Raw genomic sequence first — 115,000 nt, 5'->3', positions numbered from 1 at the left:
GGAGAGAGAGGGGGGGAGTGAACAGAGAGAGAGAGAGAGAGAGAGAGAGAGAGAGAGAGAGGGGGAGTGAACAGAGAGAGAGAGAGAGAGAGAGAGAGAGAGAGAGAGGGGGGGAGTGAACAGAGAGAGGGAGAGAGAGAGGGGGAGTGAACAGAGAGAGAGAGAGAGAGAGGGAGAGAGAGAGAGAGGGGGAGTGAACAGAGAGAGAGAGAGAGAGAGAGAGAGAGAGAGAGAGAGGGGGGGAGTGAACAGAGAGAGAGAGGGAGAGAGGGGGAGTGAACAGAGAGAGAGGGAGAGAGGGGGAGTGAACAGAGAGAGAGAGGGGGAGTGAACAGAGAGAGAGGGAGAGAGGGGGAGTGAACAGAGAGGGTTATTCATGTGAAGGCTGGTGCATTCCTCTCTAACCAGCATACAGATGTCATGTGTAGCCTGGCCGCTGGTCTTCTGAGGGCCTCTCACACACACTCCCACACACACAGACTCAAACACACACACACTCCCACACACACACAGACTCACTCTCTCACACACACACACTTTCTATATGCAGCCGCTGTGACGTCATCCCATCAACATGCTTTATCCGCCTGTCGGCCTCTGGTGCTGTGTCTGTGTGTATGTGTGTGTGTGTGTGTGTGTGTGTGTGTGTGTGTGCGTCAGTGTTGCTAATTCAAAAACGTAACGTAGCTAATGTGAGCAGTACTGATAACGTAGCCATCCTGTAACACGAGAGGTTGTGTATATTTAGAATATGTCCCTAAATTAACTGAACAGCCACCTCTCATTCAGGAGCCACTCACACAGAGGGGGTCACTTTCTAAACATACCCCAGCCACCTCTCATTCAGGAGCCACTCACACAGGGGGGGTCACTTTCTAAACATACCCCAGCGTGCCTCCCAGTGAGGCAGCCTCAGAGCACTCAGAGACAGCAACAACAGAAGACACACTGGGTCTCCAACATCAGGAGCATCCGTACAGTCAAGTGGAGCATCCTCGTGGCCTGGGGTGGTCCAGTGGTCTAGTACCATGGCCTGGGGTGGTCCAGTGGTCTAGTACCATGGCCTGGGGTGGTCTAGTGGTCTAGTACCATGGCCTGGGGTGGTCCAGTGGTCTAGTACCATGGCCTGGGGTGGTCTAGTGATCTAGTACCATGGCCTGGGGTGGTCCAGTGGTCTAGTACCATGGCCTGGGGTGGTCCAGTGGTCTAGCACCATGGCCTACAGTGCACACATATGCCCATGTCGGCATGGGTTCAATTCCAGCCCTTGCCCTGCTGACATACCCTCTCCTCCGTACTTTCCTGTCTTTCTTCACTGTCTCTATCCAATGAAAAATGTGAGAGTGGGACTGTGAGTGGGACTGTGAGTGGGACTGTCCCACAAAAATAAAATAAAAAAAGTGTAGCATTCTCACCAGCAGGGCTGCGACACTGAGTCTGCCTCCCGAAGATCAACTATCTACTTAATTAAGAGGCGGGTAGAGAGGCTTGACATTTCAAAACGGATCGCCAGCCAAACATACATAACAGAGCTCCACAAGTGATATACAGTACAACCGACCCCGGAACGCTCTGGGTTCAAAACCCCGTCAGACAAAGACTCTTTCATTGAGATCCCCTCAGACCAGCGTTCATAAAGCCGACTCAGCAGAGCGGAGGGCGCCGAGCCGTGCTTTGAGGGACAACTCGCATTCCATTAATTCAACAACATCTGCTCAATGCCAAAAGCAACTGCCCCAAAAACACAATGGTGGAATTCATGTGTCGCCGCGGCGCCGTCTGCTGCATACCTTGGAGTCCAGTTTCTGCTTCACGTACGCGCCGTTGGCGGCCGTCAGCACGTCGTTCATGAGGATGAAGGCGTAGCCTTGCAGGTCAAAGGACAGGTCAGCGCTGTGGAGGGGACAGGCGGCGGGGTTTCAGCCAGGAAAGGGTTAACCACGTTAAACACGCATTTAGCCAGAATGGCCATAGGGCCACAGTTCCAGAAGGTTCTTTGTTTGACAGTTGATGATGATGTCTGGTGGAGATTGTTATCATTTCAAAGAGGGCATCGCTCTCGAAACACAAAGGCGTAAAACGAAACAATTGGGAACATCTGGCGTAATAAAGCTTTACCTTGCAGCTACGAACGCCCCGAGGATCATAGTAAACACTGTCAGCTGGACCGGCCGGGAGAACTTCTTCCTGAAACGTTTAAGAGGGCAGAAGAGGGAAGCTAGACTCAGTATTGAGTCCTGAAGCAGTGTTGAGCTGTAGAGCAGCATACTCTAATAATGATGTACGGAAGACAGTATGCAAGAAGCAGTTACATGTCACTGTTGCCCTTAAGTCAACTTGGATGAAACAAGTGACTGTGAAATCAAATGACGAGGCTCAACTGTGACAAGACAGCTTACTTGAGCAGCAGGACCTCAGCCAGCATGGTGAACAAGATGGAGAACCTCCGGAGGACGGTGAACATGGGCAGACTGGGGGAGGAGGTCGACACGTGGATCAGGAACGGTGACACAACAACCAGAGGGATATTGGACTCCTTCTACACAGTAATAACTATGTATCAGCCTCTACTTTTACTGCATTCTGCTTGATTTTACTCGACATTTACAGCTAAGAGTCTAAGAGCAGCACATTCAACACACTTCCTTATGCCCGTAGATAAAGCTATTCACTCAAAAATAAAACAAAATGTATAAACTACATTTATAAAGCACCTTTCTATACAGGGGGGAACTCACTTCATGACTACCAGTGTGTGGCAGCCATAATTATAGGTCTACTGTTTAGACCACAACACTCCACCTATGTGCTTGCCAGTGCTGTTTGAATGTAGGTGACCTTTACAAACAAATATAAAGAAGTCTTACTTCAGCCTTTTGGTTCCAAACAGCCCAGTTATTTGATTTCCTACATAGAGGAGAGGTAGAGGAAATGTCTGCAAAAGAAGAAAAACAAACATTAGCCAGAAATCCTGTTTCCTGTGGAAAAATCTATTCAGTTCAGTGAAGTGGGGGATTAGTTCAATGTTTGACAAGTAATGCAAATCAATTTTCAAAGGATTGGATATGTGGATTCTGGGGAGGCACAGTCTGATTCAACTGCTTACAGAGAAACGTTGAAGTCAGTCTTTGGTTGAAGTGTAAGCAAACCCAATTATGTACAGTAGGTCCAATAGTGGAGCTGAGAAACATGAACATGGCTCAGCTCAGGACTTCTTACAAGGCAGCCACAGAGACTTTAGACCCGGATCAATATAATAAACGGGGGAGGCTCACCTTGCGAGGTATGCTCTCATCAAAGTCTGGGAAGCTGATCACCCTCAGAGCCTTGCCCACCCACAGCACGACCACTGTGGCCAACATCTGCACACAAACACACGTCTCTCAGTCTGCTGCACAAACACACCTCTCTCAGACTATGCATTGGACAACGAAGATTGCATGAAACTGAAAAGAGAATCGCTTACCTGACCAATGCCGACACATATTGACGAGGGGAATCTGGAAGTAAAAAAACATTTATCATAAAGCAACTTAAAACAGTCCATTGTTCCCAAAAACGGTTTGCGTTAGTTGTTATTTCTTATCAGATACATTAGCTACACCAATGATGGTGCCGTTTAAACCTAAAAAACATGGCATATAAGTAACAAGTGTCCCCAGAAGTAACCCAACGAGCTAGATCGTCATAAAACGTTATTGAAATCCAGTGGAAAAACCCTGCGCAGAAATAGCGGAACTGTGCGACGCGACATGTTGTTGTTGTTGTTGTTGTTCTGATTTGCTAACAACCGTTATTCAACCATCACTGTCGACATGGAGCATCGCCGCAAGCAGCCAAGTTATTTCATACAGCACAAAGTTAGTGGTTCTTGTACCGATGAGCTAACTAACGTTAGCTAGCTAACGGATCAGAAAAATGTTCCGGACACGGCCGGGTGTCCAACCCGTATCCAACCGTACCTGTAGCTCGTCAGGACGCTCTTGTTCACCACGACAATGAAAAATGAACTGAAACCATAGAATCCAGCGGCGAACAGCTTCAGGAACAGTTTGTCCGCCATCCCCAAGCGATCATCCCTCTCTCTGGTCTGTCCCAGCCATCGCCTGCGTGTTGCTCCGACGTCCCCACTTCCGCCGGCTGCTGGGTGTGAAGCGGACAGCCAATGCGCGCCGCGCCGCGCTTCTCCTCCATTCTCTGGGTGTTTGTCTCCATCTAGCGTCAAATCACATTTTCCAGTAGTTTGGATAGCAAGAAACCATCCAAAAAATAAATGCATGACATCAATACAACTTGCTGCTCAAATTTATTTGAAAAGAAATCACAAGGTAATTGATATATAATAGAATATATAACACTTGTTTTTAATAAAACCACATTCATTTTTGGTGTGCATTTTCCTCTATATTCAGTGTAAGGCTATGTTTTCAGCTGTGGGGATGCTTATAGCTTGCTGTGGGTCAAATGGGGAGTTTGTTTTGCGTGTGAGGTTTGTACCAGCATCTGATCCCACAGAGTCTGATTGGGACTCCTGGTCTGAGAGGTAGAGGGAGGGGGGGGGTTGCTCTGAGAGGTAGGGGGAGGGGGGGGGTTGCTCTGAGAGGTAGGGGGAGGGGGGGGGTTGCTCTGAGAGGTAGAGGGAGGGGGGCAGAGAGGGCAGTCCAGTGGCAGCTGAAGACGGGTATTTGTAAGCCACCCCGCTGCTGGGCCTGGACAGGAAGAAGCTAACTCCGTACACGCCGATTCCCTTTATGTCTGCAGCCGCTAACATCACATAGTTATTATACCCCCGCTGCTGTCGCTGCTTGTGAGGCCGTTGCTTGGCAACAAACTGACTCATGTTGTTTTGACTGTGCTTCAGGGGCTTGGAGATGTACAGGAAGTCCCTCTTACTGCCTCGGCCGGTGATTGGTTCTCTGTAGGAGCTGGGCGGGGTTGGCTGGGCTGTGAGCCTCTTCCTGGTTCCGTTAGGTCGAGGCTTGGAGCGTTCAGGAGGACCGGCGAGAGCATCTACCCGATTCGGGTTCACCCCGTTCAGCACCGGCCCCACTGCACCAGGGGAGCCACGCTTCTGCCTGGGCGGGGTGGCCAGGGGCAGAGCGGGGACCACCAGGGGGTCCAGGGTGGCCCTGGCGGTGGGGGGGGGGGTTGTCGGGCAAGGCGGCAGCTGGTGGCCATGCAGGGGGAGGCGTCCCAGCTCTGTGTCCTTCGCGACTCTTCCGTCAGCGGACAGAACTCTGAGACTCACACAGTGGGCCCCCGAGACCCCCTTCTTCTGAATCCCAGCGCCCTGCCTCTCCTCTCCCTCCCTCCTCTCTCTCACCATGGTCTCTGCCTGCAGGGAGTCAGTGATGCGGACGATGGCGGAGTGGACCGTGTCCCTGCGTAGGGAGCTGTCCCCAGGCAGGTCCAGGGAGTGGAGGCCCGGGTAGCTGAAGGGTTTGTGCTGGTAGGGATCACTGTGGTACACCACCGGATACGTCTCACTGACGATCTGTGGAAACACAACCACCTGAAGTACACAGAAACAAACATGTATAACAACATACAACAATAACATTGCACAATTGCGCACTCTCTCTCACACACGCACACATGCACACACACACACACATGCACACACACACACACACATACAAGCATACTATGTCATATGATTATTGCTGCTACTATATTTATCTTCCCACTCCACTGTTGTTGTGTTTCTGCTGGTCTACCTTATGTTATTGTTTGATTATGACTTCATTGTTGAACTGTTGAGGAGCTAGTTTGACCAGAGCATTTAATGACACCATCTACGGCCGTATTCTGTGTATATGACAAATAAACTTTGATACGAATCATACGATCATTGCTATCTCAATAATATTGTTTAAATCAGTACACTTTAACAAAATAGAGACAGACAAGAACCAAATAAATAGAAAGAGCCCTCCATTACTGGAATGTTTGGTGACCAAATCTAAGTTACCGGAAGGGGGCCGTAAACGGAAGGGGGCCGAGGGGTGAGTACTTTCACCGTCTTCCTCTCCAGCTCATCAGAGAGGCTGAGGGGAACGGATCTGGCGGTGGCCTCCTCTCCAACAACAGATGACCCTTCACCCTGTGTGTCGCCCACGGGAGACTCATCACTCCTGGAAAAACAACAACACAGACAGAAAACAGTTACAACAGAAAACCTGCTAGTGTGTGTGTGTGTGTGTGTGTGTGTGTGTGTGTGTGTGTGTGTGAGTTCTGACTTGCCTCCTGTGAGCTCCGCTGGTGCAGACTCGAACTATATTCCCCTGCTTCATCTGCTGGCAAACCACTTTCCCCACAGTCTCCGACAGAGTGAACTGGCCTTCCTCCTCCTCCTCCTCTAGAGAAACACACCGAGAGAGACAGCTTCTTCTCACAACAAACAAACAATGTTTTATCAGCCATGCAATCGAATCGTATCAATTGTTGAAACGTGGTCTTTTTTGCACCCCCCTAAAGACCTTCTCATATCACTCAGCATGGGTCAGAGGGCAAGAGAGAGGTAGAGGGACCTTGGTTCATCTGTGAATGCTGGGAGGCGTCTAACAGCCTGTTATGGTAGGTGTTACCTGTGAATGCTGGGAGGCGTCTAACAGCCTGTTATGGTAGGTGTTACCTGTGAATGCTGGGAGACGTCTAACAGCCTGTTATGGTAGGTGTTACCTGTGAATGCTGGGAGACGTCTAACAGCCTGTTATGGTAGGTGTTACCTGTGAATGCTGTGAGAGGCGTCTCTCGGGGGGAGGGGGAGGAGCACCAGTGAGAAGTGTCTGTGTAGCCAAGAGCTCCGCCCACCAGCGCCTTGCTGCAGTCAGGGTCTAATTCCAGCGGGGGAACCCTCTCCACCTGAAAAACACAACAAATCGGAATCAACAAATAAACTCTCCATCCCTCTCTTTCTCACATGACAGAGGTCCCACCCAGCTGCACCCCCATACCCTGGCACAGGAAGGGGCTTGGCTGCAGCAGGATGTGCTGGATAAGTGCTGCTCTTTGCACATCTGTCAATTAATGCTGCTACATACACGTGACATTGTATTACTATTGTTATTACTACAGTCATTACTGCTGCTACTGACACTGTATTACTATTGTTATTACTACAGTCATTACTGCTGCTACTTAACTACACCCTTATGCACTACTACTGTCATTGTTTTATTAGATCATATTATATTGTATTGTTCATTTGTTGATTATTGTTGACTGTTGTTGATGGAGGAGCGAGATCCCAAAGCATTTCACTATATCAATTACGGCTGTATGCGATGTACAAGACAAATAAAATGTGATTTGATTTGATTTGATAAGTGTAACACAGGTCACTGTACTATACTATAGTAAATGATCTGTATTGTTGAGTGTACTTTACGGCAAGAGAGAGTAAGATAAGAGACAAGATATATTAGATGCATTATTGAAATGTACCTCTGAGAACACATTATTGAACTGTAGCTCTGAGAACACATTATTGAACTGTAGCTCTGAGAACACATTATTGAACTGTAGCTCTGAGAACACATTATTGAACTGTACCTCTCTGGACCACTTTGGCTTCTGGTGTGGAAATCTGGCAGACCTGAGAGTTGGTGTTCTTTTCAGTGTTATGACCATAAAGCCCTCATCTTTGACTGCAAAAACAAACAAAGCAGGGGAATGTGTAACAAATGGGCTTATGTATTCAAATGACAGTGTGCTATATGTTGATGTGGATTATTGTGGTATTGTGGATTGTGGGATGTAATATTGTTGCCTGCACTGATTTGCACTTCTAATTGCCCCCTGGAAATTAATTAAGTCACATTGAATTGAACTGAAAGGAAAGTAGCATACAACAGCAAAATACAGTAACTATAAAGATGTTTTTCCCAAATGAAAAAGGACACAAAGCTGTAGTGAATAATGTATGACAGGAATAAGAGGAGAGGAACAGTATCACAGATTCATTTACAAATGGTGGCAAAAGGAAATCGAAGCCGAGTTACTATAACCCTCTTTTGTTACCAACATGGCAGCACTACTGAGAGGGAAACAAGACAGACGCGTCCTCTGAGAACACAGACTTCAAGTCATTCCATTACTTCAGAATATAAATATTTTATGTTGATAGTTTCGGGAGGCAGGGGACTGGCCCCCTCCGCCTGGACTGCTCACCTGTTATCTTAACCCTGACCCCCACCCTTATCCCTCACCCACCTTTCGTCTGGTCTGCACCCCAGGCCAGGTCCTCAGGGCTGGTGAAGGGACGAACACTCACTCTGCTGCTGACTCGCTCCTCTGGTCTGAGCATGGAGGCTTCTCTGACACTGGGCGGTGGTGCTGCAGACTTTGTTGTTGGTCGTAACGTGAAACACCTATTGGAAGAAACATTCAGTCACAGAGATACACAGAAAATATGCCTTAAATCTAGAATAATACAAGAATAATATGGACTTGTACTGTACCATTACTGTTTTCCCCATCCTTTTACTTAGACCTAGTTCTTCTGAACTGTTCCCCACAGTAGTAATAGCAAAGGAAACTCAAACCTAAACCAGAGTACTGGAACCTTAATTTGTTAAGCAGAAGCTGTTGCTCCTCGCTGATGATCTCAGGATTGGTTTTGGGTTTTGAGATAGGGGTTCTTCTGGCACTGGGGAAGTCAAAGTCCCAGTCACAGTCCAAGGAAAGAGGCAGGTCTGGCTCCGTGCAGGAGGCACAGCATGGCCCGGACATGTGACTGAGCTGGTGGTTCTTCTAAGATGATAAATAAGTAGAAATAATTTACTGAAAATTGTGAATGTGGAGGAGAGGAACCCACAATTTAGATCATTTTGCAAAATTAGACTATTGCCTGTCAAGGACAAATCAACAAATTTATTTCAAGCAGTAAATGAAATTGAAGCATTGAAGACAGCATGTTAATACAATTGGAAATGTAATGTAATTCACAGATGTTACTATCTCGAACTAGAATTAGTAGCTACTAGAATCATAATTTTCAATACTTGCCCTTGCATGCCTATCCAATACTTTCTTGGAATGTTTGTCCAAGACATTGAATGACTCAAGCAGTCTAGTTGTCATCTTTCAACACATGCTGCAATGATAAAACCATACACACTCACACACACTAGCCAACATAAAGAACAACATGTTGTGAATGTTGTTGTTAGTCTTATCTTGCTACTGAAGGCCAACCAGAGAGGCTTGCAAGTTAGCAGCTAGCGAGCTTACTTTAACAACTAACGTTTGGTACTTTTTAAGTAACAGACAGGTTGTGTTAGAGGAGATGAGGCATGGATGGGTGCTGAAAGGTGTCTTACCTGGATCCTCGATCCACCGCAGCTGCGTCTCAACGCCTGGGTCCGACACCAGTAACCATAGCAACGAGCCCGACCAAGACAGGGGCGAAGGCGGACCCGCACCAATATGTACATTTTAAAGCTCAAGGTTATATATACTTTCTGTTGGGTAATTTGTGGTTATTTCAGCATAAACAAGAGGAAAATATTGTGATGCCGTCACTTTTCATTCACGTTTTAACTCGGGCTTTTATTTTGAAGCCGCGAAAGACGAAAGCGGAAGTGTGAATGTTGCTGGATGGTTTCTGGGGCCCAGAGGACCCGGATGAAGCGCTGCTCTGGAGCTGGGATTCACTTTAATGTTCATTTTAAAGACTAACAACACTGACCATGGAAGTGTAGCTGAGGTTTACTTCAAATGTGTTTTGCTTTAGTCTTGAGTGGTTGTACTTATGAAATATCATCAATCAATGTTTTGCCTCATTTAAACCACACAATTTGCAACAATTGGCAAAGTAATTAAGCCTATGCTATGAACATGGGGATGTGTTCCCCGTTTGGACCAAGGAGATCATTTCTAGGCATTATATATATATGTATATATGTTTATTTTTTACATTGTCCTTTCCAGCACTGTTTCAGCAACTATGGTGGCAGTTGAGTTTGGCTCTGTAGTGTGAATTAGGCCTTGGTTAGCTACTCTGGTCTACCTATGACTCTGGGTGTCGTACTTTGCCCAAATCGGTGTAGTAAGGTGCTCCGACCTGACCTTGAAAAGGCAGTGTGTGTTTTGGCAGGGGGTGTGGGACGAAAAGCTGGTGTTTCTGTGATAAGACATATGTGTCTCCATGTGCCACGTTGTCACTCACAACAACCAGACTCTGATAGCCAGTGACTCATTCATTTCCCTGTAAGCAGCACCAGAGAGGTGTCGTACCTGTGACCATGTCTGGACTCAATGTCTCCCTTGGTTACTTTCTGGCTGTTGTGGCGTTTGGCGCCGCCATCGTAGGCCTGTTCAGAAAGTGGCCACGCCTGAGCTTGGCGGTTGAGTTCGGCGCCTCCTTTATGCTGGTGGCGTGCTGGCTGGAGGTGCAGACCATCATAGAGGTGGGCGAATGGGCTGGGGGGCTGGGTCCGGACGTGACCCTAACCGTACTGTTTGTGGTGCTGCTGACCCAAGGCCTGATCTGTGCCGGTTCCCTTGGGAATCCCTCCCTGGCGCTGATGAAGTTCCTGACGTTGGAGGCTGCTACCCTGCCCACCCTGCTGGCTGTGGGTGCCCAGTTCCTGGGTGCACACCTGGCCCTGCTTGTTGCCGGCTACTACTGGGCCTTGGAGCTCACGGACATGCACATGATTAAGAACCTGATGTGGAGGGAGTGCAGTACTGCCCTGCGGGTCCCCCTGCTGCAGGGGGTCTTTACAGAGTGTGTGTGCGCACTGGTCTTTCATTTACTCTACCTCGGTCTGCGACGGAGGTCTGCCCTGCTCAGAGTGCCCCTCATTGCCCTCACGCTGACGTTCCTGACCCACGCAGGTAAGCAGTCGCTTACCTCATGGCTGTTTCCTTTTGTGTTACATGTCAGAGGAAAATGTGTTGTGTCCGCTTTCTCTGGACCTGAAAGTATAATGTTTAAATGCAGTGGGAGGCTCTTCTTAAAATATCATCGATAAAAATGACCCTGATACATGGTCCTCCTGCATATATCTTGTCTTTGCTCTCCCAGCCAGCGGTTATACCTCAGCATACCTGAACCCTTCCCTTGCCTATGGCCTTACCTTCTACTGTCCTGGATTCACCTTGATGGAGTACATAATGGTCTACTGGCTTGGGCCTGTGACTGGTAAGTCCATTCAAAAATATAAACAGTAGTAAACTCAATTCAAGTCTACACAGTGCACATCATAACAATACACCATTGCCAAAATATCTTATCTTTTGATTGGTCTGATATTGTGATGATGTGTTAAGAAGCTGGATAACACACAGATCCTCTTTTCAGGAATGACCCTGGCTCTTCTCTTGTATATGGGCCACATCCCACGGATCTTCGCCAGGAATCTGCTATATTCCCAGAAGACACGCTTCCGAGTGCCGAAGGGGACCTCTGGGGACCCAGGGGAGAAAAAGAAAAAGTGATGGAGCATAGACAGAACCTCCACCACAGTTGACACAATGTGTAAGACCATTGTACTATAGTTCTGAATTAATCATTACAGAGACATGCAGAGAATTGTATTTGAAATACATGTTTATTAAAAAACAACAAAATAATTGGTTGTCAATCCTGTTAATTTGTCAACTAAATTCAATCCAACAGTTTGACCTTCATGAAAAAAGGAAATCTATTATTGTATAGCAATTTAGTTCAATCTAATCCCATTGAAGGTGAGATGTCGATTGAAGAAACAACATCACACGGACGGTAAGAGCCAGGGATAAAATAAATAAAAATGTCTCTTGCGTCGTACAAACATTCCTTACTTTACTGGACTGTGTAGGCTTGAGACATTTGACCCCCCCCCCCATGAACAATTTGACAAAATATTTGTTTTAATCATATAATATATAACAAATAAACCTTGGTCCTATGTCATTGAACAAAAACAAAAGTTGCTGAAGTACTGAAAGCCACAAAACCAAAACCCTACAGAGTACGACCCTACCGCTGGCCGTACCCTTGACCCTACCGCATTTTTTTAAATAGAAAAGAACATGTAAAACATGTAATGTGATGCCTAATGCATTGATGATTTCACGTGATTTTTTACTTTACTTGTCCCTTTTCAGCTTGTTAGTGTCCTCCTATGAATTTTGATACTTGAATTTCATATTTGTGAGTGTCCTCGAGGTTTCCTAACAGACCAAAAGCACTGTACATTGTTGAATGAAGCGTTCCAAGTAAATCTCAGATGACAGTTATTATGGAAGAGGCAAATATTTTGCTTGTGAAGTTATTGGGAAGTACTAGAGCGCCACCCGGTGGTGTTGTCACGTAACAAGTACACCACTTGAAAAGACATCAAAAGAACCTCTATGAACATTTGCCATCATACCCGGAAGTATTGCGTGCTATTATGACCATTTCAGAAACGGTATGCGATTGCGATATCGTACGGTACGCTGTACTGTTGATTTGTGTATTTATAGTACCATATACAGTACGGAATATAGTATTTAAAGTAATAGGTTCAGATGTACTGATATGTAAGCATTGGTGGTTCAGTGGTAGAATTCTCGCCTGCCACGCGGGAGGCCCGGGTTCGATTCCCGGCCAATGCATCAACACTTTTTGCTCTGGTTACTGCTTACCTCTTTGTGCTACATATTTATTTGCTATATTCTGTTGACTAAGAGGGTTCCATTTCCTCTGGTAGTGAATGAATGTCGGAATAGTGCCACTGAAGCAGCGTGTGGCGGAAACAGATATTATGGCCAGTAAGTTTAGTTTAGCACTACCATAGCAAATAAATGGAAAAGGGTATTTTAAAAAGGTTATAGGGCACTTGAGGTAAACAATGCAGTGTATTTGATATATTGTTCCGTTGAGTAACAACAGTTCCTACTCCTGGGAAGGAAAAAAAAGTTGCTCTCCCCGTCGGGGAATTGAACCCCGGTCTCCCGCGTGACAGGCGGGGATACTGACCACTATACTAACGAGGAGCTCCGTGTGTACCGCGTACAATGTATGCAGTTAAAGTTATACCTGTTGGTTTTGTAGTAAGTAAGTAAGCGGCGAGATAGCGGCGAACCCAGTCTGAAAGCACTGCAAGAAAATGTCAATAAAAGGTAAATCATCTCTGTTACGAGAACCCGCGACCGGCCACGCCACTGAGGCAGCGTGTGCATTTGAGGGTAAATCTAGTTCTCTTTAATGACTGTTAGAGAGCTAGCCGTCAAGCAAGCTTCAATTACCACTGAAGCAGCGTGTGGCAGAAACAGCTATTAGCCATAGCGGTTGAGTTTAGTAGTGTAATACATTGTAGGCCACTGGTTGGTTTTGTGGCGCTGTTCCGACATTCAGTACTTCAGCAAGCGGAGAACAACAGTCATCTCCAAGCAACCGAGACATTTTTTTCTTCAAACCGGCAGTGTATAATAGAATTTATATAACTTTAATTGTATAATTCTTTACAGTACAATGTTTTTCTCAATGATACCGTTTCCGTAGTGTAGTGGTTATCACGTTCGCCTCACACGCGAAAGGTCCCCGGTTCGAAACCGGGCGGAAACACTTATTTTTACCACTCAAGAACCGCGGTGGTTTCTCTCCCGACTGTAACAATGTTGTCCTGAGATGATGGTGTATCAATGAAAACTGAATAAAAAGTTCAACACCAGACAACACCAAACATAGTTAGCTAGCGTTGCAAACACTTCTCAGGGTTTCCGTAGTGTAGTGGTTATCACGTTCGCCTAACACGCGAAAGGTCCCCGGTTCGAGACCGGGCGGAAACAAATCTTTTCCTTTTCATTAATGGGGTAGAACGCTTTTACTCGGACACATCTCAAAAACACATCTCCTAACCCTAACCAATATCCTTGATTTCTCGCGTCCTCTATCCTCGCCTCCTTCGCAAAACTCATTGGAGCAGAATCTGAAGTTACTCCAAGTGCCTTCTCCTCCAATGGGAGCCGAGTCTGATGTTCCTCCTAGTGCCTTCTCCTCCAATGGGAGCCGAGTCTGATGTTCCTCCTAGTGCCTTCTCCTCAAATGCATTATGAGAAAGGGACGAGGAGAGAGGATGCAAGGAATCAATGAAAGACGCACAGATATTGACCTGGATATTTAGTCTCCCACTCAGGCGGCAGTGTTTGTGAACACCCGAAGGATCTATGGCCGCTGGATCAATGACGTCACCACACATAGACGTCGCTCACATGGTTTCCGTAGTGTAGTGGTTATCACGTTCGCGGTGGTTTCTCTCCGTAGTCGTCACATTATCGTACTGAGATTGTACAGACATTACACTTTTTGGGGGTTTATTGGTGACAACATTGGAGGCACTGCTAGGCAGCAATCATTGGAAATATATTGTAAAGAATTCTCCAACAGTGCCCACTGGAATGTAATTTGTAGCTGTCACATACGATGATGTACAGTACAACCACAGTGTGAGTTGTACAAATTATTGTCTACTCAACCAATCCTGAAGACAGAAGATTCTACATCGATAGTCCCAGCTAGTGTTACTAGTGTGTTGATATGAGATATTACTACAGTAGGTGTTGTTACACACAGAGTACTGCACATGCACAGCAACTCATTTTAAGAAATGAGTGACAGAATAAACTACTGAATCCACATTATATTGTTCTTATTGTAATAAAAAAACAAATGTGAATGGTCATGGTGAATAAACATGTTTGCTTATTGACAGTTTACTACAAAAATCATTTGTGAACTATTGAGTTAAAACCACAGGTTTGCTACATGAAAGGATGAACTGGACACAGAGCTGTGGCCTGTGGTGAACCGCATGGATTAGGTTGTTAGTTATTGTTTTCTCTACCTGACCTGTCAGGTCGCTGTGACAGACACGTAACAGGTGGATTCACCTGTCCTTTAACAGGGCTCGGCCTATCGCTCTGGGCTGGTCGACCACAAGGCCCGCCCCCAGTTTTCACCGGCAGAATGCGAAGCGCTCGACTTTTGATGGCATGAACTACGTTTGCAACCCATAATAAACTTGCCGAAATATAATCCTAGGTATTGTAAATTGATATTTAATCTGTTTAATCGTTGACTCACACAGAATCAGAGTGGCTCGAGTGAACAGTGGAGTTGTTGGGAGAGGTTGATGGTATAAGGACCTCAGCCTCTCCCTGCTCTTCGTGACCAGCTGGCTGGCGTGGAGCTGAACTGACGTTAGCGTCGTTACTCATGTGAGCCGATATGTAGCAGCTAATTTCATGTGTTTCGGGCAGGAATGCACGTCAAACATGTAAAGAGGAGGCCCTCCAAAGACTTGAGACTTGAAAAGGTTAGTCAGACCACAGTTATTGTAATTTTATAGTTTAGATTGTGATGTTTCAATTCGAAATTAACATTGTAGTTTGTTTTAGTGATGATACATTATTTCATAGGCAGTCAGATAAGAGTATCTGAAGCGTCAGCAAAGAACCATATGGAAGCAAAGACAGAGCAAGTATGTTGTAACTCAAACATGCTCCAGATACATTCAGCGGTATCCCCCGTGTCAACATTGCAAGAAAGTCATTCAGGCAAAGGGTTAAAAAAGGCGCCTATTCGTCCAACGGTCCAGAGTACTGAGCCGTTTGCGCGGTGAACTTGTTCTCTGTTTTTCACCCAACAACAGCTTGTTAAACAGTAGAATATTTCTAAATGTGTACAAATGCATATATAGTTATAGATATAATAGACACGAAGCAACTTTCTGCTGATATGTCAAGTATATCACAATATATCCCCATTCTTTTTTTCCCAAGAACAGTGAGCTCAGAGAACAGCTCCTCGTTAGTATAGTGGTCAGTATCCCCGCCTGTCACGCGGGAGACCGGGGTTCAATTCCCCGACGGGGAGAGCTACAATTTTCTTGTCTAGGAGTGGCAACTCTCTTACTTACTTACTTACTTACTTACTTACGTACTCAACAATATCGAAAATATGTTCGACATTATTTAGATCAAGTGCCCTAAGCCGTTTTCCATGTATTTTCCATATAATATTTGTTTCTGCCACACGCTGCTCCACTGTTCTGACTTTCATTCACTACCACAGGAAATTGAAGTCTCTTAGTCAACAGAACAATATAGCAAATACGTTCGACATTATTTAGCTACACTTTAGTTAGACTTTCATTCACTACCATAGGAAATGTTCAATTCCCCGACGGGGAGAGCTACATTTTGTGTGTCTGTATCTAAAGAAGACTCTTGACATGCATTCACCTTTTTCCCAATCATTGGGACATTCATGTCATTTGAACGAACTTGACCTACTGGCATACTGGAAATTGTGTTTTTCATTTTTAATTTGTGTTGGGATGCCAGGGTTTGCTTTGATGCCTTTAATATTTACATTACCCAAACTTACCCCTTCAGCTGCTGGACAGACCCTTCCTCAGAATTAATTTATTGCGTGAGAACCTAATTCAAGCAAAGCAATACACAAGTAGCGAAATATAGTTGTTAGCTAAATATGTAGCACAAAGAGGTAAGCAGTAACCAGAGCAAAAAGTGTTGATGCATTGGCCGGGAATCGAACCCGGGCCTCCCGCGTGGCAGGCGAGAATTCTACCACTGAACCACCAATGCTTACATATCAGTAAAAAATAGAGATTGAATGGGAAAAGTTAAGGGAGTTTAAGACTAACTTTTGCGTAAGGGTTCAATTCCCTGACAGGGAGAGCTACCTTTTTTATTGTCTAGGAGTGGGAACTTTGTTCCTAGCAAACCAGCAGTGATAAAATATATAGTTAGCAAAATATATAGCATCATGGAAGCACCACGTGAGCAAAGGGCGGAAACAATTTTGTTCTTTTTTTTCGAATATTGAGTTCAGTACACATAGCTAGCTATTGTTGAAAACATGAAACCTGAAATCTAATTCATGACGAATAATCAGGTCACCTCAAACGCAAATGGTCTCTGGTTCAAAACCGGGCGGAAACACTTCTTACAATTATAATTAAGTACTGGGATGGTTTCTCTCCAAGGCTGTAACATTTTTGTACTGAGATGATTGTCTATTATGCTAGGACCAGGGGCCATTGGCAGTCACAATACTAGAAGAAGGAAGAATTACTTTTTTTTTTTTTTAATTTGTACAGGGGGATAGTGGGGAGTACACATAGCTAGCTATTGTTGGAAACATGGGGAGGAAGAGGGGCTGAGTCATCTTTTTCCCTGAGTCAGTTTCAACCCTCAATCATTGGAACATTCATGTCATTTGAACTAAGATGACCTACTGGCTTACTGGTAATTGTATTTTTTTTTTTTAATTGTTGTTGCGCTGGCAGGGCTTGCTTTGATGCCCTTTAATATTTACATTACCCAAACTTACCCCTTCAGCTGCTGGACAGACTCTTCTTCAGAATAAATTTATTGAGTCAGAACCCAATTCAAGCAAAGCAATACACAAGTAGCAAAAGTACCACAAAGAGGTAAGCAGTGACCAGAGCAAAAAGTGTTCATGCATTGGCCGGGAATTGAACCTCGTGGCAGGCGAGAATTCTACCACTGAACCACCAATGCTTACATAGCCTTAAAAAATAGAGAATGAACGGGAAAAGTTAAGGGAGTTTAAGCCAAAGTTTTGGAGCAGAGTCTGAAGTTCCTCTTAGTGCCTTCTCCAATGCATGAGAAAGGGCCGAGGAGAGAGGAAGCAAGGAAACAATGAAAGACGCACAGATATTGGGCTGTCGTCTCCGACTCTGGCGGCAGTGTTTGAAAGCTTGGTTTCTGTAGTGTAGTGGTAATCACGTTCGCCTCACACGCGAAAGGTCCCCGGGTGGAAACATCAACGTTTTCCTCTCACTGTTCAAGTACCGCGGTGGTTTCTTGGAGTCTCTCGGTTTCAGTCTGAACGAGCTTGTGTTTGGACGTCATGTTCGGGGTCCTTTGACGCTGAGGGAGAAATCGTTGCAGGGTAACGCCGCAAAGATGAAAGGGCCCGTACTGCTGGTCACATGCGAAAGGTCTGCGGTTTGAAACCGGCGGAAACAATTTCGTTCTTTTTTAATCAACATTCGAGTTCCGCGGTGGTTTCTCTCCATAGCCGTAACATGAGTGGACTGAGTCAGAACCTAATGCAAGTAAACCAGTAGTAGAAAAATATATATAATATATACACTCACCTTGCTAGTACGGGGTTGGACCCCCTTTTGCCTTCATAACTGCCTTAATTCTTAGATTCAACACATCGCTAAATATGTAGCGTCATGGAAGCAACAGGTGAGCAAAGGACTGGGGCAAAAAGTGTTTGTGCATTGGCCGGGACTCGAACCCAGTCCCTTGGCATATACCACCTCCTCGTTAGTATAGTGGTAAGTATCCCCGCCTGTCACGCGGGAGACCGGGGTTCAATTCCCCGACGGGGAGAGGAAACTTTTGTGTGTCTGTATCTAAAGAATACTCTGACATGCATTCACCTTTTTCCCAATCATTGGGACATTCATGTCATTTGAACGAACTTGACCTACTGGCATACTGGAAATTGTATTTTTCGTTTTTTAATTTGTGTTGGGATGCCAGGGTTTGCTTTGATGCCCTTAATATTTACATTACCCAAACTTACCCCTTCAGCTGCTGGACAGACCCTTCCTCAGAATTAATTTATTGAGTCAGAACCCAATTAAAGCAAAGCAATACACAAGTAGCGAAATATAGTTGTTAGCTAAATATGTAGCACAAAGAGGTAAGCAGTAACCAGAGCAAAAAGTGTTGATGCATTGGCCGGGAATCGAACCCGGGCCTCCCGCGTGGCAGGCGAGAATTCTACCACTGAACCACCAATGCTTACATATCAGTAAAAAATAGAGATTGAATGGGAAAAGTTAAGGGAGTTTAAGACAAACTTTTGTGTAAGGGTTCAATTCCCTGACAGGGAGAGCTACCTTTTCTTGTCTAGGAGTGGGAATTCTCTTTCTCAACAGAACAAATTTCAAGTTTCAGGTTCATTGTTACGTCTCATACACGAGTGCAGGGAGTCAAATTCTTTACGCTCAGCTTTCCGGCACTCTTTTTTGGGGATTTTTACAGATGCATGTTTCTCCATGTTGCTTTTTGCTTACCAGAAGTTGATTTCACACTAACAGGTGCAATGACATCAATAACATTCATCATTTTAGAATTGAAATGATCTAAGAGATCACGAACAGAGGCTGAGGCAAAAGGCGGTCTGGATATCATCAGGAGGAAATAACGAGGAGAGTATTTCAGTAAGGAGCAGTAAGGGTTTCCGTAGTGTAGTGGTTATCACGTTCGCCTAACACGCGAAAGGTCCCCGGTTCGAGACCGGGCGGAAACAATTGTTTTCGGACACGTCTCAGAAGTATTTCCTTCAATGTCCTTGATTCTTCACATCCTCTATCCTCGCCTCCTTCTCAAAACTCGTTGGAGCAGAGTCTGACGTTCCTACTAGTGCCTTCTCCTCCAATGCGTTTCGATAAAGGAGAGAGGAATCAAGGAGTCATTGAAGCCGCTGGCTCAGTGACATCAATGCACATGCTCATATGGTTTCCGTAGCGTAGTGGTTATCACGTTCGCCTCACACGCGAAAGGTCCCCGGTTCGAAACCGGGCGGAAACACTAAGCTTTTCCTCTTACTATTCAAGTACCGTGGTGTTTTCTCTCCGAAGCCCCAACATCGTTGTCCTGACATGAGTAACATGAGTGTACTGAGAGGATTTATTAAAATGAAAACTGAATATTGAGTTCAGTACACATAGCTAGCTATTGTTGGAAACATGGGGAGGAAGAGGGGCTGAGTCATCTTTTTCCCTGAGTCAGTTTCAACCCTCAATCATTGGGACATTCATGTCATTTGAACGAACTTGACCTACTGGCTTACTGGAAATTGTATTTTTCATTTTTAATGTGTGTTGGGCTGGCAGGGCTTGCTTTGATGCCCTTTAATATTTACATTACCCAAACTTACCCCTTCAGCTGCTGGACAGACTCTTCTTCAGAATAAATTTATTGAGTCAGAACCCAATTCAAGCAAAGCAATACACAAGTAGCAAAAGTACCACAAAGAGGTAAGCAGTGACCAGAGCAAAAAGTGTTCATGCATTGGCCGGGAATTGAACCGCGTGGCAGGCGAGAATTCTACCACTGAACCACCAATGCTTACATAGCCTTAAAAAATAGAGAATGAACGGGAAAAGTTAAGGGAGTTTAAGCCAAAGTTTTGGAGCAGAGTCTGAAGTTCCTCTTAGTGCCTTCTCCAATGCATGAGAAAGGGCCGAGGAGAGAGGAAGCAAGGAAACAATGAAAGACGCACAGATATTGGGCTGTCGTCTCCGACTCTGGCGGCAGTGTTTGAAAGCTTGGTTTCTGTAGTGTAGTGGTAATCACGTTCGCCTCACACGCGAAAGGTCCCCGGGTGGAAACATCAACGTTTTCCTCTCACTGTTCAAGTACCGCGGTGGTTTCTTGGAGTCTCTCGGTTTCAGTTTGAACGAGCTTGTGTTTGGACGTCATGTTCGGGGTCCTTTGACGCTGAGGGAGAAATCGTTGCAGGGTAACGCCGCAAAGATGAAAGGGCCCGTACTGCTGGTCACATGCGAAAGGTCTGCGGTTTGAAACCGGCGGAAACAATTTCGTTCTTTTTTAATCAACATTCGAGTTCCGCGGTGGTTTCTCTCCATAGCCGTAACATGAGTGGACTGAGTCAGAACCTAATGCAAGCCAACCAGTAGTAGAAAAATATATATAATATATACACTCACCTTGCTAGTACGGGGTTGGACCCCCTTTTGCCTTCATAACTGCCTTAATTCTTAGATTCAACACATCGCTAAATATGTAGCGTCATGGAAGCAACAGGTGAGCAAAGGACTGGGGCAAAAAGTGTTTGTGCATTGGCCGGGACTCGAACCCAGTCCCTTGGCATATACCACCTCCTCGTTAGTATAGTGGTAAGTATCCCCGCCTGTCACGCGGGAGACCGGGGTTCAATTCCCCGACGGGGAGAGGAAACTTTTGTGTGTCTGTATCTAAAGAATACTCTGACATGCATTCACCTTTTTCCCAATCATTGGGACATTCATGTCATTTGAACGAACTTGACCTACTGGCATACTGGAAATTGTATTTTTCGTTTTTTAATTTGTGTTGGGATGCCAGGGTTTGCTTTGATGCCCTTAATATTTACATTACCCAAACTTACCCCTTCAGCTGCTGGACAGACCCTCCCTCAGAATTAATTTATTGAGTCAGAACCCAATTAAAGCAAAGCAATACACAAGTAGCGAAATATAGTTGTTAGCTAAATATGTAGCACAAAGAGGTAAGCAGTAACCAGAGCAAAAAGTGTTGATGCATTGGCCGGGAATCGAACCCGGGCCTCCCGCGTGGCAGGCGAGAATTCTACCACTGAACCACCAATGCTTACATATCAGTAAAAAATAGAGATTGAATGGGAAAAGTTAAGGGAGTTTAAGACAAACTTTTGTGTAAGGGTTCAATTCCCTGACAGGGAGAGCTACCTTTTTTATTGTCTAGGAGTGGGAACTTTGTTCCCACAGCAGTGATAAAAAAATAGTTAGCTAAATATATAGCATCATGGAAGCACCACGTGAGCAAAGGACTGAGGCAAAAAGTGTTCATACATTGACTTGGAATCGAACCCAGGCCTCCCGGCTACACCACCTCCTCACCGTTGGGCATGTGGTTTCCGTAGTGTAGTGGTTATCACGTTCGCCTCACACGCGAAAGGTCCCCGGTTCGAAACCGGGCGGAAACAATTATTTTATTTTTTTCTCACCGTTCGAGTTCCGCAGTGGTTTCTCTCCATAGCCGTAACATGTCTACAGTAGTAGAAATATATATATAATATATACACTCACCTTGCTTGTACCGGGTTGGACCCCCTTTTGCCTTCAGAACTGCCTTAATTCTTTGTGGCATAGATTCAATAAGGTGCTGGAAACATTCCTCAGAGATTTTGGTCCATATTGACATGATAGCATCACGCAGTTGCTGCAGATTTGTTGGCTGACAGGAGTGGCACCCGGTGTGGTCTTCTGCTGCTGTAGCCCATCTGTTTCAAGGTTCGATGTGTTGTGCCTTCAGAGATGGTCTTCTGCATACCTTGGTTGTCACGAGTGGTCATTTGAGTTTCTGTTGCCTTTCTATCATCGAGAACCAGTCTGGCCATTCTCCTCTGACCTCAGGCATCAACAAGGCATTTTTGCCCAGAGAACTGCCGCTCACTGGATATTTTCTCTTTTTCTGGCCATTCTCTGTAAACCCTAGAGATGGGTATGCGTGAAAATCCCAGTAGATCAGCAGTTTCTGAAATATTCAGACCAGCCCGTCTGGCACCAACAACCATGCCACGTTCAAAGTCACTTAAATCACCTTTCTTCCCCATTCTGAGGCTCCGTTTGAACTTCAGCAGGTCGTCTTGACCATGTCTACATGCCTAAATGCATTGAGTTGCTGCCATGTGATTGGCTGATTAGATATTTGCGTTAACAAGCAGTTGAACAGGTGTACCTAATAAAGTGGCCGGTGAGTGTATATAGTTAGCTAAATATGCAGCGTCATGGAAGCACGTGCATTGGCCGGGACTCGAACCCAGTCCCCTCACACATACCACCTCCTCGTTAGTATAGTGGTCAGTATCCCCGCCTGTCACGCGGGAGACCGGGGTTCAATTCCCCGACGGGGAGAGCGAACCTTTTCTTGTCTAGGAGTGGGAATTCTCTTTCTCAACAGAACAAATTTCAAGTTTCAGGTTCATTGTTACGTCTCATACACGAGTGCAGGGAGTCAAATTCTTTACGCTCAGCTTTCCGGCACTCTTTTTTGGGGATTTTTACAGATGCATGTTTCTCCATGTTGCTTTTTGCTTACCAGAAGTTGATTTCACACTAACAGGTGCAATGACATCAATAACATTCATCATTTTAGAATTGAAATGATCTAAGAGATCACGAACAGAGGCTGAGGCAAAAGGCGGTCTGGATATCATCAGGAGGAAATAACGAGGAGAGTATTTCAGTAAGGAGCAGTAAGGGTTTCCGTAGTGTAGTGGTTATCACGTTCGCCTAACACGCGAAAGGTCCCCGGTTCGAGACCGGGCGGAAACAATTGTTTTCGGACACGTCTCAGAAGTATTTCCTTCAATGTCCTTGATTCTTCACATCCTCTATCCTCGCCTCCTCCTCAAAACTCGTTGGAGCAGAGTCTGACGTTCCTACTAGTGCCTTCTCCTCCAATGCGTTTCAATAAAGGAGAGAGGAATCAAGGAGTCATTGAAGCCGCTGGCTCAGTGACATCAATGCACATGCTCATATGGTTTCCGTAGTGTAGTGGTTATCACGTTCGCCTCACACGCGAAAGGTCCCCGGTTCGAAACCGGGCGGAAACACTAAGCTTTTCCTCTTACTATTCAAGTACCGTGGTGTTTTCTCTCCGAAGCCCCAACATCGTTGTCCTGACATGAGTAACATGAGTGTACTGAGAGGATTTATTAAAATGAAAACTGAATATTGAGTTCAGTACACATAGCTAGCTATTGTTGGAAACATGGGGAGGAAGAGGGGCTGAGTCATCTTTTTCCCTGAGTCAGTTTCAACCCTCAATCATTGGGACATTCATGTCATTTGAACGAACTTGACCTACTGGCTTACTGGAAATTGTATTTTTCATTTTTAATGTGTGTTGGGCTGGCAGGGCTTGCTTGATGCCTTTTAATATTTAGATTAACCAAACTTACCCTCTCAGCTGCTGGACAGACTCTTCTTCAGAATGAATTTATTGAGTCAGAACCCAATTCAAGCAAAAGTTTTGGAGCAGAGTCTGAAGTTCCTCTTAGTGCCTTCTCCAATGCATGAGAAAGGGCCGAGGAGAGAGGAAGCAAGGAAACAATGAAAGACGCACAGATATTGGGCTGTCGTCTCCGACTCTGGCGGCAGTGTTTGAAAGCTTGGTTTCTGTAGTGTAGTGGTAATCACGTTCGCCTCACACGCGAAAGGTCCCCGGGTGGAAACATCAACGTTTTCCTCTCACTGTTCAAGTACCGCGGTGGTTTCTTGGAGTCTCTCGGTTTCAGTCTGAACGAGCTTGTGTTTGGACGTCATGTTCGGGGTCCTTTGACGCTGAGGGAGAAATCGTTGCAGGGTAACGCCGCAAAGATGAAAGGGCCCGTACTGCTGGTCACATGCGAAAGGTCTGCGGTTTGAAACCGGCGGAAACAATTTCGTTCTTTTTTAATCAACATTCGAGTTCCGCGGTGGTTTCTCTCCATAGCCGTAACATGAGTGGACTGAGTCAGAACCTAATGCAAGTAAACCAGTAGTAGAAAAATATATATAATATATATACACTCACCTTGCTAGTACGGGGTTGGACCCCCTTTTGCCTTCATAACTGCTTAATTCTTTGTGGCATAGATTAAACACATCGCTAAATATGTAGCGTCATGGAAGCAACAGGTGAGCAACGGACTGGGGCGAAAAGTGTTCGTGCATTGGCCGGGAATCGAACCCAGTCCCCTCACACATACCACCTCCTCGTTAGTATAGTGGTAAGTATCCCCGCCTGTCACGCGGGAGACCGGGGTTCAATTCCCCGACGGGGAGAGGAAACTTTTGTGTGTCTGTATCTAAAGAATACTCTGACATGCATTCACCTTTTTCCCAATCATTGGGACATTCATGTCATTTGAACGAACTTGACCTACTGGCATACTGGAAATTGTATTTTTCGTTTTTTAATTTGTGTTGGGATGCCAGGGTTTGCTTTGATGCCCTTAATATTTACATTACCCAAACTTACCCCTTCAGCTGCTGGACAGACCCTCCCTCAGAATTAATTTATTGAGTCAGAACCCAATTAAAGCAAAGCAATACACAAGTAGCGAAATATAGTTGTTAGCTAAATATGTAGCACAAAGAGGTAAGCAGTAACCAGAGCAAAAAGTGTTGATGCATTGGCCGGGAATCGAACCCGGGCCTCCCGCGTGGCAGGCGAGAATTCTACCACTGAACCACCAATGCTTACATATCAGTAAAAAATAGAGATTGAATGGGAAAAGTTAAGGGAGTTTAAGACAAACTTTTGTGTAAGGGTTCAATTCCCTGACAGGGAGAGCTACCTTTTTTATTGTCTAGGAGTGGGAACTTTGTTCCCACAGCAGTGATAAAAAAATAGTTAGCTAAATATATAGCATCATGGAAGCACCACGTGAGCAAAGGACTGAGGCAAAAAGTGTTCATACATTGACTTGGAATCTAACCCAGGCCTCCCGGCTACACCACCTCCTCACCGTTGGGCATGTGGTTTCCGTAGTGTAGTGGTTATCACGTTCGCCTCACACGCGAAAGGTCCCCGGTTCGAAACCGGGCGGAAACAATTATTTTATTTTTTTCTCACCGTTCGAGTTCCGCAGTGGTTTCTCTCCATAGCCGTAACATGTCTACAGTAGTAGAAATATATATATAATATATACACTCACCTTGCTTGTACCGGGTTGGACCCCCTTTTGCCTTCAGAACTGCCTTAATTCTTTGTGGCATAGATTCAATAAGGTGCTGGAAACATTCCTCAGAGATTTTGGTCCATATTGACATGATAGCATCACGCAGTTGCTGCAGATTTGTTGGCTGACAGGAGTGGCACCCGGTGTGGTCTTCTGCTGCTGTAGCCCATCTGTTTCAAGGTTCGATGTGTTGTGCCTTCAGAGATGGTCTTCTGCATACCTTGGTTGTCACGAGTGGTCATTTGAGTTTCTGTTGCCTTTCTATCATCGAGAACCAGTCTGGCCATTCTCCTCTGACCTCAGGCATCAACAAGGCATTTTTGCCCAGAGAACTGCCGCTCACTGGATATTTTCTCTTTTTCTGGCCATTCTCTGTAAACCCTAGAGATGGGTATGCGTGAAAATCCCAGTAGATCAGCAGTTTCTGAAATATTCAGACCAGCCCGTCTGGCACCAACAACCATGCCACGTTCAAAGTCACTTAAATCACCTTTCTTCCCCATTCTGAGGCTCCGTTTGAACTTCAGCAGGTCGTCTTGACCATGTCTACATGCCTAAATGCATTGAGTTGCTGCCATGTGATTGGCTGATTAGATATTTGCGTTAACAAGCAGTTGAACAGGTGTACCTAATAAAGTGGCCGGTGAGTGTATATAGTTAGCTAAATATGCAGCGTCATGGAAGCACGTGCATTGGCCGGGACTCGAACCCAGTCCCCTCACACATACCACCTCCTCGTTAGTATAGTGGTCAGTATCCCCGCCTGTCACGCGGGAGACCGGGGTTCAATTCCCCGACGGGGAGAGCGAACCTTTTCTTGTCTAGGAGTGGGAATTCTCTTTCTCAACAGAACAAATTTCAAGTTTCAGGTTCATTGTTACGTCTCATACACGAGTGCAGGGAGTCAAATTCTTTACGCTCAGCTTTCCGGCACTCTTTTTTGGGGATTTTTACAGATGCATGTTTCTCCATGTTGCTTTTTGCTTACCAGAAGTTGATTTCACACTAACAGGTGCAATGACATCAATAACATTCATCATTTTAGAATTGAAATGATCTAAGAGATCACGAACAGAGGCTGAGGCAAAAGGCGGTCTGGATATCATCAGGAGGAAATAACGAGGAGAGTATTTCAGTAAGGAGCAGTAAGGGTTTCCGTAGTGTAGTGGTTATCACGTTCGCCTAACACGCGAAAGGTCCCCGGTTCGAGACCGGGCGGAAACAATTGTTTTCGGACACGTCTCAGAAGTATTTCCTTCAATGTCCTTGATTCTTCACATCCTCTATCCTCGCCTCCTCCTCAAAACTCGTTGGAGCAGAGTCTGACGTTCCTACTAGTGCCTTCTCCTCCAATGCGTTTCAATAAAGGAGAGAGGAATCAAGGAGTCATTGAAGCCGCTGGCTCAGTGACATCAATGCACATGCTCATATGGTTTCCGTAGTGTAGTGGTTATCACGTTCGCCTCACACGCGAAAGGTCCCCGGTTCGAAACCGGGCGGAAACACTAAGCTTTTCCTCTTACTATTCAAGTACCGTGGTGTTTTCTCTCCGAAGCCCCAACATCGTTGTCCTGACATGAGTAACATGAGTGTACTGAGAGGATTTATTAAAATGAAAACTGAATATTGAGTTCAGTACACATAGCTAGCTATTGTTGGAAACATGGGGAGGAAGAGGGGCTGAGTCATCTTTTTCCCTGAGTCAGTTTCAACCCTCAATCATTGGGACATTCATGTCATTTGAACGAACTTGACCTACTGGCTTACTGGAAATTGTATTTTTCATTTTTAATGTGTGTTGGGCTGGCAGGGCTTGCTTGATGCCTTTTAATATTTAGATTAACCAAACTTACCCTCTCAGCTGCTGGACAGACTCTTCTTCAGAATGAATTTATTGAGTCAGAACCCAATTCAAGCAAAAGTTTTGGAGCAGAGTCTGAAGTTCCTCTTAGTGCCTTCTCCAATGCATGAGAAAGGGCCGAGGAGAGAGGAAGCAAGGAAACAATGAAAGACGCACAGATATTGGGCTGTCGTCTCCGACTCTGGCGGCAGTGTTTGAAAGCTTGGTTTCTGTAGTGTAGTGGTAATCACGTTCGCCTCACACGCGAAAGGTCCCCGGGTGGAAACATCAACGTTTTCCTCTCACTATTCAAGTACCGCTGTGGTTTCTTGGAGTCTCTCGGTTTCAGTTTGAACGAGCTTGTGTTTGGACGTCATGTTCGGGGTCCTTTGACGCTGAGGGAGAAATCGTTGCAGGGTAACGCCGCAAAGATGATCACATGCGAAAGGTCTGCGGTTTGAAACCGGCGGAAACAATTTCGTTCTTTTTTAATCAACATTCGAGTTCCGCGGTGGTTTCTCTCCATAGCCGTAACATGAGTGGACTGAGTCAGAACCTAATGCAAGTAAACCAGTAGTAGAAAAAAAAAAAATATATATATATATATATACACTCACCTTGCTAGTACGGGGTTGGACCCCCTTTTGCCTTCATAACTGCCTTAATTCTTTGTGGCATAGATTAAACACATCGCTAAATATGTAGCGTCATGGAAGCAACAGGTGAGCAAAGGACTGGGGCGAAAAGTGTTCGTGCATTGGCCGGGAATCGAACCCAGTCCCCTCACACATACCACCTCCTCGTTAGTATAGTGGTAAGTATCCCCGCCTGTCACGCGGGAGACCGGGGTTCAATTCCCCGACGGGGAGAGGAAAATTTTGTGTGTCTGTATCTAAAGAATACTCTGACATGCATTCACCTTTTTCCCAATCATTGGGACATTCATGTCATTTGAACGAACTTGACCTACTGGCATACTGGAAATTGTATTTTTCGTTTTTTAATTTATGTTGGGATGCCAGGGTTTGCTTTGATGCCCTTTAATATTTACATTACCCAAACTTACCCCTTCAGCTGCTGGACAGACCCTTCCTCAGAATTAATTTATTGAGTCAGAACCCAATTAAAGCAAAGCAATACACAAGTAGCGGAATATAGTTGTTAGCTAAATATGTAGCACAAAGAGGTAAGCAGTAACCAGAGCAAAAAGTGTTGATGCATTGGCCGGGAATCGAACCCGGGCCTCCCGCGTGGCAGGCGAGAATTCTACCACTGAACCACCAATGCTTACATATCAGTAAAAGATAGAGAATGAATGGGAAAAGTTAAGGGAGTTTAAGACTATTCCTTCCTATCCTGGTCACAACCTCTTCCAGAGACTTCCATCTGGCAAAAAGTTCCGGTCAATCAAAACTAAAACTTCGCGCCACCTGAACAGTTTCTTCCCCATGGCAGTAGGGCCCACAAACAAGCTCCCTGCCTCTCACTGACTCCGGGACTCCCCTGTCACACACACAATGCACTGATGGTGTAATTTATAATTATTATTCTAATTTATAGTGTACATGCCCCACAACCATTTCACAGCCTCTAGCCTCATTGCCACTTAGTCTCACACAGCCTACAAGATGTATTGTTCTGCTGCTCTTTTTTGTAAATTTGTTAATATTTTGCTATTTTGTAAATTTCTTGTCAGTATTTGCTATTTGTTTTTTATGTCGATGCACCAACCTCACCAAATCAATTTCCTGTATGTGCAGATAAAAGAATTCAAGGGGTGCAGTATGTCCTCGTTAGTATAGTGGTCAGTATCCCCGCCTGTCACGCGGGAGACCGGGGTTCAATTCCCCGACGGGGAGAGGAACATTTTTCTTGTCAAAGAACAACTCTTACTCATCAGAACAACATCTACATTGTTCCCATCATTCAACTACCGCGGTGGTTTATCTCTGTAACCGTAACATTATTGTACGAAAAATTTAATAATTTAGACTCAAATAGAAAAAAGCAGCTCCTCCCTCACCAGGGATCGATGAACACACTTTTCGGGTCTGGCCACAGTGATGAAAGGGAAAACATTTGTTTCCGCCCGGTCTCGAACCGGGGACCTTTCGCGTGTTAGGCGAACGTGATAACCACTACACTACGGAAACGACATGCCCATATTTGTGTTTACAAATATTGCCGCCAGTGTAGGAGACTATGATCCAACATTTATACATCTTTCATTGATTCCTTGCATCCTCTCTCCTCGTCCCTTTCTCAGAATGCATTGGAGGAGAAGGCAGTTGGACGAACTTTAGATTCTGCTCCAATGAGTTTTGAGAAGGAGGCGAGGATAGAGGGCGCAAGGAATCAAGGATTTTGAAGGAAATTCAATATCCTATAGGAGCGGTGTGAAACGCTAAGGCTGAAAGGGAAAAACATTGTTTCTGCCCGGTCTCGATTCACGAAGCTCCCTTAACTTTTCCCATTCATTATCTATGGTAAACCGTAGCATTATAGTGCAATATATGGCCACTGGTTGTTTTTGTGGCGCTGTTCCGACTTTCAGTACTTCAGCAAGCCGAGAGCGACAGTCATCTGAAGTGTCATCTCCAAGGAAACGTTAAGAGCACGGGAGACTTGTCAATTCCCCGACGGGGAGAGTTCAACATTTTTTGTCTATGATTAGGAACCTTGTTACTCAACGAAACAATATAGCAAATACATTCTACAATATTTAGCTCAAGTGCCCTAAACCGTTGTCCATATATTTGTAGTAGACAAAAATATAGTTTTGCTTTGCCAGGGTTTGCTTTGATGCCCTTAATATTTACATTACCCAAACTTACCCCTTCTGGACAGACCCTTCCTCAGAATTAATTTATTGAGTCAGAACCCAATTCAAGCAAAGCAATACACAAGTAGCGAAATATAGTTGTTAGCTAAATATGTAGCACAAAGAGGTAAGCAGTAACCAGAGCAAAAAGTGTTGATGCATTGGCCGGGAATCGAACCCGGGCCTCCCGCGTGGCAGGCGAGAATTCTACCACTGAACCACCAATGCTTACATATCAGTAAAAAATAGAGATTGAATGGGAAAAGTTAAGGGAGTTTAAGACAAACTTTTGTGTAAGGGTTCAATTCCCTGACAGGGAGAGCTACCTTTTTTATTGTCTAGGAGTGGGAACTTTGTTCCCACAGCAGTGATAAAATATATAGTTAGCTAAATATATAGCATCATGGAAGCACCACGTGAGCAAAGGACTGAGGCAAAAAGTGTTCATACATTGACTTGGAATCGAACCCAGGCCTCCCGGCTACACCACCTCCTCACCGTTGGGCATGTGGTTTCCGTAGTGTAGTGGTTATCACGTTCGCCTCACACGCGAAAGGTCCCCGGTTCGAAACCGGGCGGAAACAATTATTTTATTTTTTTCTCACCGTTCGAGTTCCGCAGTGGTTTCTCTCCATAGCCGTAACATGAGTGGACTGAGTCAGAACCTAATGCAAGCAAACCAGTAGTAGAAATATATATATAATATATACACTCACCTTGCTTGTACCGGGTTGGACCCCCTTTTGCCTTCAGAACTGCCTTAATTCTTTGTGGCATAGATTCAATAAGGTGCTGGAAACATTCCTCAGAGATTTTGGTCCATATTGACATGATAGCATCACGCAGTTGCTGCAGATTTGTTGGCTGACAGGAGTGGCACCCGGTGTGGTCTTCTGCTGCTGTAGCCCATCTGCTTCAAGGTTCGATGTTTTGTGCGTTCAGAGATGGTCTTCTGCATACCTTGGTTGTCACGAGAGGTTATTTGAGTTACTGTTGCCTTTCTATCATCGAGAACCAGTCTGGCCATTCTCCTCTGGCATCAACAAGGCATTTTTGCCCAGAGAACTGCCGATCACTGGATATTTTCTCTTTTTCGGACCATTCTCTGTAAACCCTAGAGATGGGTATGCGTGAAAATCCCAGTAGATCAGCAGTTTCTGAAATATTCAGACCAGCCCGTCTGGCACCAACAACTATGCCACGTTCAAAGTTACTTAAATCACCTTTCTTCCCCATTCTGATGCTCCGTTTGAACTTCAGCAGGTCGTCTTGACCATGTCTACATGCCTAAATGCATTGAGTTGCTGCCATGTGATTGGCTGATTAGATATTTGCGTTAACAAGCAGTTGAACAGGTGTACCTAATGAAGTGGCCGGTGAGTGTATATAGTTAGCTAAATATGCAGCATCATGGAAGCACGTGCATTGGCCGGGACTCGAACCCAGTCCCCTCACACATACCACCTCCTCGTTAGTATAGTGGTCAGTATCCCCGCCTGTCACGCGGGAGACCGGGGTTCAATTCCCCGACGGGGAGAGCGAACCTTTTCTTGTCTAGGAGTGGGAATTCTCTTTCTCAACAGAACAAATTTCAAGTTTCAGGTTCATTGTTACGTCTCATACACGAGTGCAGGGAGTCAAATTCTTTACGCTCAGCTTTCCGGCACTCTTTTTTGGGGATTTTTACAGATGCATGTTTCTCCATGTTGCTTTTTGCTTACCAGAAGTTGATTTCACACTAACAGGTGCAATGACATCAATAACATTCATCATTTTAGAATTGAAATGATCTAAGAGATCACGAACAGAGGCTGAGGCAAAAGGCGGTCTGGATATCATCAGGAGGAAATAACGAGGAGAGTATTTCAGTAAGGAGCAGTAAGGGTTTCCGTAGTGTAGTGGTTATCACGTTCGCCTAACACGCGAAAGGTCCCCGGTTCGAGACCGGGCGGAAACAATTGTTTTCGGACACGTCTCAGAAGTATTTCCTTCAATGTCCTTGATTCTTCACATCTCTATCCTCGCCTCCTTCTCAAAACTCGTTGGAGCAGAGTCTGACGTTCCTACTAGTGCCTTCTCCTCCAATGCGTTTCGATAAAGGAGAGAGGAATCAAGGAGTCATTGAAGCCGCTGGCTCAGTGACATCAATGCACATGCTCATATGGTTTCCGTAGTGTAGTGGTTATCACGTTCGCCTCACACGCGAAAGGTCCCCGGTTCGAAACCGGGCGGAAACACTAAGCTTTTCCTCTTACTATTCAAGTACCGTGGTGTTTTCTCTCCGAAGCCCCAACATCGTTGTCCTGACATGAGTAACATGAGTGTACTGAGAGGATTTATTCAAATGAAAACTGAATATTGAGTTCAGTACACATAGCTAGCTATTGTTGGAAACATGGGGAGGAAGAGGGGCTGAGTCATCTTTTTCCCTGAGTCAGTTTCAACCCTCAATCATTGGGACATTCATGTCATTTGAACGAACTTGACCTACTGGCTTACTGGAAATTGTATTTTTCATTTTTAATGTGTGTTGGGCTGGCAGGGCTTGCTTGATGCCTTTTAATATTTAGATTAACCAAACTTACCCTCTCAGCTGCTGGACAGACTCTTCTTCAGAATGAATTTATTGAGTCAGAACCCAATTCAAGCAAAGCAATACACAAGTAGCAAAAGTACCACAAAGAGGTAAGCAGTGACCAGAGCAAAAAGTGTTCATGCATTGGCCGGGATTTGAACCGCGTGGCAGGCGAGAATTCTACCACTGAACCACCAATGCTTACATAGCCTTAAAAAATAGAGAATGAACGGGAAAAGTTAAGGGAGTTTAAGCCAAAGTTTTGGAGCAGAGTCTGAAGTTCCTCTTAGTGCCTTCTCCAATGCATGAGAAAGGGCCGAGGAGAGAGGAAGCAAGGAAACAATGAAAGACGCACAGATATTGGGCTGTCGTCTCCGACTCTGGCGGCAGTGTTTGAAAGCTTGGTTTCTGTAGTGTAGTGGTAATCACGTTCGCCTCACACGCGAAAGGTCCCCGGGTGGAAACATCAACTTTTTCCTCTCACTGTTCAAGTACCGCGGTGGTTTCTTGGAGTCTCTCGGTTTCAGTTTGAACGAGCTTGTGTTTGGACGTCATGTTCGGGGTCCTTTGACGCTGAGGGAGAAATCGTTGCAGGTTAACGCCGCAAAGATGAAAGGGCCCGTACTGCTGGTCACAGCTCAACCTCAGCAAAACTAAGGAGCTGATTGTGGACTACAGGAAGCGGCAGGGAGCCGGGCACGCCCCTATCACCATCAACGGGACGGCAGTAGAGAGAGTCAGCAGATTCAAGTTCCTCTGGGTCCACATCTGCGAGGACCTGACCTGGACTCACCACACCGACGCCATCACAAAGACGGCAAGACAGCGGCTCTTCTTCCTCCGCAGGCTGCGGAGGTTCAACATGGACTCCAGGATACTCTGCAACTTCTACAGGTGCACCATAGAGAGTATCCTGACTGGCTGCATCACCGCCTGGTACGGCAGTTGCTCCGCCCTCAACCGTAAGACATTACAGAGGGTGGTGAAAGCTGCCCAGCACATTACCAGGACGGAGCTGCCATCCATGGAGGACCTCTACACTCAGCGCTGCAGGAAGAAGACTAACCGGATTATTAAAGACCCTCATCACCCCAGCAACAAACTGTTTCGGCTGCTCCCGTCTGGCAGACGCTACCGCAGCATCCGGTCTCGCACCACCAGACTCAGGGACAGTTTCATCCCACAGGCTATAAGACTGTTGAACTCCTGAGCTACTTAGCTCACCACAATGACACTTTAACTATGCCACTTTATAACATGCCACTATAAAATGCCACTTTAGACCAGTCGACATCTGGATAAAAACGTCTGTTTACATTTCACTTTTTACATTTTACATTTACATTTATTTAGTTTTATATTTAGGTAAATATTGTTATTGTTGTTGTTTCTTATTTTTATTATTTACACTTCTTATTGCACTGTTGGAGGAGCCCAAGACTTAAGAATTTCATTGCCAGCGATTGCTCTGTAACTGTTGTGCATATGACAATAAAACCATCTTGAATCTTGAATCTTGAACATGCGAAAGGTCTGCGGTTTGAAACCGGCGGAAACAATTTCGTTCTTTTTTAATCAACATTCGAGTTCCGCGGTGGTTTCTCTCCATAGCCGTAACATGAGTGGACTGCGTCAGAAGCTAATGCAAGCAAACCAGTAGTAGAAAAATATATATAATATATACACTCACCTTGCTAGTACGGGGTTGGACCCCCTTTTGCCTTCATAACTGCCTTAATTCTTTGTGGCATAGATTCAACACATCGCTAAATATGTAGCGTCATGGAAGCAACAGGTGAGCAAACGACTGGGGCGAAAAGTGTTCGTGCATTGGCCGGGAATCGAACCCAGTCCCCTCACACATACCACCTCCTCGTTAGTATAGTGGTAAGTATCCCCGCCTGTCACGCGGGAGACCGGGGTTCAATTCCCCGACGGGGAGAGGAACGTTTTTCTTGTCAAAGAACAACTCTTACTCATCAGAACAACATCTACATTGTTCCCATCATTCAACTACCTCGGTGGTTTATCTCTGTAACCGTAACATTATTGTACGAAAAAATTAATAATTTAGACTCAAATAGAAAAAAGCAGCTCCTCCCTCACCAGGGATCGATGAACACACTTTTCGGGTCTGGCCACAGTGATGAAAGGGAAAACATTTGTTTCCGCACGGTCTCGAACCGGGGACCTTTCGCGTGTTAGGCGAACGTGATAACCACTACACTACGGAAACGACATGCCCATATTTGTGTTTACAAATATTGCCGCCAGTGTAGGAGACTATGATCCAACATTTATACATCTTTCATTGATTCCTTGCATCCTCTCTCCTCGTCCCTTTCTCAGAATGCATTGGAGGAGAAGGCAGTTGGACGAACTTTAGATTCTGCTCCAATGAGTTTTGAGAAGGAGGCGAGGATAGAGGGCGCAAGGAATCAAGGATTTTGAAGGAAATTCAATATCCTATAGGAGCGGTGTGAAACGCTAAGGCTGAAAGGGAAAAACATTGTTTCTGCCCGGTCTCGATTCACGAAGCTCCCTTAACTTTTCCCATTCATTATCTATGGTAAACCGTAGCATTATAGTGCAATATATGGCCACTGGTTGTTTTTGTGGCGCTGTTCCGACTTTCAGTACTTCAGCAAGCCGAGAGCGACAGTCATCTGAAGTGTCATCTCCAAGGAAACGTTAAGAGCACGGGAGACTTGTCAATTCCCCGACGGGGAGAGTTCAACATTTTTTGTCTATGATTAGGAACCTTGTTACTCAACGAAACAATATAGCAAATACATTCTACAATATTTAGCTCAAGTGCCCTAAACCGTTGTCCATATATTTGTAGTAGACAAAAATATAGTTTTGCTTTGCCAGGGTTTGCTTTGATGCCCTTAATATTTACATTACCCAAACTTACCCCTTCTGGACAGACCCTTCCTCAGAATTAATTTATTGAGTCAGAACCCAATTCAAGCAAAGCAATACACAAGTAGCGAAATATAGTTGTTAGCTAAATATGTAGCACAAAGAGGTAAGCAGTAACCAGAGCAAAAAGTGTTGATGCATTGGCCGGGAATCGAACCCGGGCCTCCCGCGTGGCAGGCGAGAATTCTACCACTGAACCACCAATGCTTACATATCAGTAAAAAATAGAGATTGAATGGGAAAAGTTAAGGGAGTTTAAGACAAACTTTTGTGTAAGGGTTCAATTCCCTGACAGGGAGAGCTACCTTTTTTATTGTCTAGGAGTGGGAACTTTGTTCCCACAGCAGTGATAAAATATATAGTTAGCTAAATATATAGCATCATGGAAGCACCACGTGAGCAAAGGACTGAGGCAAAAAGTGTTCATACATTGACTTGGAATCGAACCCAGGCCTCCCGGCTACACCACCTCCTCACCGTTGGGCATGTGGTTTCCGTAGTGTAGTGGTTATCACGTTCGCCTCACACGCGAAAGGTCCCCGGTTCGAAACCGGGCGGAAACAATTATTTTATTTTTTTCTCACCGTTCGAGTTCCGCAGTGGTTTCTCTCCATAGCCGTAACATGAGTGGACTGAGTCAGAACCTAATGCAAGCAAACCAGTAGTAGAAATATATATATAATATATACACTCACCTTGCTTGTACCGGGTTGGACCCCCTTTTGCCTTCAGAACTGCCTTAATTCTTTGTGGCATAGATTCAATAAGGTGCTGGAAACATTCCTCAGAGATTTTGGTCCATATTGACATGATAGCATCACGCAGTTGCTGCAGATTTGTTGGCTGACAGGAGTGGCACCCGGTGTGGTCTTCTGCTGCTGTAGCCCATCTGCTTCAAGGTTCGATGTTTTGTGCGTTCAGAGATGGTCTTCTGCATACCTTGGTTGTCACGAGAGGTTATTTGAGTTACTGTTGCCTTTCTATCATCGAGAACCAGTCTGGCCATTCTCCTCTGGCATCAACAAGGCATTTTTGCCCAGAGAACTGCCGATCACTGGATATTTTCTCTTTTTCGGACCATTCTCTGTAAACCCTAGAGATGGGTATGCGTGAAAATCCCAGTAGATCAGCAGTTTCTGAAATATTCAGACCAGCCCGTCTGGCACCAACAACTATGCCACGTTCAAAGTTACTTAAATCACCTTTCTTCCCCATTCTGATGCTCCGTTTGAACTTCAGCAGGTCGTCTTGACCATGTCTACATGCCTAAATGCATTGAGTTGCTGCCATGTGATTGGCTGATTAGATATTTGCGTTAACAAGCAGTTGAACAGGTGTACCTAATGAAGTGGCCGGTGAGTGTATATAGTTAGCTAAATATGCAGCATCATGGAAGCACGTGCATTGGCCGGGACTCGAACCCAGTCCCCTCACACATACCACCTCCTCGTTAGTATAGTGGTCAGTATCCCCGCCTGTCACGCGGGAGACCGGGGTTCAATTCCCCGACGGGGAGAGCGAACCTTTTCTTGTCTAGGAGTGGGAATTCTCTTTCTCAACAGAACAAATTTCAAGTTTCAGGTTCATTGTTACGTCTCATACACGAGTGCAGGGAGTCAAATTCTTTACGCTCAGCTTTCCGGCACTCTTTTTTGGGGATTTTTACAGATGCATGTTTCTCCATGTTGCTTTTTGCTTACCAGAAGTTGATTTCACACTAACAGGTGCAATGACATCAATAACATTCATCATTTTAGAATTGAAATGATCTAAGAGATCACGAACAGAGGCTGAGGCAAAAGGCGGTCTGGATATCATCAGGAGGAAATAACGAGGAGAGTATTTCAGTAAGGAGCAGTAAGGGTTTCCGTAGTGTAGTGGTTATCACGTTCGCCTAACACGCGAAAGGTCCCCGGTTCGAGACCGGGCGGAAACAATTGTTTTCGGACACGTCTCAGAAGTATTTCCTTCAATGTCCTTGATTCTTCACATCTCTATCCTCGCCTCCTTCTCAAAACTCGTTGGAGCAGAGTCTGACGTTCCTACTAGTGCCTTCTCCTCCAATGCGTTTCGATAAAGGAGAGAGGAATCAAGGAGTCATTGAAGCCGCTGGCTCAGTGACATCAATGCACATGCTCATATGGTTTCCGTAGTGTAGTGGTTATCACGTTCGCCTCACACGCGAAAGGTCCCCGGTTCGAAACCGGGCGGAAACACTAAGCTTTTCCTCTTACTATTCAAGTACCGTGGTGTTTTCTCTCCGAAGCCCCAACATCGTTGTCCTGACATGAGTAACATGAGTGTACTGAGAGGATTTATTCAAATGAAAACTGAATATTGAGTTCAGTACACATAGCTAGCTATTGTTGGAAACATGGGGAGGAAGAGGGGCTGAGTCATCTTTTTCCCTGAGTCAGTTTCAACCCTCAATCATTGGGACATTCATGTCATTTGAACGAACTTGACCTACTGGCTTACTGGAAATTGTATTTTTCATTTTTAATGTGTGTTGGGCTGGCAGGGCTTGCTTTGATGCCCTTTAATATTTACATTACCCAAACTTACCCCTTCAGCTGCTGGACAGACTCTTCTTCAGAATAAATTTATTGAGTCAGAACCCAATTCAAGCAAAGCAATACACAAGTAGCAAAAGTACCACAAAGAGGTAAGCAGTGACCAGAGCAAAAAGTGTTCATGCATTGGCCAGGAATTGAACCGCGTGGCAGGCGAGAATTCTACCACTGAACCACCAATGCTTACATAGCCTTAAAAAATAGAGAATGAACGGGAAAAGTTAAGGGAGTTTAAGCCAAAGTTTTGGAGCAGAGTCTGAAGTTCCTCTTAGTGCCTTCTCCAATGCATGAGAAAGGGCCGAGGAGAGAGGAAGCAAGGAAACAATGAAAGACGCACAGATATTGGGCTGTCGTCTCCGACTCTGGCGGCAGTGTTTGAAAGCTTGGTTTCTGTAGTGTAGTGGTAATCACGTTCGCCTCACACGCGAAAGGTCCCCGGGTGGAAACATCAACTTTTTCCTCTCACTGTTCAAGTACCGCGGTGGTTTCTTGGAGTCTCTCGGTTTCAGTTTGAACGAGCTTGTGTTTGGACGTCATGTTCGGGGTCCTTTGACGCTGAGGGAGAAATCGTTGCAGGGTAACGCCGCAAAGATGAAAGGGCCCGTACTGCTGGTCACATGCGAAAGGTCTGCGGTTTGAAACCGGCGGAAACAATTTCGTTCTTTTTTAATCAACATTCGAGTTCCGCGGTGGTTTCTCTCCATAGCCGTAACATGAGTGGACTGAGTCAGAACCTAATGCAAGCCAACCAGTAGTAGAAAAATATATATAATATATACACTCACCTTGCTAGTACGGGGTTGGACCCCCTTTTGCCTTCATAACTGCCTTAATTCTTTGTGGCATAGATTAAACACATCGCTAAATATGTAGCGTCATGGAAGCAACAGGTGAGCAACGGACTGGGGCGAAAAGTGTTCGTGCATTGGCCGGGAATCGAACCCAGTCCCCTCACACATACCACCTCCTCGTTAGTATAGTGGTAAGTATCCCCGCCTGTCACGCGGGAGACCGGGGTTCAATTCCCCGACGGGGAGAGGAAACTTTTGTGTGTCTGTATCTAAAGAATACTCTGACATGCATTCACCTTTTTCCCAATCATTGGGACATTCATGTCATTTGAACGAACTTGACCTACTGGCATACTGGAAATTGTATTTTTCGTTTTTTAATTTGTGTTGGGATGCCAGGGTTTGCTTTGATGCCCTTAATATTTACATTACCCAAACTTACCCCTTCAGCTGCTGGACAGACCCTTCTTCAGAATGAATTTATTGAGTCAGAACCCAATTCAAGCAAAGCAATACACAAGTAGCAAAAGTACCACAAAGAGGTAAGCAGTGACCAGAGCAAAAAGTGTTCATGCATTGGCCGGGATTTGAACCGCGTGGCAGGCGAGAATTCTACCACTGAACCACCAATGCTTACATAGCCTTAAAAAATAGAGAATGAACGGGAAAAGTTAAGGGAGTTTAAGCCAAAGTTTTGGAGCAGAGTCTGAAGTTCCTCTTAGTGCCTTCTCCAATGCATGAGAAAGGGCCGAGGAGAGAGGAAGCAAGGAAACAATGAAAGACGCACAGATATTGGGCTGTCGTCTCCGACTCTGGCGGCAGTGTTTGAAAGCTTGGTTTCTGTAGTGTAGTGGTAATCACGTTCGCCTCACACGCGAAAGGTCCCCTGGTGGAAACATCAACTTTTTCCTCTCACTGTTCAAGTACCGCGGTGGTTTCTTGGAGTCTCTCGGTTTCAGTTTGAACGAGCTTGTGTTTGGACGTCATGTTCGGGGTCCTTTGACGCTGAGGGAGAAATCGTTGCAGGTTAACGCCGCAAAGATGAAAGGGCCCGTACTGCTGGTCACAGCTCAACCTCAGCAAAACTAAGGAGCTGATTGTGGACTACAGGAAGCGGCAGGGAGCCGGGCACGCCCCTATCACCATCAACGGGACGGCAGTAGAGAGAGTCAGCAGATTCAAGTTCCTCTGGGTCCACATCTGCGAGGACCTGACCTGGACTCACCACACCGACGCCATCACAAAGACGGCAAGACAGCGGCTCTTCTTCCTCCGCAGGCTGCGGAGGTTCAACATGGACTCCAGGATACTCTGCAACTTCTACAGGTGCACCATAGAGAGTATCCTGACTGGCTGCATCACCGCCTGGTACGGCAGTTGCTCCGCCCTCAACCGTAAGACATTACAGAGGGTGGTGAAAGCTGCCCAGCACATTACCAGGACGGAGCTGCCATCCATGGAGGACCTCTACACTCAGCGCTGCAGGAAGAAGACTAACCGGATTATTAAAGACCCTCATCACCCCAGCAACAAACTGTTTCGGCTGCTCCCGTCTGGCAGACGCTACCGCAGCATCCGGTCTCGCACCACCAGACTCAGGGACAGTTTCATCCCACAGGCTATAAGACTGTTGAACTCCTGAGCTACTTAGCTCACCACAATGACACTTTAACTATGCCACTTTATAACATGCCACTATAAAATGCCACTTTAGACCAGTCGACATCTGGATAAAAACGTCTGTTTACATTTCACTTTTTACATTTTACATTTACATTTATTTAGTTTTATATTTAGGTAAATATTGTTATTGTTGTTGTTTCTTATTTTTATTATTTACACTTCTTATTGCACTGTTGGAGGAGCCCAAGACTTAAGAATTTCATTGCCAGCGATTGCTCTGTAACTGTTGTGCATATGACAATAAAACCATCTTGAATCTTGAATCTTGAATCTTGAACATGCGAAAGGTCTGCGGTTTGAAACCGGCGGAAACAATTTCGTTCTTTTTTAATCAACATTCGAGTTCCGCGGTGGTTTCTCTCCATAGCCGTAACATGAGTGGACTGCGTCAGAAGCTAATGCAAGCAAACCAGTAGTAGAAAAATATATATAATATATACACTCACCTTGCTAGTACGGGGTTGGACCCCCTTTTGCCTTCATAACTGCCTTAATTCTTTGTGGCATAGATTCAACACATCGCTAAATATGTAGCGTCATGGAAGCAACAGGTGAGCAAACGACTGGGGCGAAAAGTGTTCGTGCATTGGCCGGGAATCGAACCCAGTCCCCTCACACATACCACCTCCTCGTTAGTATAGTGGTAAGTATCCCCGCCTGTCACGCGGGAGACCGGGGTTCAATTCCCCGACGGGGAGAGGAACGTTTTTCTTGTCAAAGAACAACTCTTACTCATCAGAACAACATCTACATTGTTCCCATCATTCAACTACCTCGGTGGTTTATCTCTGTAACCGTAACATTATTGTACGAAAAAATTAATAATTTAGACTCAAATAGAAAAAAGCAGCTCCTCCCTCACCAGGGATCGATGAACACACTTTTCGGGTCTGGCCACAGTGATGAAAGGGAAAACATTTGTTTCCGCACGGTCTCGAACCGGGGACCTTTCGCGTGTTAGGCGAACGTGATAACCACTACACTACGGAAACGACATGACCATATTTGTGTTTACAAATATTGCCGCCAGTGTAGGAGACTATGATCCAACATTTATACATCTTTCATTGATTCCTTGCATCCTCTCTCCTCGTCCCTTTCTCAGAATGCATTGGAGGAGAAGGCAGTTGGACGAACTTTAGATTCTGCTCCAATGAGTTTTGAGAAGGAGGCGAGGATAGAGGGCGCAAGGAATCAAGGATTTTGAAGGAAATTCAATATCCTATAGGAGCGGTGTGAAACGCTAAGGCTGAAAGGGAAAAACATTGTTTCTGCCCGGTCTCGATTCACGAAGCTCCCTTAACTTTTCCCATTCATTATCTATGGTAAACCGTAGCATTATAGTGCAATATATGGCCACTGGTTGTTTTTGTGGCGCTGTTCCGACTTTCAGTACTTCAGCAAGCCGAGAGCGACAGTCATCTGAAGTGTCATCTCCAAGGAAACGTTAAGAGCACGGGAGACTTGTCAATTCCCCGACGGGGAGAGTTCAACATTTTTTGTCTATGATTAGGAACCTTGTTACTCAACGAAACAATATAGCAAATACATTCTACAATATTTAGCTCAAGTGCCCTAAACCGTTGTCCATATATTTGTAGTAGACAAAAATATAGTTTTGCTTTGCCAGGGTTTGCTTTGATGCCCTTAATATTTACATTACCCAAACTTACCCCTTCTGGACAGACCCTTCCTCAGAATTAATTTATTGAGTCAGAACCCAATTCAAGCAAAGCAATACACAAGTAGCGAAATATAGTTGTTAGCTAAATATGTAGCACAAAGAGGTAAGCAGTAACCAGAGCAAAAAGTGTTGATGCATTGGCCGGGAATCGAACCCGGGCCTCCCGCGTGGCAGGCGAGAATTCTACCACTGAACCACCAATGCTTACATATCAGTAAAAAATAGAGATTGAATGGGAAAAGTTAAGGGAGTTTAAGACAAACTTTTGTGTAAGGGTTCAATTCCCTGACAGGGAGAGCTACCTTTTTTATTGTCTAGGAGTGGGAACTTTGTTCCCACAGCAGTGATAAAATATATAGTTAGCTAAATATATAGCATCATGGAAGCACCACGTGAGCAAAGGACTGAGGCAAAAAGTGTTCATACATTGACTTGGAATCGAACCCAGGCCTCCCGGCTACACCACCTCCTCACCGTTGGGCATGTGGTTTCCGTAGTGTAGTGGTTATCACGTTCGCCTCACACGCGAAAGGTCCCCGGTTCGAAACCGGGCGGAAACAATTATTTTATTTTTTTCTCACCGTTCGAGTTCCGCAGTGGTTTCTCTCCATAGCCGTAACATGAGTGGACTGAGTCAGAACCTAATGCAAGCAAACCAGTAGTAGAAATATATATATAATATATACACTCACCTTGCTTGTACCGGGTTGGACCCCCTTTTGCCTTCAGAACTGCCTTAATTCTTTGTGGCATAGATTCAATAAGGTGCTGGAAACATTCCTCAGAGATTTTGGTCCATATTGACATGATAGCATCACGCAGTTGCTGCAGATTTGTTGGCTGACAGGAGTGGCACCCGGTGTGGTCTTCTGCTGCTGTAGCCCATCTGCTTCAAGGTTCGATGTTTTGTGCGTTCAGAGATGGTCTTCTGCATACCTTGGTTGTCATGAGAGGTTATTTGAGTTACTGTTGCCTTTCTATCATCGAGAACCAGTCTGGCCATTCTCCTCTGGCATCAACAAGGCATTTTTGCCCAGAGAACTGCCGATCACTGGATATTTTCTCTTTTTCGGACCATTCTCTGTAAACCCTAGAGATGGGTATGCGTGAAAATCCCAGTAGATCAGCAGTTTCAGAAATATTCAGACCAGCCCGTCTGGCACCAACAACTATGCCACGTTCAAAGTTACTTAAATCACCTTTCTTCCCCATTCTGATGCTCCGTTTGAACTTCAGCAGGTCGTCTTGACCATGTCTACATGCCTAAATGCATTGAGTTGCTGCCATGTGATTGGCTGATTAGATATTTGCGTTAACAAGCAGTTGAACAGGTGTACCTAATGAAGTGGCCGGTGAGTGTATATAGTTAGCTAAATATGCAGCATCATGGAAGCACGTGCATTGGCCGGGACTCGAACCCAGTCCCCTCACACATACCACCTCCTCGTTAGTATAGTGGTCAGTATCCCCGCCTGTCACGCGGGAGACCGGGGTTCAATTCCCCGACGGGGAGAGCGAACCTTTTCTTGTCTAGGAGTGGGAATTCTCTTTCTCAACAGAACAAATTTCAAGTTTCAGGTTCATTGTTACGTCTCATACACGAGTGCAGGGAGTCAAATTCTTTACGCTCAGCTTTCCGGCACTCTTTTTTGGGGATTTTTACAGATGCATGTTTCTCCATGTTGCTTTTTGCTTACCAGAAGTTGATTTCACACTAACAGGTGCAATGACATCAATAACATTCATCATTTTAGAATTGAAATGATCTAAGAGATCACGAACAGAGGCTGAGGCAAAAGGCGGTCTGGATATCATCAGGAGGAAATAACGAGGAGAGTATTTCAGTAAGGAGCAGTAAGGGTTTCCGTAGTGTAGTGGTTATCACGTTCGCCTAACACGCGAAAGGTCCCCGGTTCGAGACCGGGCGGAAACAATTGTTTTCGGACACGTCTCAGAAGTATTTCCTTCAATGTCCTTGATTCTTCACATCTCTATCCTCGCCTCCTTCTCAAAACTCGTTGGAGCAGAGTCTGACGTTCCTACTAGTGCCTTCTCCTCCAATGCGTTTCGATAAAGGAGAGAGGAATCAAGGAGTCATTGAAGCCGCTGGCTCAGTGACATCAATGCACATGCTCATATGGTTTCCGTAGTGTAGTGGTTATCACGTTCGCCTCACACGCGAAAGGTCCCCGGTTCGAAACCGGGCGGAAACACTAAGCTTTTCCTCTTACTATTCAAGTACCGTGGTGTTTTCTCTCCGAAGCCCCAACATCGTTGTCCTGACATGAGTAACATGAGTGTACTGAGAGGATTTATTCAAATGAAAACTGAATATTGAGTTCAGTACACATAGCTAGCTATTGTTGGAAACATGGGGAGGAAGAGGGGCTGAGTCATCTTTTTCCCTGAGTCAGTTTCAACCCTCAATCATTGGGACATTCATGTCATTTGAACGAACTTGACCTACTGGCTTACTGGAAATTGTATTTTTCATTTTTAATGTGTGTTGGGCTGGCAGGGCTTGCTTTGATGCCCTTTAATATTTACATTACCCAAACTTACCCCTTCAGCTGCTGGACAGACTCTTCTTCAGAATAAATTTATTGAGTCAGAACCCAATTCAAGCAAAGCAATACACAAGTAGCAAAAGTACCACAAAGAGGTAAGCAGTGACCAGAGCAAAAAGTGTTCATGCATTGGCCGGGAATTGAACCGCGTGGCAGGCGAGAATTCTACCACTGAACCACCAATGCTTACATAGCCTTAAAAAATAGAGAATGAACGGGAAAAGTTAAGGGAGTTTAAGCCAAAGTTTTGGAGCAGAGTCTGAAGTTCCTCTTAGTGCCTTCTCCAATGCATGAGAAAGGGCCGAGGAGAGAGGAAGCAAGGAAACAATGAAAGACGCACAGATATTGGGCTGTCGTCTCCGACTCTGGCGGCAGTGTTTGAAAGCTTGGTTTCTGTAGTGTAGTGGTAATCACGTTCGCCTCACACGCGAAAGGTCCCCGGGTGGAAACATCAACTTTTTCCTCTCACTGTTCAAGTACCGCGGTGGTTTCTTGGAGTCTCTCGGTTTCAGTTTGAACGAGCTTGTGTTTGGACGTCATGTTCGGGGTCCTTTGACGCTGAGGGAGAAATCGTTGCAGGGTAACGCCGCAAAGATGAAAGGGCCCGTACTGCTGGTCACATGCGAAAGGTCTGCGGTTTGAAACCGGCGGAAACAATTTCGTTCTTTTTTAATCAACATTCGAGTTCCGCGGTGGTTTCTCTCCATAGCCGTAACATGAGTGGACTGAGTCAGAACCTAATGCAAGCCAACCAGTAGTAGAAAAATATATATAATATATACACTCACCTTGCTAGTACGGGGTTGGACCCCCTTTTGCCTTCATAACTGCCTTAATTCTTTGTGGCATAGATTAAACACATCGCTAAATATGTTGCGTCATGGAAGCAACAGGTGAGCAACGGACTGGGGCGAAAAGTGTTCGTGCATTGGCCGGGAATCGAACCCAGTCCCCTCACACATACCACCTCCTCGTTAGTATAGTGGTAAGTATCCCCGCCTGTCACGCGGGAGACCGGGGTTCAATTCCCCGACGGGGAGAGGAAACTTTTGTGTGTCTGTATCTAAAGAATACTCTGACATGCATTCACCTTTTTCCCAATCATTGGGACATTCATGTCATTTGAACGAACTTGACCTACTGGCATACTGGAAATTGTATTTTTCGTTTTTTAATTTGTGTTGGGATGCCAGGGTTTGCTTTGATGCCCTTAATATTTACATTACCCAAACTTACCCCTTCAGCTGCTGGACAGACCCTTCCTCAGAATTAATTTATTGAGTCAGAACCCAATTAAAGCAAAGCAATACACAAGTAGCGAAATATAGTTGTTAGCTAAATATGTAGCACAAAGAGGTAAGCAGTAACCAGAGCAAAAAGTGTTGATGCATTGGCCGGGAATCGAACCCGGGCCTCCCGCGTGGCAGGCGAGAATTCTACCACTGAACCACCAATGCTTACATATCAGTAAAAAATAGAGATTGAATGGGAAAAGTTAAGGGAGTTTAAGACAAACTTTTGTGTAAGGGTTCAATTCCCTGACAGGGAGAGCTACCTTTTCTTGTCTAGGAGTGGGAATTCTCTTTCTCAACAGAACAAATTTCAAGTTTCAGGTTCATTGTTACGTCTCATACACGAGTGCAGGGAGTCAAATTCTTTACGCTCAGCTTTCCGGCACTCTTTTTGGGGGATTTTTACAGATGCATGTTTCTCCATGTTGCTTTTTGCTTACCAGAAGTTGATTTCACACTAACAGGTGCAATGACATCAATAACATTCATCATTTTAGAATTGAAATGATCTAAGAGATCACGAACAGAGGCTGAGGCAAAAGGCGGTCTGGATATCATCAGGAGGAAATAACGAGGAGAGTATTTCAGTAAGGAGCAGTAAGGGTTTCCGTAGTGTAGTGGTTATCACGTTCGCCTAACACGCGAAAGGTCCCCGGTTCGAGACCGGGCGGAAACAATTGTTTTCGGACACGTCTCAGAAGTATTTCCTTCAATGTCCTTGATTCTTCACATCCTCTATCCTCGCCTCCTTCTCAAAACTCGTTGGAGCAGAGTCTGACGTTCCTACTAGTGCCTTCTCCTCCAATGCGTTTCGATAAAGGAGAGAGGAATCAAGGAGTCATTGAAGCCGCTGGCTCAGTGACATCAATGCACATGCTCATATGGTTTCCGTAGTGTAGTGGTTATCACGTTCGCCTCACACGCGAAAGGTCCCCGGTTCGAAACCGGGCGGAAACACTAAGCTTTTCCTCTTACTATTCAAGTACCGTGGTGTTTTCTCTCCGAAAAGTGTTCATGCATTGGCCGGGATTTGAACCGCGTGGCAGGCGAGAATTCTACCACTGAACCACCAATGCTTACATAGCCTTAAAAAATAGAGAATGAACGGGAAAAGTTAAGGGAGTTTAAGCCAAAGTTTTGGAGCAGAGTCTGAAGTTCCTCTTAGTGCCTTCTCCAATGCATGAGAAAGGGCCGAGGAGAGAGGAAGCAAGGAAACAATGAAAGACGCACAGATATTGGGCTGTCGTCTCCGACTCTGGCGGCAGTGTTTGAAAGCTTGGTTTCTGTAGTGTAGTGGTAATCACGTTCGCCTCACACGCGAAAGGTCCCCGGGTGGAAACATCAACTTTTTCCTCTCACTGTTCAAGTACCGCGGTGGTTTCTTGGAGTCTCTCGGTTTCAGTTTGAACGAGCTTGTGTTTGGACGTCATGTTCGGGGTCCTTTGACGCTGAGGGAGAAATCGTTGCAGGGTAACGCCGCAAAGATGAAAGGGCCCGTACTGCTGGTCACATGCGAAAGGTCTGCGGTTTGAAACCGGCGGAAACAATTTCGTTCTTTTTTAATCAACATTCGAGTTCCGCGGTGGTTTCTCTCCATAGCCGTAACATGAGTGGACTGAGTCAGAACCTAATGCAAGCCAACCAGTAGTAGAAAAATATATATAATATATACACTCACCTTGCTAGTACGGGGTTGGACCCCCTTTTGCCTTCATAACTGCCTTAATTCTTTGTGGCATAGATTAAACACATCGCTAAATATGTAGCGTCATGGAAGCAACAGGTGAGCAACGGACTGGGGCGAAAAGTGTTCGTGCATTGGCCGGGAATCGAACCCAGTCCCCTCACACATACCACCTCCTCGTTAGTATAGTGGTAAGTATCCCCGCCTGTCACGCGGGAGACCGGGGTTCAATTCCCCGACGGGGAGAGGAAACTTTTGTGTGTCTGTATCTAAAGAATACTCTGACATGCATTCACCTTTTTCCCAATCATTGGGACATTCATGTCATTTGAACGAACTTGACCTACTGGCATACTGGAAATTGTATTTTTCGTTTTTTAATTTGTGTTGGGATGCCAGGGTTTGCTTTGATGCCCTTAATATTTACATTACCCAAACTTACCCCTTCAGCTGCTGGACAGACCCTTCCTCAGAATTAATTTATTGAGTCAGAACCCAATTAAAGCAAAGCAATACACAAGTAGCGAAATATAGTTGTTAGCTAAATATGTAGCACAAAGAGGTAAGCAGTAACCAGAGCAAAAAGTGTTGATGCATTGGCCGGGAATCGAACCCGGGCCTCCCGCGTGGCAGGCGAGAATTCTACCACTGAACCACCAATGCTTACATATCAGTAAAAAATAGAGATTGAATGGGAAAAGTTAAGGGAGTTTAAGACTATTCCTTCCTATCCTGGTCACAACCTCTTCCAGAGACTTCCATCCGGCAAAAGGTTCCGGTCAATCAAAACTAAAACCTCGCGCCACCTGAACAGTTTCTTCCCCATGGCAGTAGGGCCCACAAACAAGCTCCCTGCCTCTCACTGACTCCGGGACTCCCCTGTCACACACACAATGCACTGATGGTGTAATTTATAATTATTATTCTAATTTATAGTGTACATGCCCCACAACCATTTCACAGCCTCTAGCCTCATTGCCACTTAGTCTCACACAGCCTACAAGATGTATTGTTCTGCTGCTCTTTTTTGTAAATTTGTTAATATTTTGCTATTTTGTAAATTTCTTGTCAGTATTTGCTATTTGTTTTTTATGTCGATGCACCAACCTCACCAAATCAATTTCCTGTATGTGCAGATAAAAGAATTCAAGGGGTGCAGTATGTCCTCGTTAGTATAGTGGTCAGTATCCCCGCCTGTCACGCGGGAGACCGGGGTTCAATTCCCCGACGGGGAGAGGAACGTTTTTCTTGTCAAAGAACAACTCTTACTCATCAGAACAACTCCCATCATTCAACTACCGCGGTGGTTTATCTCTGTAACCGTAACATTATTGTACGAAAAAATTAATAATTTAGACTCAAATAGAAAAAAGCAGCTCCTCCCTCACCAGGGATCGATGAACACACTTTTCGGGTCTGGCCACAGTGATGAAAGGGAAAACATTTGTTTCCGCCCGGTCTCGAACCGGGGACCTTTCGCGTGTTAGGCGAACGTGATAACCACTACACTACGGAAACGACATGCCCATATTTGTGTTTACAAACATTGCCGCCAGTGTAGGAGACTATGATCCAACATTTATACATCTTTCATTGATTCCTTGCATCCTCTCTCCTCGTCCCTTTCTCAGAATGCATTGGAGGAGAAGGCAGTTGGACGAACTTCAGATTCTGCTCCAATGAGTTTTGAGAAGGAGGCGAGGATAGAGGGCGCAAGGAATCAAGGATTTTGAAGGAAATTCAATATCCTATAGGAGCGGTGTGAAACGCTAAGGCTGAAAGGGAAAAACATTGTTTCTGCCCGGTCTCGATTCACGAAGCTCCCTTAACTTTTCCCATTCATTATCTATGGTAAACCGTAGCATTATAGTGCAATATATGGCCACTGGTTGTTTTTGTGGCGCTGTTCCGACTTTCAGTACTTCAGCAAGCCGAGAGCGACAGTCATCTGAAGTGTCATCTCCAAGGAAACGTTAAGAGCACGGGAGACTTGTCAATTCCCCGACGGGGAGAGTTCAACATTTTTTGTCTATGATTAGGAACCTTGTTACTCAACGAAACAATATAGCAAATACATTCTACAATATTTAGCTCAAGTGCCCTAAACCGTTGTCCATATAGAGAGCTACGTTTTTCTTGTCCTGGACAAGTTTACATTTACATTTATGGCAACTCCTACAAGTTGTTGTAATAGAGATTTTGACTCTTCTTGCTGTGCTTTCAGACTGGTTTCGCCGCCAGCTCTCCGCTTTGATGTACTGAAAGTCGGAACACCAACCAGTGGCCCAAAATATATTACACGATTCGTTGTACATGACTATAGTGTTAAGGTTTACCGGCAACCGACGTGTACAGCTCCTCGTTAGTATAGTGGTCAGTATCCCCGCCTGTCACGCGGGAGACCGGGGTTCAATTCCCCGACGGGGAGAGCTATATTTTTTTGTAGGAACCCTGTTATTCAACGCAATACTATAAAAATTACACAAATACCTTCTACATTATTTACCTCAAGTGCCGTAAACCGTTTTCCATGTATTTGCTATAGTAGTGCTAAATCACTACGGCGTAATAGTTGTTTCTGACACACGCTGCTTCAGTGGTGCTTCAGTCCGCCGGACAAAGTCACTTTTTTCCCTGACTCAATTTCAATCATCAGCTGCTGGACAGAGCCTTCCTCGGAATTAATTAATTGAGTCAGAACCTAATTCAAGGTAAGAAATACAAAAGTAGCGAAATATAGTTTTGTGTGTCTGTATCTAAAGAATACTCTGACATGCATTCACCTTTTTCCCAATCATTGGGACATTCATGTCATTTGAACGAACTTGACCTACTGGCATACTGGAAATTGTATTTTTCGTTTTTTAATTTGTGTTGGGATGCCAGGGTTTGCTTTGATGCCCTTAATATTTACATTACCCAAACTTACCCCTTCAGCTGCTGGACAGACCCTTCCTCAGAATTAATTTATTGAGTCAGAACCCAATTAAAGCAAAGCAATACACAAGTAGCGAAATATAGTTGTTAGCTAAATATGTAGCACAAAGAGGTAAGCAGTAACCAGAGCAAAAAGTGTTGATGCATTGGCCGGGAATCGAACCCGGGCCTCCCGCGTGGCAGGCGAGAATTCTACCACTGAACCACCAATGCTTACATATCAGTAAATCGAAACCTACGACAATAATACTGTAGTACATACTGTATCCTGTACTATAAATACACAAGTGTAGAGTACGATATCCCAATTAAATACGACGTACAGTTTCTGAGATGGTCGGAATAGCACGCACAGGTTCAGATGCGTTGGGTTCAGCAGGTTTAAGACGGAGCGCGTCAGGGCACCACTACAAACACAAGCTACTTTTGTGTGGGAGCCAATTGCAGGTCAAACGGTTCGTCCTGTGTATGAGACGAGGGTAGCTTCACGCATGGAACTAGGCATGCCTACCTCATTTGTATCGTGTATGTATTGGTCATGGCTGTGTTTAATATTATTGCCAGTGATCTATCGAAGTCCACTTTTCAAGTCAAAGATGGCAGGCCCCCACCAGCGTGTTACAGCCGTGCACCTGAGCGCCGTTCACACACCACGGAAAATAAAGAACATTCAAACGCAATATTTTCAAACTTTGATACAATGACTTTTCGTACTAAGCTAATGGTATTAACTATGAAATCACATGAACCAAGTAACCAGCTGTAACAGCTGACCAGGCCTGTCTCGGGCCTATGAACAGGTGAGCCTCGGCTGTTTTGTTCAAACCTTCAAATTCTACAACTTTGCATGTGGCGGATTAACCGTCTCGTACATAACTATATTTAATGTCGTTTTATTTTTTGTTTTTTTATCCGACCCAAGTAATCAAACTCACTAAGGTCTAAAGATGGAATGTAGCACTGATGCTGCCTCGTCATCGTAATCAAACTATAATACATTAACTCTAAATGGTCTTTGAGAAAAGTTTAGGAGATTGAGAAATAATAGTATAAACCAACTGAAATGACCTGACCTAATTAATGATGGTGAATGATGTCCAACCAGGAAGACCAATGACTGGTCGAGATATACAGAAAATGGCTGCTTCTCACTGGACGTCCACTCCTTTCCACTCCTTTGTTACTGCAAACAAAAGCCCCCCATTCAAATACATGCATAACATGCATACATACAGTACATGCATAAAACCACTAAGCTAATTAACAAATAATGATTACAACATCAGTAAAGATGAAAACAACAGCTGCATTTTATTTGAATTTGCAGACAATTGTCAAGTTGTTAGTTATCCAGGAAAAAAAAGTAAATATAAATTGCCTTTGCCTACAGCATTACAGGCCTGATATATCCACTGTTTTTCTTCTAGTTTAAAATACACAATATACACATGAAAAGCGCATTTGTCTAGCTATAGTCCTGAATTACACAAAAAGTACAGATTTGCACAATCGTCCTTTATAATAAGAATAAAGAACGTCGGCACAAGCAAGTATAAACCCTGTTATTCTACCATTGAATTTGCCCATAAGGTGCAGGTCTGCTATCAAGAGGCTCATGTAATTATACAGGGGGAAACACGGGTCGCTCGCCAAATCAGGCAACCTTCAAATGTCATGATCACCACAATCACTAGAATCATGCAAATGTCAAAATGTCTTTCCTGAAACGAGAAAAGTTAGAAATGTCCATGAACTGAATGTGGAACTGGTTGTAAATGATAGTTTTCATGAAATGAGAAGCCAATGACATAATCACAGTTGGGACAAATATGAAATTCAAGTATCAGAATGCCGATGGACACTAACAAGCTGCAAGAGGAAAAGTAAGGTAAAAATCACGTGAAAAGAAACATCATTTGACACAATCATCAATACATTAGGCATCATTTTACATGTTTAAGGCAGTAGATTTTACTTTTCTATTTTTAAAAAATGGAAATAGATATCTTCATTCCATGTTAAATACAAGTCTAGCCCCAACTTGTCTCTAGAAAGTTTGCGTGTACAAAATAGGTAAGCCTGGCTCTGAATCTAAGCACTTTCATTTGACTTGTCTTCAGACACCTTGAGTGAAAATGGCAGAGTTCATACGGCCAGCGGTGGGGTCAAGGGTACGGCCAGCGGTGGGGTCAAGGGTACGGCCAGCGGTGGCCAGCGGTGGGGTTGTGTTCTGGATGCTTTTTGGTCTTCTTCACAGTGACGTTTGCTGGGGCTTATCAGGCTGGTGCAGTACGAGAGGGAAGGTGTCACCCGTGGCCAATCGCCTGGCACAGATCTGGCACAGCGTGGGAAGGAAGGTGTGTTTTGTTTGTGGTGTTAACGGTTGCCTTTCATTGCCTCCTTGGCAGCCAGGATGAGCGGTGTGAGACTGGAGAGAGGCTTGGCCAGCTTCAGGAAGGGATGCTGCACCACCGACGGAGGAGGAGACACCACGAGAGGAGGGAGAGACAAGGAGACAGAAGTCATGGAATGCAACATGCAACCAATCAAGGTGACACTGACTGACAGGGTGGATTTATTTATTTACAGTAGAGAAACTTGTACAGGGCGGTAGTGGGGATGGATGAAGAGGTCTTTAGGAGGGATACAGGGGGGTAGTGGGGATGAAGAGGTCTTTAGGAGGGATACAGGGGGGTAGTGGGGATGAAGAGGTCTTTAGGAGGGATACAGGGGGGTAGTGGGGATGAAGAGGTCTTTAGGAGGGATACAGGGCGGTAGTGGGGATGAAGAGGTCTTTAGGAGGGATACAGGGGGGTAGTGGGGATGAAGAGGTCTTTAGGAGGGATACAGGGGGGTAGTGGGGATGAAGAGGTCTTTAGGAGGGATACAGGGGGGTAGTGGGGATGAAGAGGTCTTTAGGAGGGATACAGGGCAGTAGTGGGGATGGATGAAGAGGTCTTTAGGAGGGATTACTACTGATGCACTACTACTGTCACTGTTTTATTATACTATATATATATTATTGATTGTTGTTGATCAAGGAGCAAGATTCCAAAGCATTTCAAATACAATTGTATTTGATTTGATTTGACAAAGGAAGCCGTTGATTGGATGGGGTGGGGGGGTTACCTGCAGAAGCTCTTTGGCCCCGCCCCTCTTCTCCACGTCCATCTCCAGGCTGCGGTTGAGGAAGTCTCTGAAGATGGGAGACAGCTTCTCGGGGTTCTGCAGCTCTGGGGTTCCGTTGGTAGCGATCAGGTACAGCGCCTGGAAGAGGGGCGAAGGACGGAGAGAAGAGGGGGAGAAGAAGAGAACAGTGAGAAGAAGCCTCATAAAAGCTGCTGGCAAAGCCAACCTCACACTGCCCTCTGCTGGCTAAGCCAACCTCACACTGCCCTCTGCTGGCTAAGCCAACCTCACACTGCCCTCTGCTGGCCAAGCCAACCTCACACTGCCCTCTGCTGGCCAAGCCAACCTCACACTGCCCTCTGCTGGCCAAGCCAACCTCACACTGCCCTCTGCTGGCTAAGCCAACCTCACACTGCCCTCTGCTGGCTAAGCCAACCTCACACTGCCCTCTGCTGGCCAAGCCAACCTCACACTGCCCTCTGCTGGCTAAACCAACCTCACACTGCCCTCTGCTGGAACAGGCCGTCGGGGGTCAGCTGTGTGTGACAATCATTTACATTGTGTGAACTAAATCAGTACAAACAATTATTTGCATATAGTGTTAATCTACTTGGAGTCAGATTATTAATAATAAGATATGCTTTTCAATTAACAAAATATATAGCCACATTTCCTTAACTGCCATCCTAATAAAGCCTACAGTGTGACAATCATTTTGTTGTATTTATTTAACCAGGATAATCCACTCAGCAACACGATTGTTTTCCAGGGAGTCCAGGGAACACAACTGACACAACTTTCCTTGTTAGTCTTGACTGGCTGTGGGACAGGCTGTATATGGGACAGGCTGTATATGGGACACACTACAACAAAACCAACAAAAAATGGCCTCTTATAGGACTAAGGAGTGTTCACTGTTCACTTACTCTGAGAGGGTTCTCGTTGAGGTACGGAGGCTCCCCCTCCACCATCTCGATCGCCATGATGCCCAGCGACCAGATGTCAACCTTGGGCCCGTACGCCTTCCGGGTCACGACCTCCGGGGCCATCCAGTATGGCGTCCCCACCATGGTGCTGCGTTTGCTCTGCTCCGGGGTAATCTGGGCGCAGAAGCCAAAATCGGCTACAAAGAGGGGAGGGGGAGGGGAGTGAGGGGAGGAGCAGGGTAAGGAGGGGCAGGGATAATCCAGATGTTAGAGTGAGTGACTGAAAGGTAACAGAAAATACAATACAATACTAACCCCTAACCCTAATACAATACTAACCCAATACAATACAATACAATACAATACAATACAATACTAACCCTAACCCCTAACCCCTAACCCTAATACAATACTAACCCTAACCCCTAACCCTAATACAATACTAACCCAATACAATACAATACAATACAATACAATACTAACCCTAACCCTAATACAATACAATACTAACCCTAACCCTAATACAATACAAACATAAGGACCAGGTTGTTGGATATCATTCTATAAAATATCCATATCTAAAAAAGGAACTTGACATTACCAAGATAAGTATGAATCCTAAGAAAGCCCATCATAAACATGAGCAGTAGAATCATAGAACTTTGGGACGGGGGAGGACTCACTGAGCTTGACAGAGCCGTCCATCCCTAGTGACCATCATAGTGACCTTAATAACACATCAGGGCAGATAAGGGAGGGGGGGGACGGGGGACGGGGGGACGGGGAGGGACGGGGGAGGACTCACTGAGCTTGACAGAGCCGTCCATCCCTAGCAACACGTTGTCACTCTTGATGTCTCGATGGATGACCTGGTTGGCATGCAGGAACTCCAGGGCTTGTAAACACTGCAGACCACCCAGAGAAAACACACAGTCAGTTCAATGTTCTATACGCATCTGCTACATACACAGCACCTTGCACTACACTTGACAATGTATTACTACTGTTATTATTACAGTCATTACTGCTGCTACTGACACTACTACTGTCAACGAGTTATTATACTATATTATATTATACTATATTATATTATATTACATTATACTATATTATATTATATTATATTATACTATACTATATTATATTATACTATATTATATTATATTGTTGACGGTTGTCGATCGAGGAGCAACATTCCATTTCACTCCATCATTTAAGGCTGTACACGATGAACGCGACCAATCCAGAGGAGGCGATAAACCACAGACTCATATAGAATAAAGACTCTGTGAGGAATGTGCTTAGTTTGGTGACCACTGCTGAACGACGTATACTGATGAATGTATAAACACTGACTGCAATGTACGTCACTTTGAATAAAAGCATCAACTGACTGGCATAGGAGGTGTAGGAGAGGGAGGTGTAGGTGAGGGAGGTGTAGGAGAGGGAGGTGTAGGAGAGGGAGGTGTAGGTGAGGGAGGTGTAGGAGAGGGAGGTGTAGGTGAGGGAGGTGTAGGAGAGGGAGGTGTAGGAGGTGTAGGAGAGGGAGGTGTAGGAGAGGGAGGTGTAGGAGGTGTAGGAGAGGGAGGTGTAGGTGAGGGAGGTGTAGGAGAGGGAGGTGTAGGTGAGGGAGGTGTAGGAGAGGGAGGTGTAGGAGAGGGCGTCACCTCTCTGCAGACGGCGGCGATCTGAGCCTCATCCATACACGTTTCCGTCACCACGTCTGTCAGAGAGCCGCCGGCCAGATACTCCATCACCACGTACAGCTCCTCCCCCACCAGGAAGCTGACACACACACACACACACACACACACACACACACACACACACACACACACACACACACACACACACACACACACACACACCTTTAATGTTCTAGTTTTAAATGTGCCTCCTCATCACCATCATAAGAACAGTATGTTTATAATACAACAACAATAACAACAGGTCATGGTAGAAACAGCTACTCAGCTCCGTGGTCCTGGAATTCTCTCCACAACAGTTTCAACTTCAGGATCTCGTCACTATGGTGGAGTTTAAACACTTGTCTACGTTCCATCATTACCTGTCTACGTTCCATCATTACCTGTCTACGTAATTGACGATGTTGGGGTTCTTCAACTCCTTCATCACCAGAATCTCATTGATGATCAGCTCCTTCTTCGGCTGCTTCTGTAGGTTGATCTGCTTAATGGCGACCTGTGAAGAGCAACATGAGAAAGGAAAAATTATCCTAATATCTCTCTCCTCTCCTGTCTTCTCCTCTCCTCTCCTCTCCTCTCCTGTCCTCTCCTGTCCTGTCTTGTCTTGTCTTCTCCTCTCCTCTCCTCTCTCCTTTATGTATTTATTTTTTACAGGAAAGTAAGGAGTATGCGTATGTCAGCAGGGCAAGGACTGGATTCGAACCCATGCCGACATGGGCATATGTGTGCACTGTAGAAAATGGTGCGAGACCACTGGACCACCCCAGGCCACTCCCTCCCTTCCCTTCCTCTCTATTCATCCTTCCCAGTCAGGCTCAACCCTTACTCCCCCTTTACCTCCTGTCCCGTGGCGACATCAATGGCTGTGTACACCGTCCCAGACGCCCTGTGTGGAAGAAACAGACGTCAAGTTGTTGGAAACAGTCGTCCCGCAATTCAAGTTGCTCCAACCGAGTCTCGAACTTGCGACATCAAATACCCGATGTAAACCAGCTACGCTATTGAAAAGCTAGCAATTCTTCAGCGTGCAATTCAAACTTAAGGAGTGCGTTTACCATCTCAACTCAGTTACATAGAGACAATGTTTACAATGTTTTTAATTCCATGTTCACACACACGCACACCCGAACACATCCACACCCGTACACACACACACACCCGTACACACACCCGTACACACACACACACCCGTACACACACACACACATTAACACACACTCACCCCTGTCCAATCTTCTCATATCGTGTGTACTTCTTTTTCGGGTCTCCAATGCTGACTATAGTTCCTGTGAGCGATGACACAACAATAACACTGAGTTCCTCTGACAACCACTAGGAGTCGCATCATTTTTTGCAGTATTGTAAGTGAGGTAGTGATGGTAATGATGGTAATGAGGTAGTGAGGTTGTGATGGTAGTGAGGTTGTGACGGTAATGAGGTTGTGATGGTAGTGATGGTAGTGAGGTTGTGATGGTAGTGAGGTAGTGATGGTAGTGATGGTAATGAGGTAGTGATGGTAGTGAGGTAGTGATGGTAATGAGGTAGTGATGGTAGTGAGGTTGTGATGGTAGTGATGGTAATGAGGTTGTGATGGTAGTGAGGTTGTGATGGTAGTGAGGTAGTGAGGTTGTGATGGTAGTGATGGTAGTGAGGTTGTGATGGTAATGAGGTAGTGATGGTAGTGATGGTAATGAGGTAGTGATGGTAGTGATGGTAATGAGGTAGTGATGGTAGTGAGGTAGTGATGGTAGTGAGGTAGTGATGGTAATGAGGTAGTGAGGTTGTGATGGTAGTGAGGTAGTGATGGTAATGAGGTAGTGATGGTAGTGAGGTTGTGATGGTAGTGATGGTAATGAGGTAGTGATGGTAGTGATGGTAATGAGGTAGTGATGGTAGTGAGGTAGTGATGGTAATGAGGTAGTGATGGTAGTGAGGTTGTGATGGTAGTGATGGTAATGAGGTTGTGATGGTAGTGAGGTTGTGATGGTAGTGAGGTAGTGATGGTAGTGAGGTAGTGAGGTAGTGATGGTAGTGAGGTTGTGATGGTAATGAGGTAGTGATGGTAGTGATGGTAATGAGGTAGTGATGGTAGTGATGGTAATGAGGTAGTGATGGTAGTGAGGTAGTGATGGTAGTGAGGTAGTGATGGTAATGAGGTTGTGATGGTAGTGAGGTTGTGATGGTAGTGAGGTAGTGATGGTAATGAGGTTGTGAGCTTTACTCAGTTTGTCCATGATCTCCTCATCGGACATCTTGCCCTTCTTCTTCTGTCTGTCGACACCCTTGGAGGCGGAGTCTCCGTCCTGACACGTGGCTGGCACAGGGATGGGGTCAATGACGGAGCGAGTGTATACCTAACACACACACACACACACACACACACACACACACACACACACACACACACACACACACACACACACAAATAAATACAAAGGCTATCACAGACACACAGAGCGAAAGGAATGTTAAGCAGGTGAGCCCCTCCGGCAGGTTACTTACACTCTTAGTGTACTCTGGACGCGGTGCCACAATGGGTGGGGGTGCATCTTCGTCATCGTCATCATCAATGTCCTTGATGTTGGTTGATGGTTCTGTGGCCTTTTTCACAGGCTACGGCACAGCAAAGACCAGTTAGTCTCACAGCAAAGACCAGTTAGTCTCTCCTTCTCTTTCTTTGTTTTTTACTTCACTTATGTGTTTGGCTGCTATGAGTGGGGTCAGAAATCAGTGTTGACTAGGAATAGGTTCAGTACTTACAGACTGGGGTCCCTCTTTTTCTAACGATAGAAGAGAGCGAGAGAAAGAGAGAGAGAGAGAGACAGAGAGAGGACAAAATGTAAGTCTGCATCAAATAGATACCCAACAGTCCTCAGGGTCAATAAAATATACAGTCAGGACATCACACTTAAAACTGACACTCAACCACACAAACACACTCAACCACACAAACACACTCAACCAATCAAAAATCACTCTCACACATTCACGACTTGCCGAAGAACAGCAACGGTGTAAATCTCACCAGAAGAGGAGAAGCTGAGGTATTTCTGACGGCCGTTGCCGGTGGAGTCGTAGAACTTGAGCACGTCCAGGACGGCCTGGGGGTTCTTCTTCTGCTCCGACTTGGTGATGTTGGAGGTCTGGAGGAGCCGCGCCCATTGCTCCGGCATGCCCTAGGAGAGAGGGGACAAACATCTGTTACTCAATAGTAGACACATTCACAAGGCTCCCCTCTCCCCTCTCCCTCCCACGCAGTCCTTCTGTTGAACAGCACTAGAGCTAGCACCTGCTGCTCCCTGGGAATCACTGGTAGAGTAGAGCAGGTCAGAGTAGAGCAGGTCAGGGTCAGAGTAGAGCAGGTCAGAATAGAACAGGTCAGAGTAGAGCAGGTCAGAGGAGAGCAGGTCAGAGGAGAGCAGGTCAGAGTAGAGCAGGTCAGAGTAGAGCAGGTCAGAGTAGAACAGGTCAGAGTAGAACAGGTCAGAGTAGAACAGGTCAGAGGAGAGCAGGTCAGAGTGCAAAAAGTCTTGTCTGACGTATTTTAACGCGGTATGACACGCAGATGATGCAGCTGCACGCGAAATGATGATCGTTCAAGACGGTAAGCATTATGGATTGGCCAGAAATACACATGAAAGTGGATTCAACCTCCCCTTTAAGAGCTGAGGGGGGTTTCCAGCCACTCACAGTGAACTCCCCCGTCACAGCATCGAAGCCAACGTGGATGGTGTGTTCAAAATCGGAGGGGGGGGATATTTCTGGTCGCTCTTTGTCCCGATCTTTCTTTCGACCACCTAAAAAATAAAAAATAAAATAAAAAAGAAAGGCCATCATTAAATTCAATGGACTAAAATCATCTCTAACCTTCCAAAATGGACCAGACTGAAATTCATTGAATGGACCGCCATTGAACGCAATGCAACCTGCATTGCGGACGGATGAAAAGTACCTTTTAAAGTGGAACCGGGAACCGGAAGCTGTTTAAAATTTAAACAAACAAAATAGACTATTCTAGGTCCTAACAGCTTCCGGTTCCCGGTTCCACTGACGTTCTCACCTTTCTCTGCTCCGGAGAAGATGGAGATGATCTTGTTACGGGGTTTCCTCTCCTCTGGGACCGAGGGCAGGGGCTTGGAGCTGTGATTGGCTGAGAGCGGGTCCTTGCTAGAGCCTGTACTGAAGATAGTGCTGCTCATCCTGACTGGGGGGGCGGGGGGCTTGTCTTCGGGATCACCGTTGTCACACATGACGACAGGGAGGGGTGGGGGGTGGGGGGGGGGAGGGGAGGGGGGGTCACAGGGACAGCGGGGGATAGAGAGAACAAGGATGAGAGAAAGAGACAGACAGACAGACAGACAGACAGACAGAGGGAGAGAGAGCACTAACGTGTGCGAGACAGAATTGCGGCATGTGCAGGGAGACAGGTATAGGTGCAGGGAGACAGGTATAGGTGCAGGGAGACAGGTATAGGTGCACAGGGAATCAGAATAGAAGTGGGCGGAGCACCGTGCGATGTCTGAAAGACAAGAAGAGACACGACAACATAGATCAGAGTACGAGACACATAAACAAGAGCACACACACACACACACACACACACGCACGCACGCACGCACACACACGCACACATACACACACACACACACACACGAACAAAGCATCACAAACACAATGCTATGACATAGAGCACAATACTCCCCCCCTGATGAGTGGACTGACACTGTATTACTATTGTTATTACTAGTCATTACTGCTGCTACTGACACTGTATTACTATTGTTATTACTAGTCATTACTGCTGCTACTGACACTGTATTACTATTGTTATTACTAGTCATTACTGCTGCTACTGACACTGTATTACTATTGTTATTACTAGTCACTACTGCTGCTACTGACACTGTATTACTATTGTTATTACTAGTCATTACTGCTGCTACTGACACTACACCCTTATGCACTACTATTGTCACTGTTTTATTAGACAGTATATTATATTGTTGATTGTTGTTGACTGATCCCAAAGCATTTGACTATATCAATTATGGCTGTATGAGATGTACATGACAAATGATTTGATGTGATGTGTAAAGCCTGTTTCAAAACCAAAATAGGATCATTTCTTAAAGACAGAAATGGTAGATGGTCACTACCTGCAACCTGAACCTACATAACCTGTGTGAGGGTGTCATCTGTAGCTGTAATTCATAGTGTGTACAACCTGAACCTCCATAACCTGTATGAGGGTGTCATCTGTAGCTGTAATTCATAGTGTGTACAAACGCATCGCAACAAAGCTGCTACTAAGAAAAGGAGCAGCAGAGCAACATCAAAGCACCGCCACACCGTCATTCAGAACACAGTACACAAGCATACAAATAGAACAGAGAGGCACAACAATTTATAGGATAGACAATGTGTGCATTACAAAAGCCATTTCACGTGTTGTATGGTTGAAACATGGTTGAAAACATGTGCAGTTTGAGTGATAATATTTCAAAGCTGAAGACCATCATCTAGGCAGGAAGATCTCTAATATTTAAACAAATCTGAACTACAGATTACAGTTTCTCCTGGCCTGACTACTTTCATGGTAAGGATCCATCTGACTATAAGGTGTCAAATAGTCCAATGTTTCCTTTAAACACACACACAATGTGGTGGAACCAAGAACAGTGCTGGAGAGGGCGTGGTTGAATGTGACACTGATACATGTGGTAGGCTGGCTGATGTGATTCAATAGCTCAGCTTCACCAGAGTAGGGAGAAGCAGAAGAGCTAACTTCCCCTTGGGGGATAAATAAAAATATATTTTTACACCCCCCAGGGATCAATAAAAACATCTTTTTACCCCCCCCAGGGATCAATAAAAGCATCTTTTTACGCCCCCCAGGGATCAATAAAAGCATCTTTTTACCCCCCCCCCCCCCCCCAGGGATCATTAAAAGCATCTTTTTACCCCCCCCCCCAGGGATCAATAAAAGCATCTTTTTACCCCCCCCAGGGATCAATAAAAGCATATTTTTATTTTTAGGCGGAAATTGGTCAAATAGGGCCTTCATCTTAAGAGGTTAACAGCAGCAATCCAAGTAGTAGAGTGGTACTGTCTCCATGTCCACTCCTATCCTCCTTTCCTGGAATAAGAAGACTTGTCCCACTTGTCCACTCCCCTCCTACACAGATTTGAAAGCCTATGAATGGTTCCAATACTTACACCAATCCTACGCTCTTAAATCTATGTAGGGGAGTGGACAAGTGTGCACTTCAGGGAAAATGGTGGAGAATTGTGATGCAGTGAAAGGGTGCTTCTCAATAGTAGCGGCTCCTGTTTCCTCTCCTGCACTAATGCTGCACTAATCTGATAGACTGCACCAGCCCAGGCAGACTGGAGGAGAGGGCATCCCCAGGACTGCAGACACGGGGGGAGACATGGTGTTTCACTGGGCTCTGTAAACGAGCATGTGACCACACTCTCATGGCGAGGAAGAGCACAGCACCGTGGGGAGCTGCTCGCTATCGAACACATCAAAAAGTGCCTGTCGCGCAACTGAGCTAAAAATAAGCATTTGCTGATGCGTTGATTTCATCTTAATTCCAAGAAGCTCCGATAGGAATCAGCAGCACACAGCCGCAGGACACGGACAGTCACATTTCACATTTCACATTTCTCTCTTAGCTCGCTGGCTAAAGTTAGCCGTCTTACTGGCCGGCACCAACAAGTCAGCCTGCCGAGTAGCGGAGGACGGCCAGCGAACTGTGGCCAGCCTGGGTCCTCCTCGGCGAACAGGCTACAGTTTGCAAGGTATTTAGGTGCTCCAACCCCGGGAGTCTTCATCAACCGGGTCGTTAAGTGTGTATTTTGGAAGCTAATGACGACGTTCTGGGACACACAGCAACACAACTCACCAGAAACACACAACTGGAAACGACTTCACTGATTCCAGCAAGATCCTCGACGCGTTGAAAATGTCTTTACATCCGCAAAACCAAATCCGTTATGTTGTGCGGTGCCCAAACAGGCTGCACTCGAAATACAAATGTAGGTTTTCAACAGTTTGAATGTAACTTTTTCTGTCGTTCTGTTCTCGGGATGATTCCGCTCGGCTGCGGCGGAGGGGAAGCGGAACTGTGACCCAGCCCTGGCGTGTACCAACTACCGCACGACGGCCCGAGGATCGGGGATTAACAGCAAATTGCCGTTCATGGTCGATTCTTTCCACTCTGAATTCAAACACAATAAACTAATTTCTGTGTGTTGATAATAAACATGTGAAAGCCCATGTGTAGTCCACAGTAAGAACCAACCAACTTCTTACAATTCGAATAGCACTGTGGGTAATGTAGTTCAGTTCTAACATATGACAGCTTTCTATCCTGCCCTTTCTCAGTTCTTTTTTCCATTAGTTAAACAAAGAGTACATATTTATTGTTCCACCAACTTGTACGTACAAAGAGTAACATAATAATGTATACAAAATCATTTAAAATACTCAAATTGTTCTCTCCACACAATTGAGGTTACACTGGTAGGTATTTTGAGAGGAGGCAGTCCAGGCCACCGATACAGAGAAACCCAGGGTTATATCTTCAACATTGATAAAGTTTGCTTTCTGAGTTTAACACATACTATCATATCTGACGAGCTCTCAATACTATTCTGTTTGTATATGCGTTACACATTTCAGCCCAAACTGAGAAAATACAGTGCCTATAGAAAGTCATCATACCCCTTTGAAATAGTTACGATATTTGTCGTACAGCCTGAAATCAAAACCCATTAAAAAAAGGTATGATTATGTACAAATTTAGCCATACAACATCAAACTAATTAAAAAAAAAAAAAGGCGACAGTTCTGAAAATGTATACAAAATTAAAAACAAGAATAACAGGGTTGGAAAAGTCATCAGTCCCCTGATTTAATACTTTGTAGAGCCACCTTTAGCTGCAATTACAGGCATCAATCTGTTTCGATATGTCTCTACTAGCTTTGCACACCTAGATTGGAGAATATTTCCCCATTCTTCCTTGCAGAATTGTTCGAGTTCAGTCAAATTCCGTGGTGAGCGGCGATGGACTGCTCTCTTCAAGTACACCCACAGATTTTCTATCGGATTTAAGTCAGGGACTTGGCCACTCAAGGACATTCACCTTTCTATCCTTAAGCCACTGCGTTGTTCTTTTGGTGGTATGTTTAGGATCGTTGTCGTGTTGGAAGGTGAATGACCTGCCCATCTTCAGCTGTCTAGCAGAGGGACGCAGGTTGTCCTCAAGAATTTGGGTGTACTTGGCAGCATCCATTTTCCCTTCAATCCTGACCAATTGCCCAGTCCTCACTGAAGAGAAACATCCCCACAACATAATGTTGCCACCACCATGCTTCACAGTAGGTATGGTGTGTTTTGGGTGGTGTGCTGTGTTTGGTTTTCGCCAAACACAGCGCTTGGAGTTCAGTCCAAAAAGTTCAATCTTAGTCTCGCCTGACCATAAAACCTTTTTCCACATGGCAACAGAATCTTCCAGGTGTGTTTTTGCATAGCACAAACGAGACTGACTGGCACTTTTTCAGAAAAGGCTTCTTTCTTGCTTCCCTGCCATACAGGCCAGCTTTGTGTAAAGCTTGTGAGATTGTTGTCACAGGCACAGACAGACCAGTCCCAGCCATAAAGACTTGTAAGTCCTTCAAAGTTGCCTTTGGCTTCTTGGTAGCTTCTCTGATCAATGTCCTCCTGGCTCGGTCATCCAGTTTGGACGGACGACCTGATCTAGGCAAGGTGTTGGTGGTGTCATACGCCTTCCACTTCTTAATGATGCTCTGAACGGTACTCAGAGGGATAGCTATAGCCTTCGAAATCTTTTTGTAGCCTTCACCTAACTTGTGCCTTCCTACAACTTTATCCCGGAGGCCTTTTGAAAGCACTTTTCCAACCATGGTGATTTTTTTGCAGAACCATGCACTTCTAGTAGTGGAATCCTCAAGAAACAGCTGGTTTTATTCTGAAGTAATCAAAACCACTACAATTGATGTCAGGTGGGGGGCAGTTAGGCTGGTGTTTGATCTGGAAGTTGATTGGTTGCACCTGAGCAAATTTATAATGGTATACTCTAAGGGGCTGATCACTTAACCAAACCAGGTATTTCACTAATTAATTTTTAATAATTGTCCAGAATTTTTAATGTTTTTATTTTCACTTTGATGATGAGGGTTATAATGTGTACATACAGCTAAAAAAAGTTAGATTTGATTTACTTTAAATTCCAGGGTGTAATGTGACAAAAGGTAAAGATTTCACAGGGTATGATGACTTTTTATACGCACTGTAGGTTGTTGTTGTCTATAAAAGGCCATGCCTCCAGATGGTTCTTGACAGAATGACACAGCACAGCAGAGTGACTAGCAGGGTCCCAGCACACACAGGCATCACTAAAGATCGGTCACCAAGCGGCATCTCAAAACTCAAACGGCCCTGTTCCTAGAGGAGGGGGAGGGCAAAACACATAAACAAACAACAACAGCCTTCAAATCAACTGTAGTTACCTTTCCAAGGTGTATTTGTCATAGAGAACCGCATATTACAGTAAGTGACAGTTCAATTACGTAGAATGTGAATGATTGACTGATAAACATACCGGGACATGCTGGACCTCCAGCCACTGGCAGAGGCTGGCATTATGGACAGTGCACGGGGCATCCACAATATTGGGAGGAGGAAGGGAAGGAAGTTGAGTACCTTAAAACAATAATACATACAAATATTAACTTCACAAGAATGGCACCTATCTTTTTTTATTTTAAAAACAACCATTCAATACTCCAATGTTTTTAACTTATAACGTTGTACTTTTTATACTTTGTTACATATTTGCACTTGTCCTTTGTGTTGTGATTATGTGTCACTGGTGGCTGCAACACTAATTTCCCCTCGGGGATCAATAAAGTACCTATCTATCTATCTATCTATCTATCTATCTATCTATCTATCTATCCATCCATCAACTCACATGAGTCAGTCCTGAGGAGTAGCTTTGGAAGTGCAATGTTGACACCTTCAAATCTCTTCCCTGTTGGAGACGGCTTCTGGTAGCGGGCATGGATGGGGAGCGTAGCCTTAATAAGTCTGAGACCTGCGTCCAGAGACGGATACACCAGAGCAGTGAGTCCCTCAGAGGTGTGAGCAGGAGCCTCCAGGTCAACGGCTGACTCCAGCAGCACCTAACAGAGGTAGAGAGATTTAAAAAGAAATACATCAATAAAAACAAAACGTGTTATTTAGCATGTCAAATCAGATCAAATGTTATTGGTCACATACATCGCATACAGCAGTAATTGCTTTAGTGAAATGCTTTGGAATCTTGCTCCTCGACCAACAACAGTCAACAAATTGTGCAGTTTATGTAGTTTAGGACATATGGCACTGTCCATTGGGTAATCATTCTATGGGTAATCATTCTTTAAAAAACTACTTTGTTATGATTACTGTAAGTAAATTCAACTCTTACCTGTAAACCAGTGTCCTCTTTCAGAGATGCGAGTTGGTATGGATCAAGGTAGATTCCGTTAGGCAATCTGTGAAGCAGCAATGCCTGGAGGCCATCAGGGAACCCGGGAGCGAACTCAACAATGGTTACCAGCTCCCTAAACACGGATCAACACAGGATTAGGTGCCAGTTATTCAACAAGTCCCAACACTCCACTTTTCCCTAAGTGTTCGAAACCGGGCGGAAACACACTTTTGGTGTTAGAGAGGCCAGCCGCTGGTTCCATCCCCAGGAGGGAGACGGATGTGACTGGTGACTGGAGGGTTACTGGCATCATATCTAAGGTGCCTACCACTACCGTTGTGCCCTTGAGCAAGGCCCTTATCCCCTAACTGCTCCAGGAGTTCTGAAAAATGGCTGACCCTGTGCCCAGGGGGGTTAAGTGTGCACCTTTGTGGGTAGTCTGGTGCGACAACCCCTTCCTCCACTTTTCTCCTGAAGAATGCACAGTTAGTTAGATGACATTAACACAGGAGGTCTAAGCGTGGGATATTATACCGGCCCATTCCTCTTTAAATATATATGCGTGTGCACAACTGCATACTTCAGGAAAATGTGGAGAAATGGGACGCAGATTGAAGACCCATCTCTTCAGGCTACATCTTAACAGTTCCTCCTAAAGACCTCTTCACCTCCACTACCCCCCTGTACTAACCCTAACCACCTCTTCACCTCCACTACCCCCCTGTACTAACCCTAACCCTAAAGACCTCTTCACCTCCACTACCCCCCTGTACTAACCCTAACCCTAACCCTAAAGACCTCTTCACCTCCACTACCCCCCTGTACAAGTTCTCTCCTGTTAATAATAAAACATAAAAAAAAAAAAAGGCTTCTGGCATTGTGACTGCCTATGGCCCCTGGTCTGAGCATTGATTACTTTGTCTTATGATGACTGATGGAGAGATGATTCACTTACTTAAACAAATGTATTGTTGTAAGTCGTTTTGGATAAAGGCTAAACTGCTAAATGCCATATATGTAAATGTAAAAAAAGAAAACCGTCAGTTCACATTTGGTTACCTGTGAAAGCCATTTTTGCTGATATCCATCGAAACTGATACAGATTCCAGCCATTCCCTCCGCAAACCGCAACTGCTGTCCTCTGCAACAGGGAGGTGTGTTAACGCTGGACAGGCTCACATCTACAGGGAGGTGTGTTAACTCTGGACAGGCTCACATCTACAGGGAGGTGTGTTAACTCTGACAGGCTCACATCTACAGGGAGGTGTGTTAACTCTGACAGGCTCACATCTACAGGTGTGTTAACTCTGACAGGCTCACATCTACAGGGAGGTGTGTTAACTCTGACAGGCTCACATCTACAGGTGTGTTAACTCTGACAGGCTCACATCTACAGGTGTGTTAACTCTGACAGGCTCACATCTACAGGTGTGTTAACTCTGGACAGGCTCACATCTACAGGGAGGTGTGTTAACTCTGGACAGGCTCACATCTACAGGTGTGTTAACTCTGGACAGGCTCACATCTACAGGGAGGTGTGTTAACTGACAGGCTCACATCTACAGGGAGGTGTGTTAACTCTGACAGGCTCACATCTACAGGTGTGTTAACTCTGACAGGCTCACATCTACAGGGAGGTGTGTTAACTGACAGGCTCACATCTACAGGGAGGTGTGTTAACTCTGGACAGGCTCACATCTACAGGGAGGTGTGTTAACTGACAGGCTCACATCTACAGGGAGGTGTGTTAACGCTGGACAGGCTCACATCTACAGGGAGGTGTGTTAACTCTGGACAGGCTCACATCTACAGGGAGGTGTGTTAACTCTGACAGGCTCACATCTACAGGTGTGTTAACTCTGGACAGGCTCACATCTACAGGGAGGTGTGTTAACTCTGACAGGCTCACATCTACAGGGAGGTGTGTTAACTCTGACAGGCTCACATCTACAGGGAGGTGTGTTAACTGACAGGCTCACATCTACAGGGAGGTGTGTTAACTCTGGACAGGCTCACATCTACAGGGAGGTGTGTTAACTCTGACAGGCTCACATCTACAGGTGTGTTAACTCTGACAGGCTCACATCTACAGGTGTGTTAACTCTGACAGGCTCACATCTACAGGGAGGTGTGTTAACTCTGGACAGGCTCACATCTACAGGGAGGTGTGTTAACTCTGACAGGCTCACATCTACAGGGAGGTGTGTTAACTCTGGACAGGCTCACATCTACAGGGAGGTGTGTTAACTCTGACAGGCTCACATCTACAGGGAGGTGTGTTAACTCTGGACAGGCTCACATCTACAGGGAGGTGTGTTAACTCTGACAGGCTCACATCTACAGGTGTGTTAACTCTGACAGGCTCACATCTACAGGGAGGTGTGTTAACTCTGGACAGGCTCACATCTACAGGGAGGTGTGTTAACTCTGGACAGGCTCACATCTACAGGTGTGTTAACTGACAGGCTCACATCTACAGGGAGGTGTGTTAACTCTGACAGGCTCACATCTACAGGGAGGTGTGTTAACTCTGGACAGGCTCACATCTACAGGTGTGTTAACTCTGACAGGCTCACATCTACAGGGAGGTGTGTTAACTCTGACAGGCTCACATCTACAGGGAGGTGTGTTAACTCTGACAGGCTCACATCTACAGGGAGGTGTGTTAACATCTACAGGGTCACATCTACAGGGAGGTGTGTTAACTCTGACAGGCTCACATCTACAGGTGTGTTAACTCTGACAGGCTCACATCTACAGGGAGGTGTGTTAACTCTGACAGACTGACATCTACAGGGAGGTGTGTTAACTCTGACAGGCTCACATCTACAGGGAGGTGTGTTAACTGACAGGCTCACATCTACAGGGAGGTGTGTTAACTCTGACAGGCTCACATCTACAGGGTCAATCAAGGAGCGGTGTTCACTCTCACTGTTCACTATCGATACGTTACAATGACATCAGTCATAATAAACATTCCCGTTTCTCTTGACTTCAAACAAGTCCATTTACCTGCTCCCGTCGATCCATGAAGACCTAAACAAAAAACATATGTAGTAAAAAGCCTGAACACCATGATCCTGTCAGACGGCGCGGGACGCCGCGGGACGCCGCCGGACCAGGCCGCTGTTGACGGAACAACCACGGAACATGGGAGAAGATGTTCATGATAACGCCGTACCAAAATCGAATCGATTTAACTTTAAAAAATGGTATCGTGACGGCTAATATGAAAACAAAATCGTTATGTTTAATAAAAAAATATCATGTATACTGCAAAAAAAGTCAAGCAACATTTATTACCAGACAACTACCTAAAAAAGCAGAGCAGGCAGTTGACAGGGCAGCCCAGTGTTCAGAGCAGCGCTGACGCGGGGAGACAGCAGATCAGATCATCTCAAAACCGTAAAGATCGCTCGCCCGTTATAATGTACGACTTCATAGATACCTAATTATGATAGCTAAATATACACCCTGCGAATTACAGTTATACATTACATCAGTTAGCCAACTAATGTTAGCGTTTGTAGCTACTAGCCAAGTTGCCCAGAAACGCTGATGAGAAACATGCCTTTCGCTGCTAAACGCTGCGGGGTGCAGTTCAGTCCACCTGCAATCGTTTTGATCTACGAGAATAAGGAAACTAACAAAATGCGTAAAAGAATAATACCAGTGAGGAACTTTTCAAAATATTCAGGTAAGTTAGGAAACTACAACTACAACCCCAATGGCGTTAGGGTTAGTTAGGGTTAGTTAGGATTAGTTAGGGTTAGTTAGGATTAGTTAGGGTTAGTTAGGGTTAGTTAGGATTAGTTAGGGTTAGTTAGGATTAGTTAGGGTTAGTTAGGATTAGTTAGGGTTAGTTAGGGCAGCAGTGGCTGGGTGGCATGTGAAGAAGACTGGTGATGGGAAAGCCTGGGACCACGGGACATTTTAGATCTATAAATTCCATATTTCATTTTAATATATAATAAAGAAAAGCCTATTTTCATGAAATAAATAAAAGGCAAGAAATTAGGCTATTGACAAGGATTAGGGTTGGGCTGGGGGAGGGGGGGGGTGCAGTGCATGTGTTGTTTCATGATGACTGATTGGCAAATAAAACGTTGTTTTTTGTTTGTTCAACCAATGTCTCACCACCCTCTCCACCCCTCTCCTCTCCTCTCCTCCCCACCCCCACAGACTGCAGTAGAGCAGCAGAGAGACTGAAGCACAACGTCAGACACAAGGCGTACCTGGAGTGTGTGTCGCTGGGGCAGCTGGAGAGGCTCCACACGGTGCTGCGGGATCACATGCAGGGCCGCAGCCTGGAGCAGAGCCTGGCCTCGCTCCGCCTGGACCCAGACGAGGACCTCAACAAGCTGGGTGACGAGGAGCTGGACCGCAAGAAGGCCCAGATGGACCAACTCTTTGAGCGGAACCGCCGGCGAAAGGAGGACCCAGACTTTGTGTACGACCTGGAGGTGGAGTTCAAGGAGGGCGCCCGTGGAGTCTGCAGCTGGGACGAGGAGTCTGACGACGGCTTTTGACGGCACATGAACAGGACGGCGTTGGGTTGGCCGACAGGCAGTAGCGGACCGGCCACCTGGAGCACCGGGAGGACTCACGGTGGGCCGGTCGATCTGTGGGCTGCGGGGGGCCGGTGAGCGACGCATCCCAAAATGAGCGACGCCCGCACCCCCCGTCGGCTGAAAGTCCTGGGCCAGTTTGTCCCAGTCCGTCCCTGGCGATAGGTTTCAGTTCGTCAGCAAGGCACCATGATCACTGAACAATTCCACACCAGCTAAACATGACGTTGAAGAAAAAAATGGTGCTACACAGAAATCATTAATGAATCATTATAAATGTTTATTGATATGAAATACTGAAATGTACAAAATACAAATACTTTGGCTCCTTGACCCCCTGTCCCTCTGTTAACAGCATTATGTGTACATATTTGATATATTCACAGTTGAATAAAAACAAGCGTATGCTAAAACCCTAAGATTTATTCATAAAGGAATCCCAAAGAAGCAATTAAAAGTGTGTTTGGTCTTTGGAACAACATTTTGGTAACACTTTTCATAAAAGTATCCTTTTTAAGATGACTTCATTATTAATTGATAGACAGTTAGCTATATGTTTCTTGATAGTCTTTGCATTAGTTAAAAAAAAGTTATAACTCATTTATTAAAAGTCTGCTGATCATAACTGGGGTACTAGGGATACCAAAAGGTGGCTTGCCTAACCCTCACCCTGACCCTAACCCTAACCCTGACCCTAACCCTGACCCTGACCCTGACCCTAACCCTAACCCTAACCCTGACCCTGACCCTGACCCTGACCCTGACCCTGACCCTGTGTGCAGTAGTGCAGAGAAAGCAATCATGGTCCCCCATCTTTAATAAATGGGTTATTTCTTACTGTCACCATGATACATTCAAAGGTGGCCAGGTGCTTTTACCAGTCAATACAAATATAGAGTGCACCTTTTACCAGATAGCTAGTAGTCCAAGAGCGGACGGAGTGAAACCTATTTTGTTTGTTTGTCTGTTTGGTTTCAGCTATTCACAACATTTTACACAGGAATCAAGAGTGCAGTATATAGTATCATTACTGTGCTTGACCCAAGGAGGTAGCTAACTGACACAAATAACGGATTGGATTTAGAACAGATCCTAACACTGCAGCTGCTTTAGTGAGGACTAAATTTAAAATATAATTTGTTTTTTTCTCAACAGCAGTTCATGGATTTGTTTGCCAAATACTGTAAAATTAACATATTTCAAGTACATTAAATAAAAGCTTCGTTTTGACCATCCATTTGTATGCACAGTCATAATAGAAAGGGACATTTCATATATATATATATATATATATATATATATATATATATATATATATATATATTATACTATTTCACTACATAGACAAAATACATATTCATAGAAAAGTATCTGTTCAACTTAAAGCATATATGTATGTAGATAAATCATTTTTTCTTCCTGTCTTGGGTGCATCGAGGACAAAACCTGAAAGAGGAGAGAAGATAAACATAAACCATGTATGGGAATAATACTAACTATAATACTAACTATAATACTAACTCACATTGATTTGATGCAACTATTATACATGATCATACATAACCACTATAAAAGACTATTATACATTATCATACATAACCACTATAAAAGACTATTATACATGATCATACATAATGTATAATAGTCTTTTATAGTGGTTATGTATGATCATGTATAATAGTCTTTTATAGTGGTTATCATACATAACCACTATAAAAGACCATTATACATGATCATACATAACCACTGTGAAAGACTCACTCACCATTTCCCTTTAGGTTTAGTAGCAAGATCAACACAAGCGAAGTGAAACCACTCAATAGGACACTATTGGGAACAGAAACATCAGCATTAACATCATAAATATAAACACACAAACCAACAACATATTTAGTGAGCCAACGTGTCCATGTAGGCAATCACATCCAGTACAACTCCACAGAACATTCTTCTGAATTATTTTTAAAATCCAGTAAATTAAACTATGAAATTAAATTATTAAATGATAAGGACCCAATAAGAACATACGTCAGGGTTGTCGCATCCAATCATCTCCCCGTACGACACCTGGTGGCACAGGCAGTATGTGGGCTCGTTAGGATCCACTGGCATGTCCAACACATCTGAGGACTGCATGGGCAGGAGCGTGTCACTCATCTCTGGGCTACAGACGTCAACAGAGGTCAAACGGACTGAGAGGTGGAGCCCAGGCAGACACAAGGCAGTGGGACTTCTGTCAATGTGGTGAGTTTGAATGACACACTGGAACTGCACAATCTCCGTTACCTGTTTTTAAGCTTTTTCTTCCTGGGGGAATCCTCGTCCGAGCCTTTTCGGCCCCTCCCTCTGGACCCTCGCTTCTCCCTGAGCCCCCGCGACTCGCGCTCTGGAGCAAACAATCAACCACGTAACAATGAACAATCAATCAATTATGTAACAATGAGGGCGGGGGTGTGCACGTGTGATGTCTCAGAGGGCGGGGGTGTGCACGTGTGATGTCTCAGAGGGCGGGGGCGTGCACGTGTGATGTCTCAGAGGGCGGGGGTGTGCACGTGTGATGTCTCAGAGGGCGGGGGTGTGCACGTGTGATGTCTCAGAGGGCGGGGGCGTGCACGTGTGATGTCTCAGAGGGCGGGGGTGTGCACGTGTGATGTCTCAGAGGGCGGGGGTGTGCACGTGTGATGTCTCAGAGGGCGGGGGTGTGCACGTGTGATGTCTCAGAGGGCGGGGGCGTGCACGTGTGATGTCTCAGAGGGCGGGGGGGTGTGTGTGTGTGTTACTGATTCAGTAAGGATAAGGATGGAGAGTGTGTGAGAATGGATCTGTAGCCGGGGGTCTCAAGCTCCTGATGGTCCTGCTGCTTACTTTTCAAGGCCTTCCCCTCTGGACTCTCATAGCCGCTGACTTCCAGCTTCTCCTTCAGCTCGTTCTCAAAGCGGGCCAGGTCTGCGTCCAGCCTGCGAATGTGCTTGTCCACCTGTGGTACATCCATACAGAAGACATACACATGAAAAGGCACCATGGACAACGTTTGATATTTAATAGGCCAAGACAGACAATATTACATAAATAAGAATCCACACATGCTTTCAACCCTTTCAGTTTGTCTTTGAATGAACATTAACTGTAAGAGAGACCCTCGCTCTCTCATCTTAAAGGGGCTGAGCAGTGATGCGTCTGCAGCATTTCTACATTCACATGTTGGAACGCAGTGGCTTCAAAACCTTCTACAGTTTTACTTCATGCTCATCAAAATATGACTGTCCAACAGTTTAACTGCTCAGTGTTTAACTGTTCAACGTGACCACTGACCACCACTGACCACCACTGACCACCACTGACCACCACTGACGTGACCACTGACCATTTCATACGTCTGCATGGCCAGCTGCACCTTGTCGTCACTGAACTCTTTACACTTGCTGTAGGCGTTCTGGATCTTCTGCAGGTGCTCCACCCTCTGGACCGACGCCAGGTTCTTCACGTTGGCGATGTACTCCTCCGCCAGCTTGTCAATCTCCCCTTTTTTTTCTACAAAATTGCAGAAAAAACATTTTAAAATGCTGGAAACGGTGGAAAAACACTGAACCACACAATAACATGAAACATGTATTGTACCTTCAGTCCTGTTGTCCAAGTCCCGCATCAGGGTAAAATTTCTCTGGAGTTCGCAGGGTAGATTCTCGATACCTGAGGAAAACAGATTCATTTGTGTTCAGGGTGTGTGCTGTTATGGGAGACCTTGTAAACAACTAGACCACCGGACCACCCCAGGCCGTGGTACTGGACCATCCCAGGCCATGGTACTAGACCACTGGACCACCCCAGGCCATGGTACTAGACCACTGGACCACCCCAGGCCATGGTGCTAGACCACTGGACCACCCCAGGCCATGGTACTGGACAACCCCAGGCCATGGTACTGGACCACTGGACCACCCCAGGCCATGGTACTAGACCACCGGACCACCCCAGGCAGTGGTACTGGACCACCCCAGGCCATGGTACTGGACAACCCCAGGTTGTGGTACTGGACCACCCCAGGCCGTGGTACTGGACCACCCCAGGCCATGGTACTAGACCACTGGACCACCCCAGGCCATGGTACTAGACCACTGGACCACCCCAGGCCATGGTACTGGACCACCCCAGGCCGTGGTACAGGATTACCCCAGGCCGTGGTACTGGACCACCCCAGGCCATGGTACTGGACCACCCCAGGTCATGGTACTAGACCACTGGACCACCCCAGGCCATGGTACTGGACCACCCCAGGTCATGGTGCTGGACCACTGGACCACCCCAGGCCATGGTACTAGACCACTGGACCACCCCAGGCCATGGTACTGGACCACCCCAGGCCGTTGTACTGCATCACCCCAGGCCATGGTACTAGACCACTGGACCACCCCAGGCCATGGTACTGGACCACCCCAGGTCATGGTGCTGGACCACTGGACCACCCCAGGCCATGGTACTAGACCACTGGACCACCCCAGGCCATGGTACTGGACCACCCCAGGTCATGGTGCTGGACCACTGGACCACCCCAGGCCATGGTACTAGACCACTGGACCACCCCAGGCCATGGTGCTAGACCACTGGACCACCCCAGGCCATGGTGCTAGACCACTGGACCACCCCAGGCCACTAAATTATGTTTGTTTTTTTCAAAGAAAGCTGCTCTGTTATAGGTGCATTTGCTCCTTTGTTGACATTCTGACTTTCTGACCACCCAAGTCTGATCCATCCATATAGTGATCACCTCATGTAACATATGAAGGCACATTCCAAGACCCCTGTTTTTGTAAAAATTCATCACATTCGTCTCGCTGCTGGACCGTCCGCACTGTGTTTACATTGCTGAGGCAGAGCCTAGTGGGGCTTTTGTCATCCCGCTCCTCTACGTACAATCACAGCGACCTGGAACAGACTTTCGAGCGGTAAGTAGGTAGAAAATACCTAGCTAGTGCCACACCCAAATGAAAAAGACTCATGTTGTCGAAGAGATCTGGAAGAACGAGCAACTTGTTTTTCACCACAGTCAACATTGCGGTACTTCCCCTTTTGACAACGACGTCAAGATCAATTCAACAAGTTGTCAGAGGCGAAACTAGTCGCTGATAAGTGTGATGAGCTGTCGTCTCTCACCCGTACTTATGACGCACTTATAAATCAAAAATCCCGCCCAGTTTCTACTAACTAGTGGAGGGTAAAACGAGTCGTCACTTACCGCCAACCTGCTACGGTCGGCTAGGCTAGCAGGCTATGTGTTTACTGTAAGTGTGTTAGCAGCAGTCCGCAGTCTGACAGCGGCTAACGGGCCGTCCACACACACCTACTGTAGACCAAGCTATTCCATGTCCACGTTGTCATGACCAAACTACATAGTTAGCAAGCTAAAATAATAATGTTGAACGTGAAACTCTTGCTAAAACAATAAACTAGTAAACAAAATGTTCCCTTCTTTTCTGACCCGAAGACTGGAGCTAACTTGTTTCTGACCTGGAGTCGAGTCACCCAGACAAAGTTTAGGGAGCAATAAGCGATTTTGATAACTAAAACGTAGCTTCGTCGAAAAGAAAACTCCATTGTATTGTGAAATGTAGCTTGCAAAGTTAAATAAAAGCTGTTCTCATTCGCTAAATACTCACTATCAAGGTAATGTTCCAGGTATATTGCCGTCGCCATTTTTCATTTCAGTTTACGCAGCAGTACTGTGTTTTTTTACTATCAGTTGGCTTGGCCAGCGATTCTGGTATTACTAATTCATGAGTTCTTAATTTTCATTGGTTTAAAAGACACTGATTTGAATGTCTCCATTTGATTGGAGAACTTTAGGGTTTGGCTCATTAATATTATAAACATAGTAAAAACTTCAATTCCCAGCATGCTATTTAAGGACCGATGTTGATGATGTCATTCAAAAACAAGACGTTTGACTTCTGTCACCTGACAGTCAGGGCATCAATATCCACGGTCCACAAAGTATAAAGAAGACAGGTAATTATCGGTGATTATTATTGAGTCATCTTCTTTTCACACATTGTCAAAGCTTAGCTAACGTTTTAGCGTTCTATAGGGGCCAAATATCTTATTTGATAACGCTTGGTCATGTTAGCTAGCTGAAGCTAGCCAGCCTCCCTGCAGCAGCAGGGTGTCTGAAGCGAGGGTTAGGGTTAGACCAGCAGTAACAGATGATGATGATGATGATGATGATGGTGTTGATCTTGTGTTGACAGACAGACCTCCTTGCAGCAGCAGGGTGTCTGAAGCGAGGGTTAGGGTTTGACCAGCAGTAACAGCTGATGATGATGATGATGATGATGATGTGATGGTGCTGGTGTTGATCTTGTGTTGACAGACAGACCTCCTTGCAGCAGCAGGGTGTCTGAAGCGAGGGTTAGGGTTAGACCAGCAGTAACAGCTGATGATGATGATGATGATGATGTGATGATGATGGTGTTGATCTTGTGTTGACAGACAGACCTCCTTGCAGCAGCAGGGTGTCTGAAGCGAGGGTTAGGGTTAGACCAGCAGTAACAGCTGATGATGATGATGATGATGATGGTGTTGGTGTTGATCTTGTGTTGACAGAGACCTCGTCAGGATGTCGATGGTGAAAAGCGGTTGGCTCTACCGGCAGAGTGAGCTTTTCTGTCTATACACAATGTCACGTGATTTACAGTCAGGTTGCCGTGTGTGTGTGTGTGTGTGTGTGTGTGTGTGTGTGTGTGTGTGTGTGTTCTCGTCCTGGTTCAGGGCCGGGCTGCCTTAAATTCAATTAGTTACATTCAAATAAATTTCGTAGTCTGGTCAACGACCTTCCTTTTAAAAGGAAAACGTCAAGCACATTTGGACACCATTCACTTGGCTTATTTAAAGAAGCAGCAGGGTTTTTTTATTTTTTAAACTGACCCTAACCGTGTTGAGACAGGCACCATTTTACGGCGATGGAAGAGGAACTGGTTTGACCTGTGGTCTGACGGAAGGCTGGTGTTCTATGACGACCAGCAGCGGAGGGACATGGAGGACGACATCCACATGCGGGTCGACTGCATCAACATTCGCAGCGCAGCGGCATGCCAGGGTACTTGACATTTTCATCTGTTGCTCCTAAGAGATGTATGACATTGTGCTGTTATATAATACCATTCACATGTCTGTAAATCCTATAAACTGTCCCACCTTTCTTCAGTACTCTTAATCAGCCACCACCTGTCACATTGTCTTAAAGGGATACTCCACTGAAAATACGACGTAATGATATTTCCCCTTACCGTGGCTGTTTGTATCCCCAAGACCATTTTGGGATATTTAGTCCTAACACCTATTCCCTCCCTCCCTCCCTTCCTCTCTCCTACCACTGTCCCCAGAGCTGAGCCCACCTGACGGTAAGGGCAGAGACTCTCTGCTCCAGCTGGTGTGCAGAGATGGACGGGTCATCAGCATCTGTGCAGACAGTGCAGACGACGCTCTGTGAGTCAAACCGAAACTTTATTTGTCGGACACACAGAACACAGCCGTAGACGACACAGTGACATGCTTTGGGCAAAGCTAGCTCCTCAACAGCGCAATGAAGTAGTAATAAAAACGATAACACAAGTCATCTTGCCATCTGTCATATAAAACCACAAAAGAAGAACCCTCCTGGGAAAAATCTAGTTATTATTTTATGTTGTATACACGTATGGGCATGCCTTATATAAGGTAATGAATGCTACAATTAAATCATTACTGTTCAGTAACCTAGGGACCCCCCCCCCCCCCCCCGTATCTTAGGGCATGGACCTTGGCCCTCCAGGAAGCAAGAATCAACTCTGTAAGTTTGTGCTGTTTGAATTACGGGGGTTTCCTTTGTTCGTAAAGACTGCAGCCAATAGCCTGAGACTTTCTACTACATTTATTTTTACATTTATGGCATTTAGCAGACGCCTTTATCCAAAGCGACCTACAACAAATACATTTGTTTAAGTAAGTGAATCATCTATCCATCAGTCATCAGAAGATAAAGTAATCAATGCTCAGACCAGGGGCCATAGGCAGTCACAATGCTAGAAGAAGGATTTATTTTTATTTTTTTAAATAAAAAATAAATAAAAATATGAACAGGAGAGAAACTTGTAGTGGGGGTGAAGAGGGAAGAGGTCTTTAGGGACCGTTAAGATGTAGCCTGAAGAGATGGGTCTTCAATCTATGGCGGAAGACTGGTAGTGATCTATCGATAATACTGTAGTTACTGTACCCCCCTCTAAAAAAAACCTGTAGTTTCAATGGACAGAGCATGGCCTTTCAATCACAGTTAATGAGTCTAGTCATCAACGTTCTTGATTGGTTAGTTGAGTTTCAATTAACCAATCCAACAAGTGAGGTTAACTGTTGTCCATGTTTCAGGGGGTCCCTCCTCCTCAGATGGGCTATGCACAGGAAGTAATCGCCTCTGCCCCTCCCCCATATTCTGAGGTAAGTTCCAACGACAGTGTATGGTGAAGTCTTAAAAGTCTTTCCTCGCTTCCACTGTCATCTCTGCCTCTGAAACGGAGTGTTTACCACCTCAACTCGGTTACACCGCCTCAAAACTCATTTAGATTCCTGAGGTTCACCCACTCTGACCTTCATCTCTTCCAATATGATTGATTGAGAGATAGATAGAAGTACTTTATTGATCCCTGAAGGGAAATTAGAGTGTTGCAGCCACCAGTGACCTCTGGGGAGGCGTTAGAAAGTCTGATAGCGGCAGAAGGCAAAAATCCTTTTGAGATTCAACCTGTGAGTCTGACTTCCAGCCGGAGCGTTTGGGAACGTTTTGAGTTTCCGGTGTTTAGCGTTGTTGGAACTCTCTAGTGAGTTATCTTAGACTCATCTCTGGTGAGTTACCTTAGACTCATCTCTACCTTAGACTCATCTCTACCTTAGACTCATCTCTAGTGAGTTACCTTAGACTCATCTCTACCATAGACTCATCTCTACCTTAGACTCATCTCTACCTTAGACTCATCTCTAGTGAGTTACCTTAGACTCATCTCTACCTTAGACTCATCTCTACCTTAGACTCATCTCTAGTGAGTTACCTTAGACTCATCTCTACCTTAGACTCATCTCTACCTTAGACTCATCTCTAGTGAGTTAGATTAGACTCATCTCTAGTGAGTTACCTTAGACTCATCTCTAGGTACCAGGTCAGTCAAGGTGGTCGTCTCTCCAATGGTCTCACTTTTCATTTCTGTCTTCTCTTCAGGTTTATGGCCAGGGCCCTTATGGTGGCTATGCCCCGCCTCCCCCGCCCCACGGCACGCAGATCGTCTACTCAGCCGACGGGCAGCCCTATGCCGTTGCATACCCCCATCAGTACCAAGGTAGGCAAGGAAAGGGTTGATGCCCAGAGACTGTCTGGTACAGCCTCGTCTACCAGATGGGAATACCAGATGTTTGGCAATAGATTTTGAGTGATAGATTAAACGGTGCGGTGTGGCCCACTTGGTAGAGCAAGGTGTCGGCAACACTTAAGTTTGTGTATTCAATTACCGTTATACATATACAAAATCTTTGAAAACAAACAAAGTATGCGTTCACTGTACTGTGAATGATTACGTTCATAATTTTGTTAATAGAATTTGATATATCTTGGCACCTGATTATCCTCTTGAATCTGGAGTTTAAAAACATTTACAAGCAGATGAGCTCCACTGTCATATTGTAACTACCACTGCATTTCACAGTAAAGTGTTTCTCACTGATCTCTCTGCTACTGATGCCCCAAGTCACGTCTGGTTTATTTGTCATTACAATAGATACTGTACAAATATAAACAGTAACAATAATAAAAAGTAAAAAAGTAATAAAATAAACTATCCCCCCCCCCCGCAGGCGGGTACCCTCCACGCATGGACACGGTCATCGTCCGAGAACGCCAACGTGACGACAGAGGAGACCTCGCTCTGGGCATGCTCTCTGGAGCCGCCACCGGATTGGCCCTGGGGTCTCTGTTCTCCGTCTTCTAGGCCGTGTGTTCCGGCGGCGCCGTCCGCGTCCTGCCCTGCCGGTGCCGCTGCGCCTCCGCCTCCGCTGCCAGCGGCGGTGTTGGCTGGGCCGTTTCCACCTGCGAGGCGTGGTCGTGACGAGCCCGGCCAGAGAATCCCTCCTTATGTGTCTTTACCAAAGCCTTGTGTTATTAACGCTGTAGCACTTTGTATTATTCAGCACGGTAGTAGCTAGGATACGGTTGCTAGGATACGGTTGCCTCTACTTTTTTGGTTGAAGAAATATGAATGTACTTTTGAAGAAAACACATGATGATAAATTTGAACGTACTAACGTTAGGCTAAAATGATACTGTGTTTTTTTAACTCGCTCTCTACATACAGGTCTTGTACATTTCAAGTCCTCTTAGCCGATCCCTTAAGAGTGAACAGAGAGTTGGTTTAGTAGCACCCACCTGAGTTTGTACATTTTAGTTGTTGGTTGTGTTTTCTGAGCACCCTGGTCCTTCACCATCCTGTCTTATCTTCAGTGAGAACATACCATGTGCTTTCACAAAGACATGTGACTTGTTGTTTAATGTTCATGTTTCCTTGAGTGAAACCAAACCTCCTTTGTTTGTTGTTACTTTACTGTTACTTTGTTATTTTGACAGTGTGAATATAGTTGTTGTTGTTTTTAGTTTTATTTTTATTTTTTTGGGTGTCATGGATTAGAACTTGTTTCATCTTAATTTATTTCACTGGCAGCTTTTGAACCGTGTTTTTTATTTGATGTCATTGATCAGCGGATCCATTTGTCAGGGTTTCACAAACACATCAGGTTACACTAAGTCACCGGGCTGATCAGGTTACACTGAGTCACCGAGCTGATCAGGTTAAACTAGGTCACCAAGCTGATCAGGTTAAACTAGGTCACCAAGCTGATCAGGTTAAACTGAGTCACCGAGCTGATCAGGTTAAACTAGGTCACCAAGCTGATCAGGTTAAACTAGGTCACCAAGCTGATCAGGTTAAACTGAGTCACCAAGCTGATCAGGTTAAACTGAGTCACCAAGCTGATCAGGTTAAACTGAGTCACCAAGCTGATCAGGTTAAACTAGGTCACCAAGCTGATCAGGTTAAACTAGGTCACTGAGCTGATCAGGTTAAACTAGGTCACTGAGCTGATCAGGTTAAACTAGGTCACTGAGCTGATCAGGTTAAACTAGGTCACTGAGCTGATCAGGTTAAACTAGGTCACTGAGCTGATCAGGTTAAACTAGGTCACCAAGCTGATCAGGTTAAACTAGGTCACCAAGCTGATCAGGTTAAACTAGGTCACCAAGCTGATCAGGTTAAACTAGGTCACCAAGCTGATCAGGTTAAACTAGGTCACCAAGCTGATCAGGTTAAACTAGGTCACCAAGCTGATCAGGTTAAACTGAGTCACCGAGCTGATCAGGTTAAACTAGGTCACTGAGCTGCTGTGACTGACAACTGAATTACATTCCTCAACATTTCAATTAGCGTCAGTTGACTCTGACTAACCCAGAATATATTAACATAAACATGTGACTTTGTTTCCTTCTTGTTACTGATATTTATTGTATATTTACTAAATTCCAACCTAAACATTTTGTGCCCTTTAGGATTTTGATCTATTTTACTAATTAAAAAGTTTTGAGTTGCCTCAATGATGTTTCATTGAAGAGTATGTGTCTCACATTTTAACCTTAATTTCGCATCTTTTCAATTCTGTGATCCACTACAGCACCTTGTAAATTGGAATTTAACTTTCCTTTTTTGAACTATGATATCAAATTAAGTGAAGAGCTTTCTGAGGCATTTTTACACGTTCACAGATATGTAATAATCAATGATCGTTATACCTTGCTTTGTTATGCAGAATTAATGCATTGATGTGTATTGCTCTTAAGAGATGTATGACATTGTGCTGTTATATATTAAAGTCACATCAATTCACATTTCTGAATCATGTTGTAAATCCTAGAAACTGTCCCACCTTTCTTCAGTAGTTTCAGAATCTTATTTAATTGCCATTTTCTCTTATGAAGGTAAAGCTCAATCTCAATCTTTTCAACATTATATTGAATAATGTTCTTTTCACCTCACACAAGTAACCAGACATTATTCATGAATGTTAAAATGTCAGAAAATTACCTTGAAGTTTGTATTCATTTTCATCAAAAGAACAGTATACACTTAAAGAAACACCACTGTGTACAATCATGACTGGGTATTAAGTGTAACATACAATTGTCATCAAAAGAAAATCACACCAATAATATTTCAAAGAGTCTCTGAATATGGGGGGTTTAAAGTTCCATTACATCTGAGGAGTGAGGAGAGAGAGAGATGTGTTGATTCTTCTTGAAGGCACAATGTGAACAAAACATCTGAAGAGGGCAACGATGTGGGAAGGTCAGATTATTGCACTCAATTATCAATGCCTCCTTCCAGGCCAGTCGCCTCTGAGGCTTACTTCATCGTGACCCCTGTACCCCACCCCCCTGTACCCCCTGTACCCCACCCCCCTGTACCCCCTGTACCCCACCCCCCTGTACCCCCTGTACCCCACCCCCCTGTACCCCACCCCCCTGTACCCCACCCACCAACAAGTATTCTTTTCCTGCCACAAGCAAGGCACTAAGGCTTACATCTTATATCCAAAACAACACAGAGGAGAGGAATATACAACACACCTTTATGATACTGTACATAGAGATGGGAAAGCAGGTTGAAGAATCAGAATAGGGTCTTAAATAGTTCTGCTCCAACAAAGACAGTCATGTACAGACACAGCCCTTCTCAGAGAGAACCTGCTGGAGGAAAGAGACCTGGGTAAACTAGGTTTCAGCACAGTACATGAAGACCTATACTCTGCCATAGATGTACGTTCAGTACATGAAGACCTATACTCTGCCATAGATGTACGTCGAAGGCCTTTTGGATGAGCTGCTATATCTCACAATGGCGTTGTTAGTTTGAAGCTCTCATGGCCAGTTTAGTGTTATAATACATAAGCACATTGTTTTTTTTTTATTCTTGATCCCATCTCTTTTTGAGACCATCACCATCATTATAATAATAATAATAATAATAATATTACATGCCATGTAGCTGACGCTTTTATCCAAAGCGACTTACATTGCAGTGAGTGCATACATTTCAGTATATATGGTCCCAGCGGGAATCAAACCCACAACCTAAGCGTTGTTAGCTTCATGCTCTACCAACTGAGCCACAGAGGACCACAACCTGTCTTTGTAGAAAAAAAGAAAAAGCAGAACACAAATTGTTGTATTGGCAACTAAAACAATAAAGTGGACAAAAACATAGTGAACATCTAACATGAAGCCTCTTGGAAACTTCTGGAGATAAATGAGTGTTGGGAGCCTGAGTAGAACGAGTGGAAGAAGGGACAAGTCGACTTTCGTGTTTTTTTTTTGAGTGTTAGCCTTCCTGACCAAAGTCCTCTGTGAACTTCTTCAGCTTCTCCAGGTCCTGATCGTTGACGGTGGGCTTGGTGTTGGACAGCGACCTCAGCATGTCCGACTGTGAACACCATATCACAGCGGTGAGCATTCACACACTCAAACATGAGCACTCACACACTCAAACATGAGCACTCATATCCAACATCCAAGAACAGACATGCTGCCTTAAGTGTCCGTATGGACAGTGGAGTAAACAGCAGCTTACAATGATCTACTGACTGCTGGGTGAACACCAATATAAACATTATTTACTGACAGATGTAACACTTTCATGACAGAGTGGGTTAAAGATACTCTATGGAAGTTTAATTGCCAATTGTTTCCCTCAAAAATCTTTGTTTGATTGTTTAGCACGTGGTTATCATACATTTATGATATAAAAATCAATCAATGTATTGCCTTGTTAAAATACTTAGATAAGCTTATGCTCATGGACATTGGGAAATGTGCCTTTTTGACCAATGAGATCATTTCTGGGCATTATTTCTGACTTAGGGGACCCGTTTTGACTCATGAGCACCCCCAGAGGCAAAATCCTGCATAATGTAACTTTAATCCTCTTTCTTAGGATCCTTTTATTTGTATTAGTTTTTCAGGGTTCTTACCATGCAGACAACCGGTTCCAGGAGCTTTTCCCCAGGGACCTCCATCCAGGTCATCTCTACGGCGTTAGGGTCACCCGGTGAGCATGGGGTCAGGAGGTCATTCACCACAGTGTTGGGATTCTTCCATGACGACCCTTGCACCTGTGTGTGTGTGACCGAGTTGAGATGGTAAACTCACTCCTCAAGTTCAAACACCCCACAATAAGAGTTGTAGAAATGATTGGAAACTCAAGACTGCCATGACATACATGTTCTTTACAAGTGTATGTAAACTTCTGACCACAACTGTATGTATGTATGTATGTATGTATGTATGTATGTATGTATATATATATATATATATATATGTATTAGTTTAATAATAATCATAATTAAAAACCAAAGCTCTCTTTGTCGTTACTGAACTGACTGTCACATACCTGTTTGAAGTGTGTGGCTGACTGCACCTTCCTGACTGGCTGCATCAAGGCATCCCTGACGATGACGCTGATGTCGGCGCCAGAGTAACCGTCTGTCCTCTTGCCCAGGGTCATGAAGTCTGACTCTGTGAGCTGATTGGGCGTGGAGCCCAGGTGCAGCTTGAACATGAAGGAGCGGGCGTGCTCCTCAGGAAGAGGGATGTAGATCCTCTTCTCAAACCTGATGCACAGAAAAACATGTCAGCTGTGGCATCTCACAGACAATACCTGGGAGAGAGAGAGAGAGAGTCATTTTAGGATTGTGGAATGTTTTTTAAAGGTTATTTTTTGAGTGGGGCAGTCGCACTCTTATATTTGTTTCTTTATTGGATAGAGACAGTGGAGGGTATGTCACCATGCCGACATGGGCATACGTGTGCACTGTAGGCCATGGTGCTAGACCACTGGACCACCCCAGGCCATGGTACTAGACTACTGGACCACCCCAGGCCATGGTACTAGACCACTGGACCACCCCAGACCATGGTACTAGACCACTGGACCACCCCAGGCCATGGTGCTAGACCACTGGACCACCCCAGACCACCCCAGGCTCGCTGACCTTCTCCTAATGGCAGAGTCCAGGGTCCAGGGAATGTTGGTGGCTCCCAGCACCAGGACTCCCTCGTTGTCATTTCCAACGCCTGGGAGGAGAAGAAAATAATAATAACAACAATCATAAACTTCATTCATATAGCACCTTTTTAAAACAATGTTACTTTTTAAATTAAGATATTCAAATAAAAAAACTAAAATATAAGTAGAAACAGTAAAACACAGACACATTAAAAAATAATAAGGACAGCAATTAAAAGCTAGTCTATAAAAACAAGTTTTAAGAAGAGATTTAAAAGACAATAGTGATCTTAGCCTAATATCCTCAAGCAGGTCGTTCCAGAGTCCCTCCCCCTCCCTCCCTCCCCCCCTCACCCTGCATCTGGACCAGGAACTCAGTCTTGATGCGGCCGGCCTCCCTCCCCCTCCCTCCCTCCCCCCCCTCCCTCCCTCACCCTGCATCTGGACCAGGAACTCAGTCTTGATGCGGCCGGCCTCCCTCCCCCTCCCTCCCTCCCCCCCTCACCCTGCATCTGGACCAAGAACTCAGTCTTGATGCGCCGGGCCGCTTCACTCTCGTTCTCACTCCTGGAGCCACACAGGGAGTCGATCTCGTCTATGAAGATGATGGAGGGCTTGTGCTCCCTCGCTAGGCTGAACAGGTTCTTCACCAACCTGGGGAGGGAGGGAGGAAGGGAGGGAGGGAGGGAGAGAGAGAAAGGGGGGAGAGAGAGAAAGGGGGGGGAGAGACAGAGAGGGAGGGAGAGAGAGAGACAGAAATAGATAGGGAGGGGGATATTAGATAAATATATAGTGAGAGATGAAATAACAATATCATTTCAAAGGTCATATTATTTTGATTGACATCGGTTGTTGTAGGGTGCTGACAATTAGGCTTCTTATAAAGTATCTTATGTTACAAAAGGCAGCAAATAAGTAACATTTTCTGTCCTGTCCTCCCTCCCTCCCTCCCTCCCGCTCCCTTCTCTCCCCCCCTAACAAACACTCATCAGGGACTCACTTTTCACTTTCGCCCAGCCACTTGGACACCAGGTCTGAGGAGGAGATAGAGAAGAAGGTGGAGTTGTTGGCCTCCGTGGCTACAGCCTTGGCCAGATAAGACTTCCCAGTCCCTGGGGGACCAAAGAGCAGGATCCCCCTCCATGGTGTCCGCTTTCCTGGACGGGAAGGATGGGAGGAGGGAAGGATGGGAGGAGGGAAGGATGGGAGGAGGGAAGTGGATTATGAAAGCATTGTAATCAGGGCCCGACAGCTATTTTGTAGGTTTAATAAAAAATAAAAAAAATAAAAAATGAAATTAGGGTTGAAGATGTAATAGTGAGATGTTGTTTGAAGGTGGTACCAGTGAAGAGGTGAGGGAACTTAATGGGCAGGATGACGGCTTCCTTCAGGGCCTCCTTGGCACCTTCCAGTCCTGCCACGTCGTTCCACTTGATGTTCGGCTTCTCCATGACAATGGCGCCTGGAGGAAAGACGGAGAAGAAGTCAGCCTTCCTCTAAAAGAAAACCCCAACCTTCATAAAACACTGTTAATGACAATTTAAAGTGACATTCAGCATTTAGGTTTTATTCATCTGTGACTTTGATTGCTGTGCCTGTTTGCGGGTACGTCTTCTGAAGCACTCATTAATACAAATGTATTAATGACACAAATGCAACAATTACCACATTCCAATTGGAATTGATTGCATGGGTAATAAACATTGTTTGTGTTTAGATTGGAGTGTTTCACTATCATTTACCTGAGAGTTGATTCTGCATGGGTAATAGAACATTGTTTGTGTTTAGATTGGAGTGTTTAGACTGGGTTAGGGTTAGGGAGGTTAGGGTTAGGGTTGGAGTGTTGCACTCAGTTACCTGAGAGTTGATTCTGGAACTTCTTTTTCTCTGGATCATCACCTTCATCACTTTCATTCCTGCAAAAAAAAGCAAAAATAATGAAGGTCCTTAGGTTTTTGTGTGTGTGTGTTCAGTTTTTAACTGAATTACTAGACTGTTTACACAATGAGATACTGAAACATAACTCCCTGTGTGATCCATAGTCTTATAGCTGGTGAACCTTAATGACTTGGTCGTAAGCCATCATTTCACCACATTAAATACAAATTACAAACTACACAGCAGAATTAGCTATTATATGGCTTTCAATATACTACATCATCTAGCTCATCATATGGGTTAAGATTTTTTATTTCACATTTATTTTAGCAGGGAGTCCCATTGAGACCAAGGTCTCTTTTTCAAGACAGCCCTACATGCACACAGTTCACAACAATACATAATACATATGCAAAATTACAACGTAATAAAACACAATCAAGACAAACAAACACATTTTTCAACAAAGAAGTCCTCAATCAAAACTTTAAACTGCCCTCAAAACCTTAAACTGAAACGTTCTCTGCAGATTGTTCCAGCAGTGAGGTGCACCTGTAATGGCAAAAAATATATTTGTACTATTTTGCTTAAGTCATATATGAAATGTATTGACCTTTCTGTGACCCAATGTACTTTGTTATTTTGAATTATGTGACTGAGGAAGAACCAAAACCGACTGCTCCTTCTCTTGTATCAAAGATGTTATGTGACCTTGGAACACTCCTAACTGCAGGCTGAGGTTTGAGATAGTGGCTCTCAACTCCTACGCTTCTTTCCCAGCTTCTTGATCAGCAAGCAGGTGTAAGATATGTTTACCCCTCGACCTATGACCTATGACGTATGAGCATTGGAGTTAAGGAGGGTCCTCTCCTCAGACACGGCATCAGTATCTGAATCCACACTGTTGGTGAAGGAATGCTGATCCAGCTTTAAACAACGTTGTTTAAACTTTCTATATGCATTAAAACTCTCAACTGAGACCAAACATCGTTTATTGTTGTTCACTGAAAGATTTCCATCACACACCACAACTAAAACCCAATTCGGTGGAGACCCGAGGAACCTCAAGAGTTAACCAACTCTGAGAACGAGTTAGGTCATTGATGTTCTTGAATTTCAATAATGAGGTTAGGTAAGGTGGGAGTTTATGCAGTGAGGCTTTATACACAAAAAGGGAGTAATGAAGAGATCTACGGGACGTTAACGAGGCCCAGCCAACGTTTTGATAAAGTATGCAATGATGAGTATTAAAAAAGATGGCCGCTCACCCTTTGTCATCAGACTGGGACTCTTTGACAGGCTTAGACGGCGCCTTCTCCTTCTTGGCCAGGTATTCCTTCAGCTTCTCGGCCCGGTCCAGATACTCAGCACACTTTGCCCTGATGCTCTGTTTGGCTCTCTCTCCCTGGGCCTCGTCTGCAAGGAGAGGGAGGACATGCTGGGACCATATAGACTGAAAAATGTATGCACTCACTGCAATGTAATAATAAAAAAAGCATTTAACTATATCAATTACGGCTGTATGTGATAAATACATTTAGATTTGATTCATAGAGGCTACTTTAGCTAAACTACAAGGCAGCAGTGACTCACGCTTGACGACATGGAGGAAGTACTGCACGGAGTGCTGGTACAGGCGCAGCGCCTCCTCGTAGTTCCTAGCCTTGTCCTCCTCCGCCGCCTTGCTGGCCAGATCGATGGCTTTCTGGAACAGGGACATCAGAGAGGTGGAGAAACACTCCGACAGCAGAGGGCAGGGCACTCACACAACACAGTCATCTTAATTCAGCAGGATGTCAATCCTATCGTTTTTACGTACCAACGACAGTCAATAAGTCAGAGGCAAAATGTCAGAGTTCTGATGGGAACTTCAGTTCGGCTACTTAGCTAGTTAGCAAGCTAGTTAGAAACAGCTTGGTCAAAACAAGTCGTCATGCCAATGAATGACGACCAAACCGAAACAACACAACCTGGGTTATATTAAAAAGAAGATCACGCTAACCGAGTTACAGTTCATTTCAATCCGATCGTAGAACAAATGTACATCTGTCGAGCTAAGCGAGCCAGCTAGCTAGCTTATTCCACATCCATTATGATTGTTTTTCGCTGGCTACTCACTCACCTGTAAGTTGTTATTAGCCATGGGTGTTGGTTATGTGATGTCTAACTAGCGCACTGTAAAAGCACTTGACTCCGCTCTGAAGCAGCAGGCTGTGATCGCTGTTATAGCAGGTGTAACCGTGGCTAGGGTGTTGTTGTCATTATTGGGACTTTCTTCAATCTTTGGGTTTGTCTTCCGCATTAAAATGTCGAGAGTCACTTCCGCCAACAGTGGTCACGTGACCGCACAAAAGGAGAAATCTGAGGTGTCAAAGAGACACACACACACACACACACACACACTAATGTTGTTTGTGTTGCACCTGTGGCCTACATTACAGTGTTTTGGGTTTCATATCCAACCAATGAGAGCGTATTTTAGTCAATTAGAATACACTTGGATGTCATTATTATGTGTTGGCATAGCCCACAAGTTAGTTGTTAGGGTCAAAGGAAATTATTGATGTTGCAATATTGGGTTTCAAGAGAAAAACATTTGTGAACCCCTACCCTAAAAGGGCTTCATCTGGATGGTGGTCAATTATGTTTTGGCTGAGATCACTGAATTGATTAAAAAAATTGTCATGACCAGGATGTACCAGATTTTCATCTTTTCAAATGATTGTTTCACATAGACAATGGAAAGCTGAGTTGTAGAACACTTTAGATTGGAGAGATACAGGAGAAATCAGCATTTAGTTCAGAAAATGGGACAACATCAGTTTCCACATCCAAGGAAGAAAAGTGAAGATAGTGAAGAAATATAGGAAAGTAAGGAGGAGAGGGTATGTCAGCAGGACACGGGCATAGGTGTGCACTGTAGGCCATGGTGCTAGACCACTGGACCGCCCCAGGCCATGGTACTAGACCACTGGACCGCCCCAAGCCATGGTACTAGACCACTGGACCACCCCAGGCCATGGTACTAGACCACTGGACCACCCCAGGCCATGGTACTAGACCACTGGACCGCCCCAAGCCATGGTACTAGACCACTGGACCGCCCCAAGCCATGGTATTAGACCACTGGACCGCCCCAAGCCATGGTACTAGACCACTGGACCGCCCCAAGCCATGGTACTAGACCACTGGACCGCCCCAAGCCATGGTACTAGACCACTGGACCGCCCCAAGCCATGGTATTAGACCACTGGACCACCCTAGGCCATGGTACTAGACCACTGGACCACCCCAGGCCATGGTGCTAGACCACTGGACCACCCCAGGCCATGGTGCTAGACCACTGGACCACCCCAGGCCATGGTGCTTTTCCAAACATATAAGATTGTGTTTCTCCATTGTTTGTACCACACTGATCTCATAGATGGTCAGTCCTTGCATTGCATCCACAGATCTGGAACACTGTATGAATTTCAGTGATCACATTTCTCCAGCCCCATCCATCCACTGCTTTGTTGTGGTTTGCATCCCAGATTGCCCCTTCAATAAAAGAGTGTATAGGAAGCATAATACAGAGTTTAATTTCGGTCTGTGCACGTTTTTAGCCATTTGTTTTTTTGTGACAGAAAATGACAAAACCAAGAATGACAGTTAGTTGTTTAATTGTTTTATTAAGCACCAGGTCTGCAACATACAGGCAACATTTTCTTGATGGGTTGGGTTCAAACTCTCTCAAATGAATGGGCTGTCATATGACATGATATAATATAGTACGGTGTAGTGAGGTAGTTATAGAGTGTGGGGTGTACTGGGGTGGTTGGTGAGTGAGGGGTAGAGTTTGAGTGTGGGGTATAATTGGGGTAGTGTGTGGGGTATAATTGGGGTAGTGTGTGGGGTTAATGGGGTAGAGTGTGAGTGTGGGGTATAATTGGGGTAGTGTGTGGGGTATAATTGGGGTAGTGTGTGGGGTTAATGGGGTAGAGTGTGAGTGTGGGGTATAATTGGGGTAGTGTGTGAGTGAGGTGTATAAAGTGCGGGGTACAAAAAAAGGTTCTTCATTTGTCCCTATAGGAGAACCCTTTGAAGAACCCTTGTTTCGGAGTAGAGGTCTTTGGAGTTCCATTTAGAACCCTCTGTGGACAGAGGGAGAGGCCCGGGAGTAGGGGTTTGGAGAGGAATAAACAAAGGGATGTTGGAAAGGCAGGAGGACCAGGAAAACATATGAAGATGAAGAAGAAGATGAAGATGAAGAAGACAACCATGACTGATCACAAGAGGAAAGACGGAGGTGCTGTAGATGGTGGTGGGGCGGGCGGGGCGGCAGGGGGGGCGGCATCTTCAATCTTCAAATGCGTTCAATCTGAGGAAAATAACAGAAAAAGGGAAGTAAGAGATAATAGGACGCTCACATACAGACTGTTGACATTAGACAAACAACTTCACGTTCAACTACACGTCTGTTTGAAATGTGTATCCTACTACTGACTCGTCTTCCCTGTGTGCTCTATTTCTCACCTCAACTTTCTTTTTTGCCAAATTGTCATTTTTCCATCAGGAAACATGGCCGCCTCTGGGTCATATTGCAGGTCCTCTGCAAAATGTTCCCCATCCCCCATCCATTTAAGCCTCTGCTCTTTCTTTTTCGAGGACCACTTCTCGTATCTGTCCACCTCCTTCTGCCTCTTGGCACCTTTCACCTCAGCCTTTTTTTCCTGGAACTTATTCCAGCTGTCCTCTGCCTTCTGTCTTCTCTCCTCCGTCTTCAAGAGGTCCTCCCTCTTCTCCTGCTCTCTCTGGGCACGGGTGACCAGATGGTTTGTGACCATTGAGGCCGTGCCCCCAAACGTGGTATCTGGCAGAGAAAAGGACAATATCCAATGGTACTGAGTTTAGAATAGAATAGAACATTAAGATAGACATATCTAACAAAATATTTACAGTAACTGAATTTCAGAGAAATTGCTAATTGTCTGGCCTTACCGTTGCAGTAGACCTCGTGCCCCTCCTCCTTCTCTCTCTTGAAGGTTCGATCGATCTTCCGGAGGTTGCGTTCCTTGAATTTCTGGTTAGCCCAGTTGAACGCTCTCCTCCGGAAGCTCTTGTCTTTCTTCGGTTCCTCTGCCTCCATTTCAGTCTGTTGTTCATCTCTCTCCTTCTCTAGTGTTTTCTTTTTTTCATCCTCCATTTGTCTTGCCATGTTGTATTGCTCTTCCAACTGTTTCACCAGTGCGTACTGTTGCTCCTCCTCTTTCTGGATTCTCTCTCTCTCTAACTGTTTTTCTTTTTCTTTTTCTAGCTCTTTTCTCTGTTTCTTCTGCTGTTTAGCAACCTTCTTCTCCTCCTCCTCCTCCCTTAGTTTTGTCTCCTCTCTCTCCCTCTCTATTTTTTGTTCTTGTTCTCTCTGTCTATCAATCTCTCTTTGTTTTGCCTCCTCTCTCCTCCTCTCAATGAGTTGTTGTTGTTTCTCTTTCTGTATTTTCTCCCTTTTCTGTTTCTCCTCCTCTCTCTGCATTCTCTCTCTCTCCAACTGTTTTTGCTTTTCTTGCTCCATCTCTCTTTTTTTGTCCTCAGCCTGCTTTTCGGCTATCTTCCTTTCCTCCTCCTCTCTCTGTCTTGCATCCTCTCTCTTCCTTTCCATTTCTTGTTCCTCCTCTCTCTGCTTTTTTGTTCTAGCAATCTCTTTTTGTTTTTCTTCCTCTTCCTTCTCTTTCTCTGTCTGGATTCTCACTTCCTCTAACTTTCTTCTCCTCTCTCTTTCAATTTCTCTCATTTTTCCAACCATCCGTTGTTTTGCAGCCTTGTTCCTCTCCTCCTCCTTTTCTCTTGTCTCTATTTGTGTTACCTCATTTCTCCTCTCTTTCTGTTCCTCCTCCTCTCTCTGGTTTCTCACTCTCTCTAACTGTTTTAGTTTTTCTTTCTCCACCTCTCTTTTCTGTTTTTCAGCTTCATTCCTCGCCTCCTCTTTCTGTCTTTCCTCTTCTTTCCCCTTTTCTTTCTTTTCTTTCTTTTCTTTCTCTACATTTATTCTCCTCTCTCTTTCAATTTCTCTCATTTCTCCAACCATCCGTTGTTTTGCAGCCTTCTTTTCCTCTTCATCATTTGGTCCAGTCTCCTCTATCTTTCTCTCCTTTCCTTTTTCTAATTGTGTTTCTTGTTTCAATCTATCAATCTCTCTTTGTTTTACCTCCCTTTCCACCTCCTTCTGTTTTGCCTGCTCTCTCTGGCTTATCTCTCTCTCCACCAGTGTTTTGGGGACAGTCATCTCCTCTTCCCCTCCATGCATTGCTACATGTTTCTTCCACTCCATCTGAAATTCATTTTCTGTTTCTCTTTCTAAAAACTTCTGAAATTCCCTCTGTCTTTCATCCTCTCTCCTGATCTGTTTCTGCATCTCAGTTTCAGCTTGTTTCTTCCCTCTATCTCCCTCTAGTATTGTCTCTCTTTTGACATCCATGTTGCTTGCTCTACTGTACTGAACGTCCATTTTTGTGTCTGAAGTACTTTTTCTCTCTGCTGCTTTCTGTCTTTCCTCTTCTTTCCCCTTTTCTTTCTGGATTCTTGCTTGCTCTACATTCATTCTCTCTCTTTCAATTTCTCTCATTTCTCCAACCATCCGTTGTTTTGCAGCCTTCTTCTCCTCCTCCTCCTCCCTTAGTTTTGTCTCCTCTCTCTCCCTCTCTATTTTTTGTTCTTGTTCTCTCTGTCTATCAATCTCTCTTTGTTTTGCCTCCTCTCTCCTCCTCTCAATGAGTTGTTGTTCTTTCTCTTTCTGTATTTTCTCCCTTTTCTGTTTCTCCTCCTCTCTCTGCATTCTCTCTCTCTCCAACTGTTTTTGCTTTTCTTGCTCCATCTCTCTTTTTTTGTCCTCAGCCTGCTTTTCGGCTATCTTCCTTTCCTCCTCCTCTCTCTGTCTTGCATCCTCTCTCTTCCTTTCCATTTCTTGTTCCTCCTCTCTCTGCTTTTTTGTTCTAGCAATCTCTTTTTGTTTTTCTTCCTCTTCCTTCTCTTTCTCTGTCTGGATTCTCACTTCCTCTAACTTTCTTCTCCTCTCTCTTTCAATTTCTCTCATTTCTCCAACCATCCGTTGTTTTGCAGCCTTGTTCCTCTCCTCCTCCTTTTCTCTTGTCTCTCTTTGTTTTACCTCCCTTTCCACCTCCTTCTGTTTTGCCTGCTCTCTCTGGCTTATCTCTCTCTCCACCAGTGTTTTGGGGACAGTCATCTCCTCTTCCTCTCCTTGCATTGGAAAATGTTTCTTCCACTCCATCTGAAATTCATTTTCTGTTTCTCTTTCTAAATGCTTCTGAAATTCCCTCTGTCTTTCATCCTCTCTCCTGATCTGTTTCTGCATCTCAGTTTCAGCTTGTTTCTTCCCTCTATCTCCCTCTAGTATTGTCTCTCTTTTGACATCCATGTTGCTTGCTCTACTGTACTGAACGTCCATTTTTGTGTCTGAAGTACTTTTTCTCTCTGCTGCTTTCTGTCTTTCCTCTTCTTTCCCCTTTTCTTTCTGGATTCTTGCTTGCTCTACATTCATTCTCTCTCTTTCAATTTCTCTCATTTCTCCAACCATCCGTTGTTTTGCAGCCTTCTTTTCCTCTTCATCATTTGGTCCAGTCTCCTCTATCTTTCTCTCCTTTCCTTTTTCTAATTGTGTTTCTCGTTTCAATCTATCAATCTCTCTTTGTTTTACCTCCCTTTCCACCTCCTTCTGTTTTGCCTGCTCTCTCTGGCTTATCTCTCTCTCCACCAGTGTTTTGGGGACAGTCATCTCCTCTTCCTCTCCTTGCATTGGAAAATGTTTCTTCCACTCCATCTGAAATTCATTTTCTGTTTCTCTTTCTAAATGCTTCTGAAATTCCCTCTGTCTTTCCTCTTCTTTCCCCTTTTCTTTCTGGATTCTTGCTTGCTCTACATTCATTCTCTCTCTTTCAATTTCTCTCATTTCTCCAACCATCCGTTGTTTTGCAGCCTTGTTCCTCTCCTCCTCATTTTCTCTTGTCTCTCTTTGTTTTACCTCCCTTTCCACCTCCTTCTGTTTTGCCTGCTCTCTCTGGCTTATCTCTCTCTCCACCAGTGTTTTGGGGACAGTCATCTCCTCTTCCTCTCCTTGCATTGGAAAATGTTTCTTCCACTCCATCTGAAATTCATTTTCTGTTTCTCTTTCTAAATGCTTCTGAAATTCCCTCTGTCTTTCCTCTTCTTTCCCCTTTTCTTTCTGGATTCTTGCTTGCTCTACATTCATTCTCTCTCTTTCAATTTCTCTCATTTCTCCAACCATCCGTTGTTTTGCAGCCTTCTTCTCCTCCTCCTCCTCCCTTAGTTTTGTCTCCTCTCTCTCCCTCTCTATTTTTTGTTCTTGTTCTCTCTGTCTATCAATCTCTCTTTGTTTTGCCTCCTCTCTCCTCCTCTCAATGAGTTGTTGTTGTTTCTCTTTCTGTATTTTCTCCCTTTTCTGTTTCTCCTCCTCTCTCTGCATTCTCTCTCTCTCCAACTGTTTTTGCTTTTCTTGCTCCATCTCTCTTTTTTTGTCCTCAGCCTGCTTTTCGGCTATCTTCCTTTCCTCCTCCTCTCTCTGTCTTGCATCCTCTCTCTTCCTTTCCATTTCTTGTTCCTCCTCTCTCTGCTTTTTTGTTCTAGCAATCTCTTTTTGTTTTTCTTCCTCTTCCTTCTCTTTCTCTGTCTGGATTCTCACTTCCTCTAACTTTCTTCTCCTCTCTCTTTCAATTTCTCTCATTTCTCCAACCATCCGTTGTTTTGCAGCCTTGTTCCTCTCCTCCTCATTTTCTCTTGTCTCTATTTGTGTTACCTCATTTCTCCTCTCTTTCTGTTCCTCCTCCTCTCTCTGGCTTATCTCTCTCTCCACCAGTGTTTTGGGGACAGTCATCTCCTCTTCCCCTCCATGCATTGCGACATGTTTCTTCCACTCCATCTGAAATTCTTTTTCTGTTTCTCTTTCTAAATACTTCTGAAATTCCCTCTGTCTTTCATCCTCTCTCCTGATCTGTTTCTGCATCTCAGTTTCAGCTTGTTTCTTCCCTCTATCTCCCTCTAGTATTGTCTCTCTTTTGACATCCATGTTGCTTGCTCTACTGTACTGAACGTCCATTTTTGTCTCTGAAGTACTTTTTCTCTCTGCTGCTTTCTGGATAGCATCTTTCACGGACTCTTTCTGGATAGCATCTTTCACGGTCTCTTTCTGGATAGCATCTTTCACCGTCTCTTTCTGGATAGCATCTTTCACGGTCTCTTTCTGGATAGCATCTTTCACGGTCTCTTTCTGGATAGCATCTTTCACTCTCTCAGTGTGACTCCCCTCCTCTCCATGTCTCTTCTCTGTATCATCTGCAAACAAGTCCATTATCCAAGCCTTCTTGGCTGTTTGATTTCTCTGTCTTCCAGCAGGCAACTGTCCATTATCTCTCTCCATCTCTATGTTTGCTTTTTTCACATTTAGTTCTTTGTGTATCTCAGAAGCTGTCTTTCTATCAATCTCTCTTTGTCCTCCCGCCCTCCGCCCCATCTTCTGCTTTTCCTCGACTATCTGGATAGAATCCCCCACTGTCAGTTTCTGTCCCTGTTGTATTCTCTCATTGTGTCTCTCCACCTCTTTCTGTTTCGTTTCTTCATCGAACACAAACAAGTCGTCTACACGGGCCTTCCTTTGGGCTAGATTTCTCTGTCCATGAGGAGACAACTCTCCTTCCTTCTCTTTTTCCATCTCACTTTGATCTTCCTTGTTCTTCCTGTCAGACTCTGTCTCTCCTCCTTCTTTTTCCTCCTCCGTCTGATTCTCTGTCCCTGCATGGGTCCCCCTCTCTCTTTTCTTTTGGTTCTGTTTCTCCACATTTCCCAGTTGGTTAAAGGGTAGGGGTCTTGGTTCTCTTATCATTGACCTCACCAGATCTTCAAGTGTGTCAATCTTCCTCTGCCTTTCCGTCATCTCTGTCTCCGCTGCCCTTGCCTGATCTTGAAGTATCTTCAAGTCTTGTTGCAGATTCATGATGCCCTTCATTTCTTTATTCTTTTTCTTTGGCTCCATCTCCATTTCGGTGTCACTGTCTTCATCACTCTTTTTTGAACATGTGAACATATGAACATGTGAATGGCTCATGAAGACAACTAGCAGCACACTGTCCTTACAGACAATAACACACCATTGGATCTGTCTCATTAGACTTGAAGGGGCAATTTTATGCTCCCTGCATAATTCATTTTTTTACCATAAAACTTCCAATAAGTCTTCAATTGTATTTAACCTTTATTTTAGCAGGGGGTCCCTTTGAGACCAAGGTCTCAGTTTACAACCATACATAATACAAACACAAAATTACAACATTCTAAAACACAATCAAGAAAAACAAACACATTTTTCAACAAAGAAGTCCTCAATGAAAACTATAAACTGCCCTCAAAACCTTAAACTGAAACGTTCTCTGCAGATTGTTCCAGCAGTGAGGTGCACCACAACTAAAACCCAATTCGGTGGAGACCCGAGGAACCTCAAGAGTTAACCAACTCTGAGAACGAGTTAGGTATAACGATCAGGCCCTTAGAACACTTTATATATAGATGAGGACCATCAACAGTGGTAATATTGATGTAATAATAGTAGAACTGTAGTTTATTGTAATTTACTCTCACCTGTAAAAAGGGAAAACGCTTTTTGCTTTCTTCAAAATGATCGTCCAGATCCTTAGAAATACGTGCAACACGTGCCTCTACTGCAAGGTCCACTCGATGTTGCTCCTCCCTTTTTCTTTCGGGTAAATAATCTTTGTTATTCCTGAGAGACTATTATCTTAGCACCAGACAATAGAAGTATACTTTACACAAGTAAAACAAATAAAGAAGCTCTACAGAGTAGCAACACAGCGACAGGCACAGCGGTCATGGATACATTCAGGTCAATCATGGATACATTCTCTCATCTTCCTTCCAAAATTCTAAATTCTAAATCATTGACTAAATCGAGCATTAGACTAAATTGCATTTCCATTGGAGATGGCTGATCTTTTCATAATACGGTAACCTATATATACTATATTTCTGTGTGTGGTTCATCCCTTACCTTTCATCAACCATTGAATATGTCAAGTGCTCCAAAATATGAAATCTGCGTGCATAAATGTTATAAAATGGAGTCCAAGGATCCTCCTCGTGCGTGGACATTTTTCTTGTCAGCCTTGAATAAAAAAGAATCAGGACATCACATTATGTCTAGAAATGGAGATTTTGTAGTAAAGATGTCTTAGAACAGCAAGCATCTTTACATTAAATGCAAAACAGTAGATTGATATCCCTAAAATGTTACTCAAGTTTCAGTCCGCCAAAGACCATTCGTTTTCACTCCTCTTTAACCTACCCAGACAGAACCAAGACCACTACCCTTTAACCTACCCAGACAGAACCAAGACCCCTACCCTTTAACCTACCCAGACAGAACCAAGACCACTACCCTTTAACCTACCCAGACAGAACCAAGACCACTACCCCTCTAACCTACCCAGACAGAACCAAGACCCCTACCCTTTAACCAACCCAGACAGAACCAAGACCCCTACCCTTTAACCAACCCAGACAGAACCAAGACCACTACCCTTTAACCTACCCAGACAGAACCAAGACCACTACCCTTTAACCTACCCAGACAGAACCAAGACCCCTACCCTTTAACCTACCCAGACAGAACCAAGACCCCTACCCTTTAACCTACCCAGACAGAACCAAGACCACTACCCTTTAACCTACCCAGACAGAACCAAGACCACTACCCTTTAACCTACCCAGACAGAACCAAGACCACTACCCCTCTAACCTACCCAGACAGAACCAAGACCCCTACCCTTTAACCTACCCAGACAGAACCAAGACCCCTACCCTTTAACCTACCCAGACAGAACCAAGACCACTACCCTTTAACCTACCCAGACAGAACCAAGACCCCTACCCTTTAACCTACCCAGACAGAACCAAGACCCCTACCCTTTAACCTACCCAGACAGAACCAAGACCACTACCCTTTAACCTACCCAGACAGAACCAAGACCACTACCCTTTAACCTACCCAGACAGAACCAAGACCACGACCCTTTAACCTACCCAGACAGAACCAAGACCCCTACCCTTTAACCTACCCAGACAGAACCAAGACCACTACCCTTTAACCTACCCAGACAGAACCAAGGCTGCTACCCTTCTAACCGATCTTTAACCTACCCAGACAGAACCAAGACCACTACCCTTTAACCTACCCAGACAGAACCAAGACCACTACCCTTTAACCTACCCAGACAGAACCAAGGCTGCTACCCTTCTAACCGATCTTTAACCAACCCAGACAAAACCAAAACCACTACCCTTTAACCTACCCAGACAGAACCAAGACCACTACCCTTTAACCTACCCAGACAGAACCAAGACCACTACCCTTTAACCTACCCAGACAGAACCAAGACCCCTACCATTTAACCTACCCAGACAGAACCAAGACCCCTACCCTTTAACCTACCCAGACAGAACCAAGGCTGCTACCCTTCTAACCGATCTTTAACCAACCCAGACAAAACCAAAACCACTACCCTTTAACCTACCCAGACAGAACCAAGACCACTACCCTTTAACCTACCCAGACAGAACCAAGACCCCTACCCTTTAACCTACCCAGACAGAACCAAGACCACTACCCTTTAACCTACCCAGACAGAACCAAGACCCCTACCCTCTAACCTACCCAGACAGAACCAAGACCCCTACCCTTTAACCTACCCAGACAGAACCAAGACCACTACCCTTTAACCTACCCAGACAGAACCAAGACCCCTACCCTTTAACCTACCCAGACAGAACCAAGACCACTACCCTTTAACCTACCCAGACAGAACCAAGACCACTACCCTTTAACCTACCCAGACAGAACCAAGACCACTACCCCTCTAACCTACCCAGACAGAACCAAGACCCCTACCCTTTAACCAACCCAGACAGAACCAAGACCCCTACCCTTTAACCAACCCAGACAGAACCAAGACCACTACCCTTTAACCTACCCAGACAGAACCAAGACCACTACCCTTTAACCTACCCAGACAGAACCAAGACCCCTACCCTTTAACCTACCCAGACAGAACCAAGACCACTGCCCTTTAACCTACCCAGACAGAACCAAGACCACTACCCTTTAACCTACCCAAACAGAACCAAGACCCCTACCCTTTAACCTACCCAGACAGAACCAAGACCCCTACCCTTTAACCTACCCAGACAGAACCAAGACCACGACCCTTTAACCTACCCAGACAGAACCAAGACGCCTACCCTTTAACCAACCCAGACAGAACCAAGACCACTACCCTTTAACCTACCCAGACAGAACCAAGACCACTACCCTTTAACCTACCCAAACAGAACCAAGACCCCTACCCTTTAACCTACCCAGACAGAACCAAGACCACTACCCTTTAACCTACCCAGACAGAACCAAGACCACTACCCTTTAACCTACCCAGACAGAACCAAGACCACTACCCCTCTAACCTACCCAGACAGAACCAAGACCCCTACCCTTTAACCAACCCAGACAGAACCAAGACCACTACCCTTTAACCTACCCAGACAGAACCAAGACCACTACCCTTTAACCTACCCAGACAGAACCAAGACCCCTACCCTTTAACCTACCCAGACAGAACCAAGACCCCTACCCTTTAACCAACCCAGACAGAACCAAGACCACTACCCTTTAACCTACCCAGACAGAACCAAGACCACTACCCTTTAACCTACCCAGACAGAACCAAGACCACTACCCCTCTAACCGGTCTTTACCTACCCAGACAGAGCTAAGACCACTACCCTTTAACCTACCCAGACAGAACCAAGACCACTACCCTTTAACCTACCCAGACAGAACCAAGACCACTACCCCTCTAACCTATCCAGACAGAACCAAGACCCCTACCCTTTAACCAACCCAGACAGAGCTAAGACCACTACCCCTCTAACCTACCCAGACAGAACCAAGACCACTACCCTTTAACCTACCCAGACAGAACCAAGACCACTACCCTTTAACCTACCCAGACAGAGCCAAGACCACTACCCCTCTAACCGGTCTTTACCTACCCAGACAGAGCTAAGACCACTACCCCTCTAACCTACCCAGACAGAACCAAGACCACGACCCTTTAACCTACCCAGACAGAACCAAGACCCCTACCCTTTAACCTACCCAGACAGAACCAAGACCACTACCCTTTAACCTACCCAGACAGAACCAAGGCTGCTACCCTTCTAACCGATCTTTAACCTACCCAGACAGAACCAAGACCACTACCCTTTAACCTACGCAGACAGAACCAAGACCCCTACCCTTTAACCTACCCAGACAGAACCAAGACCACTACCCTTTAACCTACCCAGACAGAACCAAGACCACTACCCTTTAACCTACCCAGACAGAACCAAGACCACTACCCTTTAACCTACCCAGACAGAACCAAGACCACTACCCTTTAACCTACCCAGACAGAACCAAGACCCCTACCCTTTAACCTACCCAGACAGAACCAAGACCACTACCCTTTAACCTACCCAGACAGAACCAAGACCCCTACCCTTTAACCTACCCAGACAGAACCAAGACCACTACCCTTTAACCTACCCAGACAGAACCAAGACCACTACCCTTTAACCTACCCAGACAGAACCAAGACCACGACCCTTTAACCTACCCAGACAGAACCAAGACCCCTACCCTTTAACCTACCCAGACAGAACCAAGACCACTACCCTTTAACCTACCCAGACAGAACCAAGGGTGCTACCCTTCTAACCGATCTTTAACCTACCCAGACAGAACCAAGACCACTACCCTTTAACCTACCCAGACAGAACCAAGGCTGCTACCCTTCTAACCGATCTTTAACCTACCCAGACAGAACCAAGACCACTACCCTTTAACCTACCCAGACAGAACCAAGACCACTACCCTTTAACCTACCCAGACAGAACCAAGGCTGCTACCCTTCTAACCGATCTTTAACCAACCCAGACAAAACCAAAACCACTACCCTTTAACCTACCCAGACAGAACCAAGACCCCTACCCTTTAACCTACCCAGACAGAACCAAGACCACTACCCTTTAACCTACCCAGACAGAACCAAGACCACTACCCTTTAACCTACCCAGACAGAACCAAGACCCCTACCCTTTAACCAACCCAGACAGAACCAAGACCACTACCCTTTAACCTACCCAGACAGAAAAAAGACCACTACCCTTTAACCTACCCAGACAGAACCAAGACCCCTACCCTTTAACCTACCCAGACAGAACCAAGACCACTACCCTTTAACCTACCCAGACAGAACCAAGACCCCTACCCTTTAACCAACCCAGACAGAACCAAGACCACTACCCTTTAACCTACCCAGACAGAACCAAGACCACTACCCTTTAACCTACCCAGACAGAACCAAGACCACTACCCCTCTAACCGGTCTTTACCTACCCAGACAGAGCTAAGACCACTACCCTTTAACCTACCCAGACAGAACCAAGACCACTACCCTTTAACCTACCCAGACAGAACCAAGACCACTACCCCTCTAACCTATCCAGACAGAACCAAGACCCCTACCCTTTAACCAACCCAGACAGAGCTAAGACCACTACCCCTCTAACCTACCCAGACAGAACCAAGACCACTACCCTTTAACCTACCCAGACAGAACCAAGACCACTACCCTTTAACCTACCCAGACAGAGCCAAGACCACTACCCCTCTAACCGGTCTTTACCTACCCAGACAGAGCTAAGACCACTACCCCTCTAACCTACCCAGACAGAACCAAGACCACTACCCTTTAACCTACCTAGACAGAACCAAGACCACTACCCTTTAACCTACCCAGACAGAGCCAAGACCACTACCCCTCTAACCGGTCTTTACCTACCCAGACAGAGCTAAGACCACTACCCCTCTAACCTACCCAGACAGAACCAAGACCACGACCCTTTAACCTACCCAGACAGAACCAAGACCCCTACCCTTTAACCTACCCAGACAGAACCAAGACCACTACCCTTTAACCTACCCAGACAGAACCAAGGCTGCTACCCTTCTAACCGATCTTTAACCTACCCAGACAGAACCAAGACCACTACCCCTCTAACCTACCCAGACAGAACCAAGACCACTACCCTTTAACCTACCCAGACAGAACCAAGACCACTACCCTTTAACCTACCCAGACAGAGCCAAGACCACTACCCCTCTAACCGGTCTTTACCTACCCAGACAGAGCTAAGACCACTACCCCTCTAACCTACCCAGACAGAACCAAGACCACTACCCTTTAACCTACCTAGACAGAACCAAGACCACTACCCTTTAACCTACCCAGACAGAGCCAAGACCACTACCCCTCTAACCGGTCTTTACCTACCCAGACAGAGCTAAGACCACTACCCCTCTAACCTACCCAGACAGAACCAAGACCACTACCCTTTAACCTACCCAGACAGAACCAAGACCACTACCCTTTAACCTACCCAGACAGAACCAAGACCACGACCCTTTAACCTACCCAGACAGAACCAAGACCCCTACCCTTTAACCTACCCAGACAGAACCAAGACCACTACCCTTTAACCTACCCAGACAGAACCAAGGGTGCTACCCTTCTAACCGATCTTTAACCTACCCAGACAGAACCAAGACCACTACCCTTTAACCTACCCAGACAGAACCAAGGCTGCTACCCTTCTAACCGATCTTTAACCTACCCAGACAGAACCAAGACCACTACCCTTTAACCTACCCAGACAGAACCAAGACCACTACCCTTTAACCTACCCAGACAGAACCAAGGCTGCTACCCTTCTAACCGATCTTTAACCAACCCAGACAAAACCAAAACCACTACCCTTTAACCTACCCAGACAGAACCAAGACCACTACCCTTTAACCTACCCAGACAGAACCAAGACCACTACCCTTTAACCTACCCAGACAGAACCAAGACCACTACCCCTCTAACCTACCCAGACAGAACCAAGACCCCTACCCTTTAACCAACCCAGACAGAACCAAGACCACTACCCTTTAACCTACCCAGACAGAACCAAGACCACTACCCTTTAACCTACCCAGACAGAACCAAGACCCCTACCCTTTAACCTACCCAGACAGAACCAAGACCACTACCCTTTAACCTACCCAGACAGAACCAAGACCCCTACCCTTTAACCTACCCAGACAGAACCAAGACCACTACCCTTTAATCTACCCAGACAGAACCAAGACCACTACCCTTTAACCTACCCAGACAGAACCAAGACCACGACCCTTTAACCTACCCAGACAGAACCAAGACCCCTAACCTTTAACCTACCCAGACAGAACCAAGACCACTACCCTTTAACCTACCCAGACAGAACCAAGACCACTACCCTTTAACCTACCCAGACAGAACCAAGACCACTACCCTTTAACCTACCCAGACAGAACCAAGACCACTACCCCTCTAACCTACCCAGACAGAACCAAGACCCCTACCCTTTAACCAACCCAGACAGAACCAAGACCACTACCCTTTAACCTACCCAGACAGAACCAAGACCACTACCCTTTAACCTACCCAGACAGAACCAAGACCCCTACCCTTTAACCTACCCAGACAGAACCAAGACCACTACCCTTTAACCTACCCAGACAGAACCAAGACCCCTACCCTTTAACCTACCCAGACAGAACCAAGACCACTACCCTTTAATCTACCCAGACAGAACCAAGACCACTACCCTTTAACCTACCCAGACAGAACCAAGACCACGACCCTTTAACCTACCCAGACAGAACCAAGACCCCTACCCTTTAACCTACCCAGACAGAACCAAGACCACTACCCTTTAACCTACCCAGACAGAACCAAGACCCCTACCCTTTAACCAACCCAGACAGAACCAAGACCACTACCCTTTAACCTACCCAGACAGAACCAAGACCACTACCCTTTAACCTACCCAAACAGAACCAAGACCCCTACCCTTTAACCTACCCAGACAGAACCAAGACCACTACCCTTTAACCTACCCAGACAGAACCAAGACCACTACCCTTTAACCTACCCAGACAGAACCAAGACCACTACCCTTTAACCTACCCAGACAGAACCAAGACCACTACCCTTTAACCTACCCAGACAGAGCCAAGACCACTACCCCTCTAACCGGTCTTTACCTACCCAGACAGAGCTAAGACCACTACCCCTCTAACCTACCCAGACAGAACCAAGACCACTACCCTTTAACCTACCCAGACAGAACCAAGACCCCTACCCTTTAACCAACCCAGACAGAACCAAGACCACTACCCTTTAACCTACCCAGACAGAACCAAGACCACTACCCTTTAACCTACCCAGACAGAACCAAGACCCCTACCCTTTAACCTACCCAGACAGAACCAAGACCACTACCCTTTAACCTACCCAGACAGAACCAAGACCCCTACCCTTTAACCTACCCAGACAGAACCAAGACCACTACCCTTTAATCTACCCAGACAGAACCAAGACCACTACCCTTTAACCTACCCAGACAGAACCAAGACCACGACCCTTTAACCTACCCAGACAGAACCAAGACCCCTACCCTTTAACCTACCCAGACAGAACCAAGACCACTACCCTTTAACCTACCCAGACAGAACCAAGACCCCTACCCTTTAACCAACCCAGACAGAACCAAGACCACTACCCTTTAACCTACCCAGACAGAACCAAGACCACTACCCTTTAACCTACCCAGACAGAACCAAGACCACTACCCTTTAACCTACCCAGACAGAGCCAAGACCACTACCCCTCTAACCGGTCTTTACCTACCCAGACAGAGCTAAGACCACTACCCCTCTAACCTACCCAGACAGAACCAAGACCACTACCCTTTAACCTACCCAGACAGAGCCAAGACCACTACCCCTCTAACCGGTCTTTACCTACCCAGACAGAGCTAAGACCACTACCCCTCTAACCTACCCAGACAGAACCAAGACCACTACCCTTTAACCTACCCAGACAGAACCAAGACCACTACCCTTTAACCTACCCAGACAGAACCAAGACCACTACCCTTCTAACCGATCTCTGCCTAATAGGGAAGTCGAGTCATACTGAGGTTTAAGATATTTAACTGATCTAAATCCACGGTAATACATTTTGGATGTACTGTACATTGTCTATGCTGACTGTGTTTACTAAATGTTGTGTTGTTGCCTGATATGACACATTGTGTTTCTGTACCTCTGTGTTGTGATGTCTGTCTGTCTTGTGCTGTACAGTAACTGTTCTGTATTGACTTGTGTGTTTGTAATGTGTCCCTGTACCTCTGTGCTGTGTCTGTCTGTCTTGTTGTCAAGTGTTTAGTTATTGACTACAATTTAAATAAACAGTTCGCAAGGCATAGTATATATACAGCTTAGTACATTGTATACACTGTATTGATGAGCAGAAAGTATCTTTACAGTTCATTTATATAAATTAAGCTTCACTCAACTGTCTGCACACTATGCAACAGCACACTTCATGCCAATATCTTCATAAAGATTCATTGCTGTAATATATAATCTGCTTGTCAATGTATTTATCAGAAATGAGGAGAGTAAAACATACCTTGCCAGCAATGCTGGTCTTTGTCTGTCAGTCAATCTTTGTACCAATTATTTTCTTAACCAAGGCCAAGACGGGCTGCACAACTACAGTACAACTACTAGAATAATGGAGATAGGACATCTACGGATATAATATTGAACGTCTGGCAAAACTCGTCATCTGTGATGTCATAAGCCATTGTTACATTGGCCTACAGACACGCCGTGTCTTACCGCGTCTCAAATCATACACGCCAAATCATTCTTATTTAATGCGCCAGTATTGTTATAATAATAATAATAATAATAATAATAATAATAATAATAATCATGTATTTATTTTGTATAGCGCTTTTCTCAGTCCTCAAACACACTACATTCCATGGAGAGAAAATAGATAGATAAATAAAAAGTGAAACAAAAGCACAGTCAGTAAAAACAACAATAAAGACGGACTAAAGATTTAAAGCAAGTTTAAAAAGATGGTTGTTAAATGTGTTGGTGATATGTTGACAGACGGCTGCACAATAAATGGAAAACTTCGACTAAGTCTCGACCAGTAGTCGGACCGTTGTTGACCATGTCGGCATGTACCGCTAGAGGGCGCGGCGGAGGGGGGGGGGTCGCCGGGGGTCGAGCGGGTCGCCGGGGGTCGAGCGGGTCGCCGGGGGTCGAGCTGCCGTTGTGTCCTTAGTTGGCAGTTGAGACTCAGGCGACACTGAGGACAGCCAGCCACCCTTTACCTTCTATTACTCTCTCAGCTTAGTGAAATGTCACCAAACACCTCGACGTTTAGACGAGGCCCATACGGTCGATAACCCCGACATGTAGACGTGTTAAATGGATTTGGATGATTGATCGAGGCTGGCATGGAGAGGTCGCCAGCTAAGCTAGCTCGGCTAACCGTTGGCATGCTAACTAGCGAGTGAAAACCGAGTGTGTTTGATGCCAATATTATATATGAGATGTCACATTTGGAGTCAAAGGTAAATGTGATCACATAAGAGATACACATACATTATTATGTGTATCTTTACCGATACCGTCAAGTATAAATGTCTTACAATTCAGTACATTTGTCTAAAGTAACTAAATCAGCTATACATACAGAATAGGTGCCACAAGCAGTCAGAGTGCAGTCCAGGTTAGCCTCACTGAGACCAAATCCCTTTAACAAGAGAGGCCTGGCCCTGATTCCTGTCTGGCCTTCAGGTCATTGAACACTCTCACTGTAAAGGCCCACACCAGAGCGTGGCTCTGACTCTCACTGTAAAGGCCCACACCAGAGCGTGGCTCTGACTCTCACTGTGAAGGCCCACACCAGAGCGTGGCTCTGACTCTCACTGTGAAGGCCCACACCAGAGCGTGGCTCTGACTCTCACTGTGAAGGCCCACACCAGAGCGTGGCTCTGACTCTCACTGTAAAGGCCCACACCAGAGCGTGGCTCTGACTCTCACTGTAAAGGCCCACACCAGAGCGTGGCTCTGACTCTCACTGTAAAGGCCCACACCAGTGGGCTCTGACTCTCAGACTCATTAAGCGTCAGGGTGCCTATTGTCTTTTAACTTGGTCCTCTGTGGCTGAGTGGGTAGAGCATGGCGCTAACAACGCTGAGGTTGTGGGTTTGATTCCTGCTGGGACCATATATACTGAAATGTATGCACTCACTGCAATGTAAGTCACTTTGGATAAAAGCATCAGCTAAATGGCAGATATTATTAACTTGTCTAAGATGTTGTCATTGACTTCTATTCATCTGTCTGTCTACAGATGATCTTTCTAATCAGCTGGGTGAGTAGGTCGAGAGTGGATTATCATATGTGACAGCTTCTGGTACAGAGCTTCATTGACTTGATCATGTAGATTTATATTTAAAGCCATAGAATTAGATTGTATCTGTTCCAGTTCCCTCTCCTAACCAACCCTCTGGCGCCACCCCGAGGCCGCGGTCAGTAACTTTAGTATAGTATAGTGTCCATGTTGTGTTAGAGGGTTCATAGTCATAACAGGCAGTCCCCCAGGTTAATATGATTTCTATTTATACTGTATTTGCTAATTCAGTCATAAAGTTGATCATGATGTGAACTGTTTGTTTCTCTCCACAGTGGATGTGACTCCAGACCCTGATACTGCATTGAAGTGTGTGTGTGTGTGTGTGTCTGTGTCTGTGTCTGTGTCTGTGTCTGTGTCTGTGTGTGTGTGTGTGTGTGTGTGTGTGTGTGTGTGTGTGTGTGTGTGTGTGTGTGTGTGTGTGTGTGTGTGAAAGAGAGAGAGACACTGGGGCTTCCTTGGGGTTAGGACTGAATCAAATGTGGAACAACCCATGTTTTCATTGTGGTTTAACCATAGGGATTCCTGTGCACTGACATCTACACCTGCAGATGTAGCGGAGATGATTTGGAGTCACACTGTGGTGATGAGGTAGCCTGAGGTAGCCTGAGGTAGCCCTGCCTGAGAGTGTCGCCTCAGACCTTGAGGATGTCGTCTTGGCCTAATGGTTACCAGAAGGTTCCCTGAATTGATTGAGGTAAGTACCAGAAGGTTCCCTGAATTGATTGAGGTAAGTACCAGAAGGTACCCTGAATTGATTGAGGTAAGTACCAGAAGGTTCCCTGAATTGATTGAGGTAAGTACCTGAAGGTACCCTGAATTGATTGAGGTAAGTACCAGAAGGTACCCTGAATTGATTGAGGTAAGTACCAGAAGGTACCCTGAATTGATTGAGGTTACCTTTGTTACCACATACAGTAGCTACCAAATAGTTTCTTCATAAATGCTGGATAAATACCAGCTTAATGACTGTATGACAAGTGTATCATGTGACAAGTGTAAACTTCAAACTGATTTTTAGTCTGTTGCCTTTTAGTTTTTTTCAACTCTATGTATTCATGCGTTTCTAGAACAGCCGTTGTGTTCGCTGGGGCTCGATAGAGAGATGCTGCTCCTAGGAATCAGGGAACTCAAGACATGTTCAGTAGTGGTGTTACTAGAATGTAGGGGAGGCTGTTGGAGGTAGAAATCAGAGGACGGGCTGATTGTAATGAATAGAATGGAATTAGGAATGGTATCAAACACGCGATACCATTACAATGAGCCCGCCCACTCGGAGTCTCAGAATCAACCAGTTTGGAAGTCGGAAGTCCAGGTTTCAGAGGAGCACTTGAACGCATCATCATATCCCAGCCAGTAGAACAGGAATGCTTCCAGTCCAGTCCGAAGCTTTTAGGTCTGTGAGGGGGAGTGAAGGAGTATATATTTAGGGGAGAGCCTTCCCCTGCTCCCCCAAACCTCCACACATCCACTCAGTGTCAGAGGTGTGGTTGGCCAGCTGCTGCCAGAGTTTAGCACCGGCTGTCATTAAGTTAGATAGATAGATAGATAGGTAGATAGATAGATAGATAGATAGACAGACAGGTAGATAGACAGACAGGTAGATAGATAGATAGATAGATAGATAGATAGACAGACAGACAGACAGACAGACAGACAGACAGACAGACAGACAACAGACAGACAGACAGACAGACAGACAGACAGACAGACAGACAGACAGGTAGGTAGGTAGGTAGGTACTTTATTGATCGCTGAGGGGAAAATTAAGGCATTACAGTAGCTCACATTGCAAACAACAACAAAATGAGGTGACTTAATAAGGTGAATAAAATAATAGAATAAAATAGACATAATTTACAGAGAAACTATTTGATAGCTATGTGGTAACAAAGGGTAACTTCTGGTACTTACCTCCCAGAAGTTACCCTATCACAACAGTGTGGTATCACAACAGTGTGATTCCAAATCACCTCCAGTACATGTGCAGGTATCAGGGTCTGGAGTCACATCCACTGTGGAGAGAAACATACAGTTCACATCAACAAACTTTATGACTGAATTAGCAAATCCACAGATAACGCTATCCTGCTACCTGGTCTCTGATGAGCCAGAAACAGGTGTGTTGAGTGGAACATGAGTTTTTGATGTGAGAAACACTGTTTCTCATCTCAGTTACTCATATCATCAAGTTATCATGGTAGGAACGATCCCAGCATTCATGGTGGGAACGATCCCAGCATTCATGGTGGGAACGATCCCAGCATTCATGGTAGGAACGATCCCAGCATTCATGGTAGGAACGATCCCAGCATTCACAACCTTTACTGTGTCTCATAAAAATAAAACCAGTTATTGATACAAAGTAAAAAAATAAATACATTTTAAAAAAATGGTAAATGTTTTACTTGTAAAAGATGGTGAATGCATCTATTCATGTGTGTACAGACGTGCAGTACCATATTCTCTTGGTCTAACAGTAGATGCTGTATGATGATGGTGTTGATTATTGCTTTGCTGTTTGAGGTGGTGGAGGAAGAGGAGGAGGAGGAAGAGGAGGTGGAGGGAGTTGTTCATCAAACGTTTGTACAGTACTGGTCTTACTCTTTGTAATATGAAAAAAGAAGCAATGTCGAGAACAAGCAAACAGGCAAGAAATACGTACGTATCTGTGCCTGTTTCATCTTTGTTGACAGGGGGACAAATGTTTGGTTTGCATCCGAGTCCAAGTTAGTTAGTTGACCACTAGGGGGAGACATCCACCTGTGAATAGTTATTAGATTGTCTGGTCTTGTGCTGCCATTGGTCTTCTCAGTCCCTTTCAGTCCACAACAGAGATGTCAGGTCCACTCCTTATTGGCTGCAGTAGGCCTCTCCCTCCCAGTCCATGACTTAGTTATTTAGACTTGGAATGCAGGTGTGTGATCTTGTTGGTGAATAAACACATACCAGCAGCACTATAGCCCTGGAAATATGGCTGGAGTGGCTATATGTTCACCCTGAGAGTGTGTACTACCCTAAGGAGTATGTATACTACTACCCTAAGTTGTATGTGTACTACTACCCTAAGGAGTATGTGTACTACCACCCTCAGAAGTATGTGTACTACCACCCTCAGTAGTATGCATAGGTAAGGAGTATGCATAGATACTACTACCATAAGGAGTATGCATCGGTATTTGAGTCCTCTACCTCTCTTCTGCCTCTCCTCTTCTTCTCCACCTCTCCTCTCCTCCTCCTCCCCCTCTACCTGTGACTCTCCCTCTCCTCCTCCTCCACCTCTCCTCTCCTCCTCCTCCACCTCTCCTCCTCCTCCTCCCCCTCTACCTGTGACTCTCCCTCTCCCTCTCCTCCTCCTCCACCTCTCCTCTCCTCCTCCTCCACCTCTCCTCTCCTCCTCCTCCCCCTCTACCTGTGACTCCCTCTCCTCCTCCTCCACCTCTCCTCTCCTCCTCCACCTCTCCTCCTCCTCCCCCTCTCCTCCTCCTCCCCCTCTCCTCTCCTCCTCCACCTCTCCTCTCCTCCTCCTCCCCCTCTACCTGTGACTCTCCCTCTCCTCCTCCTCCACCTGTCCTCCTCCTCCTCCACCTCTCCTCTACCTCTCCTCTCCTCCACCTCTCCTCTCCTCCTCCTCCCCCTCTCCTCCTCCTCCTCCTCCACCTCTCCTCTCCTCCTCCTCCACCTCTCCTCTCCTTCTCCCCCTCTACCTGTGACTCTCCCTCTATTCCCCCTCCCCCTCTACCTGTGACTCTCCCTCTCCTCCCCCTCCCCCTCTACCTGTGACTCTCCCTCTCCTCCCCCTCCCCCTCTACCTGTGACTCTCCCTCTCCTCCTCCCCCTCCCCTCTCCTCCTCCTCCACCTCTCCTCTTCTCCCCCTCTTGTTGTGTTGTTGACCACATGGTCACATGACCCACTGCGGAGCTTCCTGCTATTTGAATACTTTGAATAAAAAACATTGATTGTAGATGAACATCAGCATGTTTACAGTCGAGTGAAGATAAAACAATAGATCTATTCAAACTAAAATAAACATGTTGAACACAGTGAACATTTACTTAAACATATGATACACAGAAGAGAAGTCACCCTCCAGGTGCCAGTGACAGAGCCAGCTATGGGCCACCAACAGAGCCAGCTATGGGCCACCAAGTCACTGGGCTCTGCTTCATTTATCTATTCATTCATTGATTCTGTCAGTCTCTCACTCTCTCTCACACACACACACACACACACACACACACAGCCCTGACACACACATACACACACACACACACACACACACACACACACACACACACACACAACCCTGACACACCTATACACATACACACAGCCCTGACACACACATACACACACAGCCCTGACACACCTACACACACACACACACACACAACCCTGACTCACCCATACACACACACACACACACACACACACACACAGCCCTGACATTGTTGTGAGTAGCATGAAGAGGCCAACCACATCACAGAGCAGCGCGGGCCGGGCCGGGCTGCGGGGTCCTCTTCCGGTTTGGGTGATGTGGCCAGAGCTCTCCTCTCCCCTCACCTCCACATTTGAATCCTTCAGTATGGGTCCTTTGTCCCCCGGCATCCAACCTTCTGCTGTGTTGGAGTGGAGGAGGAAGCAGAGGCATACACAACCAAATGAACTTCGCAGGAGGACACACACACACACACACACACACTGTTCTGTCTGTTTGCGTTTCACCTGTGGCTCAGACACAAAGGGCTCTATAGAAACAGAGATGTGCTGTTAACCCAACAGATAAACCGTGTGTGTGTGTGTGTGTGTGTGTGTGTGTTCAACTCAAGGTCACAG

The 115,000-nt window shown here is 45.3% G+C and overlaps 8 protein-coding genes across 11 annotated transcripts in view; 3 read left to right on the top strand and 5 right to left on the bottom strand.

The window, feature by feature from the left end:
• The window catches only part of slc35d1a (solute carrier family 35 member D1a), an 8,078-nt gene extending 3,963 nt beyond the window's left edge, over nt 1-4,115 (bottom strand). The window contains exons 1-7 of the mRNA XM_083671235.1: nt 3,963-4,115; nt 3,467-3,500; nt 3,276-3,362; nt 2,868-2,935; nt 2,400-2,471; nt 2,119-2,187; nt 1,791-1,893 (exon numbers count right to left, since the gene is read on the bottom strand). Of these exons, the coding sequence (XP_083527361.1) occupies nt 1,791-1,893; nt 2,119-2,187; nt 2,400-2,471; nt 2,868-2,935; nt 3,276-3,362; nt 3,467-3,500; nt 3,963-4,063 (534 nt within the window). The 5' untranslated portion in view covers nt 4,064-4,115. The remainder of the gene's footprint in view (nt 1-1,790; nt 1,894-2,118; nt 2,188-2,399; nt 2,472-2,867; nt 2,936-3,275; nt 3,363-3,466; nt 3,501-3,962) is intronic.
• A 6,132-nt stretch (nt 4,116-10,247) lies between these two features.
• Nucleotides 10,248-11,445, top strand: aqp12 (aquaporin 12; the record flags this gene model as incomplete). Its single annotated transcript, XM_083672600.1, has 3 exons — nt 10,248-10,842; nt 11,033-11,149; nt 11,309-11,445. 3 exons carry the CDS (start codon nt 10,248-10,250, stop codon nt 11,443-11,445), a joined length of 849 nt encoding a protein of 282 aa, XP_083528726.1.
• A 40,693-nt stretch (nt 11,446-52,138) lies between these two features.
• Nucleotides 52,139-63,897, bottom strand: pak2b (p21 protein (Cdc42/Rac)-activated kinase 2b). Of its 2 annotated transcripts, none has more exons than XM_083671898.1 (15): nt 63,522-63,897; nt 60,674-61,132; nt 60,304-60,410; nt 59,639-59,789; nt 59,374-59,393; nt 59,116-59,226; nt 58,835-58,967; nt 57,836-57,899; nt 57,451-57,499; nt 56,997-57,109; nt 56,575-56,692; nt 55,713-55,812; nt 54,908-55,104; nt 53,982-54,119; nt 52,139-53,315 (listed from the first exon to the last, which is right to left on the bottom strand). In XM_083671898.1, exons 2-15 carry the CDS (start codon nt 60,861-60,863, stop codon nt 53,229-53,231), a joined length of 1,578 nt encoding a protein of 525 aa, XP_083528024.1. In that variant the 5' UTR covers nt 60,864-61,132; nt 63,522-63,897; the 3' UTR covers nt 52,139-53,228. The 2 variants fall into 2 exon arrangements, with proteins under 2 accessions (XP_083528024.1, XP_083528025.1); XM_083671899.1 differs by having other exon boundaries at nt 60,674-60,838; nt 63,522-63,896.
• A 122-nt stretch (nt 63,898-64,019) lies between these two features.
• pigx (phosphatidylinositol glycan anchor biosynthesis, class X) lies at nt 64,020-70,244 on the bottom strand. Its single transcript, XM_083671034.1, has 6 exons — nt 70,129-70,244; nt 68,176-68,257; nt 67,114-67,249; nt 66,616-66,826; nt 66,244-66,344; nt 64,020-66,086 (listed from the first exon to the last, which is right to left on the bottom strand). Exons 1-6 carry the CDS (start codon nt 70,190-70,192, stop codon nt 65,949-65,951), a joined length of 732 nt encoding a protein of 243 aa, XP_083527160.1. The 5' UTR covers nt 70,193-70,244; the 3' UTR covers nt 64,020-65,948.
• A 259-nt stretch (nt 70,245-70,503) lies between these two features.
• cep19 (centrosomal protein 19) lies at nt 70,504-72,364 on the top strand. The gene is made up of 2 exons (XM_083671210.1): nt 70,504-70,813; nt 71,299-72,364. The coding sequence occupies exons 1-2, from the start codon at nt 70,675-70,677 to the stop codon at nt 71,643-71,645; spliced, it is 486 nt and encodes a 161-aa protein (XP_083527336.1). The 5' UTR covers nt 70,504-70,674; the 3' UTR covers nt 71,646-72,364.
• Nucleotides 72,365-72,444: 80 nt separating this feature from the next.
• Nucleotides 72,445-77,389, bottom strand: ing5a (inhibitor of growth family, member 5a). The gene is made up of 8 exons (XM_083671075.1): nt 77,339-77,389; nt 75,303-75,374; nt 75,049-75,215; nt 74,550-74,661; nt 73,971-74,070; nt 73,713-73,848; nt 73,450-73,511; nt 72,445-73,130 (listed from the first exon to the last, which is right to left on the bottom strand). The coding sequence occupies exons 1-8, from the start codon at nt 77,373-77,375 to the stop codon at nt 73,091-73,093; spliced, it is 726 nt and encodes a 241-aa protein (XP_083527201.1). The 5' UTR covers nt 77,376-77,389; the 3' UTR covers nt 72,445-73,090.
• A 227-nt stretch (nt 77,390-77,616) lies between these two features.
• plekhb2 (pleckstrin homology domain containing, family B (evectins) member 2) lies at nt 77,617-83,628 on the top strand. 2 transcript variants are annotated; one of them, XR_014554283.1, is made up of 9 exons: nt 77,617-77,687; nt 78,282-78,331; nt 78,622-78,774; nt 79,061-79,163; nt 79,467-79,506; nt 80,079-80,147; nt 80,923-81,040; nt 81,552-82,484; nt 82,539-83,628. XR_014554283.1 is itself a non-coding variant. In XM_083672433.1 (8 exons), the coding sequence occupies exons 2-8, from the start codon at nt 78,295-78,297 to the stop codon at nt 81,683-81,685; spliced, it is 654 nt and encodes a 217-aa protein (XP_083528559.1). In that variant the 5' UTR covers nt 77,617-77,687; nt 78,282-78,294; the 3' UTR covers nt 81,686-83,628. The 2 variants fall into 2 exon arrangements, 1 of the variants encoding a protein (XP_083528559.1); XM_083672433.1 differs by having other exon boundaries at nt 81,552-83,628.
• A 192-nt stretch (nt 83,629-83,820) lies between these two features.
• LOC310806368 (vacuolar protein sorting-associated protein 4B-like) lies at nt 83,821-90,984 on the bottom strand. 2 transcript variants are annotated; one of them, XR_014554281.1, is made up of 12 exons: nt 90,801-90,984; nt 90,272-90,383; nt 89,947-90,094; nt 88,658-88,716; nt 88,143-88,262; nt 87,801-87,957; nt 87,306-87,454; nt 86,787-86,868; nt 86,186-86,405; nt 85,767-85,907; nt 84,277-85,219; nt 83,821-84,174 (listed from the first exon to the last, which is right to left on the bottom strand). XR_014554281.1 is itself a non-coding variant. In XM_083672424.1 (11 exons), exons 1-11 carry the CDS (start codon nt 90,819-90,821, stop codon nt 85,118-85,120), a joined length of 1,311 nt encoding a protein of 436 aa, XP_083528550.1. In that variant the 5' UTR covers nt 90,822-90,984; the 3' UTR covers nt 84,265-85,117. The 2 variants fall into 2 exon arrangements, 1 of the variants encoding a protein (XP_083528550.1); XM_083672424.1 differs by lacking the exon at nt 83,821-84,174 and having other exon boundaries at nt 84,265-85,219.
• Between the last annotated feature and the right edge of the window lie 24,016 nt (nt 90,985-115,000).

Source organism: Argentina silus, assembly GCF_951799395.1.
Source record: "Argentina silus genome assembly, chromosome: 6".
In the NCBI taxonomy this organism is placed as follows: domain Eukaryota; kingdom Metazoa; phylum Chordata; class Actinopteri; order Argentiniformes; family Argentinidae; genus Argentina; species Argentina silus.
The sequence above is the reverse complement of the archived record's forward strand: the minus strand, read 5'-3'. Positions and strand labels throughout refer to the sequence as shown.

What these genes read in the sequence shown, in the direction of transcription:
- pak2b (XM_083671898.1), bottom strand. Translation starts at nt 60,863, where the DNA reads ATGTGTGACAACGGTGATCCCGAAGACAAGCCCCCCGCCCCCCCAGTC. An exon ending in AAAAAGAGGGACCCCAGTCT is followed by an intron (nt 59,227 to 59,373) that starts GTAAGTACTGAA and finishes GCTGTGCCGTAG; the next exon opens with CCTGTGAAAAAGGCCACAGA. An exon ending in GGGCCAAAGAGCTTCTGCAG is followed by an intron (nt 53,316 to 53,981) that starts GTAACCCCCCCA and finishes TCGGTGGTGCAG; the next exon opens with CATCCCTTCCTGAAGCTGGC.
- pigx (XM_083671034.1), bottom strand. Translation starts at nt 70,192, where the DNA reads ATGGTGTTCAGGCTTTTTACTACATATGTTTTTTGTTTAGGTCTTCAT. An exon ending in ACTCCTCAGGACTGACTCAT is followed by an intron (nt 66,345 to 66,615) that starts GTGAGTTGATGG and finishes TATTGTTTTAAG; the next exon opens with GTACTCAACTTCCTTCCCTT. An exon ending in TGGAGGTCCAGCATGTCCCG is followed by an intron (nt 66,087 to 66,243) that starts GTATGTTTATCA and finishes CCCCTCCTCTAG; the next exon opens with GAACAGGGCCGTTTGAGTTT.
- cep19 (XM_083671210.1), top strand. Translation starts at nt 70,675, where the DNA reads ATGAGAAACATGCCTTTCGCTGCTAAACGCTGCGGGGTGCAGTTCAGT. An exon ending in GAACTTTTCAAAATATTCAG is followed by an intron (nt 70,814 to 71,298) that starts GTAAGTTAGGAA and finishes CCACCCCCACAG; the next exon opens with ACTGCAGTAGAGCAGCAGAG.
- ing5a (XM_083671075.1), bottom strand. Translation starts at nt 77,375, where the DNA reads ATGGCGACGGCAATATACCTGGAACATTACCTTGATA. An exon ending in AGAGGGGAAGGCCTTGAAAA is followed by an intron (nt 74,071 to 74,549) that starts GTAAGCAGCAGG and finishes TGTTTGCTCCAG; the next exon opens with AGCGCGAGTCGCGGGGGCTC. An exon ending in ACTAAACCTAAAGGGAAATG is followed by an intron (nt 73,131 to 73,449) that starts GTGAGTGAGTCT and finishes CTCCTCTTTCAG; the next exon opens with GTTTTGTCCTCGATGCACCC.
- plekhb2 (XM_083672433.1), top strand. Translation starts at nt 78,295, where the DNA reads ATGTCGATGGTGAAAAGCGGTTGGCTCTACCGGCAGA. An exon ending in CGGTTGGCTCTACCGGCAGA is followed by an intron (nt 78,332 to 78,621) that starts GTGAGCTTTTCT and finishes GTGTTGAGACAG; the next exon opens with GCACCATTTTACGGCGATGG. An exon ending in ATACCCCCATCAGTACCAAG is followed by an intron (nt 81,041 to 81,551) that starts GTAGGCAAGGAA and finishes CCCCCCCCGCAG; the next exon opens with GCGGGTACCCTCCACGCATG.
- LOC310806368 (XM_083672424.1), bottom strand. Translation starts at nt 90,821, where the DNA reads ATGGCTAATAACAACTTACAG. An exon ending in TCCCAGTCTGATGACAAAGG is followed by an intron (nt 88,717 to 89,946) that starts GTGAGCGGCCAT and finishes TTTTTTTTGCAG; the next exon opens with GAATGAAAGTGATGAAGGTG. An exon ending in TGGAACCGGTTGTCTGCATG is followed by an intron (nt 85,220 to 85,766) that starts GTAAGAACCCTG and finishes TGGTGTTCACAG; the next exon opens with TCGGACATGCTGAGGTCGCT.